General features: G+C 46.0%; 6 protein-coding genes and 1 long non-coding RNA gene across 8 annotated transcripts; 4 read left to right on the forward strand and 3 right to left on the reverse strand.

Moving 5' to 3' along the window:
• Positions 1-1,113: 1,113 nt before the first annotated feature.
• On the reverse strand, positions 1,114-60,311 carry LOC8033722 (protein SMG9). The gene is made up of 12 exons (XM_029988090.4): positions 59,961-60,311; positions 51,098-51,314; positions 48,220-48,311; positions 31,025-31,137; positions 27,092-27,200; positions 26,197-26,298; positions 22,010-22,095; positions 10,356-10,456; positions 9,455-9,562; positions 5,468-5,551; positions 4,568-4,709; positions 1,114-1,275 (listed from the first exon to the last, which is right to left on the reverse strand). Exons 1-12 carry the CDS (start codon positions 60,147-60,149, stop codon positions 1,197-1,199), a joined length of 1,422 nt encoding a protein of 473 aa, XP_029843950.1. The 5' UTR covers positions 60,150-60,311; the 3' UTR covers positions 1,114-1,196.
• A 188-nt stretch (positions 60,312-60,499) lies between these two features.
• Positions 60,500-91,437, forward strand: LOC8036169 (facilitated trehalose transporter Tret1). 2 transcript variants are annotated; one of them, XM_040210069.2, is made up of 3 exons: positions 60,500-60,581; positions 88,578-88,829; positions 89,478-91,437. In XM_040210069.2, exons 2-3 carry the CDS (start codon positions 88,595-88,597, stop codon positions 90,659-90,661), a joined length of 1,419 nt encoding a protein of 472 aa, XP_040066003.1. In that variant the 5' UTR covers positions 60,500-60,581; positions 88,578-88,594; the 3' UTR covers positions 90,662-91,437. The 2 variants fall into 2 exon arrangements, with proteins under 2 accessions (XP_040066003.1, XP_042146584.1); XM_042290650.1 differs by lacking the exon at positions 60,500-60,581 and adding an exon at positions 75,337-75,473.
• Positions 91,438-95,286: 3,849 nt separating this feature from the next.
• On the forward strand, positions 95,287-96,021 carry LOC115309309 (uncharacterized protein K02A2.6-like; the record flags this gene model as incomplete). Its single annotated transcript, XM_029967518.4, has 1 exon — positions 95,287-96,021. A coding segment is annotated over one exon (735 nt), but the record flags the coding sequence as incomplete, so codon positions are not given.
• A 4,419-nt stretch (positions 96,022-100,440) lies between these two features.
• On the forward strand, positions 100,441-102,571 carry LOC115320344. Its single transcript, XM_040210079.3, has 3 exons — positions 100,441-102,173; positions 102,237-102,343; positions 102,467-102,571. The coding sequence occupies exons 1-2, from the start codon at positions 100,564-100,566 to the stop codon at positions 102,334-102,336; spliced, it is 1,710 nt and encodes a 569-aa protein (XP_040066013.1). The 5' UTR covers positions 100,441-100,563; the 3' UTR covers positions 102,337-102,343; positions 102,467-102,571.
• A 2,534-nt stretch (positions 102,572-105,105) lies between these two features.
• LOC120839716 lies at positions 105,106-107,031 on the reverse strand. Its single transcript, XR_005715364.1, has 2 exons — positions 106,888-107,031; positions 105,106-105,450 (listed from the first exon to the last, which is right to left on the reverse strand). It is a non-coding gene; the product is annotated as an uncharacterized LOC120839716 (long non-coding RNA).
• Positions 107,032-108,104: 1,073 nt separating this feature from the next.
• Positions 108,105-117,795, forward strand: LOC115309305 (facilitated trehalose transporter Tret1-like). Its single transcript, XM_029967512.3, has 3 exons — positions 108,105-108,221; positions 112,848-113,082; positions 114,590-117,795. Exons 2-3 carry the CDS (start codon positions 112,848-112,850, stop codon positions 115,771-115,773), a joined length of 1,419 nt encoding a protein of 472 aa, XP_029823372.2. The 5' UTR covers positions 108,105-108,221; the 3' UTR covers positions 115,774-117,795.
• A 7,581-nt stretch (positions 117,796-125,376) lies between these two features.
• On the reverse strand, positions 125,377-127,692 carry LOC120839713 (general transcription factor II-I repeat domain-containing protein 2-like). The gene is made up of 3 exons (XM_040210076.1): positions 127,602-127,692; positions 125,960-127,494; positions 125,377-125,400 (listed from the first exon to the last, which is right to left on the reverse strand). Exons 1-3 carry the CDS (start codon positions 127,690-127,692, stop codon positions 125,377-125,379), a joined length of 1,650 nt encoding a protein of 549 aa, XP_040066010.1.
• Between the last annotated feature and the right edge of the window lie 15,988 nt (positions 127,693-143,680).

The following is a 143,680-nucleotide window of genomic DNA, read 5'->3' on the forward strand; positions in this document are numbered from 1 at the left end:
ACTACGCGGTTGCTGCTTCACCGCAGTAGACCACTGCGTGGTGACCAGACAATGAGCATGAAAAATGTTGAGAAACTTCCAAGTACTGTCATTGTTTGATAGAGAGATTAAATCAAATCAAACATTGGTCATAAAAACTGTCTGCAGTCATGTTTGAGGCATGTATGAAGCAAACATGCCTGAGACATGTCCGCAGATAGTTCCAACATCATGTCTGCAGCGAACATAGTCTTTTTTTGTACGACGTACGAGCGTTGTGACTGTGGCTTAGTAACGTCAGGACTGCTCAGGACATGGAGGGCAACAGGAAGGTGGAGGCAGGTCTGCCTTTACTCAAACTGCGTACAAGAAATGTCCGACACGTCTGGGGGGGCAGCCCTTTGTCACCCCGTATTCCGATGCCAAACAGGATTATAAAGAGGCAACTGTAAATGAAATTTGAAATTTGCAATCACTGTGGCCAAAAAGTGGTTAAACTGGAAACACAATTAGTTTTAGTCAAAAGTCAATAATTACAATAAAAATTATTTAAAAAAGTAAATAAAGTACAGTAATCCCACTACTGTAATTGAACTGCTGCCCAGACATAATCTGAACCAGTTTCCTCTTCAGCATCGAAATGTCCATTACATACTGCAAAACATCACGTGTCTAAAGCTCACAAAATTCAACATGCGAGGGAAATTAAATTAGCACCATCGATCTCTAAATATCCAACATGTAGAATGTATATGCCATAACAAAGTCGGAAGCGCCGACAAGACAGAACACATAGGTGGTATCGGGACCTTTCATACACGATTCTGTCCTTCACAAATCCATGGCACAGCATGCAATCTCCAAAGCCCAGCACGTATACTTTCAACACATTGAAAAAAGAGTAAAGTATGTGCCATTTGCACAAACACTGAAAATGGCTCCAACCAAGAGCTCTTTCTTGGTGTGGTCGACCATTCCAATAAAGGGCTTCTCGGCACTCCCGCTCTTCAGTAGACATGCTAGGCCTCCGCGCTCTTCAAGTGGGTCCTAGCACAAAAACGGCAGCTAAAGAATAAAAAAAAAAAAAAAGAATGCATTTAAAAATAAATGCAAGTAAAACAACACAAGCAAAGATCCCTTGGAAAAATCTTATTTCAACAGGTATGTATAGCTATATTACACATCAGCACAATCCTACAGACCACGCTGGAGCCTCCTTAGGGCAAGAGACGGCTGTACTCGAGGAACAATGTAGACTTCTTCACTGTCTCCCAGAGTCTTGCTGAGTAATGGAACCTGGAACGATATAAAGACAATGATTGATGCATGAACGTGGCGAAAAGCAGTTACATAGCTGTCTTTCCTCTCAGAGGTTGCAACAAAACCTTCCTGATACTGAGAAGTCAAATGAGGGATGCTATGATGTGAAGAGCCTGCGATAGCAAACAGGGTGTTGGAAAGGCTGCCATGTCGCACAGCTTGAATTTCAGTATGGTGGTGAGTTGGTGATGCATTTTAAAAGGGTAAAACAGTGCAAAAAAACATGAACAGGAAGTGCTTCGTTTGTGCACTTCTTTCTGTCCATGTCTTTTTGTGCTGTTTTACCCTTTGAAAATGCTTGAATTTCATTGCGGCACTGGTTAAGTGATATGATGTGATCAACCCCAGTAATTTTGGAGCAGCTTTTGAAGCATATAGACTTTTACGCATTTGTCCTTCCCAGTTCACGCGACAACTAACTTTTGCGCGTGTCCCATCAATATCGTTGTGGGGGGTTTGACTGAAGTATATTGGTTATTTCTCAGACACAAATTTCTCAGACAGTCCATGAATGTATTATATTTATGGACTGTAACCTCAGAAATTTGGATGCACCAGGATGGCAAGTAAACAAAGGATTTGACATAATTAACCTGTAGAGATGCCCAGCTATACCTAATTCAGTGGATTTACAAATGTTGCTACATATATGCAGATATTCTTTCTTCAATCTTGAAATGAAGAAAAAAATAATCGGGAATGATGAATGCACAGGTCGTCAGGGCATCTCTGCCTAACAAATACTACTATTTTTTGTTTTGTTTTAACAACCACTGTTTAATTTTATATCTTTACTGCAATGTAGATACCAACCTTCACAAAGTTTCCGTTGCTTTTTAAATACAACAGGCGCGCGCGTGCACCCTCCAACTCTGAAAGCGTGTTTGTTTTCCCAAGCCCTTTATTGTGATATTCATACTTTTCCAAGTGTTGATCACGGCAGGTTACCCCGTTGAATGCGCTTCTTATCATGTACCGGTGCGCTGCAGCGAAGCAACAGCTGTGGAGCTCACTTGTGTGGGCGTTGCTTCTCCGCAGTGCGCTCGTGCTCAGTAAAAAGCGCGCTCAGCAAGGCTAACCAGCTGCGATTAACACTTAAAAAATAGCGAATATCGCAGTTCATCTCGAAGCAAATTTGAAACTACTACTCGGAATTTCGAATATTCGCACAACACTACTATATACAAACAAGGCCGTAGGCTCCTGTACTGCTTTACTGGATTAATGCCAACACCTGGAGGGGCTCCTTGGCTGCTAAGGCAGATAGGGTTTCCTCAAGATCAAAAAGTGTGAAGGACCCCTGGGACTGCAGGGGTCCATCAAGCTTTTTGCTGGTGAATGTGACTATCTCTGCCAGCAGATAGAATCCATGCAAAAAGGATTTTCTGGTCACATGACTGGCTTCATAAAGACAAGGTATCTAATCTATTAAAACTCTCAGCCTTTCCACTCTGGTGGAGAAAGAAGACCAGCAAAGCTGTACTATGATCAGGCGGCCTCAAGGATGACGAGTTGGACGATTTCAAGGACGACGCCTAAGGACAACGCCTAAGGACGACTTCAAGAACGACGCCTAAGGACGACGCCTAAGGACGACGTCTAGGACGACCTCAAGGACAATGTCTAGGACGACCTCAAGGACAACTTCTAAGACGACCTCAAGGACGACGCCTAGAGGACCACCTCGGAGACGACATCTAGACGACCTCAAGGATGACGCCTAGGTTGACCTCAGGGACGACGTCTAGCACAACCTCAAGGAGGACTTCTAGGGCAATTTCGAAGACAACGTCTAGGACGACCTCAAAGACGACTTCTGGGTTGACCTCAAGGACGACGTCTCGGACGACCTCAAGAATGACTTCTAGGAAGACCTTGAGGACAATCTCTCAGACGACATCAAGGACGACCCCAGAGACGATGTCTAGGACGACCGCAAGGACAACCTCTACGACCACCTCAAAGAGAACCTCAAGGACGATGTTTAGGACAACGTCTAAGACGACACCTAGGACGACGTTTAGGATGACATCTAGGACGACGTTTAGGATGACATCTAGGGCGACGCCTAGAGAAATTCAGCCTTCCCACCCTGGTGAAAACCAAAGTGGAAAGGCTGGAAAGGTTGTCGCCATCTATGTGCAAGGCCGGCAAGCCGATTATCTAATTGCCGCCGTCACTCATGATAGCGGTAGCTGTCCAGAGTTTTGTGTCGGCATTTCTTTGCGAGGGACACGATCGTGGGGAAACTAGCCCGCAACAGCTCCACTGTAAAAAAAAACTCTGCATCAACTACTTACTGCCCCGCTGTCAAGGTTAGTATAGCTTCCACAGTGATATAGCTCACCACTGCTGCTGTGAGAGCACATGGCCTGGTCTTGCATCTCGTTTGCATGAGGTCTCGTGCGAAAGAGACGCCAAACCAAATGATGTGCTCAAGCAAGTAGCCTCAACAGCGTTATGCATTGTGGAAGCTGTAACCGCCTCAACGCAATGCCACTGACCAAGAAACTTCTTTGTTGCGCTGTAATTTCGAGGACAAAACCGAGTGTTTTCATTTAATCTCTCCTTCGCAAAACCTGATGACGTAGCTCGGCGGTAGCAGTACCGCCCAGTGACGATATTTGAATGCGGCTCATAGATCGGACCCGAGCATGGCGTGGACACTCGATTTGGGCTCGTGATAATCGATAGCTCGAGAAGCATTCAGGTTGTGTCCTGTGTCCAACCGCTGCAACGGCGACAATAGCCAAGCCATAACAATGTCTAGAACTCAGCGCGTGGTTTGTGCCTTGCCAACCCCAGCGCGAGGCTATGATCAACATTGGCGACATATAATCGACTCCCGATCACGTGGCCGCTTGTTCTGGCTTGAGTTGAGGGGTGAACTCTGCTCGTTTTTCTTAATTTTGTTCTGCAACTTCGATTGCGTGTGGTGAAGAACGAACGGGTATTTCACAGGTCATTAACATCAGGGATCCGTTCTAAGCGGTATTTGCGCAAAATACAAAAATCGTTGCATCGCCCCTTTAAGCAAGAATTAAAGAAAACAACAGGCAAAGCTTACATCTACTGAGCGGAATTGGGTGGAATGCAAGGTACTTCCCGACCCCTAAGCTGGTCTCGTGACAAGAAAATCTCTCTTGTGGCTACTTTAGCCACATTTACCAGCAAACCGCCCTTGGTCTAGACGCCGTATCCGGGTGCGTCCCAACCACGGCTCTCGGAACCAAACGAAATCCCGAAAGCAACACCTTGGAGCCCTCACCAGTTCTTCTCGGTGAGAGTGGTGTGGGTGAGGTGAGGCCGCGGCATGCCCAGAACCTGGAGCATGAACGAGGAGGCCAAGTGGTCCAGACGTCCGCCATCTTGGAACCCGGGCGGTTCCCCCTCGCTCCTCCTCTTCTCCTCTTGGATCAAAAACAAGGAGCACAGTGTTCACTCGCAAACACAACAGAGACACTGCCCAGCAGTGCCTAGCACAGTGAAGCGATGCTGAAGCCACTCAAAAATCACAAATTTTTTCTTTTTCCTATCTCAAAAGACAAGACTGTGATGTCAAGTCGCTATACTCCAATTTTCGTACTGCAATAGAGTTGTGCATTTGTTGAAAAAAATTATTGAAGTCATACCAAAAAAGAATAGAAACAGCAAGGGACACTGATGCCAGAGTGTATGAGAGTGGTGGGGAGTCTGCTCACAAAACTATATGTGTTCAAATCTTCTATTTATGTATTTACTTCTTTAAGCGCCCCAAAGCATGGCAGTAAATCTGAGACACTGACAGAAAGACGGGTGTGAGCAACCCTTTCTCGGAAATGACCAGAAACAACCGTTATTTACCTTACTTCTATGTATCTATCAAATGAAACAGTGGTTCGCAGTTCCCCATTGGAGCGCTCGGATTCTTTTCTTCCAGTGATATTGCAAGAAAAACAATATTTTTGCTCACACATCAGAAAAATGCCATTCCACTAAAATTTCTACACCACAAGGCAGGGTCCACAGCTTCGCAATTGTAGTCACCAATCGGCAACCGGCAGCCACACAGCAAATGACCCCAAGCCCATTATATCACACTCGGACCAGCTAGTGTAGGATCCATCTCACAAGAATTCAAAGAAACTACAAACCCGCAGTTTTTGTTAGAGCTGAACTGATTACATACCTTGCTCTGAAAGCCTCTTAGGAATGAGGAACAGGTTGAAGGATTGTTCTTCTTTTTTTAGTGAGCCGTTCATGCTGATCTGGCCTAAAGAGTGAAAAAAATAGTAGTATACAGCAGGTGTCGCGCGCAGGACATCACCAAAAGTAGAGCCACCAAACAAGCCACGCTTCCAAGTAACGGCACTTCGGCCATCTTGGTGCTTAAAATCCCTGTTGCCAGCTATCTGAAGCCTTATCTGAAATTGCAGGAGATGCTTTTGCGTCTTCCGGAAATTCAAAACGACTTGCGACAGAGAAAAACAGTATCATCCAAGCTTCCTGACACCGTATCCAAAGTTGAGGAAGTTGCACTTTCGAATGATGGTGATCGCCCATTTCGCCTCCCCTGCCCTAAGCACCAAGATGGCGGCACCCACGAGAAGGTCGGGGAATCGAGTGAGGATTAGTCTAAAAGTAGCTAATTTAGTGGCTCTAGCCAAAAGGGTTGATGCATGTGCTATGTGCAAGATGTTGCCAACATGGGCCAAAACATGTCAACATACATGGTTATGTGATCCTAGCCGGTGTTCAGAGGTACTTTCCCCCCCAAAAAATTTACCCGGTTTTCTATACTGCAAAAATAAACTATGCATCACCGAACACACATCCTTTGCCCAGATGTAGAGCTAAAGGTCCGAACCAGATGCCAAACTTTCAGCAATAACCGTTATCTCATTCAAAAGCTACTGTCGAGACCGGTTATAACGAAGTCGGTTATAACAAAATAGCAACCACAGCGAAGCGATCACGATTCTCCATTCCCATTTGCACTTCGTTAACCGAAGTCGGTTATCACGAAATAGCGGATATAGAGAAGCAATTTCCAATTCCCGTTGACTTTGTTATAAGCCAGTCTCGACAGTATAAGTGGTTTTCTCAAATTTTCAATAAGAAAATGGGGCCCATTTTCCCCCGTTTTCGGTAACTGGCATCATAGAGCTCCGCGCATTATAAGAGGTTCATCGGCCACCCTTTTGCCACTGAAAATTGCAGAAAATCACTTACAACTTTTGAGTAAGATAACAAACAGTTGGTGATGAAGCTTGTGGGAATTCCCTTGCTGCTACCCGTCTCGGAGAATGATACGACGCACTGGTTCAACAACATGCAGCCATTTATTCTGCTATCGCCCGCGCCGCGATCCCACCCCCCATATACGCTGCGATGACCTTTTATCGGCGGAGGAGCTCCGCTCGCGTGGCCAATCACCCTTGGCCCCCTCGCGGTGGAAATGACAACTGACGATTTGTGCATGCAGGCAACCTGGGCCAATGCTTTGGATCCTCACCAGTGTTGCGGAATGGGCACCGCCATTCCATTCCAATTCCATTCCCGGGAATTAGAGTTTTCGATAATTCCATTCTTTTCAACTCCTAGGAATGGGGACACTGGGCCCATTCCCCCTCCTTGAATGGCTGAGTCGCTCCATTCCATTCCTCCAATTCCCAAACGTTAAAAGCATCACTTGACAGCTGCTATACGTTCCAGGGGTGGGCAGAAATGTTCAGAAATGTATTTGGAAATACAAATATTGGGACAGATGAAAATAGTTGCTAAGATACTGATACTCAAGTCTCAAATATATCTATAAAAATGTATTGTGATACGTATCGGAAATACATTTTAAAAAGAGGCAAAAAGTATTTGGAAATACAAATACAAGAATACATTTTCGGGAGGGCAGAAATATAAATACTGATAATACAATACATTTTTCAAATTTCTTTGAGACGCCAACTGAGATGAGGCTTTAAGTTTAAAGTGGAAGTTTCTTTTTTTTTTGGCCCCGAAATTACTTTTTTGCAGGCTTGGCACTTTGCCTTGAAGGTAGTGGTTCCAGACGAAGAGTCCTAAATGGGTTTAAAAAATGTTCCATCAAGGATTGACCGCGCTCCATTCCCTAGCATCCTGTCTGACTGACCAGTGATGCGAAAAGACTTCGACCTCTAAAATAAATTCCATCAAAACATCACCACTTCCCTGTCCAATAAAGACGCCCCTGTCAGCACTGATCACATGACGTCACGGTGGGATGAACTAGTATTCTTGAATCTGTAGGTGTTGCATTGAACATGAAACTTTACCCACGCTGCTGTATGAAAGGAAATGCATACTTTCGTTGTAGCTGACCTCGTTGAAGACCATGAACGCAGTTGCATTTGGAATTTTTGAGAAAAGTGGACTACCTGAAGCATCCTGAAGCACATGTATTATCTTGTGTTATGGTTGAAAAATCGATACGGTAGCATCCCTGTTGTGACAGTCCTTCCTGCCGACTCTCCGCCTCCAACACATGAATGGGAGTCTTCAAGTTTCGCCTAGCATCATTCAAACAGAGACCTCCTGGATTGCGATCTGAGATGGCCGGCACAGGTGCGAGCTCTTCGAGAAACAGCGCGCTGGAGACGACTCGAAAGCGTTCGAAGTCTGGGTCCGCACAGCGAGGCCACGTCTGGCCTCCTTCCTGGGTATCGGATCACCAGAGCAGGAGGTCACATTCACGTCGGCTGATGACGTTAGAGCCGTGCAATATTACAAGCGCAGACGCATTCGGATATGTGTTGAACTTCACTAATGAAAGGCGCCACCGCTCCCCCCCCCCCCCCCCCCCTCTCCTCCCCCCTCTGTTCTTTGCTTTGACGCTTTTTTTTTGTATAGCATTTTTTTTTCTTTTGCGCATAAGTCTGCTAGGGCCTTACGCGGGTTCGCAGTTTCTTGCTCATTTTATTTCTGAACAACCGACTCCCTCACTGGCTCGGTATAGCTAATCGTAAAAAAAAAAATATATATATATATATATATATATAAAGAATCTGGCCTATTCCATTCCCATTCCATCCGGGCAAAAGGCATCTAATTCCATTCTTATTCCATTCTCCTAAACATTGCCGCCATTCCATTCCCATTCCATTCCAAGGTCGCGAAAATCCGGAATGATTCCGGAATCATTCCAACTCCGGAGTGGCAACTCCGCAACACTGATCCTCACTTTGACATCTGGTTCAGACCTCTAGCACTACATGTGGGCAGAAAATGAGCGTTCAGTTATGCACAGTTTATTTTTGCGGTGAAAAAAACCCCTGTATATTCTTTTGGAAGACACCCAGTACTACTTTAAGAGGGTTTAAAAAACCTGCGCTTTACTTGAGGTATATTCCTTAAGTATTCCCTTGTACTTCACTTAGAAGTAGTTTTTCTGGTACTTTCCGAGGAAAATACAACTCCAGACTTCAAAGTACATTCCCTAATTTGATCTTGTTAAATTTGTATCACAAAATGATGCTTTATCAACTTTGAAGCGATACTGGGAGGGATATTCTACTCTCAGTAGAAATGCGAGCAGACGACGCATCATTTATCTTGTCATTTCTCCGAGTGAAGTAATGGTGGCTATAAGACTGACTGCCTTATAAGCTGATTGTGTTAAAATTATTTGTTAGTGAGAGTAAAACAACTACTCTGTGGCTACCTAACTTTAACTAATATTCGCCGCCATTTTCGAAAATCTCCGACTACCGATTACGGTATGAAAGGGCACCATGGAAAGATTGTGTTAGAAAGAACTCATACTTGACTTTGAAAATATATACATTGTATTTATAGTACTTTACTTCAAGTACATTGCACACGGTGTACTTACAACTTTACTTAAGTACATAACCTCTCATTTACTTCGTACTTTACTTCAAGTACAATTTAGATACACTTTACCCAACACCGATTCCAGCCATGCTGACAAACTCGTAAAACTTTTTTTTTTTTTTTTTTTGCAGTGGGGGGAGATGCGTGCCAAACCAGCAAAAGGCTTTTAAGACGTCTAAGAGAAAAGTTCAAGCATCAACTGAACTCGCTGGCTTCCGTTTCAATTTCCAAATGCATGCTCCGAGTGCAGCACTAATAAAGAGTGCAAGTGCACAAGTTGACGCACAAAAGAATGAGTGGCTCCCACCTTTACACTTTAACCTAGACTTTGCAAAGATGGCCTCCAACGTCTCCTTCATGACGTCCACATTCTCGGGTGAGAAATCTCCTCGAGTGCACTTGTTTTGCACAAACACTGGAAAGAGAAACCGCCACAATGCTTTCGGGCTTACTTTGCCGAAAAGGCGCGAGTGCAACAGTGTTTAAAGCATAGAGCCGCGATACCTGACAACAGAGCCCAGAATGCATTTTCAGCTACCGCATCTTCGTTCTGCTCCGCGATCATGGCAACGCCACAACTGCGTAACGCTGCAAATCGCCGTGACCTCGGTACTAGCACATCGGTGGGGTAGGCTGCGCCGGCAACTGTCGTGCTGTAGCTCACTCCACAGCCAGCCAGTGGTCAGGAACTCCAGAGGTCATGGCGTGGCAAGCCGCAAAAACGGCGACACTTGCGTCCGCTCGTTTTCTTCACCAGCACTCCCGAAACCAACCGCCAGAATCACGACGACCTGCAGCGTCACCCGGCGGTTCGTGCAACACGTATCGTTTCTCTTTCGGAAACGCTGCCGACACTTAGGCAGAACAGGATGCCAAAAACACCGGTCTGAAATGCATTACAGGCACCGTGCCAAAAATGAAAAGAAAATAAATCCTGCTCCGACCTGCCGGAATTTCGCCCAGCAGACCCGGTCATTAATATACACGTCAAGATAGGGTCGCAACTCAGTATGCCGATGTGTCGCGGCACGAAGCATGCGGGGGAAAAAAAGCTCGCGCAGCCGAGTTTGAGATTTCGAGCTCGATTCGCGACTCCCTCGCAGTCTCGACATGGGCCCTGGCACCCTGTGCAACTACCAGAATCGCCCAGATGTAAACCCTGCACCCAGAAAGCCTCGCCATTGAAACTGCCAAAAGAATCAACTCACCCAAGTGGGGGAAGCTCTCCGCAACGTCCTCGTTCGTTAGTCCAGAGTCGTGAGAGCCCGAGGACGTGGCAGGCTTCAGCATCTCGGCAGAGAGCACAAACCTGAACAAGAGTAAAAAAACAAGCCCTTGCAGATGATCCCGCAGGGATATTGCACGTGCTACTAAGGTGAACGCTCATTAATTAGCCCCTCGTTATTTCAAATTTTGGGATAATTCGTACCGACTGCCATGGTCTAACCACGCAGCATAAAGGTCGACTGACAAAAGACACCGTTAATTTGCTCGAAAATGGACTCCACAATCAATGATTCCAACTGTGGGCCACCATAGGCACCTGTGCTGACCACGCACCCTGCATTTATTTTCTGGCCCCTTAAAGGGCAACTCTGCTTCATTTTTGATATTTAGAAAACTATGTAGCCCTCTTCAGTATCATATAGGAAGACCCCATGTCAAATATTACGATCTAATTCCGTCTATATATTTATTAAACTGGCCAGCAAACCTTCAAGCGAGCCAAGTCGCCGAAATCTGCCAACTCTAGCGTGCGGCGCGAGGCGCAGTCATCAGCGCAGTCAATGCCACGGAGTTGGAGCAGCCGACATTGAGCCACTACGTCAGAGGCATGACCACGTCATTCTCACGTTTTGTTTGTTTTTACTTCTCAGAGCGAAATTGAACGATGACACCGTGAGTTTCTCCTCCCGGTGTTGGCTGACCGGGCGTTCACGTGATCACCGTAACGCGGTTGCGCTAGTTTGCGCTGCCCTGCACGCTTATCGGTCTGTTTCTCCGCTCCCTTCTCCCCTTCCGTCTTCTCCCCTTCCCCCTCTCCCCCGGGCCATCACCGTCCACGCCATGCAAAGTGACCTGCCCGCGTCCAATAACAAAAACAAAAAACAAAAAAAAAACACCTGCTTGCGTCGCGTGTCCTGTTTCTCGCTCCCTCCCGAACGTCACAAGACCACGTGGTTCGACGTGACGTGGCCATGGCTCTGACGACACGAGACCAATGTTGCCTGATGCCACCGAAGTTTCGGTATCTGCTGATGTTTAAATTAGGATTACACAAATAATATTCCACATTTCGCGAATCCGAAGACGTAGAGTTGTTTAGTAGTGCTTTGTGAATGTGAATCACATGGAAGCCTTAATTTTTCGGAATTGAGCAGAGTTGCCCTTTAAGCAAAGAGTGTGGAGACCCCTGATCTAAAGCATTTGAAAAGATTTCTCATTGACCCTTTTCGCACAAACTCAGTACCCTCAACATTACTACTCATATGCTGACTTGGATCAACTCTTTCAAAAATAGCGCTCTCACTTCCTTTGTGTCAGCGGCAGTAACTCAATCCCCTCTCCGTGAATTCTGGTATCCTCCCAGGTTCAGTACAGTCCAACACACTTTAACGAACCCGGGTATAGTATAACATTGGGCATAACTAATGTTTGTTTCATGCTACTATTTGTTTAATTTTCAATGCGATGCGAGCCTTTTTTAATGAAATAAAATCGAAGTAGGGCTGTGAAGGTGGATATACCAAAAAAATGTTCCCAGAAGCAAAAAAAATATTTAATGAAAATGATTGAGGACTAAAGCACCAGGTGGAGAGGAAAAAATTAAATGCTGTTTCTCATATTTTGATGACGGGTGATGTTTCTCCAAGAAACTTAATGTGCTCTCTGCACGCAACAGGTCCGGCCGGCTCTGTCGCATGCCATGCACAATCTTGGCAACACTGCGCTGGAAGATGGGAGACAGAGCGTGGTGTGGAGGGGAAGGTAAGGGGGGGTTTGCATGGCTGACCGGTCATTCCCTATTCGGTCGTTCCGTCATTTTAGTTTTTTCAGTTCACGCGCCCTGTTCATGCCACACGCCTCCCTTTTTCGGGACAGACACAAAGAATGTAGGAGATTGTATTTCAGAATGTAGGAGGTTGTATTTCAGATTTTGCTTTTGCGAGCAAAACTTCAAATGACTGGCAACATTGGTCGCCCAGGAGGGATCTGATGCGAGACACAAAGCCTTTGCCCATCTTTCCAAAAGTGGGCGCTTCTAGGCGCTTCTCCCCAAGGTGGGAGACTGTAAGTGACGAGGCGGCTACAAAAAAAAAGTTCCCCCTTGCTGTGCTAGTGCGGCATATGCAGTGGTACACAGAATGTGAAAAGTTAGCAGATAAACTGTGTACAGATGTAGAGGTGGGATGGTGCAAATGGCAGTGCGTATAATCTTTTAGTTTAGAATAAAGAGGCACAGGTGGAGCGGTGCGCACCACCCGAGTGCCAGCTGCTCGCTGTTTACCCTGAGTTGTGGAGTGCGTGTATGGGGTGGCGACGTCTAATTACATTATGAGGAGTTCGAAAAAGTAACATACCACGTCACAGTCATTCCGTGTACAAGAGTTTGCAAGACGTGCTGTTGTTTGGACTACAAGTGTGCACAAGCTTATGAAGGCACCTCGGCACCAATAGTAGTCACTGCACTCGACGAATAGCATCCTTGTCCCCATTGCCAAGCGACTGCACAGGGCATGCCATGTGCAGTGTGTGCGTCGGCGCTGCCTTGGTGGTCTTTGCTCTGCTTTTTTTCCACTCTCTCTCGCGCTTTTTCTCTTGAAAGCCCCGAGCGTGCTTGTTTCACGAAACAGAGCGCCGCAGTATGTCTGAATATGCAATGTTTTTCCCCCCTCGGGAGTAAGACGTTTGGCTGGCACCAGCGTCCAATTACCGTATTTACTCGAGTAATAGCCGCACTGTTTATGAAGAAAACCTGAGGGTTCGCTTTTTCGCGGAGCATGCAGATTACCAATCACCGCGATCGACAGCATGATTCCAGCTGTTTACCGGACAGAGATAATGTCTTCGTGCAAAGATACCATCTGTGAAGATTGCATTTGCATGGAGAATCGTGTTCTCGATCTGGTTATTCGCTATGTTATTTATGCACAACGCAATGATTGACTCTATATGTGTTCTGTGGGAAAGTTGACGAAGAGCCTTGTTCATAAATAGTGTGGTTATTACTCGAGTAAATACGGTAGTGAGAAGACGAGCACTGTGCCAGCGTTCGACTGGAAGTCGGCTTATCAACTTTCGTTCCTGGTTGGGGAACGAAATGAGCTATGCGCCAGCCAAATAACACATTCTGTGTTAAGAAATAGGGTGCCTTTTTCGTCCACAATGTGCACACTCGTGCAATGAAGGCAAAGTGGTGCCGTTACAAAACTAAGGATGATATGTAACGACATCATTTTGCACGCATTGTGCAAACATGCTACAGCTATCACTTTTATTTCTTCACATATTGACAAGAAAACCTGCGCCGACGCAAGCTAAGGCGAAGGCTTTCCCATTGTTGTTGAGCGGTGAAGGGAGGAGGTAATGCTGACATTCAGCAATAACAGGAGAGGGAGACACGTGCAGAGAAACAAGGCGAAGCTCAGGTGCAAGGTGACGAGTTTTGCAGGACATATTTGACGTTTCGAGTTGCGTTCAAGCAGCAGAGAAGTTATACTGTACTGAAATCAACGTGGTGGAAGTTTCTAAAACCTACCGTCATTATGAGAGTACCATTTGTAAACACCTGTTTTGAAGCTATCATTACCAGCCGACCATTCCTCGTCGTCGTACCGTTATCGAAGGGTCGTCGGGGCCGTTCTATCTTCCCTTTCTGCTCAGTGCGGCCAATGGGAACACCCGACTTCTCTCTCCTCGCGCCATGAGAGGAGCGAAGGATTTTTCGTTCTCCGCCACGATGACAGACTACAAACGCCAACACCGAAATCACCGCAAAGTGTCGCCGATAAAGCTATAAATTTAAAACAAAACACAGAATGCTAGTCGCCTGTGAAAGAGCAAGCTCTAACAGATCAGCTCTGGGAAAGCAAAGCTCCAGAAGACCTTTGCCAGACTCCGCAACGCGCATGCAATCCTGCCTTGTCCGGTGGCTCAATACTCCCACTTCCATTAGTCTATTTTCGCATTGATAATCGTGTGCCGTACACGGCATGCTTGCAGCGCACAATGCAAGCTTTGCACCATTTTGCACTGGCGTACACATTGAGCTTCACCATTCCGCATCGGCGTGCTAGGAGCAGTAGCTGTCACGAGGGGGCATTTGGGTTAGCTCGATAGGCTCTATAATTTTGCGTGTTTTTAAAGGGACACTGACACCCGCCAAAAATTTTTTTTTATTTTTTTGCCAGGCACTTTATTATGGTGTCGGAGGACTACCCAATTAATATTTTGCAACAGAGTAGCGTATTTTTTTAATAAAGCCAAAAGACGCAACTGCTCGAAACCGAAACCGAAACCCGACGGAGGTCGGCGAAGTGGAGAGAAGAGAGTGGAGTGGCGGAAGTCACGTCGCTACACCCGACCGTGCGCTTTTTTTTTTTGTGTGTGTGTTTTTGTTTCTCCTCTCCGTAGCAGACGACACGACATGCGGCGTGCGATGCGGCGTGCGGGAACTGCTCGCCCTGCGATTCTTTTGCAGTTATGTTTGTTCCGCTCGTTGTTCTGTACTCCAAGATGAGTTGTTTTGTACATTGAGGAGCTGGAGATGAGTAGTGAGTGTTCGTGGCGAATTTCCATGATCGGCTCCAAAAAGAATACACCCAAGATGTTGCGTGAAGAGCTGGCTCACCTGTCCTACATCCGAAACAGAAGTGGCATTGTGCGACAGAGTTTCCGAAAGATCAACGGGATCGGGACCAATGGCTGGCTGCAATTCCTGTAGAACATTTACGGGCACCTCGGAAAGCAGACGCTACTTGACTTATATGCTCCTTGCATTTTGTGGAAAGTGATTACATTGAGTTCGCAGGTGTCAAAACGAAAATCCCATACCATTTAATTCAGCGAAGTATCGTCCACAACATTTGTTTGTTATTTTTTTGTTTGTTTCTTCAATGATGATTGTAAAAGAAAAAGAAAAAGATATGTAAACATCAAAAAATGTTTGACAAAAAAAAATTTTCACGGGGGATTGAACCCGGTCCTACCACGTGTGAACCGGACGTCTTTACCACTGAGCTACTGGGGCATCTCGATTCTGGAGGATCTCTTCCCTTAGGAATAATTCAGCCGGTAAAGTGTGAGTTGGAAAGTTGGCTGTCGATTTTTGTCTAGCAAAAGCACTCCCGGGTCGAAGTCGGGAAGCACCACGCTTTGGGGACATTCGCACCTAGTAAAGAAATCGTACGCGTGCATATTCAACTCGAAGTAGACACGTCGTGTTTGACGTTTGCGCGAGCGATGTCTTCAGCCACGAGAAGGGAGCGACGGCTCGGCGACGTCTTCGTTTAAATCGGCTTGGTGGCCGGGCGTGTCGTACGGGATGAATACCAATTCTTTTGATCAGTCCCAAATTTCTCTTTTAACGGTAGACAGAATTCGCCGGTACCGCGAACGACAGCTCTGAAATAGAGGTCCCACGCCCGTCGTCCGCTGCCATCGCCGTCCCCGCGAGACCCACGATACGCGAAACGACGAACGCACAGAATGCTTCCGGTTGTATGTGCGAACTTTTTTTTTTCAATCAACGTATTTACAGCTTTTTAGAAGCCACAAAATATGGGTTTCATATTTTTTTTCTATTTTTAATATTGAGTGTGTGCCTTCAGTGACCCACGACTTTGATTAAATTTGGTGGTCGCATCGATACCTTAGAAAACGGCCCGTGACCGCAAAAAAGAGAGTGAGCGAGACTCGAACCGGCCAGTTCTTGATCGGCGGTTTTCGGGCGGAAAGAAACCGAATTTCGAGCCGCAAATTCTGTTCTGGGTAGTTGAGCTCTCATATGTCACGTACAACTAAAAACCTCGGCGAGCATAAATACCCTGTCAGTGTCCCTTTAAGGCTGGTTCATACACTCATTCTTGCTTACAACCGAGTTCTTGTGATCTCTTATGGCAAGGAAAGACACTGGCACCATCTATAAGGTGGCCCTGGAACTGCATTTCACTAGAGCAAAGGTTTTGTAGTATTTGCGAAATCAAATGTACCTACTATCCATGAAGAATGTTTGTTCTTAATGTTGTCAAAAGATTTTCCAGCCAATAAAAAATTGAGCAGTGTTATCTTAATCTACACTACAGTCACAGCAATAGCTGCAACGACTCACTGCGAGGTCGTTGGGCATTAAGGTCGCATCTAACCCGTAACAGACGACAAAAAAACGCAAGCACAGAACGTAAAGATTTGGTTAACAATCTGTATTCTGTTTTGTGCGTGCTTGCCGGTGTTCGGCATTCAAAGTGCCCTTCGCTCATGCCGACCCGACGCCACCACATAACTTCCCCCTCCAGAGAGGGAGTTACTCCTCTCTGCTTTTTAAACGCATTTATTTCTTTTAATGCAAAAGCATTAACTGTCCCATGGAGCGAGCCGATGTCATCAGTTCCAAGCGTGAAAACATAGTTTCCCTGATCCCAAATGTCCATTAGCTGGCACGCGGCGACGAGGCTCCCATTGGCCGCTGCGCGCGTCACTTTCAACGACCACCGCCAGATGGCACTGTGCGTCCGCGCCGCCAGCGCATTAACAGTGCTACAACCACAACTTGTTTTAAATATTTTTTTACAGCGAAGTTGTCTATGGCTAGGTTCTGGCGGATCGACAGACTGAGCATAGACCAACAATTTTCAAACGCAACGATGTATGGCCCACTTTATACTCCTCTCCACCGCCGCCGCCTCATTCCCGAATCGTGCATACTCCTCGCCAGGCGCGGCGTCTCTCTCCCCCCTGACATTGCGCAATGCTGCCCGCTCTTCGGCGGCCACCTGTACGGCGCATTACAGCCTGCACCGTGATTGGCGTAGCCGCGCTATAATAAAACGTCATTGTCTCTACCTCCAATCGTGCGTGTCTTTTGTCAATGACGTAGAGATCGTGCCACTGTCCTTATCAGTTGGACTTCAGACTTCACATGGGTCGCACCCGTGTTGTACGTTCCAAAGAGGAGCAACGGGAGTATGAGGAGTGTCGGCACGCCCAGAAGCGAGAATGGGCACGCCGCCAACGTGAAATTGCCATTGCCGCTGCTCCCAGCCAAACAACAACTTTGAGCGCCGACTAGGGATGTCGCGAACCACCCTAGGTTCGATTTCGAAAGGTTTCGATATTTGCAAAGCGAACTGAGGTTCGATTTCGAAAAATTTCGATACTTTCGTACCGACCGAGGTTCGATTTCGAAAAATTCGCAACTTTTGACCACAGCGGAGTATCGAATTCGAAAATTTCGAAGCTTTCACGGTTTCCAAAATTTCGAATTCGAATATTTCGAATATTTTTTTACTTCAGGTTCGATAAATTCGAAGATCTCGAAATTCTTTGTAAACAAAATTCGAAAACTTCAAACGTTTCGAATTTTTATAGACATGAAGTTCGAACAATTCGAAGAATTCGAATTTCTTTTTGCATGAAGTTCGAAAAGTTTGAAGGTTTCGATTCTCTTTTAATGCTAAATTAAAAAAAAAAAAAAGGAAAACTTTGCATATTTTGAATTTCTTTCTAATCCAAGTTTTCAAAGTTCGAAGTCCGATTTTCAAGTTTTTCCACAGTTTCAGTTTCAAATAACGTTTTCACGACTCACTGGTTTTCACAAAATCAAGTTTAGAAAAGTTAGGGTGTGATATCTAGATTCTGCGAAGTTGGTCAGGCAATTAAATGAGACGACGAGTGTCCCGGACGTGCTAAAATATTTGCCAGTGCAGAATTGTGACCGCCAGCCCCGGGGGGTCTTTAACCTGCATCACGCAGGAGTGATTACACGAACACACTGTTTTACGAGACTCATCCAGTTCGAAACGGCCAGGGGCGAGCAGAAGGTTGAGGCTCAGAAAAACCTTGAAGCGACCTGGCAAACTACCTCGCCACCGCTTGCACGCTGGTAGTAATCCGATCCGGTGAAGTTTATAATTGTCCTGGAGGTTTATTTTCTGGGACGGAGGAATCGCCTCGCAAAAAGCACAAAAGCCGGCACAACTCGAGGTCGAGGAGCGTTCTACCATACAAGTGGCGTCAGAAGAGGAAAAACGGGGGGAAAGAGGGTAGCGGGGGGGGGGGCTTCAGCCTCCTTCTCCCCCTTGCAGGTATTTCGAACTGTTAAAGAAAACAATACGGGGAAAGAGGGCGTGGTCGAGCTTATTTTAATCTGAAATTATTTATGCATATGTATAGCTACTGTCGCTCTTCACTGCATAAAAGGTTGCGTAGATGTTCATTGTTAGAAACTCGTCAGAAGGCACTGCTCGTCACATGATTAGTGGTTCGGAAGTTCAAAGCTGTCTTTTCGACCTAAACACCTGTGCCGATAGTAACAAAAAAAAATAAAAATAAATGCGGGAATAAAAAGCAGGAGAAAAAAAAAAACTACCAAGAATTCTTCGGAAGTGTTCTATTCTTGCATATTCAGAGGTTCAGAACTTCGAAACAAGTTTCTTTTACCAAAATGTGTACAGGCTAAAAGAAACACATCCCAGGAGCGTGAAGCGAAAAAAAAAAAAGTTTTCTTTTAATGACATGCTGAACTTGAACACTACTAGAAATCTTCTCCCATGAGTTAATTTATTCCTTAACGTGAAAAAACAATAAATATATTATTTCGTATTCTGCAGATGGCAATGATATGTACTGTCTGTGGTGTTAATTTAAATGCGATACCTCAAACAACTTAGACAAAAATAAATATCAAGTTTAGGTTATAATTGCATGCAGATACATGTTTGGACATTTCTTCAAAACTCACGTTGAATAACAATAATCACATCTTAAGACGGCACTTACCTAGGCTATACATAGATCATTCTTAAAAAAAGTATAACATATCTACCATAAACAGCTCCGGCTGCAGTGTGCTTCAAATCTGGCACAAACGATAATCGTCAAAAACCCGTCGTCCTTCCTCGCCCCTTCGGGGATTTATTTCTTTAAACCTAAGCATGCCAGAACATTGAAATAAACGACATTGTCTTTCGTAAGGAACGTAGCACCGCGTGTAAAAGTTCGAGAAAAAAAATTACGAATGTACCCCACTACTTGAAATCAAATGAAACCGCCCGCCGGTCTTTCGAAGTTCGACGAACGTCGAACTTTTACCCTAAAAGTTCGAAGTTCGTCGAACTTCTGACTTTTCAGAATCCGAAAGTTCGAAACTTTTCGAATTCTCTTGATAAATAAGTTCGAAAGTTCGAAATTCATCGAATTTTTTGGTCAGTGAAGTTCGAAAGTTCGACAGGCATCGAACCTTGCAGCGCAATAAATTCGAAAGTTCGAAAAAGATCGAATTTTTTAGCGTAATAAGTTCGACAATTCGAAAAGCGTCGAACTTCTTAGCTTAACAAGTTCGAAAATTCGACCTCCGTCGAATTTTACGATATAGACAATTCGAAAAATCGAAATCTTTCGAACCTTTCGAACCGCTTGATTTGATCATCGAAACTTCGATTCGAAAAAAGTTCGCGGCAACCCTAGCGCCGACCAAGCTCTCCTCGACAAAGACATTGCCCGCGTCAAGCACTGACGCGAGCAACGGCGTCAATTCAACCAGTGCCATCGAGCCAATGCCACCGACAATGATCAAGCGAGAGGAGCCAAACGCAAGCACGACGCATATCACCGCGGTGCCAAACCATAACATAGTAAATCCTCAATATAGCTAAACCCCAACAAAGCAAATCCCACCAAAACGCCAGCTTCACTGGACTACCCCCTTCATGGGGTGGAAGGGCTCTCAACTTTTTTACACAGAGCACGTGCATGTTACAAATCCCATATGTTTAAAGCAGCTTCTTAACTGTGTGGCACAGCTCAGTAGTAACGTTTCCGCTCCGCATGCAGCGGACCCCGGATCGATTTTCGCCGACGGCGGCAGGCAACCTTTTTTTTAAGGATTTTGCAACATCGACGACGGATGCCCTACATTGCGAACTACAACATCAACAACTACTACTCCAGCTACTACTACGAAATCAACAACACGTGTCATTTCCGGTGGCGGGAAGAGCCCATAACAGCCATTGCTATAAAAAGGAATGATGCACGAAAAAACTTGGAAACATATGGGTATCGCAAGTGTTCCACAGCTACCTCACAAATGACGCCAGTGTGTCCCCTTGTTGTAAGAGGTCGCAACCTGTTGCAAGTGAGTGAACGAGCCTTTTGAGGTTGAAATTATTTGGCTACACTTATAAATTTCAAATAACAGCCTCTAATTTTAAATAACAGCACTGAAAAAAAAAAAAAAAATAGGAGCGTTGTTTTTTCGTATTGAACTCCCATGGCCTCCCATGGCGGGGTCACTTGATATAGCGAAGAACAAAGCACAGCCGCCGCTCCGATTGCGCCGGCGGCAACTTGCGTTGCGGGGCTGGCAGACCGCCAAGCCAGCGCACCCACGAAAGAGGGGGGGGGGGGGGATGGATGGATGCAGATGGATGGATACACAACAAAAGAGCAGTTGTAAAAAAGAAAAAAAGCAACCCTAAAAAATGGTTCAGCCTTTCCACTCTCGTGAAGAAGGAAGACCAGCGGAGCTGTACTCGATACACTGTGTGCTTCTTCGTTGTCGTCTGTTTTTTGCGCTGTTTTTTACGATGAATTCCCACCGACGCGCTCAAATATCCATTCTTCTATTATACCTGGACAGCTAGCGCCATCTACGAGCAACGGCGGAAACCATACTGGTTGTGTGCTTGCCGCCGTCGCTTATAGATGGCGGTAGCTGTCCAGGTACGTTCGTGTCGACATACCGGACACGGTCCTGGGGAACCTAGCCCTTAACAGCTCCACTGTAAAAGAAAAGTCGACTTGTATTTGAGTAAATGTTTTCTGCAGCCGTGACAGTCCATGCAAAATAAATTTCTTTGTCAGTTGCTTCCTATCTCCTCTGTAGGCCCCCAAAAACATTATCGGTTGATACGTTATTCCTGATCATAACTTTGTTTTTTAATGTGTTAGCATTAGTACTTACATGAAAGCGAAAAGCTGTTGCCATCCGTCTGTGTACAAAACAGTTCAAAGGGAAGCACACCACGTAGAGAAGAGGGGAGTAGTGAAGGACAAAGGCGAGGGGGAGGCGACGTCATGAGGCGGAAGCCAATGCGCGTGCAGGAAACTGGTAAACAGCGAAAGCAGTGTAAGGCAGCAGATGCCGCTGATAAGCGTGCAAGGCAGGTGAACGAGACAGAGGAGTGGAAGCAGTGCCTGGCTCGGCTGGCCAAAATGCGGCGCAAGGAGCGGCAAGCAGAAGTGGGTCTGCATGTGACAGAGGCGGGGGCGTAACTCCCCCCTCTGCCGAAGCGGGCTCAGTGAGCCCACCTCGGCGGAAAGAAATTAAACGATGATCCATTGATGAATCCTTAGGGAACGCCGCAAACATCCTCCTTTGGGAAATGCTAACACTGACCCCGTAACGAAGCCAAAAAGAGGCAACAAAAAATAGAGGAAGCAAAAGAGAAAGAAAACAGAAAAGTGAAGGAGTCAGCCTTAGCGTTTCCCAAGGGTCATGTAAACGCATTCCCTAGAGAACCACCTATGGATCTTCCTTTAAATTTTCTTTTACAGCAGTCCCATGAAAAATGTAGTAATGAGACTCTACTGTAATGAAAAAACTTGATGGTACCAAGAAGACCAAAGGGTCAGGGTTTCTCACCTCAAAAAGTTGGGATCGGCAAACCAGTCTTGAACCACCACAACGGTGTGACAGACAGCCATCAGGAAGGAAGCCATTTGCAGAGACTGAAATATCGAGTCACGTCAAGCCATGAAAAAGAACCGCCTCAATCGCTCATTTCTAGGGGCTAAAGTTTTTTCTTTATAACAACTTGCCATATTGTTGCAACAAAACTGGCAACTTTATAAACTATTTTTTTTTTTGTGACCTGATTAAGAGTTTATAATACCACAAGTGTAAGGCCCTGGATTCCAATTTGGATTTGCACGCTTTGTGTACACCTGGGTAGCAACAATATTTTGCAAATTTCTGCATCCAGCCATGGAGGCCTTCCTAACTATATTAGGACTCTGATGAGACATATAGTCAAAACACATGTGAATCTGGTCAGCGCAGATCAAGAAATAACACAAAATGGAATTTCCACAAAGCTGAGCAGGGGCTGCAAGTTGGACACACAACGAAAAAGTTGGCAAGATTGCGGACCACCGCACTATGGCAGTGCCACACTTCACCTCGGTGCTGGCCAATCGCAGCACAGCGCGCTGGATAATGGCGTTATTTGGCGACCTCGCCAACTTTCTTGCCAAGTGTCCAACTGACAGTCCCCTGATAACTGCCACAATAAACCAACCAAAGTTTGAACAAAAAACTGAGCAACAGATATTGTCCGATAAGTCAAACCACGAAAACGCATGACTGGGACCTTTCCCAATTCTCGTTGCAGCCTACCATATTTGGCACATATTTCTGTCACCTTCCTGTTGACCAGGCTTTGTTTCTTCATTTGGCGATAATGCGGTAATGAAAAGATGCCAACTGCCTACTTGCAAAGTTTAAATGCACAGATTTTTCTCTTGTGGCCTATGTTCTGTCAGAAGGATGTCAAGGACAAATGTAAAAACAACAAGAGCTTAAAATACTGCAAAAGCCCTCATGTTTGTGCACCCCTGATTTTCACGAATTTTGTGACAGTGAAACTCCACAAACTTTAGGGGGCGCCAATATTTCTATGGTCTAAAGAGGTGAATTCCAGCTTTTAGAATTCACAAAACTTAATGGTTACGAATATAACCTCATTGCCCAATTCACAAAAAATTGGGGACGTGAAAGTAAAGGGTTTTACAGTAATACATAAACGAGTGGTTCTACCACAACCCCAAGTGCACTTAGGCTAGGGATGTGCTTTAATTCTGCAATTCTACATCCATTCAATGCTGGCACTTCTCTGGGTTTAGTTCTTGTGGGAGAAGGGCTATTCCCTCTTCAACTTCGTGCCAACCATCTGTCAGCGCGCATGCATGGCTCTAGGTCCACACCCTCCCTCAACAATTAAGCCTTATCTAAAGCCATTAGGGTCTGGAATTGTCTTCTCAGGGAAACTGTTGCTGCCAATAATCCCCATGTATCCTGGAATCGCTCCATAAAATGTTTTCAATTAAGTTCCTTTATCGCCGTATTCAAGTATCGGCCCGTATCAAACTGCTGTATATTTTGTCTATTTCAATAAAAGCATTATTTTTCTTCTATCACAAGCTCTTCTCACTCCTGCGACAGGTCGTGAGAGGGAGCCGGCAATATGTCTACATACAAAAAAATGAGCACCTGGCGATTCACATTGATATAGATTTTATATAACCTTGCTTCCAGTGTTTGATGTCTTTTAACACAAAATGTGGTGCATGCCACCTAACCATATCCGATTAGGTGTCACACTGTGAAAGTAGACAGGCCGACTGCCAGCTGAACGCTAAGCAGCGATCATATTCTCACTGACTAACAACCAGTGCCAGCCAAAACCCTTCGTCGAGTGCCTCCTTATTATTCCCGGCGGGGGTAAAACACAGGGTGTCTAGCGAATTACTATTTTAAAATTCCCTGACTTTTCCAGGTTTTCCTTGACAAATTCAGGTGAAATTCCCTGACCACCGGTCAAGTATATAAGACCATTACAACGCAAGGCATTGAGCACTCCCTACCAAAAAATCCGGTATAACTTTCCCTATCCAGAATATGGAACCGGAAATTTGTTACTGGAAACCCAAAATCCAGATTGAAAACAAAGGAATAATTTCTAAAAACCTAAATTCCAGATAGAGTCCAGATAGAATCCAGATAGATTTCCGGTTCCATAATCCGGATAGCGAAAAGTTATACCGGATTTTTCGGTAGGGCTGTGAGGATCATTTTGCTTGGGGTTAATCTAACTTTCATATTCCAAAATATTCGGGGTCGTCCAGTCCGGATTAACTGAGCACTTTCTTGCCGTCGACATCGTCAGTGAAGAGGCCACTTCCAGAAACACAATAAAAACACGACGCTCAACGACACACACATTGTTGTTAACCGAATGGCAGCATGGCCGCCAAATGGATACTTTCGGATACTTTCGGCTTCGATTGGATTGGGGTCTGTGGCTTTCCCATTTGTTACTAAATCTAGTAGCTCTAACTGGATTTAGCCTAGTGTTGCGCCCTCAATTTAATCCAATCCAAGGCTTGGACTGGGTTTGTCGGCTGCTCCCTTTGCATCGGGTAGCGCACTCTACATTGGGCGAGCAGAGCCTGTACTCCGCTCTAAGCAGAATTTATTGCCCATTTTTCTGCACCCAAGTCCTCAAGTCTTTGCTCACGACACTCAATGGCATTTCCGGCTTGTTTTCCCTGACTGGGCTCGCTTTTTGACAACATCCCTGGAAATTCCCACATTTTTCCCGGTAATTAAAATTTCCCTGACAATTTCCGGTTTTCCCGGTCACTAGACACCCTGAAAGCATCACATGTCCAGGTATGCCGCGGTGCTCTACTCCGTGAAATGAGCACACGACAGGCTTCCCCAGAGAAAGAGTGCAAAAGAGAGTGACAGAAAAAGCAAAAAGGTTAATGGAATGCAATGGATCAAGGTAGTTCTGAATGTTTCGTTGTCTTTTGCTGCGAACTGGTTCCAGGGCTCTGCTCGGCGCTGTCACCTTCCATTTGTTCTGTTTTCTGCACGCTCCGTCTACTGCATCCCCCACTGCAACAGGCTTTAAGAAAGCCACATTTACAGTGCAACCGTAGAAGGTGGCAGTCACAAATAAGAAATTCACGGAGTGATCAGGCGCTTATTCTGCACAACACACGGCCGCTTTGTGCCACCCAGTCTCCACATGTGTGCAGTTTTTGCATACTGACACATCACATTCTGTGTTACCACTGCCTTTGCCATGCTAGTATGGTAAAGGGGAGACTTCTTTTTACAGCGACGCTGTCTATGGCTAGTGTGCCATGGAGTTTTTGTGTCTGTGACCAAAACCTCGACACTCACACCGCCGCACGCGCACGCCTTCCATCTATAAAACATTCTAAGTAAATAACCAAAATAGAGCATTCACAAATGCATGTGTAAGATGCCATTTGTTTTAGGCTTTTGCTTTAGAACAGTTACTGCTGCAGACGCCGGCATGTGCGGCACGTGGAACACCATTCCCTGCATTCTCCTTGTTACTTAGGTAATTTAGCAATAGGTCTATTCAGTAGAATAGTTATCAATAGGCACCATTTTTAGGATCAGTAGAATCTCAGGTAGATAATAAAGGTTTCTCAAAGATATCCAGCCGTGCGACCCACGTCGGCCATGTCTACGCTCGCACCGCCCCCTCTTCGTCGTCGTTCCATGTGCTTGCATGCCTAGTTTTCTTTCCTTTCACTCTTTCAGGGTGGTGGTCCCGTCGCAAGTGTCTACTTTCCGCCGGGTGTCTGTCCCAATGCGCATGTCTAGTTTCCTCCGGCTCCTCAAGGCAAGTCTGTGTCGTGTGCTAAACAGCTTTGCTGGTCATCCACTTTCAGAGTGGAATGGCTCTTGTGTTATTTGTCTTCACCCTTGTTCAGTTGTATTTTATAAAGCTTAATGGTACATGTGACGCCGCACATATTTCCCGTAATTTACCGACGTGTCGAAGTTATTTGACGTGTCATTGGACTAGCACCCTCTAGTCGAATGCCTTAATTGTGTTGCTTAGGTGTTCTTTGTTTTACTGTCCGCTATGTAGTGCCTGGCCAAGAGCTTTTAAGCTCTTAGCCAGGCACCGAGTAATAAATTAATAAAAAACAAACAAGTCAAACTAGAGTAGCTCTCACACGAAGGTGGGGAGGGGGATGGATCAAATGTTTGGGCAAGGCACCCACCTGCATCATGTGTGCGTTCTCCAGGGAGTGGAAGTCCCCTCCCCCTGGGGTTTTCTTCTCAAACTGGATCATGTGGTCCATCACTGAGGCACTGAGCACCGGCTGCAAGGGCAAGAGCAATGCTAGAGCAACGCCGTCGTGCTACATCGCAAACCACTGCTCGACACTGAAGGCCAACGGCAACTGCGAACCTCAAGATCGTGGTTATATACGCAGCTGAGCATTTGACTGCAGCGCCCTCTTGTCCATAAACATTAAGCCAATAAGTTTAACGCGATTATATATGCGTTTGACCGCAGTGCCCTCTCTTGTATAGACGTTAATTGAGCAGCTACATGCAACGTTGGAGTGTAGCGTAGTGTTTAAGACGTCGGCTTCGTAAGCAAGCGGTCAGAGTTCGAACCCCTGTGCGGGCGTACGTCTTTTTTTAACCAGAGGCAGTGCAATTGATGTGAGCACGGGCGCCGGAGAAGGCTAGACCCTAAGGAGCTTCGCCCCTAAAAAAAGCCGTACAGCGCCACGTAGCAGTAGGACTTCGCCGTATTTAAGTAGCGCTGCCAAACCAAGCCAATTCATGTGCAGCCAACACAGAATCTAAAACTGCAGCTTCTCAATGGCGTTTCCCGCTTTCGGACTTCAAGCTGTCCGAAACATTGGTCGTGAATACGCACTATTTCTATCAAGTAGGTCACGGTTCCTCCTTTAGGTCCGAAATATTGAACAAGTTCGAATGATTGGCATCCAAAAAAATCGGTTGGCGACTGTATAGGTCGTTCTTTGCGTACCAGCAATCTCAGGGTTGCGTTACATCAAAGTGTAATATCCTTCTTTTCCAAGCAAATTGGGGCCGCCTGCAAGAACTTTTCCGAGAATGCACCTAGCACTGAGAACGGACCTGTGTGTCGAGGAGGATCATCCTCTCCGGAGTGACGTAGATGTCCACCCCCGTGGTGCAGTGCTGGCCCAGTTCACGAAGCTCTCGGCTCTGTGGCCTGAACAACTGCCTGCAAAGACAATCCAGGACAAGCAGCTCATCATGACTTCCTCGAGGTTGTCGGGTGCCAATGAGCAAAAAGCATGGTGCATGGAACGTGTCCTCAACTGCTGCGATTAGCGCCCTCGCTTAGACATTTGGATAAAATATGTGACAGAAGCCGCCGGTCAATGCTACGAGTTGTCACAATCTTGGTGGGTAGTTTTAACAGTGCTGGCCCATTAAAATGAAACTAGCTTAACTTTTTCCACTTATAGTTTCACAGATTCGAAAATAGCACTGACAGTTATTCTGGCGACAGACGCCAGAGTAGTACCAATTAAAAGTGTTTGAGACATGGTAATCAGATATGATTTTACTAGCAAGATATTTAACAAGTTGGAATGAAATTTGAGTAAGTGCAGCTGTAACTCAGTACAGTTACATCTCTGGAGTAACTTTTTCAGGTACAGATACTTTTAAAGATTATGTTGACCAGAGGGCTCCAAACGTTTCGGCTAAGGGGCCGGATTGGCCATCTGTCGCAGTCTCGAGGGCCGGGGAAAAAATAATACTCACAAACGAAGAAAAGCTATATAAATATACCTAGATAACCATTTAAATGGATAAATGAATGTTAGAGTAAGAATTAAAAATCTCCTAAGGTGAATATGCTTCGATTGGAAATTTTAGATTTAGCTAATTACGACATTACACAATACCTGTGGCCAAGAAAACTCACCAGTCATAAAGCAAGGCACATAGAAACTTAGGCACATTCGTGCAGTGGAAAACACTAATGAGAATTATAAAATTAATTATAAAAATATGCAATAGTTGTGACAGAGGACACTAAGTACAATGTATATAAGACTGCAATAAAATTTTAACACAGATACACAGACATGAAGCAGGGGACTGTACGCCGTTTCACGATAACTTGGCGAACTGTGGAGGCTAGGGTCCCGCGACCCAATAAGAGCATCGGAGTGAGGCACGTGATCCGACGTCATGGGAACATTTGTCACCGCGCCAAATGCGAGGCGCAAGGCCTGGAGGAACCGGCTGTCGTCTGCTCTGAAACCAAGCACCTTCAGATGAACGTCCATCGCAGCAACATATCCGTCCACTAGAATAGCAAGCACTTTGGGAACAGTTCATGCGACTACCATACGCTCAATTTAGCCGTGGATCTGTGACGGGTACTAATGCCAGGGCACAGTGTAATATTTTGAGCGGAAACAGCCGATTACACGGCTGCGATCACCGGTGATCGCCAATGGCCATGATGCCCCGGTAACATAGCCCCGGTGACTTCGACCATGGAGTGTTTTCACATGCCTTGCCCCGGCACCCTTACTGGGTCGCAAGGGCCGCAGCCTCCACAGTTTGCCAAGTTATTGTGAAACGGAGTATAACAATGGTAATGTTGGTGATGACAATGTTCAATTAATGATATGGCAAACGCACACGCGTTACAATGCAGTTTCTCTCACTCTTTCTGGTATCTTAGTTTGCGCATCTGGAGTGCGTTTTGGTGCAGTTTCTTTACGCACAATTACTTTTGCACTGCTAGCGAAGCACGTTGCAGGCCGGGCTTTATTGGAAAAACGGCGGCCAGTCACGGCCCAGTCAAAAGACTTCTGTGGGCAGTGTCTGGCCCAGGGGCGGGGTTTGGAGACCCCTGATGTTGACCAATAATTTGCAGTCATTCAGCCTCAACATCAGCACTAGGTACTTGTCCAAATTTCTGCCACGAGTAGAGTGCTGAATTTAAACACAACTGGAGCAAATATTTTTTTCTATGCTAAAAAGTGAGCCCTTGGCCAGCAATCCCATTACTCCTCAATGTCACAAAATAATTTAAAAGTGAATGGCACGTAGCTTAGTAACTTTATGTGAGTAAGATTAACTGCAACTGGATCCATTTGTAACTACAGTAGAAGCTCGTTGATACGTTCTCGGTTGATACGTTTTCCCGGCTGTTACGTTCAAAAAGGCAGGTCCTGTTTTACTTCCACAGAGATACATGTATTAGTTTCCTGCCTGTTACTGTCCAAAAGTGTCGGCGTAGCAGCGCCTCGGCGCGCCGGGCACCATGCTGCCACGCTGGCTTCAAAGCAAAGCTAGCAGAGCAAAGCCGAACCATGCAATGCGAGTCGCACGGCACACGTGGGCATGCAGACGCCCGTCTTTACTCATTTCCCCCTCTTTCCCGTCCTTCTGTCTCCTCGCTGGGGGGCTGGGTTTTGCTGAGCTCTGCCACAGCTTCCCATCTTGCCCTGGTGTGACCTTGGAGCACTGTTAGGACGGGGAGCGAGGCTGCGAGGCGGCAAACGCTCGTTCTCTCTCGCTCTCTCTTTCATCTGTCCTTCTCTTTCTCTGGCACGAGGTGCGCCGTGCGCCCACATGCACGCTGCGCTTCTAGTTTCTGTTCCACTCGATTGCGTGAGCCATGATCTTTCGGCCATGACCGCCCATTGACGACGGTCATGGCATCGCAAAAAAGGAAGGCACTCTGTTATAAAAATAAGTTTGATATGCACAATGTTTCACGAAAGGTGAACAAATTTGATATTGTGAAAACTATGCATCGCGACAAAAAAGGGCTTGTGTCGTTTTGGTCCTGGGCAAGGGCCCCATTTAGGAAAATTATTAAAATCCAGGATAATTAGATTGTTAATTATTTTTGCGCAATTAACTTTTTAATATTGTGTTTAAGGGCATGGTTTCAATTAGAAAATTGCTCAGCATCATTTGAAAAACACTAAATCAATAATTTGCAGAACGATAGAAAGCACGCAAAGCATTTTGAGGCTTTCTGAAAAACCGCACAAGTTCAACGGGTTTTTAAGTTTCGGTTTGTAATCGGAGCGCATCTCGGCCCCGAGTGCACCGGGCCCCATGGAGAAATAGTGCAACCAACCTCTGCTGCACTGTCTTAAAAATCCATCAAATGTACGCGTTTTTCCAGAAAGCCGTAAAATGCTGCGCGTGCCTTCTATCGTTCTGCAATTTGTTGATTTAGTGTTTTTGATGATGCTGAGCAATTTTCTAATTGAAACCGTGCCCTTAAACACAATATTAAAAAAGTTAATTACATGAAAATAATTAACAATATAATTATTCCAGACTTTAATCATTTTACCAGATAGGCCCCTGGCCCAGGACCAAAATGACACAAGTCTTTTTTCATTGTGATGAGTAGTTTTCGCAATATCAAATTTGTCCACTTTTCGAGAAACACCCTGTACTTCAGACTGCGCAAAGAGTGAGAGAGTACTGCGGCTCCAGGAGAAAGAGCTTTTATTGCTTAACATTAATTCGAAGTGGCAGGCGGATATTACGTGCTTTTGTGAACATGTCTGAACCCTCAACAGTTCTGTAAGTAAGCATAAAATAAAACATTGTATAAGAGCTGCTTTCTATCTTATGTAGAGCCCCCTAAGCGCGTTATCGGTTGTTACGTTTTCCCAGATGATATGTTTTTTTCCCGCGATCCCCTGAAAAACGTATCAATGAGGTTCTACTGTATGTAACTGCAGTTGTAACTAGATAAAATTTCAGCCCGAGTGACAAATCTCTGTGGCTCCACTCTGCAAACAATATGAGCTCCAGGCACCTCCATTCACCCAGAATTTGGTGAACGAAAAGATTGTAAATTAGCCCTTTTCCCATCTACAAGAAGGCAAAACAAAACATAAGGTCCAGAAAATGTTTAAAAAAATAAAATATTTGTGCTTTACGTTGCAAAGCAACCGAGTCTATCGGCGGCGCCCCAAAGGCTTCCTAGGAGAGGTAACACTCAAGGTGGAAAGTATCTGAAAAAAGTGCTAATAATAGACCAGGACATGCCTCTCGCCCGCTTGTCCATACTGCCCTGACAGAATGGACATGACGGTCGATTTTCCAGAACCTTGCATCCCGACGACTCCCACCACGTAGAAGTCGGGCTGGTCGACCAGATACTGCAGCAAGAAAAGACAGAAGAAATCACAACCCTCACCCAGGACGTGCCTTACGCCTCCGGAAATATGGGCTCCGCCCACCAATCTGTCTGCCCAACAAAAGACATTTGGCATACAAGCTAAATATTTATTGGATGAGGCATGTCTACACTGGTTGAACACCACACACACTAGAAAAGAAAACAGGGACACCTGGGACCCAGCTGGAACTGCCACAGTCTTCTGGGTCCGTTTGCTCAAAATGCTAACCACGGCTAAAGTTAGCCGCAGTACGTAGGAGAGGGATTTTGAAATCACGCAACTGGCTCGGTAAGGATTCGGGGAAACATGGCGGTGCCCCACTGAGTGAGTGCCGCTCGCTTCGGAACTAATATGTCGTTGTAGCTGCAATATCGGGCACGTTAGTCAGCAAAGAATGGTGCAGGAGGCTTTCGCCTTGCCTTACCTCACTTAAATTGCAAAGTATGAGCAATGACCTCGCCACATTTTTTAGATAGTCTTTCGATTCTGGCCATTCCTAAGCCTAAATGAATGCGATAATTGTCGGCATGGTAACGTCTTTGGAAAGCGGATTGCCTTGACTCAATCGGCCAGGTATTGAGAGCACACAAAAGCAGACAGCATCCCAATAGACCTTTTTCTAAATTAACCAAGCATCGAGGAGAACGCTGGAAGTGTAATTCTACGGCCCGTGTGCGGTGGCCTTCCTCTTATAAAAGATTCAAAGTAAATAATCATAATAAGGCTTCGACGAACCCACACGCAAGGCAAAATTTGTTTTAGACTTTTTGCTTTAGAACAATTACTACTGCAGACGCCAGCACATGGAATGCGTGGAACTACTCGTAGCATGCACCTCGGTGCTTGGGAACGCTGTGTGCTTTTGTGTGCTATCAATACCCAGCCGATTGAGTCAAGGCAATCCACTTTCCAAAGACGTTGCCATGCCGACAATTATCGCGTTCATTTAGGCTTGGGAATAGCCAGATTCGAAAGACTATCTAAAAAATGCGACGAGGTCATTGCTCATGCTTTGCGATTTAAGAGGTAAGGCAAAGCGAAAGCCTCCTGCACCATTCGTTGCTGACTGACGCGCCCAATATTGGAACTACGACATATTCGTTTTGAAGCGAGCGGCGCTCACTCACCGGGGCACCGCCATGTTTCCCCGCATCCCTACCGAGCCAGTCACGTGATTTCAAAATCCCTCTCCTAGGTACTGCGACTAACTTTAGCCGTGGTTAGCGCTTCGAGCAAACGGGCCTTGGAGACCCGAAGCAAACTGTCGGCCTACAGATTGCAAGTTCGCTAACTTGAATCACATCCTAGGGGCCAGTAAACTTTCAAGTATAGGTAATATCTGACTTTACCCTACAATTATTTTTCAAATAAGATCTAAGAAGCAGGTAATCCTGCTTACACTGGACCTCACAAGATATGTGAAAACATTGTGGACTTCACAAAGCTTGCTAGCTCACCTGCACTAATATCACACCACCTATAGTCTATCGCAGTTGTGGCACATCTGACTAGCCAGAAAGCTAGTCTTACCAACATATCTAGTGTGTTCTTCTGTTTCTCTTTATCAACAAAAACAAAGGCCAGCACCAGGTGTGAAGTAGTTTTGGACCCATCTCTGACGACACAAACTGTTGCGTTATCACCTGCAGGGGCAGCCGCAAGAACGATGTGTACCTACTTGGGTAGTGTGTGGGAGTGAGAGCCCCACTTAGCCTCCACCGGCCCTCCAGTAATCGCTCATATACTAGATACCAGACAAGAGTCAAGTGACCAGCGGTTCCAGAAAGATATGAAGGCATCAGACGAGCTAGAAGTCTAATGGAATGGGTTGGGAGCAGCGGAGGGCAGAATGATGAACCAAACTGTATGCCTTTACGAGCCTTGAGAATGCTTTCACACAGGCTGAAAACCAATATCCCCATTTCGTTGATATTATCGCAGGAATGTCATTGCTGTTTCGAAGCTACCGTCTCAAATAGCAACTGAATGAAGCGAGACCTAAATTTATGCGCCCCCAAAAGAACACCTCAACATTCAAACATATTCCCAGGGAACAAAACTTTTTTGTGCAAAACTGCCTTCGACTTTGAGAACTCGCAATTCTTAAACTATAAACATTTTTTGGGGGAATGAGCTCAGAGCCCACATTGTGTATGAATATTCAAAGCTAAAAAAAATGCATGCACAAGAAAATTAAGACTGAATTGTGTTCTTTGCTTTCCTGTGATATTTCAATCACATGGTATTTTTTAATGAGGATGTAACCTTCTCAACAAAAAATCAAGCTTTGCTCTGGGCATTGATCTCTTCACAGTGCTGAAACTAACCACTTACTTTTACAATAGGAAGCCTTCCGTAAACATCGCTATACCTTGATTTTCAAAGCCTTCATTTAGGATGCTCGTGGTAAGGGCTGCCTGACAAAAGTCCAAACAAAAAACAAGCATAGCCAAAGCTGGTGGGAATAACTTGAAAATCAAATACCTGGAGGCTTCAGAGGAGAAGCCTATGTTTTGCCAAGCAACTTGGTTTCTCCAGGTTGAATGTGGCCGATAGCATAAAGACACTATTACTCTCCCCCTTTCTGTAGTTCCCTTGGTATCAAAGTGCTTCCACAAAAGTTCTACAAAAAACGCTGGTACTCTCTTTTGTAGCCAAACCTCCGCTTATGAATCCCTTTTCCCAGGAAGTTCCGATTTGCCCAATTTCAAGGCCTCATTGCAGTAGGAGAACCTTAAGTTTGGCTACATGAAACCTATATCCCCACAGGTGCAGGCTTGAACAAGAGTGCCCACCCTCACTTCTTTAGCAAAGTGGCCAAGTCAATGTCATCTGGAATAGTCTCTGGAATATGTGCACATAATCTGGGATTCATACGTGCAGTAACAGAGAGATTAACTTTAGCAAATTTTGCAGCTCGCAGTAGGATCTGTTTATCCTCAATACTGTCACATGGCATCTGTAACATAATTATTTTCAAGCCAAGTTACCAACCAGCCTTGCCTTCACGAAGGAAAATGAAAAGCTAAAGTTCTACCAGCTATAACATCAATTATAACATCAATTCAACTGATTATATACATCCTCCTGGAAGTAGGTCTATCGGAGTGGACAATCAGTTTGAAGTCATGTCGAACAGCCCAAACCTCTATGTTTTTCAGTACTTTGAAATATAGTTTTTCAGTACTTTGAACACGCTAATCAATTTACAACTGAAATTAATTTTTACTTTGTAACTCGTATTCACTTCTTTGCAAGAGCAAACTGCCAAGATAACGACAGCGCAGTGATGGCACAAAGAGAACGAAAAAGGGCAAAGCTTGTGTAAAGAACTAGGCTCTTAACAAAACTGTCAACAATCCTGTGTGACATGTACATATTTAAATAAAGTTTATCTTTCGCATTTATTTTAAAAAGCAATGACTCTGTTTGAGTATGCTATCTTTGCATAAATGGACCTTAATATTTTTTGCAAGCACATCACATATTTCGGGGTAGAGGCTCTTTCAGGCATCCCACCTTTATCTCTGCCCCCTATGCGGTTAACCCGCGAAACAAATAAAAAAAAAGAAAAAGTGTAAAACTTTTTTTGATGCTGCAAACAGCAAAGATCTTTGGATAGACATTTTAATTATTACATCAGGCAAGATAATATGTTGAACAATTTTGGAAACAAACTAAACAATCCTGAAGAATAATAAAAGAAAAAAGGGGGGGCGATTGCGGTAACTCAATCTGAGCTGAACAGTCCTCACGCGTCCCTACCTTTTGCGGCTGTCAAATTGAGCGGGCAAACGCAGTCATTCTGGCCAAAGCTACAACACAAATGCGTTGCTTTCAGCAAAACACCACCTGCTGTACGGTAAATTACGTGCAATAGCGCTGCAATTAAATAGAGTAACTGCATTTCTCTCAGCGAAATACCGCCTGCTGCACGCTAAATTACGCGCAACAGCGCTGCAATTAAATACAGAGTAACTCGTGAGAACAGTCGCAAACAAAGCATAGCATTCGGACTGCAGTTTGAGGAAGTAATGCTGCCCACTAGCAGACGACACGCAATCTCTTAGCTCAATCCTTGACTGCAGCGCTGCAGCGGTGGGAAATGCGACAGGCCGCCTCCTTCCTATGGGCGCACTGAGGAGATATGCAACTGAAAAAGTATCTATAAACGTTGGAAAAGACGACCCAAAGTTGCAAAATGAGAAAAATGCATTTGAAAGTTCAAAAGATGCACACTGCTCAAAACTCGGCTGCAATATAGATTAAATTGGTACAGGTATACCATTATAGGGTGGGGTACAGGAATCATCCAGTGTCACTAAAATCATCCCTCACTGTATGTTGTAATTTTTCTGGACAGTCTTGTGTCATGGGCCATCGAATAAAGTTAAATTAACTGCACCTCCCACGTCAGCAATTTGGTCTTCCCAGTTTTCGTGACAGCAGCACAAACCTTTTTGTTAGTGAATGTCTTGTGGTGCGTCGGTGTTAGCAGGCGAAAATTTGTGCAGTAGCGCAGAAGTTAACAGCCTTCAAGTTGATGGACGGCCAAACTCGCACGAGCTCCCGCTGTTGCAAATTCGCTTTGCGCTTATGTCCCCATCTAATATGGCACATTTTGATGTAGATGTCGAAAGAACCCACTCAGGACACTCACTTGCTCTAAAAGTAGTTTGAGGGACAATACAATTCCCTCGCGTTTCCCAGTCAACTTTCGGACGCGTAGAGAATTTGCACTCTAGACCAGAGGTTCTCAAACTTTTTGGCCTCACGGAACCCCAGGAAGCCTCAAAAATTGCCGCAGAACCCCTCCCTCCCCCTCCACATTTGCTGAGTGAGGGGCAATAGATGCGCAATTGTAGGCAGTTTTGCTTGTGTTGCTTCCCATATATCCCCACCATATCAATCGCGATGTCAGTACAAAGTGAGATGAAGGTGCTGTGCATGGTCCTGCCGCGCAGCCTGCGGCATGGGGAGGGGGGGGAGGGGGTTGCAATTTGGGTGTTCGCTGAACCCATGAGACCAGCTTGTGGAACCCCTGTGTTCCCCGAAACTCAGTTTGAGAACCCCTCCGAGTCTAAACAAGCGGGGCAGATCGCATCATTGCTCAGAAGAATTGTCAGCGTGCCGATGTCGCATATCCTTGGACTCGTACAGCCATAACCACTTGTTATGTAAACGTTTTTGAAGAACCTGATCTTGAGACGCCGCCTTGTCCCTTTCTTTCTGTCTCTCCAACTGTTTGATGTTTCCCTTTTCATACTACAGTCTCAGGTATCATTTATCATGGTTAACCTTCACCATCTTGTCTGCACGCTCAATATTTTTTCACTAGCCCAATCTTCTTTTCTGAAGCGCTTCAACACGTGAGTGCAGCACCAACTGCATTTGAGCAGTCGCCGTTGCCGTGGTTAAGTTTAGCACACCGCGGAAAACTATTCTCCGCTGCCATTCATTCTCCTCGCGCATATGCGCCGCTTTTCTCGAAACTTTTGCTTGCTTTGCTAGTTCCAAATGTGAACATTGTGCTTTTTAGTGTTCTTTATCATAAACCAAATCAAAGAACCGTAAAAAGCACCACTGCCCTGAGCAGGGGTGGATACAGGTGTTTCCAGAAGGGGAGAGGGAGGGGTGGCAGCATATCAGATGCTTAAGAAACACCACCCTCCCGTCCCTCCCCCCCCTTGTAACTGCCCTAATATTTTCCGCATATAGACTTCAAGAGGTGGAGGGTCAGGACATCCAGACCCCCCTCTGAGTCTGCTACTGGTCCCGGGTGACAGCCTCTCAAAGATGGCCGATATTTGCATAACTTTGAGCTACACTGGCCGAGTAAACAAATACCGTACACAACTTAATTTTTGCGGGCTCAAATTTTCGCAAATCGGGCCAAAGCTGAAAATTTTTAATTATTTGCGGGTTCTAATTTTCGCGAATCGAGTGTAGCTTCCGCAGCGTTCACATATTGCCCGAATTGTTCGCAGGACGTATTTTTTGCGAATTGTAGGCAATTCGTGAAATTCGCGAAAATTTAGTCGTTTACAGAAAAAGAACAATGTCTTAACTGATGATCTATGCAGGGACTCAAACCGTAACCATAACCAAAACCGAAAACCGTTTAGGAACGAAATTTCTTCAGTAACCGTAACTGGAACGAAACCGTCAATTGAAATTTATGAAAACCGTAACCGTAAATTACATACCGGCAACCAATATTAACCGAAAAAATAAATATTACTGCTTTATGGTCGGTGAAATGCAGATCCAGTGGTTCTTCTAGCAGATCAGCTTGGATCCGTTAGAAGCTGTAGGAATGCATCTCCACCGCTTAAGGCTGCGGTACCACAGCGGCCATCTTGAACAAAACATTAGTTGAACCACCAGGGCGGCGTTGGCTGTCCGTATAAGCAAATGCTGCAAAACCTGCGCGCCAATTTCGAAAACCTTTTTCCCGTCGCTTGCGACCTTGAGTTTCCTTCTCCACTCTTACGCCGCCTTTCACGTGTTCACCCTCTGGCCCGTCGCGCCCACGTTCATTGTTGGGAGGACAATGTACCGGATAATCCCCAACTTGAGGCCCCCTGCCAAAATTGTCTGGCTGCCAAGTGATTAGAGCGAGATGGGGTTTTGAAGCGGTATGGAAAAGTGGGACCGCCAATTTTGAACTATGCCTTTTCGATACTGCATAAGTTGTGTATGGGGCTGGCCAAGGCACGGGCGCGAGGACGTAACTGTATACAATGCTTAAGTTGCAGGAGCACTCGCGCGCAGAAATGGTAGGACGCCCTTTCTGAAATCACACGCCTACATTCCGCAGCGTAGCAATCCTACGAGTAAAACAGAGTACATCTTCGGACAGTGCGTGAGTGGACCTCTTGGCGAATATGTGCTGCCACCTAGACATGCGACTGGGTTCGAGGCTAGGTGTCGAGAAAACAACGCGCGCGCAAGGCCTCACCCACCCGTTCCACACCCAAAACATCAGCTTTTTTTTTATAGTACATCCTGTCCACCCCTTGAGGCGCTGTGACCTAGATACGGCTCCCCCGAACTCGCCTTTGTCCCCATCGTGCGTAATCTTCCGCCCCGAGGTCGACACAACGAAACCATCTTCCCTCCCTGCTCGGCCAGAAGGAAGAGAGAGAAAGTACTGGAATCATTTACTCTCGAACCGATGTTTCTACAAAAGGTCCGTTGATGCTCCGTTGATGCCGGCCGTACGAAAGACACACTTCGCGCTTCCTGTCACTACTGCCTCTGCTTGCACGCGCTGCCGATCGGCGGTCCTTTCTTTATTTTGTTTCGTCGCTCTTTTGAAAATACTGAAAGTAATATTTTCTCAGACCCTGCTCATCGTACCTCTGCACTACAGTTGTGTAAACACATTGTGATGTAATTTGAGATATGGGGCGGAGTGTCTACATTCTTATTTCGTGTGTAATGCCGGCATAATATTCCTTTGCTGCCAGAGGGTCAAAATAATGGTAGGGTCGGCAGCAAAAACTATTTCAATGACCGAATTATGATCAAACACCAGTAAGAACATAAAAAAGAAATCACGTGGGGACAATAAAAATATTGCTAGAAGAGGATGGTGCGCGGGGCACAAACAATATTCGGAGTGACGTTGAGGGAACGCGACAAGCCAGATCTTTCCTAATGGCAGCCGTAAAAGTTGATCTGGTGCCTCGTTTTGATCGGCTTTGCACGGAAACTCGTCGACTACCGACTATCTTGTCAGTGGTGAACATAGTGAACATGAACTGGATGATTTTTTTTGTTGTTTTTGTTTCTGTAGTTAAATGAGAGTATGGAAATATGAGACGTCCGCTGACGCTTGCGTCGGCTAACGGAACCTCAATCGCCGATCGCGGCCGATGTCATGGGCGTATACAAATACATCAAGTCGTCTGGGCGGGAGCAGTTGAAGCGCCGCACTTTTTTGGCTGGTCAGTAGAGACTCCGCGAATTCTGACTCGAGGCTACTTTGTGCGGAGGGAGCCGCTACTGAGCGCGACCAATCGGAAACCAAGGATGGCTGAAATTTCCTAATTGCCATGAGATTTGCAAATTCGTTCTTCCCGTCGTAGTAAATTCGTCCGAATCGCTATTCGATTTACTAATCGATTATTTGGATGAAAAGATATATTTCAAAATTCGTACGTGGCTCACCAAATGGCAATAAAATTGGTATAGGATTTCAAACCTATATATTGTCACCCTAATTTACAAACTTGTTTCACTTGAAATTAGAGTTCACGCGCAAGCGAGCTGGTGGAAGCCTATACTAAAAAGGCCAGAAACAAGAGAAACAAAAAATAAATAAATAAGAGCGGGATAAGCACAACACAGTCTCAAATCACAGCTGAAAATGGTTACTTGGTAAGTGTAAATGTCCAGACATTGTATTAGTAAAATATATATATATATATATATGAAAAGTCAAAAATTCGTTCTGTCGGAGTTATTAATTCGAAGTTTATTCCGACGTTTCGAGCGGGGACCGTTCTTCATTAGGTGATGAAGAGTGGTCCCCGCTCGAAACGTCGTAGTAAACTTCGAATTAGTAACTCTGACAGTACGCATTTTTGCCTTTGTGTGTATATATATATATATATATATATATATATATATATATATATATATATATAGAGAGAGAGAGAGAGAGAGAGAGAGAGATAGGTAGATAGATATTTTTCACTATTTGCTGATGGCCGAAACTAACTATGCAACACAATTTTCGCTAAAGGCTACCGTTATTTACAAAATATGACGAGCGTAGTTATTATATCTGCAATAATTTGATAGCAGAAACATAATTCGATCAAGCTACTTGATGAGTTGGCGTTCAATGAAGCGGTGTTCGATGAAATGTCCACTATTCGATGAAACGCCAATCAATAAAACAGAGCTTCATCGGACGAAGATGCCTAGCTGTTGTGATCCGCAATATTTCGCGCAAAAACGAAAGACACCAGAATAAACAACAAGTAAAACCACAGAGCTGCCCCGCCTCATATCACCCTCAGTTGGAGCTCGACTGACACATTGCGCCGATCAAGCATCACCAACAGCTCAACGCCTAAACGCCACGGCGTTCACTATCTTTGTTTTGGTGATTCCACCCACTAATATAACAACTCATACAATGCGCCGTGATAAAGTGCTTTTTGTCTTTGTGTATGTGTTTTCGTGACATTTAACCTCTGTTTGCGCTCTGACTAAGAATGAAACCATGTATACTAAAACATCGATAGTGGTCTCTATTTTTAGCAACGCTCGCACACGTCTTGTCTTTGACGCAGTGGCATTCTCATCTCCCATACACGGACAATTGGACAAAATAGGTTGGTCGGCCTTCACTCATTAACTGCGGAACGTTTTGACCGTGACGTATGTATAATTCAAAGAAGCACCGACAGGCGGGTGCCCCTTTGAAAACAAATCATGCTCGCGTAGAGATATTTAGCGGCTATAGTATAGTCCGTAGGTATTTATTTCTAGGCCAACTCGTTGGCGTCAGTCAGTACAGGCGCTGGAGGCGCGATGAAAATGCTGGCAGATGTCGGCTTGACGAGCCCCACACTCTCCCCTTACACCAGATGGCAAATAAACCAACAACAATATTTGTCGACGGGCAATTGATTGAAGAGGCCAATCGGTAGTAGGATGACTCGACAAAGGGTAATTCATCAAAAATTCCAACTCGTTGACAATTGTCTGTGAGGCCATTCAGTTTCCACATTGCACTCATCTTCTGTATTAGAACACATACACATGTTAGACATTTTAATATAAGCAAGTTTCGGGCACCGGATATTTTTTTGAAAAGCTGTTTCACCGAATTTCGCATCTCCCGGTTCGTAGAATTTTGATATGAAATCATAATATAATTATTATACTTGTCACTTCTTCAATTAGAAATGGTTACAGATAATTATAAAATAAAAGTAGGCTTTCGCAAAAATTATGTCGATTATAGGCTATGCCAACGTAGCCGAACAGTAAAAAAAAAATGTTATGAGGGTGTTTTTGTTAGGGTTCAGGAAAGACAAAGGCGATTCTTCAAATGAGCACTGGTCACACAGGCCGACTGGTAATATAATTAAAATAAAAGCACCGACTTCACAGAACAGGAAAAAACGATTTCACTAGACGTTTCGCCTCCCTTGCGGGAGGCATCTTCAGTAGTTACACAACAATGCCTGTGTAAGCTTCGTGGAGAGGGCCGCGTTTTTTGTTACACACGGATGTGTGTGGCCCTGCGAACAGACCACGATTCTAGGAGTTTTCCGGACCCCCATCTGTCCTCCCTCGCCAAGGTCGCGCGGCCGGGAAGTCAAAATAATGCCCTATTGTCCACACATAGTACACCAGTTCAGACTTCAGTCGGGTCGCGTGGGATGCGCACGTGACGTCACGCTTGTGTTTACAAAGCAAATGAAAAGTTCAACCTCAAGTCAACGCTATTTATCAAATATGTCCGTACTTCGTGGAGAGGGCCGCGGTTTTTCTTACACACGGATGTGTCTCTGAGAACAAACACGATTTTAGGAGATTTTCGGGACCCCCATCTTTGTCATAGGGTGACTCGTTTATCGGACTGTTCGTCGCAGCGAGAGTACAGGGAAGGATAATAATTCATACCCTATATCGTGCAGAAGAGAAGAATATTAAAAAAAAAAGAAAACGAAGCGAAAATTTCGATTTCCCTTCTTGTGGACAGGGCATTGTAGGTGAACGTGGCTTCCTTGTTTGATTCGCCAAAGTAGCAACAAAGCGGCATTTTACGATCGAGCGAGCACCGTCGGGAACACTGCCCAAAATAATTTTATAGGGAGTTTCACGGCTTTCCACTGCGACATAAGCACGTGGATAGAAAAACAAATATTGACAACAATAAATGTAGAATATTTTTGGCACGCTCACACCTGGTTTTTCTTCTTAATTTGATGACTCATATGTTGATTTTGTTTGCGGAACCGTACTTCTGACCGGCAATTTTATTGCGTACGCGAAGCTTTTGCGTGCGATCCACTAAAGTTAATTATTTGGGGTGTCCAAGTTGAAGCGGTGCGTGTTATTTTTCGATCTCTGTCCGAATGATACAAAGTTTCACGTTTTCACCCTGTGAGTGAAGTGAGTTGGTCAGTGCTAGCATCGAAGGCTAACTTCGAACTCTAATTTGGAAATAATGTCTCTGCTGCCGCATCGCGAACAAAGATATATATGCTCTTATCACTGTAGCAAAATAATGTGGCAGGATTTGTGCTCTTGTTATGATTGTGTACCATTGTAGTCGACGTCATCCCAGCACGGCGTATCGTTTTTGTATTCGGTTCAGCCCTGCAAACCACACTTAGGAAAAAAATGAAAGTTTGCACCTTGTTTGTTCAACTTTTTGTTATACTGCAGAAACACATTGCGCCCCGTGTTTTTGAAGGCACGGTAGACGGTGGTGACGGTGAGGTGACCGACCTCCATGTCAGCTGGCGTCTCGCTCGACCTCCTCGGAGGACAGGTCGTTTTTACTGGTGAGTGGTGCATACGTGGAGCAACTCCGCACACATTGCGTTCTTCATCTCAGAGAACGCAATACATGACTCAGCTCTATCTCGTCATCGCTCCAAAATGACAAGTGGAATTCGCAACTGTAGTCGGTGACAGGTCAAGAACGAAGTGGGAGCTCCTCCCACCCTGTTCCACTTCAGCGGAGCGAACGGGGGAGAGGAGGTCGCCCCCTCTCCAGCGTTCGCAAATGGCAAATTTTAGTTTATTAGGCCACTAACTGTCAATTTACGCTCGTTCCTTTACGTCCGCCGCAGCCGATAATGTTATCCCCGGGAATACCAAAAGTATAATTTCTTTCAGCAAAAAAAACAACAAAACAAAACAAAACATAATAATAAAACGCCCGGTAAATCACAGCTTTGACAACGCTTCACGTGTGTGAGGTTCAATGACCGACAGAGAACCACCGCTGGCCGTGCTCCCGAAGCGGGGAAGTGCAATTTATGGAGACCGATCATATTATCAGAAAGGTGCAGACTAGGGAGCCTTCGTGTGTGCGAAGCGCACATGGAGGCACTCTAATGCAGACAATCCAGGAAAAGTATTCTTGCAACTATGAGGTTCCAGTTGTACTTACACATGCATTATCGTCAAATTTGACAGAGTTCCTTCCAACACTAAAGAGTTGTCAAGAGTGAAGATTATAAAGGAGAATATCAGCAGGAATCTATTGTCTGTTTACTGAAAACAAAACAAGCATCAGAAAAACGCATTTGGGCGGCCGGGGCGGCCAGAAGCACGGACTGCGCGCACCCAGCGTGGAACCAGCGAATGAGAGGGCACTCCTAGCAATCTGTTTTCAGAGCCACGGTATGCCGGCTGCCGGCCAAATGTCTACTTTAATTCTATTATGGCTTTCGAAACGTAAATACACGCTCGAGAATTTTCAACAATATCACGCGAGCGCCGACCGGCCTGTAGATCAGCGCATCGTCACGGCGCGAAGTAGCGATATCAATGACAGTACGCGCGTGCGCAGAAGAAACGCGCCGAAGTCGGCGTCGGCTGCTAAGCTGTTTCCCCAATCACGACCCACCCCTGCCGCGACGCCCACCGCTTGCTCCACCCCATTAGCAGGGGACCTAGTAATCAAAGCGACACACACGGTACGCAAACACGAACAGCAGCCAGTAGGAAGGACACCAACACGAGCTTAGTCAGCGAACGAAAAGACAGACACAAACTTCACTCTAGGCAATCAGAGCAGGGGTAGTTACAAGGATGAGAAGCGTGCGCAGACGGAGGTAAGCAGTGCACAATAAATACGCGAAAACTCGCAGCAACCGAAGAACCACGCAGCAAACACGTACGTGCACACGCACCAGAAGCACGTGCGTCACGCTGCGTATCTACGCGGAACTGGCGATTTTGGCATTTCGGTAATTTGAAACTTCGATGTCGATTGCGTGAACAATTTATTCAGCAAACTGAACCGGTGGAGCCTCGCATAAAAAAAAAAAAAAATCGTTTGACAATATGAAGGCGACTGAAATTCTTCCTAAAAGCTATATTAGCAGAAAGTACCGTGTTATAAAGGACCTCACGAGTTTCGACTAAGTTTTCCAGCACGTTATTTTGCAAGAAACGGAAGAAGCTAAGTGTACAACCAGTTTCCGAAGCTGGCAACCACAGCTGGAATCAGCGCCATCCTCGGCAGTTTCCTGAACCTCGCGTAGTCACATTTCAGCCACCGCCACATAGAGGGCGCAACCAGACATCCAATTTGTGTTTTCTGTATGTTTTATGATTTGTTTTAATAAATAGGCTCGATTAGTGAAAATGTGGGCTAATAATCAGGACCTGGAACAGTAATCTCCATTTAATACTAAAAATATCGGCCTAAATGTCTGCCAAAAAGGGTCAAAATACTCGGTTTTGACTATCAACAAATTCGTGATTTCGCCTCTATTCAAACTTTTTTTATGGAAACTCAAAGGTGAAATTTAGAAAAAGGGCCTCTAATGACAAAGCAGAATATGTTTTTCTTTGCAGATCTACAATTTTATTCAAATGTGCCAATCCCTAAGCGCTGTACCACTGTACTACCAAATGAAGTTTGCCAAAAAAAAACTGTTTTTGTCACTTTTCACGTGAGCATTCCGAAAAAAGTTTAGGCCATATTACAATGAAATTTAGTGTAGCTCTTTCTACCATAGTTGCAAACACATGTAAAAGGTTTCAAATAAAATGACCGAGTAGGCGGCCAAAAATCCGCGACTGAATGTGCTTCCGCGAGGTACATTTTTTAAAGTAAATATCTGTCAAAATAAGATGAAAAACGAGAAAAGGGCCTGTAATGACAATGAATGCACTCTTCTTCTATAACATTCTAAAATTTGAAATAAATTGCTCCAATTGTGCACCCTGTACCACTGTACTACGAAACCATGTTTTGCCGAAAAGGCCAATGTTCGCGGGTGCCCGCTGAATTAGCGTTTTGCACTAGGAAAACAAATCCTACATCAAAGGAAAGATAATGTTGTACAGGACAAGATGATATATAACACATAATTTTAGAAAGCTTGAACACGCCACAATCGCATTTCGAAAACGTGCGGAAAGCGTCATATGTCATGGCCGCCGTGGGACCGCAGCCTTAAGTCAACAGTCCATGTCAGAAATAGAATGTGGGGTACGGATCCTTATATACGCAGTTGAGCATTTGACCGCAGCGCCCTCTCATCTATAAACGTTGAGCGGCTACATGCAACGTTGGAGTGTAGCATAGTGGTTCAGACGTCTGCCTTGTAAGCAAGCGGTCCTGAGTTCGAACCCCCGTGCGGGCGTACATTGTTTTTTTTTTTAAAGTGGGCCGATCTTGAAGGCAGTGCAATCGATGTGAGCACGGACGCCGGACGGGCAAGGCTAGACCCTAAGGAGCTTCGCCCCTAAAATATTTGTTTTTCTCAAGAATGTCCTTAAAAAAAGATCTCTCTCTTTTTCTTTCTTTCTTTTTTTATTTACAAATTTTGCTGATCCCTATCAGGGATTGTAGCAAGGTGCAAAGTAACATAAAATGAAGCAATATAGTACCAAAGAGTTACTAGTTACTCATTCAGAACACAAAGCGGAAACAAATACACTTACAGAGTCTTCGCTAATAATTTCGTCAGGAAGCCCATTCCATTCTACAATCGTTCTAGGAAAAAAGGAGAATTTGAAAGCGCTGATGCGCAGTTGGTGAGGTGTAATCGTAAGTGGTGTTCTTCCTCGGGTAGCGTAACCAGTCGAGAAAGTGATGTATTCGTCAACGTTAATTTCATATTGTCCCTTAATTAATTGAAATGAAAAACGAAGTCTGCATACACAGTTTCGTTCTTGAACCGGGACAAACCCAAGCTGTTGGCTAAGCTCGGAAACGGACGCCTTCTTATAGGCGTTAAAAATGAATCTGACAGCTTTATTTTGTATTTGTTGTATACGATTAATTCCTACCTGTGTAACTGTGTCCCAAATAATGTTTGTATATTCTAGGGTCGGCCGGATAGGAGTCTTGTGCGCCAGGAGTCGAGTATCTGAAGTGGCTGGTTTTAGCATTCGCCTGAGAAAAAAATGATCTATGGAGGGCTATATATTGAAATATTGAAATATTGTAACCATTTGACAGAGTTACTGTCAGCGAGTGCTGCTCAGGGGCGAATTTAGAGGGGGGGTCTGGATGTCCTGACCCCCCTCTTGATTTCTGCATGTGTAAAGGGGGGATCGGTGGCCGAGTGGGCTAGCGCACACCAGCTCGGAGCACGTGGAGCGAAAGCTCGCGCTGCAGAACCCAGGGATCTTGGGTTCAATCCCCACCCCTGCTCGTTTCGATCTGGATGAGCATCGTACCGGCGTGCGGTCGTGTATCACTACTGCATGGTGCACGTTAAAGACCCCAGGCTAGCGGTTGTACTGCACTGGCTAAATTGCTCATCTACAGCTGGGAGACTCGTCGCCCCTGTGAGGCAGACCAAGTTCTAGGCTGTATAAACATACACACAACCCAATTTTTTTTTTTTGCCTGTGTAAAATTTAGGGCGTGAAACGAGGGAGAGGGAAAGGGGGTTCCTAAACATATGGTACGCTGACCAACACCTGACCTCCCCCCTCAGGTGTCCAACACCGCCCCTGGTGGTGCCTCTGGTAATACATTTTAGTTGAATCTAAATTTGGGATTAAGAATACTTGGTTGGAATCAGTGGTCAAGCTTATCATGAAAAGTCTATATTTCTAAATAAGCCATCAATCAATCAATCAGCTAGATTGATTCCCAAGCATACATGTATTCAGTATGTGTCGCCTTCAGGGTATTAACTAATAAGTTATAATTCTGAGATGTCCATCCAACTCGTTTCTTTCAAAACCACCGCTGTTCCTGACCTGCACTAGTCAGTATGAAGAAACGAGGTAACTTGACCGTCATGCAGGGCTGGCGGAAAACAAACGTAGAACCTTGAGGTTCGACGTAAAAATCAGGCTCGACGAAAGTTAGTGACATCAATAGTTGCAATGTATCTGCAGGAGAAGCTCCGCCTCCCAACCATGGGAAAAAATGGCGCTACTATGTCAATGCACAATATTTCTAGCCTCACAGGATCGAACAGCGAGAAACGTGGGCTTCTATAACCACATGCATTTGCTTGAAAATGGCAAACATGACGTAGGTGTAACAGCGCACACTAATGAATATATGGGGAAAGGAACGAACAACACAAAACATCCTTTTACAGCTTTTCGTGTTGTTCGTTCTTCTCCTTAGCCTTCCCTGCTTTGCACTGTTGCATTTACATTATGTTTGACTTTTACTAACTAGACCAACTCTCAATTTTATTACTTTATTCCACTTAGCAGTGTTTTACTACAGAAGGGCTATAGTCCTGCTCCTTCCTTTAGTGAGGGCGAAGCCTCTTCCGCATATCTTGGCTTGCCACAAACTAATAGCGACGAGAAGGTGCGAATGGTTCTTCCAGCAGTGGGAATTTTCTGAGAGTTGTTTACAAACGTTGCCAAACAAGTAAGTGGCAATGTTTATTTTTATTTGTATTATATAAAATGCGACAATCCCCGAGTGGCGGGGGGTAACATGTATGCTTGGGAATCAATCTATATAATGCATATAGATGTAGTGAACAAGACTTGGAGCTAGAAACGTGTGCAACTTTTGACCAATTAGAAGTGCAAAGACGTTTTTGAGATCTCGTTATTGTGAATGCCCCATTGTTGGATATCTGGAACTACTTTATACCATTCATTATAAAACGGCTGTCTAGAATTTCAATAAAATAAGCTATTGAAGAAACCGAAAAAAAAACAAAAAAAAAACGGTTTTTAGGAATGTGTAATTGGTAACCAAAACCGTAAAAAACCTAAACGAAACCGATATCAACACGAAACGGCAACCGTAACCGAAACATTATATTTTTCGGTTTGAGTCCTTGGATCTATGCCTATTCCCGGTGCGATAGCTCAGGTTGTTCTCATTTAGGGCACACTAAAGCAAGGACTGACCTCAAGGGCATTGTCGCACCACTGGAGAGAGTCGTCTACCAGCTTCACGGGGGCCGCCATGTCTGGAGGTGGGGCCAGTCTGTCTGCAAGGCCTGGCAAAACAACAACACAAAGTGCATCTATACACATTCCTCGCTCTGAAAAGCCACTCCAACAAAAAATGTGCCTTTTTTTTTATTATTCAAGGATCCAATTTTGACTTTGTACAGGCTATGGATGATGCTCATGTCATAAATCAGTTCAACCTTGAAATGTCTGTGACCGGGTGTGACTCGCACCTGCCACACGCCCCTTAATTGTGCTGCCTAATTCGATGCACGAACATAAGTGTATCACTCGCACAAGTTGTGCTCCAAGCATGCTTCAGGTACCAATAATGAAACTAGGCGTTATACTGAACGCAATTAGCCTGGCAGCAGCACCACAGCCTGCCACGAGCAAGGAGCAGAGACAGTATGGTAAAGGAGGATAGAAAACAGGTTTAATTGGAAAAGTCAAAACCAAGTTTGATTAGCGTCGAAGATACATGTTTCTGGTAGTAGTTTTCTATAAATTAGAGGTGTGATTACATCTGTGGCAGCATAGGGATACCTGCCTTTTTGCCATTTTCTATGAAGGCACCCAATTATTAGTAGAGCCCTTCAATACGCTTTTGATAACAAAAGTTCTGCCAAAGCCTACGAGGACAGAAGCTGCTGTCAGACGAACCAATGTTGGTAAGGGAGAGTTCTTCTTTGGCCTCTTCATCCTGAGTTAGCCAACCATAATTCGTGGTGACAAGTAGTTTTGTAAAAACAATTTCTTTGTTATGCTTTGTTATGCCTGTAATTGATCACTGTATGCAAGCCCTGGTCATTCTTCACTGATTACCAATAACAGACCTTGCAAATAAGCCTTTTCCACTTGTTTCGAAACAAAATTATTCTTTTTCGAGCAAAAAATTGAATCGGGCAATTGAGCGTACCAGTTTGCGTTGCCTCCACTATACTTCGTTTCACCATAACTTGGCAAAGAGCAAGCACTACGACCCCCTTCAAGCCAAATGGAGAGATGAAGGCCATGTCCGTGACAGCCCTTACCAAAGGTGCAGGGGTGAGAGCACGACCCACCTAGTTGTTAAAGAGGGGAGGAACGAACTCCACTCTTGCCCTCTTTTTTGTGTCCCAGAGGTCGCTGTTCTCACCCTAGAAGTGTAGTGAAGTTAAGAAGTAAACGTGCTGCGGCGCAGGCTGCACGCACTTGCACTTGAATGGCGTCTGGTCCGATTATGACAACTGCCGACGAGGATGAGATCGTGGTGCCTCACACTCTGCCGTTTGGCAGCTGCAGCGTCGACACAAACCCCTGGTCAGACTCTACAGTAGCCGGCACCCACCTAGGGCCGGGTCGGAAATTCCGAGCAAAGACTGGCATTCCGGGCTCAATATCCGTGATCCTCGTGCATGGTCCATTTTTGCACATGTCCTGCTGGAGCTGTTTTCGATTCACTGTGGTCCGAAGATCGCGTCGCAGAGTTCAGCGCAGTCTTAAGCTTCCTACCCATCAAAAGTTCAGCAGGACTACAGCCTGTCCCTTCATGCGGCGTCGTCCTGTATGACAGCAGCAGTCTGGTTATTTGCATATGAGGTCCCCTGATCCGGCCTTCAACTTCTGCTTAATCGTCTGCACTGCTCGCTCGGCCGCTCCATTGGACTCGGGATGGTACAAGGGCGCCAGCACTTGTCCTATGCCATTCTTCCGTAAGAATGTCTTGAATTCTTCGCTCACAAACGCCGGACCATTGTCTGATACAACTACATCCGGCATCCCCTGAATAGCAAACATCTTCTCCAAAGAATCAACTGTCACAGACGTCGAGCATGTGCTTACTGGAAACACCTCGATTCATTTGGAATAAGCGTCGATAGCAATGAACAGGTAGGTGTTTCTCAGGGGTCCAGCAAAGTCTACATGCAGTCGAGACCACAGCCTTTTCGGAAATGGCCATGGCCTCACTGGTGCCGATCCTGGTGCTCACTGATGTTTTTGACAGGTATGGCATGCCTCCACTGCTGCCGTGATGTCCTCATCCGGAGCTGGCCACCATACATGGCTCCAGGCCACTGCTTTCATTTTCGAGACTCCTGGATGACTTTCGTGTAGCAACTGGAGCCTGGAGCAACTGGAGCACTGGAGCCTACAAGATTAGCCCACCACTCAAAATTAATACATAAGTGTCTTTCCTCTTTCTCCCGCCAGCGCTACATGCAACTAATGAGATAGAGCATAGTCATGTGTCTCCCTTCGATGGGCTAACTGACTCACTGGGATGGTAGCCTTCGCCATGTACCAAATTATAGTGAGACAGTGTATAAATGCTGCCCCTCGCAGCGCTGAATTTTGACAGTGGTGGCGGAACTGAAAGGTAATTTTGAGACAAGAAAAACTAATTAAAGATGATATCATTTTAGGAAACTAACGCAGAAAAGGAAGTTTCAACAACTGATCGAGTGTACAGAGCCAAAGACGCTCACATTAACTAACGAACGTTGTCAGTGCAATGACACATCACCGCAATCTAAGCCTGGCTCATTCAGACTGCGTTAGAAATTCCGATAAAATTTTCTGGCTGCCAGATTCCCATCAGTGGTGGCTAGATTGCCAGCTCTGTGCCCCCTTATTGACACCAGAGGTTTTGTGACAAGAAGCCTATTGAAGGACTCTGGTACAAGCTGTCATATCCAACAACTTTCCCGCATGTTTCGGAAACTTTCTGGTTATTCCTTTTCTTGTAGCAAATCTTATAGCCACGCTGCATCGTGCCACTTCCACCATGACCCTGTTCTTTGGGTAACAAAGCATTATTGAAGAAAAATGTGCAAATATACCGCATGCTCACTCTCGGGGGTGGCTTGCTTGAAACTGGAACCCCCGCTGGCGACCGCTGCGCCGCCGGTAGCGGAAGAACCGGCCGAGCCATCCTCTCTCGGGAGGTTACTCCCGCTTGAGCCGGCGGGAGAGGACGCCCGGGATGAGCTCTTGGACAGCAGCAGGGACGGCTTGGAGCTGCCGTCACCACTCCCCGAGGCACCGTCGAGAGCCGCCTGCGCCGACGCCTGGAAGGCAGCACATCGACGTGAGCATGACGCACCACCTCGATCCACCGGAAGGGTGACGGAGAAGCACCGTCATCGACACCTAGACCACCACACCGGATGTGCGTCGTTCAAAGTGAGACGAACGTATTTCAACGCTAATCAATGTTTCTCCAAAAGCCCGTCACACACGGAACACAAACTGTCTCTTCCCACAAACCCAAAGTTGTGGAGTTCTGAAGAAAAAAAACATTTTGCACGGGACAAATACTACTTGCTTTTTTCGCCATTTGACATGCTTGACAGCCAGTTAATGATCTTATGGCTGCAGCCTTTGAGAACAATATGATCACTTATGCTGCAACGTTACAAGATCCACTTAGTTGGTAAACTTTAATGGAGACATTGATCCCTCCCCCTCCAACGTTCCGCACAAATGAAGGTGTTTTGCTACAATGTGGCCACCCCCTGGCCACGAGCATGTCAGCAATATTTTGTTCACTCATTCAGCCACAGCAAACTAAAGAACTGTTTTTGCCCCCATGGTGAATTATCATTCGCCCAAAGTTCGTACAAAAACACCTTCCTTCTATTTTCGGCCAATGCAAAAGGAAAAGATCTATCCAGTCTCGAAATCATATTTCTGAAAAAGTGGGATTGAGCACCACCCTTTTATACACTGGGGCGCATCTCTGCAACAGCAGTTAAAAACCGCAGCCAGATTGTCCATGGAAGGCCCCCAGTGATGGAGGTTGAGGAGCAAGAGGGGTTCAGCCTTTGCAAGCAATTGGTAGAGTGATGTGGCCAGATATAGAGGCACCAAAATATACTCTTTAGAAACTAAAAAGAGGAATAGAATGCTCTGCAATAGAAACATACACTAGAACAGAGCCGCTATAAATTCTATTAATGAATGTTTAATATTTTGACTGGTTCTGTATTTTTGCTGTCTTTATCAGCGCTGCAAGTGGACTGTTTACTGTAGCTTCTTTTTCTTTTATAGTAAAGTTTCCATGAGCTTAGCAAGCTGACACAGGCATTTGAGATATTGATATAGCAAATTACTACTGATAGTAATTTCTTCCTCCCAAACTGTATTAGCAAAGACTGTAGAGACTCACAGGATGCCAAACAATGGCCTGTAATGGGCCTCAGATGCCAAGAGCAACAGATAAGCAAAGCAGGACAACACCTCCTTTTTACTCCATTCTTTGTTCCTACTGTGCCTTCTTTCAAGTGCCATGCTTTCTAACATGATGTGACAGCTTTGCACTTAGAAAAAAAGAAAGCTTTCTTTTTCTTCTTTTTGTAGGTATTTAGGTTAGGGCAAAAAAATATGTTAGTCTGTAGAAATTGCCAAGGCATGTTGCAAAAGTCTCCGATTAATTGTATCCTGAAGCTGGGGAAAAATTGGGGAACAAGAGAAGAGTGCAGCATTACTCCTTTTTGTTTCTTCTACTTTCAGACCCCCCTTTTGAATTCCGCATGTGTAAAATTTAGGGCGGGGAAAGTGTGGGGGGAGGTTGAGCCGTTCGAATTAACCTCTCATACGCTGAACCTCCTTTCTGGAGATACTTGCATGTGCCCCTTAGTGTAGCCACAAGGCCCAGCTGAACAGAAATGAATGACCTTGCTTACCAGTCTGTTTTTAGATGTGCCTTAATTTCACCAAGGCATTTGAAGAGAAATGAAAAGCACTGATAGTGTTTGTGACAGCCAGTTCTGATTTGCGATGTCTACTGTCCTACTCGGTCGCCCCGTCTGCGCTAGAACTAAGTCAAAAGCAGCCCATCGTAACCAGTGTCGGACCAAAATTTTCATTGGCTCGGTTCTTTCAGTTCAGGTCCGGTTCACTTCCGGGGAGCAAAAAATATGGTTCAAACCGGTGTTAACCGGTTTGAACTGCTCAATTAAGAATATATTTTACGCTTTGTTTTGGCAATTGGCACTATTTCTGCCATGAATAGAATAACTATATAGCTTGTTAATCAATTGTACAATCCACTTTCATTCTCAGGAACCAAAAATAAGATATTGTGTTATTTCATTTCGACACAACAGTAGAATAAAATGTAGATCAATCACACATATTTTACCTGAATCAAAATGTTGTCCCAAAGTCTGGTAGGTCGCCTAAAATACCCGTGATTGGTACAACTTTGCATCGCAGTATTGAAAGCTGAATTATAGTGGTGCTTTTGAACTCAGAAATTAATTGCAGCGCATAAAATCATAGAAGAGGTACATCATTGCCATACATATGTAATTAAATATAGTTTACGAAATACGCTTTACGATATACAGGGTGTGGCCGCAAGGACCAACACATTTGGTACGCTTTGCGAAATTCGAATTTCAGACATACATACCTGAAATTAGGCACTCAAACATAGTTTCGCAAGTTTGAGGTAGCGAACTATTAGAAAAAAAGCAAAATCGGAGGTTGTGTATTTCTAATGTCCTATACCAACTAGCCTGTTTCTCGTTTGCACTGGTCAATGTGCTCGCTCCAGGGTGGCTTACTCAACGTAAAAACGTTAAAAACCAATGGCAGAGGCTGGCGATGAGCAAGATGATCGCGATAATACATACTTTTAACGAAATATGTGAACAGTGCCCACCTGGGAGAAAGCTCAAACCAGTGTGACGACAACGAACATCCAGTATACGGTATAGCAAATGTATGGCCGCCGTTTTTGCTCTATTTTTAACATTTCACCATCTCTGACTTAAGCTCTGAAAAAGAAAAAAAAAATAGTCATAAAACTTTTTCAAAAACTATGTTCGCGTACCCAATTTCAGGTATTTATGTTTTGAATTTGAATTTTGCAAGACGGTCCAAATGTGTTAGTTCTTACAGCCGCACCTTGTATGTATATATCGACGACACAACTTAGCCAAAAGCAAAATTATTTTCAAAATGTCATGAAAGTTTTATGACAGGCTCTTTCAGTCTACCTTTAATTGAAAGATTGAGCGGCAATCATAACGCTTGTTTTCATAACCAACATTGTTTACACTCAGCACCATGACGCAGGTGAAGAATCAAAGAAAGCAGTGATTAAAATTGTTCACTCTAATTTATATGGACCTTTGCACTCCAATTGAACCTGGCCTAAAGTAGCGCGTTCCCAAGTGAATATTTTTCTTATGCAGAATAAACTGGCATGGCCTGGCTGTTGAGGTTTGTTCTTGACAAGATGCCGGTCAATTCAATTTGCACATAAGCATCACCCTTGCTAAATGATGATTTTTGGTTAAATATAACAAAATGGTATATGATGCTTTTCTCGACATGGCAGCTACTTAATTTGTCACTTTTTGACGGTCGGTGTGAGTAGTTGTCATAGTTCCACCACATGTCCCCATGTATACTTTGTTTTTGTCCAACACGCAGACATAAAATTGCTGTTCATCCCATCAGAGGCAATAAAAGATTTTTCTATGTTTGCAAAATTATATATGAGTCAGGAACACAGTCCCTAGTAGCACACCTAGTCCAGGGAATGTATTTAGGATGTCCTAACATTCCAGGGACGTCCCATGCATGTTCATAGGACATGTGTGCTGCTTGGGGTCATTTAAGGCTCTCCCAAAGGAGTTTGAGCCTATTGAGGATAAAAACGCCAGCAAAGATTTGCAGAGCATGTTCCAGAGAATTAGCGAGTGCATTCACTTATTTATTTTATTTTACGTGCCCAAAAACAACCATGCAGGTCTCGTCTTTGGTGCACAAATATATAAATATGAACAGGAAAAGAAAAACACACTCGCAGGTCTCAAACACAATATTTACAGTCCGGCAACAAGCGCTTTCACTTGATGATGTAAATCTTTAAGGTGATCGGCCCTTCATTTATGTTTCCAACTTTCAGTCAGTAATTAAATATATTTTTATTATCATCAATAAATTTAACCGCATAAAGTTTACATAGCAACTGCTTGAGACTGATACGGAAGGACGATACTCAAAAATACGCCAGCTGTTAAGGAAACATGCTTTTTTGTTCGCTGTTTGGCAGTGTGAAACACCGGGTCGCGGGATATGCCAAAAAGGACTTTGAGCTCACATGATAGATCTGAAGTCCAAAAGACTAAATGGGCAGAAAAAGAAAGATAAATGGTTTTATTCACAAGAATCTGATGCATGACGCCTTAGTGCAAAAATAAATTTATAGAGATGTAACGATATTCCCAATTACAAATAAGTAAATAGCGCAAAGGAAAGACAGATATTCTTATTCAGAGATGTCTCATTAATATGGACACCTCCGTTCCCCCAAACAATCCTCCATAATGTCAGTTGCCCATAAAAACGAAACAGAAATGCACGCATTTCCTCAGTCTGCCCCGAAAATGGTGTCCATATAGCGAGGTATCCATATAAACACGGTCCATATAAACAATACATGAATGTGATCCTAACATAAATCACATTTGGGCATTAGCTTGCATGAACTCCAAACTTTGCGAAATACCGCCTCGGGAGGCTGTTGTGTTATTGAATTAGTCTTGTCTCAAATAAAATATATTCTTGAAAATAAACGAGGTCTTGAAAACTGAGTTTTTGGTAATTAAAGAAACAGTGGGTTTAATATTCTCGATACAAGTTTAGGTTACAAGACGGACACTATTGGTGGTCGTGTACCCCCATCGCAAAAAACACTCTCGCTCAGAGTCCCGCTGTTAGACTGGCGCATAGTTCTCTTTGTGCAGCTTGGTCTCGCCCATGGCTGTAACCCGATGCCGCATCTTGCCTGACGCCAGCCAGTCGCACCTTCATGGCGCGGGAATCCACGTGCGAGACCTTGCTGCCGAGGAGTTAGAATAAATCACAACTGTGATGATGTGACCGAATGTGGAAAAGAAGAAGTGCAAGTCAACCCATGGATCGGCCCAGAGGGAGAAAGGAAGATGACGAAGGAGGGATTTTGGAGTGCGTGCAGAAAGGGCGTGAAAGAAGACTGGCCGAGGAGAACGTGCAGAGGGCGGAACGACACCATCGGCCAGGGCAATCGGCGGCCTCCTACTGTCTGACCAGCAGCCTGTTCCAGCGAGGGCAACGAATAGAAACCTACGCTGCCCCCGGCTTCCTACAGCGCGAGCACTTGGTGCGGTAACTCTGGGGCCGCCGACAAAAGCCAACCGCTCCCGCTCCTGACTTCCAGCCACAACCGTGGGCCGACAACGACAGCACAAGACACACTGCTGCACAGGGATTCAAAGACATGGTGACTGATGCGTTTTCCTTTCTTTCATTTCTTTAACTAAGTTTTCTTTTTTTGTATAAGCATATGAACTCTTTGATTTTTTTTTGTAAATACAAGTTTTTATGAAAAACGAAGGACATGGTATCTTGTCAATTATTAACCACAAAGAACCGTGTGACAACAACCTTCCTAGAACACAACCTTGCGCCCAGTGAAATAAAAGAAAAGGACAAAACACAATGGTGCTCACATGGAATGCTCTCGGCAAAATGAAATAAAAGGGCCAAAACAGAATGGCGCTCACTAACAAATGTTACACTTGGTTTGCAAGCTTTTTTTTGGCCCTAACTTTACAACTCTGTGCTTTGTCAGTCATGTGCCCTAACATTTTATTAGGCTGCCATGTATCAACGTGAGAGTTCAACATATTCACCTTGAGATTCAATCGGCATGGCTCGTGTGGTGAAGAGCAGGACTACAATTTGTTTCACCCTTACTAGGAGCAAAATGAATGCTACGCGCACGAGGCCGAAGCCATAGGAGGTGCCAATGCAGGGCTCGCGCACCTGAATCAACTGCTAAGAGCTCGTGCTCTGTACCCTTGCCCGCGCTCTGCACCGTTAGTGTGTATGCTCTGTCTCCACCCGCATGGTGGAAAGTGGGAATACCAGATGCCTCGTAGAAAACCTTGGATAAACAAGAGCACATTTCCTCTAATTTCAATCTGGGTCTCGAGGCCAATACTGCCCAACTTTACATATTGGACATCTACTTTCGCTAGTGTTGCGAACATCGCATTTCACCAGGAAGCTCAACTGTTTCCTGGTTATGTCATCGCATTGTATGCTAGTGGTAATTGCTACTTGTTCCCGCTGAGAAAATCAAATCAAATATTGTAAAATGCTTGCTGCAGAAGCTTTGCGCTCAGTGCGAGCCATGTATTTGAGAGACACAAATTATTTTTGCTTGGTGCAGCGTTGTGAGGAATGGCGCAAGCGTCTGGTACCACGGAAACGAACGCACTTTCTAGAAAGATTATTTTTGCAAAGAAAGTAGTTGCCGGGGCCACGCTTTCTGGTCTCTGCTAAAGATGCAGGCAGAAAAACCCTTACAAAACAGTATGCTTTCAAAACTGTCTCCTCACCCACTCCCCCTTCCCCCTCCTTTTTTTTTTCTTTTTTTTTTTGCATTGCTTTTTCAAGGAATACTTTTTATTCCTGAGGGACTCCCTCCTCTGTTTGAAGGTGCTAATTCCAAAATTATACTTGTGTCACTTGTTAACAGTAATCCTCCATTTTCTTTTACTTTGCACCTACAAACTGAAGTTTAAACAAAATACGGAGGTGCTCGAAGTTTGGGGAAGAACTTGAGAACGACACTTCAGTGAGACTTAGAGTCGCTGGCAACGTTCGGCTGTCCCTCCGAGTCCGCCAGGATCTTTATTTTCAGGTATGCTTCCCACACACTTGCAGTTTTATGTAATGACAGATTAATAAGTCACATTTAGTCATACTCGGGGACTTAACTATCTGAAGCAGTTCAGAAACAACAAAAATGTGTTTGGACGCCTCAGGATGTGTATGTGTAAAATGGGTCGTGCAATGATTTTTGTACTTTCAGTAAATACCGCAAAGAACTAATTGCTGACATTGATAACTTGTAACACCCATTACTTTTCCTCTCCACGCAAAAGGCAGATGCACGAAAAAGTAAATAAATAAACAGCTGCCCCTCCTCAACTCGCAATTAAAATAAGAGGACACATGAACTGATGCTTATTATATACCATCAGTGTTCATCATTGTCATGCACTGGGGTTGGCAAAGCATAGGGCATGACATGGGCTGAGCTTCAGATATGGCTAAAGTTCAGCTATTGTCACCTTTAATTGAACACAAGCCATTATGCGAATGCCTGGCGATGTTGATTGTCATGAACCTGAGCACTCAACTCGGGCTCAAGACAATCGAGTACGTCAAGGTGCAACATGACTTGCGGTGCGAAGTCGTAATGTCATGTGACGTCACGGTGTCCACAATGCAAATAAATCAAGTGATGCCCTCAATTTAAATCGGCTTGACGCAGTGAGTCACGTGAGTATGTCGAGTGACATCATGGATCCACGTAGCGTGACGTTACTTGACAGCACGTTTTGACGTCACGTGACTACGTGACACATGATTAACCATGGTGCCAATGCCAAAGTGCCACGAAAACCCACAATTTCTCATGTCCTGCAATTTTGTATTTACACGATTTGATCAATGCATAGAAATACAGCTGCCAATTTTTTATTCTCAAATATTTACTTTGTGATACTAAAAAAAAAGAAGAAAAAAATTCCCATGGACCGTTTGAAACCGGTTACCGTCATAACTTTTTCCGGTTCAGTTCCAAGACGGTGGCAAAGATTTCGGCAGTTCATTTCCGGTTTGTCAAAAAATAACGGTTCCGCTTCGGTTTTCGGTTCAGTTCCGGTTGCTGATCATAACTGCTGACACAGAATGCATATATGGGAATCAAGCCAACCTGACACTGACGAAAAAAAAACGTGTTTGCACGGCTTCTTGGAGAAAAACAAAAATTCAACTTACAAACAAACAAACAAACAAACACAAACACACACACACACACACACACACACAAAAAAAAAGAAAAAAACAGCCGCCTGCGTCGCGGAGCGTGTTTTGAAGGGAATTCGTTCAAACAAGCTTTCCTTCGTTTCCGCTGATGCATTGTCGCCTCTGAGCACACAACAAACTGAATTTCGGATTTCCACAAAGCAAGCTACATAAGCAATATGTACTACAAAAAAAAAAAAAAAAACGACTTGGCCGCGATACATGCGGAACAGCACACGAGCTCGCCTCTCAGAAACAGGTTTCTGATAGGCTAGAGTAATTTTCGACGCACAGTTGTGACCGACACCGGCTGTGGTTGAGCCGACGCAACCGAGATGTACGGCACGACTTCAGAAGCCGGCACCCCTTGTACAGGTCTGTGCTACGAAACAAATCGATTAACTAGTCGCAGTTGACTTTAAGTTGGCCCTATCAATCGAACGCGAATGTTTTAATTCAATTAGATCGAGAGTCGTAGATAACGTTATCAAAAGAGAAAGCGCTGCGAGTCCTTTGTAACAGGCGCACAAGCTGCAATGTATTTTTATTTATTTTTAATGAAGTTTAATTCTTGTTTTTGTGCCAGAGTAGATGATCTCGAAACATCTAAGTTTCCACTGAAAAAGTAAGTTGCAAAGTACGGCTTTGGTACTGTCATCTCGGAACGACCATTTACCATTCACCATTTATTTGCATCAACGGTTGCCGCATTACTATTTGAGAATATGACAGGAAAAATTGCTTTTGTTCGGGCAGTCTGACCCGGTTTTCACGGAACGAGAGCAGAACAGAAATCAAGCGCTGTTCCGGCCGTCTGTCCGGAGTCGGTATCTTACCCGGTCGGGATGCTTTGACAAAATCACCACGGGCTTGATTTGCTGCTGACTGGGCTCCGGTTCTGGGTCGCGATCTTGGAAGTGAAGGTACTGCGAACTTTTCAGGCGCACGTAGGCCGGCGTTGCGTGAACCCGCTGCTCCCTCGGAATCCGCTTCTTGGGGTAACCCCTGTCGAACGGGTCTGCCATTGCACCTTTTGTTTCGGGGGACCGACAAACGAGTGTTGCAGTACGGAATCCTTATTGTGATTTGGTTACTATTACGCGATCGCACTGCCGCACACACAAGGGAAGAAAATTTAGATGTAAGCATTCGATAATTCGATGCCAAAGAAAACACGCACTTTTGACTTGGCTTGGCTTGTCTTTAAGCTGACTTTTAAAAATGATCTAAACAGCGCTTCCAGAGTGGCTGTAACATTCTAATAATTATTTAATAAGATTAAAATTGAATCATTTCTGACGAATATTTGAGATGAAACCTGCCGTTTCGATTTGCGTTTGTTAAATAATTTTTTGGTAGCAGTAGAGGCAAGTTGGTAATCAGTGGCGCCACGTTCCCGATAGACAGGAAAGTTGGTTGCTCTGCAATTTGCTCTGCTACGTCGTGTGCCAAGAAAGGTACGCAATTTTATGATTTCCTGCGAATTTGATTTGTTTCTACGGTGCTGATGCTTAAATATGTCACGTCCAATACTCGCCAACTATTTTAGTACTCACGCAGACCATATTAGGTGTAGTTCCCTAAGGCGGGTATGGGAAAAATTAAGACTACGTTTGTCAGCTGGGCTCGTATGGCTGTATCTGGGCTGTATGTGTTCACGGCGCTCAAAGAGTTCGCATCTCGCGGTGCGTGCCATGGTACTGCAGTAGGAAACGACAATCGTGTGTGGCCGCGTTTAGCGCTCTCGGCCAAATATTCATACCCTGGTACTAGTTCAGATTTGCAAGCAGCGGCTTTGAAACGTGTGTGCATTCGAGGGATTGTTGTGTCGACATGATGTTTGGGTTGGTGGGGGGCGGATGACATCATCCGTCGGAATGTTCTGCTTTGTGTGACCAGCTGCAACAGCTGCGACGGCTTATTTGGGCTGAAGCGAGTCCGGAATTGTGACGCTATGATTTTCTGTATCATGAATCGGTGGTTAGCTTGTATTTCACGTGGCGGAGATGCCCCGAATATTGACATGTGTTGGCTACTTTATCAGTAAGGGTTAGAATCTAGATTATTTTGCCCTCTCTCGCATTCTTTCTCAAGTGTGAAGGTCCACGCAACGTGACCTTGTGCTCGCAGTGTCACTAATTATTATTTTTGTTGGGTTATTTTACGCCATTCGCTGCAGGCGTAAATGAGTTCACCGTACGCTAGAGCTGTACGTTGCCAGTGAGAGCTCATGATGTTACTTTGGAAGCATGGATTGAGCAGCCCGCGAGTCCCACAATCCACAGCGCTGCGCAGTGTTGGGAAAAACTATTAAAGTACATTGTGCTTAAAGCACTACTTCAAGTAGGTTTAGATAGCTTTTACTTGAAGTAAGTACGTTCTCTGAGCATGTACTTTACTAAAAGCATTTTTTTTTTTCGGTCTTTAGGGAAAGTTGAACTCCCGACTTTAAAGTACATTTTTCCAATTTCCTCCTGTTAAATTTTTATCACAAAAATATGCTTTATCAGCTCTGAAGAAATACTGGTAGGGATCCCAGTCTCACCAGAAACGTGAGCAGGCGACACCGTTCCGTTTGTTCTGGGGGCGGCTTTCCCGTAATTTTGAGAACTTGCCCTGCCTCTCACTCGGTCAGTGCGAGCGAGGAGGCTAAAATATTAGGAGGGGACAATTAATCATAATGTAACTTCTGAGATTGTGGTGCGGAGAAATAAAAAAACAAGTCGAAAAAAAAAAAACGTCAAAGCAGAATGTCTCAATGTTTTAAGATATTCTCCTTTGTTGTCCTTTCCTTCGACTTGGAAGTTTCGTAATTTTTCTGCACCAGAGTCTTAGGGGTGATGTTATGATAAGTTATCACCAACTTGCCTGTGCAGTCGTTGTTTTACTCCTCCGCAAGACGATTGCTTGCGGAAGCTACATAGCTGACGTTATGCTCTCTTCTAGAATGTTTAAAGTACAGGCGGCGCCCAAATTCAGAAGTCGAAGGGAATTCTGAATTTAACGCCATTTCTGAAAGTAAGTACTCTGTGGCCACTTGACCTTATCCAATGTTCGCTGCCATTCTGGAAAGTAATTGATGCACCCTCGTTAACTCTGAAGCAATGCATGTCAGTAAAAAAAAAAAAAACACTATAGGGAATTAAGGGGCATTATAGAAGATTCTGTTGAAATGTACTTTCAACGTAGAGTACAAGTACATTTCAACAATCTTTCATGATGCCCATTCATTTCCCTATACATAGCTTTTTTAACTGACATGCATTGCCCCTGGGGTAATCGGGGGTGCTTGTACTTTCACTTTACTTTGAAAGTACATTCTATTTATAGTACTTCGAGTACATTGCACCCGGTGTACTTTCTACTTTACTTGGAGTACATCAACTCTCATTTAAATCAAATCAAATCAGTTTATTTTCACCTTGTACAAAGATGAAGGAGCTGTGGAAAAAAGCTGCAGCATTGCAGTTTGACGAGTCCACAGACCCTTAGTATTTACCCCAAGCACTTTTTAGATGTACTTTACCCAAGACTGACGCTGCGGGTAGCGGGCCCAGTGGGCACGTGCTCGATCTATGCAGTGACGGCACGAGCTCCCACTCTACCAAAAGTCCCGACCCCGGAAGTGTACGGGGAGGGGGGGGGGGGGGGGGGGGGAGGGGAGGGGGAGGGAGGGAGGGGGAGGGGGAGGGAGGACGGGAGGACAAGGGACAAAAATTGAAAAACACTCATTGCCAAGATTTTACTGTTTATAGAACGTTCATTATCCCTACACCGTGTATCCATACGTTCTTCCCAAACTCCTGTCACGAAGCAATGAGATGTCGACACATCTGATCAAACGGTGGCTGGTGGCATTGATCTACGGTGTTGATGTAAAATGCACTGGAAAATCGGGCGCCTGTACCTATACTCCGTTTTACCTTATGTTGTACCGCAGACAAGGCTAGAAGCGCGAGCTCATAGCGTTGGGAGCTACTCTTAACGCACGAGAGCTTATGCCGCCGAGATATGCCCTAGAGCATGGAGCTCGCGCTTGTAGCCTTTCCTGCGGTACATCATAAGGTGAAACAGAGTATAGAAAGATCACATTGTCAACGAATGTGTGTGAAACTTGTCCGCAGCTCCGTATTTTGTGAAAAGTTATAACAATGCATTCTTGAAAAGTTTACCACCGGTGAACGCAGTCGTCCTTTTGTGGTAAACCTTCACTGGCGATGGCCTTTTTTTATTTTGGCATGTTTTATGTTTTTATGGTCGTCTTTGAAAAGAGGGTTATACATCATATTATACACTATGGGTGTATAATATGGTGCCCGCCTGAACATAGCAGGCTGGCTCGCCAAGAACCGAATGGTGCTTTGAAAACCAGACGCAGGAATACAGGCGAGAATGGCCGCGATTCTTTGATGTCTCTAAGTACCACCGTGATAGCGGTGCTTCCACACAGACTGCAGTGCGATCTCTCCCTTGACAACCTGTGTCGCCTGCTAAGGCCTCTTACCTTGGGAGTTGGGATACTTGATTCCCTCAACTCGCTACATCTGTAGGCAGTCCCTCGTTCAAAAAGGGCTTTCTTCTCGCACAGACCATCTCCCCGCCTCGCGCTTCGGGTCTCCCCACGGAATCAATTACCCAACCTCGTGGTTGCTCAGACCGCCGAAACAACAACAAAAAAGCGCAGCTTCAAAAAAAAAAAAAAATTAGAAATTTTTGTGAAGCCGACGGTGGACAAAAACAGTGCGCTGCGCCTTCCCCCCCATGGCCAACCCGCGAATGCGGTATGGGAAGGCCCTAGGAAGACGATCAAGCAGGGGAAGAGATGAGGTTTACCTGACTGCTATACAAGCCGCAAGCGCCGGCTTTTTTTTTTTCCCCCATTTCTTTGGAGTTGTCACGTCGTCCGTGGTTTACTGACAATTTGCTACACTTCCCCCTTTTTTTTTTTTAATTTCGTGATTTTCATTAAACCACGGCACAGCCATCAAATCGTGGCTGTGCCGTGACTTGGTGGGTAACTAGCCCTAACAAAAACAGCCACGTGCTTGCCCTTAGCCAAGCACTTAGCTTGGCGAAGCTGAGCAACAATGGGATCACGGAGGGGAGGGGAAGGGGGGGGGGGGGAGGGTGCAGGCATTGTTTAGTAGGCCTTGAGCCAAACGCAGGGGGGCTCAGCATATTGCCCAGCACCCCCTGAAAAATGCCAGCACGTGCTCAAGCCCCCGTGCTCAAGCTTCCTCCGCTCATGCTCCTCCTCCCGCGCTCCTCCCCTCTTCCTCTGCTCCTCCTCCTCCCCTCCTCTTCTCTTCCTCCTGCTCCTTTCTTGACGTATTTCCATTTTGCGGTATACCGTGCTAAACAATCATATAATTTTTTTTTATTCGAAACACATTTCTTTAAAAAGCGTCTTCCCTGCTACATGAATGCCGTTTTCACGATATGTTTCTTGAGCGCGGCGGACATTTGAGAGCAAACAACCGTCACTGTTTGATGAGTAATTAACTAAAATTCGTTAATTAACTTTTAGTTAGTGAAAATAGAGCGTCATCGAAAACCACTGAATTAACTCTTTTTAGAACGACTTGAAGCTCGTGGGAAACTCGGTAGCGCGCCAAAGTTACCACTCGTGAAGCAGGCGCAAAGCTAACAGTGGTGGAACGCGATAACTATCTAATCATCCGCGTATATACGCGTATATGGGCGGTTTCATGTGGATTCAGACAACGAGGTGCAGTCGTATTTTTTTTTTATTTTCCTTCCAATTTTTATATTACGTAGCGCAGGTTCCAAGAAGAACAATCCTTTTTATTTTAGTGTCCTAACAGGTTTAGTTTCTGAGGAAAAAAAAAAAAAAAAAAATCTCAAAGGAGCGGGAGAGAACGACGAGGTTTTGACGATTGTCGTGTGTGGCGTTTTTGAATCACTGTCAATCTCAAAGTATTAAAAAAAAAAAAAAAAAAAGCACTATATTTTTTATTGTGACATATACGCAAGTAGGTAAAACGACATAACTACTATTTTTTATTCGTCGCTCCAATTTTTGCAAAATCCCCAAATATGCCTCCGCGAACAACTGTGACCTAAACTGCGGTTTTTGTTTTTAGTCGATTACGTTTAGTATTGCTTTTAAAATAATGCCACGTGTAGAGCCTTTCATAGCCTTCCAAATTAGGCAATGTTTGTGTCTTTATCATGTACGAGTACTGAGAAATAAATTATAAAACAAAAGGTTTTCACCTTTTGTTCAATTTCAACACGCTGTGTAAAAAAACATTTTTTTTTTTTTTCACGCGTTGCGTTCTTTTTACACCCTTCTTTTAGCCAGGATACAGTCTAAATGTGCTAAAGAAAAGAGCAAATGCAGATGGTGGGCTTATGGGTTTAATTGACGATTGTCGTTTGTGGCGTTTTGAATCACTCTCAATCACAAAGTACTCAAAAGAGAGCTTCTATATTTTTTTTATTGTGATATATATGCAAGTCGGTAAAACGACATTCCAACAACTATTTATTATTCGTCAGTCCAATCTTTGTAAAAAAAATCCACAAACATGCCTCCGCGAACAACTGTGATCTAAACTGCTGATTTTCTTTTAGTTGACTATGTTTAGTGTCGCTTTTAAAATAATACCACGTGTAGAACCTTTCATTGCCTTCCACATTATGCAAATATTGTCTTATTCATGTACGAGTACTGATGAATAAATTATGAAACAGAGGTTTTCACTTTTTGTTCAGTTTCAGCAGCTGTATAAAAAAAAAATATAATTTTTTTAAACCCTTCAGTTGTTTGCACAGTAAAATAAAAGCGTAAAAAATAAAGAGTGGCAAATATAAATAAAAATTATTGTTGTGTTATCAACAATAATTTTGCATTAAAATATAAAATTTCGCATTTAAAAATCTGGGCTTCCAATAGGAAGTGTATTGTACTCTCATGTTTTAAATATTATACTTTGACATTTCTAGCATAGTATAGGTTATGTAGCGCATAGGGTGCCATGATTGGAGATGCTTGAGGCCTCTCCAATCATGGCACCGGCGGAAATTGTCTGAAAACCCGCTTTCGGCAGTTGCGATTTTATAGAGTGTTTAGGCGTTTAGGATTGCAATCTTGTTACTATACGCCTAACGACATCAATGTCTTTTATATGATTTCTTTATTAAACGTCCATTAGATTCTTAAAATGAAGAATAGAATGTACAGCTATAAGCCTATAACTAGGGTTCCGCGTTTTCGGTATCTATTTTTCTTCGGATTCGGGGGTTATTTTTCGGTGTTTATTTTTTCTCTTAGAATCGGTGTTTAATTTCAATGCTGAAAAGAAATCGGTGATTATCGGGGCTTGTGTTGCAAAGCGACTGCATAATTACTAGAAAAAACCACGGCACACCTCGCATTACACACGTTTATGTTACGCTCACCAAACACGTCACACAATGCACATACATATGAAAATAACAGAAAGCGTGACGTTTTCAGAAGCATGATATCAAAACTTGTTGGAAAAAAAAAATGACATGTACGTTGTCAGAGACTCGTCAGTCATCGGAGCACGTTCCTTGCGGCTGAGGAAACGCAGTCCAGAAAACGCACGCTCCATGTTTGCGCTTGAAACGGGGATGGCAAGAAAATCAAAAGTAGCTTTTGACAAGACCGGCCATTCCTTGCTGTGCGCTCTCCAGAAGGTGCGAATGCATCGCCATAGCCTCCTCTATACGGAGAAAGCCTGGCGCGTCGCGTGAAAAGACGGCCGCCGTAAATGGGAAAGGAGGGGCGGAGAAACGGGAGCGGAGAGAACCTTGTCCGCTAGCGCCACAAAAGAGCGAGCGGCAAAACGCAGAAACAATCTTTTTTTTCTCTCTCTCTCTTTTCTTGTCGCTATCGTGGAGAGGAGAAACTCAACGTCCACCCTTTCCCGTTTCTCCCTGCGCCCTTTCGAATCGCCGCGCCCGTTTCTCCCGGAGTACGAAAACGACGGTGACGAAAATACAAAAACAAGCGTGGTTCGGGGAGCGGCCGCTCACGACCCAAGCGCTCGCTGTCTAGGTCTGCCCTTTCTGCTCTGCGCTACCATATTGGTCACCGTTCGCCGCGCTCCTCCTCTCCTTTTTCCTGCGGCCGCGCGCTCTATGGCTCCGTCGTCGATGTGCCAGGCTTTCTCCGTATAGAGGAGGCTATGGCATCGCCCTCCCACCTTCCCCTTTCCCCCCCCCCCCCCCCCCCCCCCGCCCCTCTTTGCCTTTCCTCCTTTCTCCCATATACCAGGAAACCTATGCCTGGACAAAAGACTTGAAAACCGTTGCGCTAAAAAAGGTAAGGGAACGGGGCAATAAACATGGTTTCAAAAGAAAGGGACGACCCCAAGGACAGTGCAGTGGGGCTGTGTTCCGGGCAAACGAGAAAAGAAATCTTTCAGCAAAGCTGCCATTTTTACGCAGCTTAAATTCGGTGTTTTCCGGTTTTTACTGATTTAGAAAAAACGGCTCAGGGGTTAATTATCGGTATTTATTGGTATATACCGAAAACACGGAACCCTACCTATAACCCATAAACCCACCATCGGCATTTGCTCTTTCTTAGCATATTTAGAGGCTTAAGACTCAAAACTAGTGCATATACCTCTAACGGAATGTATGCCGGCTAAAAGAAGAGTGTAAAGAGAACGCGACGCGAAAATTAAATATTATATATATATATATATATATACAGTGTTGAAATTGAACGAAAAGTCAAAATCTTCTCTGTTTCATAATTTTTTTCACAGTACTCGTGCATGATAAAGACACAAACTTTGCTTAATTTGGAAGGCAATGAAAGGTTCTATATCTGGTAATATTTTAAAAGCGACATAAACATAGTCGACTCAAAAAAAAAAAAAATCCGCAGTTTGGGTTTTAGTTGTACGCGGAGGCATGTTTGGGGATTTTTACAAAGATTGGAGGCGACGAATAATAAATAGTAGTTGGAATTTAGTTTTACCTACTTGCATATATATCACAATAAAAAAATATAGAAGTTCTCTTTTCAATAAGTTGAGATTGAGAGTGATTTAAAAACGCCACACACGACAATCGTCAATTGAACCCATAAACCTACCATCGGCACTTGCTCTTCGTTAGCACATTTAAAGGCTTAAAGCTAAAAATCAGTTCAAATACCTCTAACAGAATGTATTCTCGCTAAAAGAAGGGAGCGAAGAGAACGCGACGCGAGAAAAAAAAAATAATAATTAAAAATTGGCTTTTTTTTTTCTACAGCGTGCTGAAATTGAACAAAAAGTGAAAATTCCTGTTTCATAATTTATTTCTCAGTACTCGTACATGACAAAGACAGATACTTTGCTTAATTTGGAAGGCAATGAATGGTTCTACACGTAGTGTTATTTTAAAAGCGATACGAAAAATACTCAACTAAAAAAAAAAAAAAAAAAAAATCCGCAGTTTAGGTCTTAATTGCTCGTGGAGGCATGTTTGGGGATTTTGCGAAAATTGGAGCGACGAATAATAAATATTAGTTATAATTTCGTTTTACCTATTTGAATATACATCACAATAAAGAAATATAAACGCTCTCTTTTGAATACTTGGAGATTGGGAGTGATTCAAAAACGCCACACACAACAATCGTCAAAACCTCGTCGTTTTTTCCCGCTTCTTTTGAGATTTTTTTTTTCTCGGAAACTAAACATGTCGGGACATTAAAATACGAAGGATTGTTCTTCTTAGAACATGCGCCACGAAGTATAAACATTTGAGGCAAAATAAAAGATACGACTGCACGTCGTTGCCTGAATCCAAATGAAACCGCCCATATATATATATATCAGGGTGTCGAACCGGAACCGAACCGAACCGGAACCGAACCGGTATTTTTTCCGGAACTGAACCCGAACCCGAACCGTTATATTGTTATCGCGATGAACCCGAACCGGAACTGAACCGGAAAAAAAATAACGCTTACCGGCTCATGTCAAAACGGTTCGGCCACGCGCTGTTGACAATGAATGTGCTATCGATGACATTTGTTTTTTAAGTGCCGTCAACTGACACACACCTCGCTTACATATTTTTCTTCTCCACTCAGACTTAGGAATATAAACGCTGCATCCATGAATCTTGACAAACGCTGCATCCATGAATCTTGACAAACGCTGCATCCATGAATCTTGACATAGGAACCAGTATTGCGCTGGTCGCGGCTTGCACGGAAGAAAGAAAATTGAAAGGCTGTGCAAAAAAAAAAATCGCGTCACGGGGTTTTATTTTTCTACAATCTCGTAAATCCTAAATGCTGCTGTGTGCTCATTTCATAACACGTTTCTAGAACGCGCGAGTTCTTGAAGCTTGCTTCCATCGGAATGAGAAAAGAAAAGGCTGTGGAGTTCGATAATAATGCATCCGGTTTCGTATAGGCACTTAGAAGCTAACATATTTGTGAGGCAGCGAACTCTTCTATTTTAATATTTATCCTATTACGTCCTTCTGGCGTTGCGTTCGGTGAAGTGTTTTTTTATATTCCGTATCTTGTTTAATGAAAACTTCTTTAAAGCCTAGTTCACATGCAGCGGTTTTGGCCCTAGAGCGGCGCGATTTTTGCCGTTGCGGTAGGGTGCCTGCATGTCTGCATGTCTGTCTGTCTCAGGGTGAGGACATCCATTGTTGACCTGAGTGTGCCAGCGCGTGACACTCTCGCGCACTCGGTGCGTGACTTAGGCGGCAAAATGGCGTCTATACATTAGCCAAAGCTACGCGCTCGAGCTGAGTGACACCGGATCGCGCGCACTTCAAAATGCATAAAAAAAACGATTGGGCGGAAAAATGGCTGAGATGTCACCACTCAAGCAAAAGCGCGCGTGTGTATGAAGGCACTCTACGTTGCGGCGCTCTGGCCAGCACTAGCAATTCTGCGGCACGAGCGCCGCGACGGCTGAAATCGCGCCGCTTTAGGGCCAAAATCGCTGCATGTGAAACACGCTTAAGGGTCTAATTTGAGTTACCGAAGGCTAGTTCAAATAAAGAAAGCTGTATTATCTCCCCGCTGTTCCTTCAATTGCTTACACGCCGAGGTGGCGGGATAGTTAGCGAGTTCTACTTGTAACTGGGTTTGTAAGGAGGTCACGGATTTTACAGCTACTGGGTCGGACCCAATTAGATGAAGTCCGAATGCGTAAACGTCGGTGAGGTAACCTTTGAGTGAACACAAAGAAACCATTCCTGGTAGAAATCCCTGAGCCTTACACTACGATGTATCCCGTTTCGTATGTGCTGATTTCAGATGTTTTATTTGTAAATTCTTTTGATGTTGCAATTTGTCATTTATAATTTGCGAACCGGTTCGCGAACCGGTTCGCGGATCGAATTAATCGAACCGGAACTGAACCGGAACAAAATAAATTTACCTGAACCTGAACCGTAACCGAACCCGTATTTTTTTCGGTTTCACACACTGATATATATATTGTGGTATTCTCGCTCACCGCTTGCCCGGAGAAAGTAAATAGAGTTCTCACACCTAGGAGCTCCGCTCTGTCTAAGTTCTGCCGGTGCCAGGAAACAGGACAGCAGGAGCAAGGCGGGAGAACGAGACAGAGTTAGAATCAACACTTTGACGAAGCACGTAATTCTCTCGATGTCATCCTACTTGCTCTCAGCTCTGTCAAAGACTGCTCGGCGTTCTTGATTTCCTCCGCGTTTGTCTTGAGCGTGCTTCCCCGAGATGGCACAGCAGAAACAGCGGGTGCACGTCCCCCGGGACCAATTGGCATGTTTTCCTGCATGACTGGTATGAAGTTCTTCTTTGTCTTGCACGAAATAGGGGGATCGGTGTCCGGGTTGGCTGGCGCACACCAGCTGGGAGCACGTGGAGCGGAAGCTCGTGCTGCAGAACCCAGGGTACCATGCCCAGGGATCCTTGGCTCAATCCCAACCCTGCTTTTCGAACTGGATGAGCATCGCTCCGGCGTGCGGTCGTGTATCACTACTGCGTGGTGCACGTTAAAGACCCCAGGCTAGCGGTTCTACTGCACTGGCTAAATTGTTCATCTACCACGAGTGACCTGTCACAACTTTGAAATGGCTGACCAACACGCTGTGTAAATATCCGCGCAACCCCGATTATTAATTATTTCTCTCGCTTCGCTTACCACACGATAGATGGCGCATAGCTTCGAACATTAGAATATTTGGCGATTTACATCACATCGCTAATTATTCAACAAAATGTGGCTCAAAGTATTCTTCAACAAAACTTTTAAGAAACATTCGAGGGCAAATTATTGTGTATGAGGTAGGCTCTGATCCAATAGACGATGTGAATTTGACTGACGTGCTGTGGCACCGCGGATGCATTGCTGTGAAAAGGCAGAGAGCTAGCTTTCGGAGAAAAGAAGGTATAAAAGAGTCCGCTTTTGCTAAAAAAGTTCTATAGCGATTTTTTTTTTTGTGTTTTTGCTCTTTATTTTTCTGTTTTGGTTTTCTTTTCACACCTTTTACGGCGTGCGGTGGATGAAATTCGGTTTCAAAATTGTTTTATGGTCCCTTTAACGCACGTTGTTGAAAAAGTAATAGAGCAGCTGCTGATCTCCTGAGGTTCCAGGTCGATTGCGAACACTTCAAACCACGTTGAGGTTCGAATTCGCGAAGTTTGAAGCTTTCGAGGTTTCTGAAAATTTGAGTTCGGCAGTTACAATTTTCGTTTCTAACTTGATCATTTCCAATTTTTCTCAAATTTCTGTCACTTTTCGAAGTAGGTCTTCAAAGACAACTATCGTGCTCTGGCTATTATATCACCTTTTTTTTTTGCCTTTCGCGCATCTTTCTCATTCCAGCATAAGCATGGTCTGCTATGCTTATGCTAGTTGCTAATTATTTAAAACAGGTCAAGTAAGTTTCGATTGAAACAAGTCTTTGGATAAATTCAATTTATCTTCGAAGCTTATTCAGTGGTCCAAGTTCACCCGTGTTTTGTACTCCAAAAGGTCGAAAATTGTCGAATTTCGCCACGCATTAAATTCTGAAGTCGGAGAATCGTCAAACATTTAAACGCAATCAGTTCTAAAGTTTGAAAATCGTCGAATTTCTCAACGTAGTAAGTTCGTAAAGTTTCGAAGCTTCCAAACCGTTTGGCTTGGTCTTGATAAGTTTTCGCGTGGAGAATTTCCCCGTTTTTAGACGTAGTAACCTGGAAAGGCGAAAACGTTCGAATTTCTCAATGTACTAAGTTCCAAAAGTACTACGTTCCGAACCCTCGATTCGATCGTCGCGCTCTAAAAAAGGTGAGCTGCATCTGCAAAGGCAACATTTGTTTTTCTTTTTTTCTCTTTTTTTTTTTCTTTTACAAAAGCCTTTTTTTTTACATATTTTTGCAATTGTAAAGCAGGTTAATCTCAATAGTCGTTTTTTAAATTGCCTGCAATGTTCATTTTGCTGTCGGGGATATAAAAATGTATCTTTATTTTTATGTTTTCTATTTAAACTGTCAATAAGAAGGCCACACGGAAGCACATGGAATTCACAATCTTTGTGACGCGGCATAGTTAACAAGAGGCACGTTTTTCCCCTCTCGGATTCCGTCGGTGTATCTCGAGTTGCGTTCAACAACAGCTAACGAGGATGATGCATCCGTGGCGTTTCGTTTCTCGGAAGGCGGAAACATATCCAGGCGTGCAGGCTTCCGTTCCGATCGCTCGAAGCACATGGGGAATAAAGTCGCCGAAGAACCGAGTTTTCAGTCAACCGAGCAGCTGTCCGCACGGAGTGTATACCTAGCCAGTGCCGCACTCATGCCGTCGAACGTAGAGGAAACGAAGCCTTCGACGGCCGCTGCTGTACCCGATGCAAAGCTGGGCGCCTGCAAAGGTATAGGGGTCCGCCGTTCTTCGAGCTAGTTTTGTGAACAAAGAAAGGCTGAAACAAAAAAAAAAAAAAAAGGAAATATATGGATGTGCCAAGCGGTTCACGACTGCCCAATAGATGGCGCAAGTGTGTCTAGCTAGTTGTCGCGGTCCGCCGACCGATTTAAAGGGTTTAGCCGTATCCATCCATCCGTCGTAAGAGATCCCAAGAGGCTTTAAAGGGGGGCACCAACGTTGCTTAACGCTCAGTTGGGAACTCACCCTTGATACCTGGACCGCTGGCGTCCACCGAGACCGAGCTAAATATGATAACAGCGCCACTCTTTAGCGGCGAGTTGAAACGTGAAAGCTGCTTTACATGGCTACTGCGAGATGGCCCTGCGAATGACCCTGCGAGATGGCCCTGCGAGATGGCGCCACCGGCCCTTGCCCGACTCGACGTGCAGCCGGGCAGTTCCCGGAGTGGACGCTGCGGGAGAAATGGCGGCGTTGCGATCGCCATTAGCTCGGTTCTCGAGTACGGATTGGAGCGACTTTTTTTAAAGCAGGCTCTATGGCAGTTTCCCAACTGAGATGTTCTAGTAACGTTGAGGGGCACTGACACCCCAAAGGTCGCTTTTTTCGTGTGTCGCTGTTGTTTAAAACGATGCAAATGTGCAATATAGCTAGGCACGCAAAAAAAAAAAAAAAAAAACGCAAAACATTTTTTTATACGCGCGCGCGCGCGCCTTTTTATCTTGGGCATTTTTGTCTCCCTCTCCTCACCTGCTTGCTGCATTTTGTTTGTGGCGTAATCGATTATGAAATTTAGAAGCTTTCTAAACGAAATTTCTTTAATATTTAATAACGACGTTCGTAAAACATATTTTTAACGCGATTGCGAACGCTGAGCTCGAAAATATATATGGATTCTGATATACCAGATTTACAACTTTTGCTAATTTATTTTTTAAGTACTCAATTTGATGGTCCCATGACATGTTTTGTGAAAACAACTCCAAGCGTTTTGAATGAGTCAACCTATTCAATATTTACTGAGTTTATATAAATGCGTTCTGATGGAGAAATAACTTTATTTTTCGGCCTAAATATCATGACTTTTGTTTTATTGGTATATATTTTTAAAGAGTCTCTATCGGTCCATATTCCTAGTTTATGTAGTACTGTGTTGGCCATAGATGTAAGTTGATGTGCCTCATCAGCAGTAAAAAGAAGCGTCGCATCGTCAGCATATATAACAAATTTAGTGGTCTGGTCAATGTTCACGATATCATTCACATAAGTATTAAAAAGAAAAGGCCCTAAAATGCTGCCTTGAGGTACACCGGATATTACCGTTTTTATTGTGGAAATGAAATTTCCACAATTGAATATAGGATCCAAGAAGAGTTAAAGCTTCTCCACGAATTCCATAATATTTCCAGCTTGTTCAATAATAGTTCATGGTTTAAAAAATGAAAAGCTTCAGTAAAGGAAAGGAAATTGAAAAGGAAATCGTCGAACAGTCAAAACAACTGCTTTTGGTGTCTGTGTACCGTAGTTTCGTTTGTAACTCTGCCGGGGCAGCCTTTCACGCAGAACCGGCGCGACCTGGCCCCTCACGTCGCTCACAAAAGTCTACTGCGCGTTCTCTTCAACCTCTCGCCGTTTCAAAGATTTCGATATCGCTGAAAGGGCCCTAAAATAAGTTGTAACGCGAAAGTTAAGCGTCGTCTGCTCACGGCGATAGGCGTCACGCACGGAGAAGAGCTGTTGATCGCGGGACACGGGCGAACACGACACCGGGTCGGGACGGTTCGGTGGCGTGAGAGAAACTCGAGTTGCAGGACGGCACAACCTTTGACGTCACTGGACTGGCGCGAATCGCGCGGAAACTTCAAAATCGGCTTTTGGAATTTTTTTTTTTTTTTTTTTACTTCACAAATATTGAGTTTTCAAGTTTCGGATTTTAAGGGTAATGTCCAGGCATCGGTTTTCAATCGCTTCGGATAATTAAAAAAAAAAAGATTTTGACTTGTCAGTGCGCCTTTGAAGCACTTGGGCGTAACCTGTCGCAAGTGAGTAAACCGGCCTTTACCCTGTGTTTTGACTGCGCGTGCAAACTGCATGCTGGCTTGACCCCGAAGTCTTATCGGCGGGGGTGGGAGAACTCTGGGATGTTCGTCGGGGAGTCCACGGTTCCGTCTATCGCATGAACACACGTTGTGACGGAACGCACTTCGCTCGCAGCCATTCCAGCTGGCGTCTTTCCTGTCCAGCTTATCTAAGTTTGTCCAATATCGTGAGCAGATATCTCTTGTTTCAAGCAAAATTGCGTGGCGTCATCGATACGGGCGACAGAAGCTTGCGATTGCCCAGATTTCTGATTTCTGAGTCTCTGCGTCGCTCGCGGTGCAAGTTTTGGGGGAGCTTGAAGCCACGTTGTGCGCTACTACGGATTCGCCAACTTGGACGTTAGTGAAGCAAGCGTCGATCACTTGGTAGCCCGTGACTGTGAGTTGGAAGATATATGTGCTCCGCACTGCTCAGTCTCTCCCTTCGTTTGACGGGTTTCTGTTGTGTGTTCTTGTTTCTTCGACGGTTCAGTTTCATCTATTGTTTTCTTGCTCTCTGCTGTTGGGCGCCAACGCAGAAAGCGAACTTCAGCTCGATATCTCGCTTACACCGTTGTCCACGATGCGCCTCTGTCACACGTCAATGTTAATAGAGAGTTTTAGAATGGGGGGGCTGCAAAGATTTTGGTCCCCAAAAACAGCATGGAGCGTCGCATTGCGCAAGCGCAGAAGTTCTCCGCATGGGCTGTGCGGCGCCCCAAGCTGTTCGGGGGAGTAAAAGCGGGGAGGCACCTTATTCTAGAACTCCCTAATGTCATTTCCATCGAGTGACTTTTGTATGATCGGTTAATCAGCTCGCGATGCTGACTGCGGGCGTCGCGCACTTTCTCATTCGGTACTGGGAGAGTCAATCACAGCGATCGGCAGAGCGGACGACGAGGCCGAGAGAAAAAACGGTACTGTTCCTGCGGTGCTTCGCTGCAATTTGTTTTTTCTAATATCACGTTTTTTTGGACCCTCACTGCCAATCTTCTAACGGACTTTTTTTTTTTTTTTTAATATAATCCTTTGTTCATTTTTTCTTTCGCCCTCGCCAGCCAAGCCCAGTGCTCTCGCCAAATCGGTTACCCCTTTAGGGAGAGCAGGACAAAATCCCCCTGCGCTTGAAAACCACACGTTCTAGCGTCTCGCTTTCACCGTGGCATACGGCACATATGTGTCTATCTCTTGAAATTTAGCTCCATATCTATTTTTCCTTAACACTCACGTTTTCGCCTCAAACAGTAGAGAGCTTCCCCGTGAATTGTCAAACACTTGTTCCTTCTTTATATCCTGTTTTTGTTAACTGTACGTTGCTAAAACTGATTTCTTTTGCATTCTTCCCACACACATTTTCGTTTCGTATTTTTTCACTCTTTTCCACTGAAATAATATGATCAGCCCCATATCACCTTCGTATAAACAAAATAAAATAATTAATTAAATAAAATCAAGTAAACCAAACACCGTCGCTAACAAATGGTGCAGTGCAACACAGTGCAGTGTAGTGCAGTAGAGCGGAGATGGTGCAGTGCAGTCGAAATGCAGTGGAGACAAAGGCTGCCTTTGACTCCACTGCGTTATAGTCGAACGCATTCGAATGCGAAAGCCAAAATCCGGCGTTTCGTGTTCTCTCGTGTTCCGACGAGTGCAGTGGAGACAGAGGCAGCTATAGCTTTAGGTCTACCCACTAATCGTTCCAATCAGAGCTCGCCGTCCTGACGTCCCCGCTAGCTCTCGGCTCCTCCTCTACATCAGTTCCTCGGCGCAACTCTTAATTACCCGAGCATCGAGGAGAATGCTGGAAATGCAGGTCTACGAGTTGCACGCGCTCACAAGTGAATAACCAAAATAAGACGTTGACGAACGCACGTGCAAGATGGATTTTGTTTTAGGCTTTTGCTTGGGAGCATTTACTGCTGCAGACGCCGGTGCACGTGCAGACTCGTAGCGTGCTCCTTCGTGCTTGGGGAATTTCGCAAAAGGTCTAAGACGCTTTAGAGCGGCTGTGCATGGGCGCCGCCATAACCGCCCTTCAGTTTTTGTTTCCTCTTATTTTTATCCCTTCGCTTCATCATTACCACAGCAGGACAGGTTATTCCCATTTTAGATTCGAGTGTATCCTTCTCCCCAGCATTTGCCTTGGTGAAGGCTCGTCAAAGGCCTCTTCAGTGCCTCGGTATCTCGGTAAGACAAGAGAAGGTCAGCAAGGCTATAATCTGGCACAAATGCAAAGCGTCTATAGGGGGTATTCACTGGACGCAATATTTGAGGACGCTGTTTGGAGCGCATGCTCTATACGAGCTCACAAAAATAGGCTGCCAAGACAATTTACATTTTACAATTTCTAAGTGAGAGCATATAAATTTGTTTTTAAAAATGCGTGTTTCTTAACCTGCAACGTTAAATGGCATAACAGGTTTAAACCAATCAAAAATGAATAAATAGGATCCAATGACCAAAAAGAAAATTTAGGCAATTATAAAAAAAATGTGAACTATGTGTTTACGTAATTTTTAAAGCTTATTCAAATTAGGTAGGTCGAGCATCGCAATACCCTCTGAGATATGTATGAATTCCAGGTGTACTTAGCTATTTCTATTTTCTATTATAGTTTATTCTGTTTAAGTTTCATTTATTTCCTGTAACTAGGGTTGATGTATTGCTTTATTATAAAAAAAAAACAAAAAAAACTCAGATCTAGATTTATTCTGCCAAGGCAGACAATGTTGATGTGGAATGCACGTCGCAAAATAACTGGAAGCCATCAGCACTCACTCCCTGTTGATCCAGACGCCCGTGACATCAAAATGATAAAAAAAAGAGAGAGGGGGGGGGGGGGTGCACTTAATAAACAACAAAAATTAAGTGTTAAAAATGCCCATGGCTTGGTAAACCAAGGCCGTTTGATCTTCTAGATGCTCTAACGTAGCCAGGCACTACAGGTGGTGGGAGGGGGTTAGGAAGGAATGGGGTATAGATACAGCAACCGGCCACTGTAAAAGGCAATGTTCTTTATTGGCATATAGGGCAGGAGGGATCGGTACGGCGTCGAAAGTTGTAGAGTTTAGCGGGAGTTCGAAGGGTATTTGTTCTGATATTTCTAATGATTTGGGTTTGCGCGACATCGAGGTTATGGTGGGGCCGAGGTAGGCGTCGCTGAGAGTTGCGGAGCTGCCTTTTGTGAGATTTGATTGAACGTTTGTAGATCAAAGCCTCGTCGCTTGTCGGTGGGCTATGCCAGGTTTTACCAGGTGCCCGGATATGCATTTCGAGGGCAAGTTTATGAACCAGCTCATTAGCTGCAATCCCTGCATGACCTGGGATCCACCGAAGTGTGTCCGAGGATGAAGCGTGTATAAAGCCGCTTCAAGGCCTGCTCGGATATCTGAGGGGATTTCGGGCTGCTGGAAGGCGCGAATGGCAGCCTGTGAGTCCGTATAGACCGTGTATTCGGATGTGCGAGTCAGTTGGACAAAATCTTGTATAAAAAGTTAAAGAAACTCCAACCAATCCGTAAAAACTAGGGGCGCCTAGTTTTTTTAGAATTGGTTCGAGTTTCTTTAATTTTCGAAGTTTTTACCCTACCAGGCAGATTTCTGTCAAGTGATTAGCTTTAAAATTTTGTATAGCGTGTATGATGGGGAACGAATTCTAGTGTGATGGCATTGGGGAGGCTGCTATATGGACCGCTGGTGTCAACTTGGGAGGTTGGGGATTGTGGTGTGTAGCTTGCGTATGCCCCAGTTCCCGTGGCTCCTGTCTCCAAGACGGACGCATCAGAATAAGCTATGATTTGTGTGTGAAAGGATGGGTTGTGATGGCTAGCGTGCGCCCTCCGGCGTCCATCGTCTATGTCCGCCCCCGGGGACATGTGGCGAGGTGCGGGGGCAAAGCGCAGGTTTGAGGGTTGGGTAGGTATATGTAGGGGAAGGTCAATGGGAGAAAGTCCTGCCTGCTCAAGGATCTATCTACTCTGCGGTGTTTCCGAGAGGCCGGCTATTTGTCGATACCGATGTAGGTGCAGAAGAGAGATGAGGGGGGGGGGGGGGGGGGGGGGAAATAGTCCCGTATCGTAGAGTTTCTGTTTGGGGGTGGATTGAGAGAGGTTCAGGGAGGCCTTGCCTAGGGTGTTCAATGCTGCAGTTTGGTGAGTTGTTGGTGTGTGTGTGTAAAATTTGCTATAGAATAGATTCTTATTTAGCGCTAATGCGTGAACTAGTTTGCTCGCTGCATGCTTCTTGACCAATCTGCGTGCCAGGCAAGTAACCGAGTGGCGTGTGTTTATGGCTGAATTGAAGTTTGCACGGTGTGTCCTCTCCTGTTAATGTATGCCTGGATTTTTACGTGAGGGGACTCTCGGGGATGGGGTTTTGGCAGATATGTAGAGATATGTGATGATTAACAGAGCGCTGATACTGGGTATCCGCAAGACGAAGCTGTTCGGATTTGTCGGGGTCAGGTTGAAGGCCCGTTTGTATGAGGTATTTACTAATGATGTTTAGTCCCTGCTGCAGAGTTGACACCACTTCTCGAAGTGACCCGTGGATGCACCAGAGGGTGAGATCGCCCGCGTAGAAGATATCTGACACGTGGCGATTTGTTGGAGGCGTCCTGCCACCTGGGCTATGCCGCGATTAAATAAGGTAGGGGAAAGTACCGCCCCTTGTGAGGTGCTGCGTGTGAGCGTGATTGATGGGGTCGTCTCATCAGCTATACAAAATCTGGCTGTGCGATTTCTGAGGAACTTGATGGTGTATGTGTATAGCTTGCGTCCGCAGCTTGTTGCTCGAAGTGAGGGGAGTAAGTGGTCGTGGCCGACGTAATCGAATGCTTTACGAACATCAATAGTGACGAAGGCGGGCGCTTGAGCAGAAGATGGCGATAGAATGGTATGCTGAATGATGAGAAAGAGGCCTTGGGTAGATACGTGGTGGCGGAATCTGATTAGTGTATGCGGATAAAACGCGATGGCTTCCAGATGGTCCTGGTAGCGGTCCAGGACCATTCGCTCTATCGTCTTTCCCACGCAAGTAAAGGAAATTGGGCGAAGTTTGCTGAGTGAGTGGAGTTTTCCCGGCTTAGGTATCATAGTGATAAGAGGATTTCCACTCTTGGGGTAAGGTGCCCTCCGACCAGTGTGTATTGATGGGAGCTAGAAGTTGTTCTTTTTCCTCCTCGGGGAGGTTGCGAAGTATACAGCGTGTACGTAACACCATCCTCCCCGGGAGCTGATATTTTGTTTTGTTTTGTGCCAAGGCCCAGTCTAGTTCTGCTAAGGTGATAGATCTGTCGGAATTTTCAGGGCCTGTGTAGGGTGGGTAGTTTGATGCAAGTGGTGTCGATATGCACAAATCCTGTAGTGTCTGAATCAGCTGTGTGTAGCCCGGTAGAGTGAGATATTTAGCTATAGTGGGTATGTGAGGTTGGTGGGAACCTAGCAGGGGGATCGTAGTAGGATTCAAGTGGATTTTCGGTCGAAGGTTTCGTTGATCTTGTCATACACGTTATTTCAGTTCAATATGTCTCGTTACAGTGCTTACTGCTGTTCGCCTTGAGGAGTTGGTGATTAAAGGGCTGTTGGCTGATACGTCTCAGGACACGTTTCCGTCGTTTTCAGAGGCGCATCACGTAAGGATCAGGTTGTGTTGACGGAATTGTTGTGTTTTCTGTTTTCGTGGACTGTGCCTGAGCTTGCTTTATTGAGCGTTTCCAGGCTTCATATGAGCCTGACTGGTTGTCAGAGGCATCAAAACGAAGTTTATTTGGCTGCCAGATTACTTGGAAGACCGACGTTAACATGACTCTTCACAAAGGCGTAGCATTCGAAAAGATACCGCATCTTCTGAAGATCTCTTGGTATCAATGTCTCGTCCTCGAACCGGGACGTCCACCACTGTGAATCCGATGTGACAGAGTTGGGCGTTCGCCGCGAGTGCAGGACACATATGAATCATACAAGATATATAAGAACATGTAAGAACCATATAGGAACCATATAAGAACCATATAAGAAACTTGGGAGAGAAGTTTCTTATAAGTTTCTTATCTGGTTTTTACATGTCCTTATATATCTTATATGTTCTTATATTTCTTGAATGATTCATATGTGTTTATTGGACGCGAGAAATTTCTCATACGTATGGCTTTTTCACTCGGGACGCCACGTTGTTTTAGATGTGGGCGATATGGACACCCAGCCGACAGTTACGTCACAACATATCCCACTGCTGCTCGGAAAAAAGACTCATGAGAGCGACGACCGGTCGCAGCTGCTAATTAACGTCACGGAGGTTGTCGACGCCTTTGGGTACACCCTACCGGTTGCAGCGTTTGCCCAGTATGGGGAACAGGAACCCGCTAAAGAAACAGCCATGCAGTTAGAGACGGCCGCCCTTAAGAAAGAAGACGATCTAGGTGGCGTCCTTGGACCAAGAGGCTCCACCTAATGACGATGACAAGGAGTCAACGTCGTCCACGTCAAGAATCGTCGTCGAAGTAGTTGCTGGACAACGAGAAACAGAGCGCCAGGCCATTATCTGCGCCTGCGGCCATAAAGATCTCTCCGGCATTGCATTTCAAAAAGGGGGCGGGCTTTTTTTACGTTGCTTCGGAAATAAAATGATATCGCACTTAAAGATATCTTGACCTGGAAATAAATTTCGCAATGTGACATCAAGCCCAACGTGAGCGCGTGAAATGGCATGCTCGGTGTCGCATCGCTCGGTCGAGACATATTTCAGGCCGCGTCATTTGCCGAGCTCCTTCCGCACAGACCGTAGCGATGCATCCTCGGTCACTGGCGTTCCTTTCATCAGCTCAGTCAGTGAAAAGGGCGAGCGATGCCGGGTCCCAATTATCGTGCCATCTCCGTGTCTAAAAGGCGTCCCTCCCTTTTGCCACTTCAACTTTATTACCATTAGAGCGTTTTAGGTATCGCCGTTCGCATTGGCTCAACTGCGAGCCCTAAAGATGGATGTTGAAAACGCATCGCTGTGCAGTAAGCACACAGAACCTTTCTGAGAGTGCGGTACAAAACCCACTCGCATGAGAATCTAAATCTGACAAAACCTCATCCCAGTTCTTTTTTTCTTTGTTTTTTAGCACTTTGTTTCGGTAAAATGGTGGCAAGACTCAACGATAAAGCCTAAGTTAGCGGCTGCTGATGTCAGCAGTTCATGGAAGGCGAACTCCGAGGTCGAAAGTGCTTCCGCGATTGTCTCGTATGATAATACAGATAACGTGTGTGTCCTTCACTTCAGATCCAACAGCGGCCGACGCTACGAAGTAATGGGACGAATGAAGCAGCGTAAAGAGCGCAAGTCAGCAGATCTTTTCTGGTATTGTTTCCGCGATGATAGAACACGCACAGAAAAGCATTACGAACAACATGATGGTGCGTGCGGTTTTGACGCTGTCGGTCTGTTCCCATAAGCTCGTAACTTGGGCTGCGTCTGAACGTCAAGGGAAACTGAAGCGGTCCCGTACTTGAGAAAACACTTCAATCGTCTTTATCTGGCCTTCAGGATCACGGATATCGAAATTATATTTTTGCTTCATGCGCACTGTAGCCCGAGCTGCGCAGAATTGTAGCACCACTGTAGCGGAATGACGTCAGGGCCCCGTGTGGGTGTATAGAGGATTGCAAGCAAGATCGCTGGCCGCCGCCATGTCATGCAAGCCCGTGAAATTTCAAGCTTGCCAAAGCTATGTTCACGTGCAAACTGCACGTGCTTGCACTCATGGTACACTGTACTCATGGTACCCAAGTATTCTAGTACACTGTACTCATGGGGCACCGGTCGGGGCGCCATGCTTGCAGTTGTCTAAAGACCGATCCCACCAAGCGTGTAGTCGCCATAATTTCAGTTCACAAGAGGCAGGCGGTAGTGCCCGAAACGGCTCGTGCCGTCTCGCGCTCTGCACGCGCAGAGTTCCAGCGAGGTTCGGGCACGTGCAAAAAGACGAAAATACCCTCAACGCATTGCGGCAGCTGCGGCGGACTAAAAACTGGTTCGTGAGATCGGTCCATTCTCCAGGATAACGCCAAAAAAGCAAAAAAAACAAAAAAAAAAACAAAAGAAAAGCGAGATTTGTTTAAATTTTGTGAATATTCCTGTAAACCACCTTTTCTCCTCCCAAGACGTGAAATCGTACAGCCGAAGGTCCTCGCTAAATCTCCAACTTTGTTGTCCGTGTAGCATTTATGCTTTCTAGCACCGATGACATAAGCAAGCTCGACAGGCTCGCAAAAACGGAGCGACCGAAAGTCTCTTGGGACGCCAGCAGCGGTTCACGTTTGTAAACAGCAACTGCATGCATTTCACTCATCATTTCTTCCTCGCACTGCCCAAGAATGGCTCCACCTCCCCGGTTTACTTGCCACCATCACTGACCCTAATTTATTTCGAAATGCTATCACTACCCTTTTTTTTTTCAATGATCCACGACCTGTTTGATTGTTTGTTTATTATTTTATTACTATCGCTAATTTGTTGCAGTTTTTCCTCCCATCTTTTTGTACCTGCTCTCCCCCTGTATAATGCCTTCGGGCCCCGAGTTTGAATCGTAACCGCGAAGCGGATTTACTCGTTTTCATTATTAAACGCGCGTGAAATTGTATTGGATCTTAAAGGAGCGGTGCAACGATATTCAATTGGAATGTTTTTCACTTTACACGAGCTTACTGGCACACCTGGGACTCAATGATACTCACACGCAACACCACTGGCTAAGAAACCCCTTTGTTGCGGTGTAATTTCAAAGACAAAAGCAATCATTTTCATTCAATCTCTCCTTTGCAAAATTTGAGATTGAGATACATTGATATGATATGAGATATGAGATACATTGAGAGTTCATCTAAGACATATTACTAATCATAGTCATCACTTACTGGCTGATCTTACTTATAAGCGACCTCACTCAGAGTATTCAAGAGCACTATCAAAAATGGAGCAATACATCCCTGATGATATAGGCTCGCTTAACCTTCCAACTATACCTCCATGGAGACTCCCTCTCCCCGTTGTGAAACTTGACATTCAAGGCATCAAGAAGAAATCAAATACACCATTGCTAGTGCTTAAGCAACTCACTTTATCCACCATTACCTGTTTACACGCGTCAAAAACTCACATATATACGGACGGATCATGTGTCAAAAATAGCTCTACCGCAAGCATTGTGATTCCATCGTATGTCACAACCAGAAACTTCAAACTTAGCCACAAGACATCTTCATCAGCGGCTGAACTTGTAGGACTTCATTAAGCCCTTCGATTTATATTGACAAAGCCACCTCAGGCATGGCCGGTGTTTACAGATTCTAATGGCGAATTCGCGTGGTTCTTTCCGCGCGCTCTCGAGCGCTCTTTGCAGAGCGCGCGAGATCGCGTGGTTGAGAGAGAGTGCTGTGGCCTGATCGGGTGGTTCATTCCGAGGGCGCCTCTCCCTCTCAGAGCGCTCCCTGGCACTCTGTCTGTAGCCGTCGGAGTGCGGAGCGGCGCAGGCGTCACGTGGTACTTGGACGGGGATCACGTGGTTTTGTTGACGATGGCCGGCAGCGGTCTGTGGTGGTGTGCGGGGTACGGCATGACGGCGATTGATATGTGGTTCTACAAAGTGCTTGTGCATTCGACGGTGCGAGGATTACGACGGACGGGACGACATTCCTTTGCGACCGTAACAGGAAAAGTCGACGTGTGAAGTATCCCCAGTGCTTTCACGAAATCGTTCATCTCACGGCGGTGAATCCGCTAAGCCTAATCGACGAAGAAACAGCTCGCAGAGCTCGCCGCTGTTTTACCGGGTTTTGTGATCGCTTCAAGAAATTTTCAGGTTTGGTAAAAGTGCGTTCAAAGGTTTGTGTTGTAAAATAAAGGGAGAGCCGAATATAATGCACCGTGATTTGTGTCACATGGCAATGCTTGCGCGATATTTTGCCGTGAGAAAAATGCGGTTTATTAACCATTTTATATTTGCCTGCACCTCAACGACGGAGCCATAGAGCGCGCGGCCGCAGGAAAAAGGAGAGGAGGAGCGCGCCGAACGGTGACCAATATGGTAGCGCAGAGCAGAAAGGGAGACCTAGACAGCGAGCGCTTGGGTCATGAGCGGCCGCTCCCCGAACCACGCTTGTTTTTGTGTTTTCGTCACCGTCGTTTTTGTACTCCGGGAGAAACGGGCGCGGCGATTCGAAAGGGCGCAGGGAGAAACGGGAAAGGGTGGACGTTGAGTTACTCCTCTCCACGATAGCGACAAGAAAGGTGAGAAAAAAAAAAAGATTGTTTCTGCGTTTGGCCGCTCGCCCTTTTGTGGCGCTAGCGGGCAAGGTTCTCTCCGCTCCCGTTTCTCCGCCCCTCCTTTCCCATTTACGGCGGCCGTCTTTTCACGCGACGCGCCAGGCTTTCTCCGTATAGAGGAGGCTAAGGTCGTAGGCATGACCGTTATCGCAGCGCGTTCACTGACGAAAACGCGATGAGTCGACAACTATTTCCAAGCGTTGGCTTTCGTTCCGTTCTGCGAAAATCAATTCGCATACTGCTGTTTTCTTTTTTTCTTTTTTTCTTTGCATGCCGATGCGTAAAAAAATTTACGTCACAACAGTTATTTCGTCACGTTGCGAGCGTAAATTTTGCTCAATCGTCCACCGCACGCTGTAAGATCGTGTTGTTTTTAATGTATTACCAATGTCAAGAAATATTAATTCCGTGAGTGGTCTGAGAATCTCGGAGCGCTCTGAAGCCAGCAGTTGTGATCGGCTGAAAAGGATCCAGAGTAGCTCTGGCGGCGAGGAGGGGGCGCTCTGCTGAATCGAGGTCAGAGGAGAGAGGCGACCACGCGAATTCACCATAAGCCTGCACTCCAAAGCATCTGCACATACCTGCGACGAAGTGAAAATGGACAAATTATTTTCGAACGTTTATGCCATCTTCAGAAATGTATTGATAGGAGGCACTCTGTTGAGTTCCAGTGGATTCCTGGACACTGCAAGATACCTGGAAATGAAGCTGCGGATGGTGCTGCGACTTCCGCGCATACTTTATTCCCGAACGTCGAAATACTCTACTCCAGAAGTGACGTCACTTCATTGATAAATCTCCACGCCCGAAATGCAACACAAAGTCTCTGAAAGAGCTCTGCACACCATTACCCTCCTCTATATCTACTGGATCCTGACCTAACATACCGTGTGTCACGTAACCTACCCAAGCGAACAGAAGCTGTTATACACCGATTACGTCTGGGCGTTTCCTACACACAGGAATTTCTGCACCGAATCGGAAAAACACACAATCCGAACTGTCCGGGATGTGATTGTGTGGAAACTATACCTCATTTATTATGTGAATGTGCACTTTACGATGCAGAAAGAGAACTAAAGAGTTCTCTTTCACATCTAGACGACCGGCCATTTACTACGTCCAAAATACTAGGGGCCTGGGGCTCACCACTTAAAGAGGAGAAGGCCGCAAACGCCCTTCTGCGATTTTTATCAGAAACTCGTCTCGAGTTCTGTTTGTAAAAAGTTATCTACTGTTGATTATTTGTTGTCGTATAGAGGACTATTCGTTTTATAATTCTTGTAAGTTTACATGTGTGCAACTGAACTTCGGACTGGCGCGTACAAACACTCGGAGTGTTTTGGGTGAACATTGGTGACAATCCAGCACAGACTTTCAGTCTCTTAGTTTTAGTGTCATATTGGAAACTGCGGCATTCCCTTATTTATTCATTCTGCCCTTAACAGTGTTAACGAGAGTGCTAGTATGTTACCTTTATCTCCTCTACTTTCTCTTTCCTCCTTCTTTTATCCCCTCATCCCCTTCCCCAACTCGGAGTAGCCAACCGAGGCAGGCCGCCTTGGTTAACCTCTCTGTTTTCTCCTCCTGCCCTTACCTTCTTCTTCTTCTTGCAAAATTTGATGACGTAACGTGGGGATCGCAGTACACCCAAGTGACGATATTTGAATGCGGTTCATAGATTGGGACCCGAGCATTGCGTGGGCACTCGACTTGGGCTCGTGATAATTGCTAGCTCGAGAAGCATTCGGGTAGTGACCCGTGTCCAATTGCTGCAACGACGACAGCCGAGCCATAACAATGTCTGGAACTCGGCGCGTGTCCTGCGCTTTGCCAACCCCAGCGTGTGGCTATGATCAACACTGGCGGCATATAATCGGCTCCACGGAGCACGTGGAGCGAAAGCTCGCGCTGCAGAACCCAGGGATCCTGGGTTCGAGCCCCACCCCTGCCCGTTTCGATCTGGATGAGCATCGTACCGGCGTGCGGTCGTGTATCACTACTGCGTGGTGCACGTTAAAGACCCCAGGCTAGCGGCTGTGCCGCACTGGCTAAATTTCTCATCTACAGCTGGGAGACTCGTCGCCCATGTGAGGCAGACCAAGTTCTAGGCTGTATAAACACACACACAACCACCCAATAATCGGCTCCAGATCGCGTGGCCGCTTGTTCTGGCTGCGAGTTGAGGGGGTGAACGCTGCTCGTTTTTCTTTAATTTTTTTCTGGGACTTCTATTGCGTGAAGTGAAAAACGAACGCGTGTTTCATAGGTCATTAACGTTAGGGATCCGTTTTAAGCGATATTTGCGCAAAGTACAAAAATTGTTGCATCGCTCCTTTAAGCAACCGTGAACTGCGTCCGCAACTTGGCAGACGCGGTTCAACCGCCAGTGTGAATACGGCGTTAGAGTTCGGCTATTCTCGTCTTTAATTGGTCACAACCGACTACTCGAATGTTTGCCGAGGCTTTCATTTTCACAATTTCCGACTTGACGCCATGATGTCACAAGACCACGCCGCATGATATCATGTGACGCTGACATGATTGATCAGAATGCCAACAAAAAAACGCCACGAATGGCCACCATTTCTTATAGACGCTTTGCAGTAGCTGTGCATGGGCGCCGCCATAACTGACCTTCAGTTTCTGTTTACTCTTATTCCGATTACTTCACTTCATCATTGCCATTGAAGGTCAGGTCATTCTCATTTTAGGTTTTATTGCGTCCTTCTCCTCAGCGTTGACCTTTGTGGAGGCTTATCAACGCCCACTTCACTGGCTCGGCATCCTGGTAAGACAAGAGAAGGTCGGCAATGGCGGCTGTAATCTGGCGCGTGCGTAAAGCGTCTATACATTGATAACTCTGTGTTTGGCGATTTGATAGCTAAATACGATACAGCTCCTATTTGTTTTATTCTCAAATATTCAATTCGTAGTATTAACATAAAAAAATAGAAATATTTGGCGGAACCATTTTTTAACCGGTTACCGTTAAATATATATATATTTTTTTCTGGTTCAGTTTGGGGTTTCCTTTTAAGATGGCGACGACGATTTCGGTTCAGTGTCGCTTCGCCTAACTATAACGGTTTAGTTTCGGGTCGACACCCTGCGGTAAACAAACCAGTCGGAGACGCGCTGCAAGCACCGCACTTCTGGCGAAGTGAATAGATTTTCTTTGTTTCGATCGTCCTCCGCAGGGGATCACCGGTTCCAGATGGACGACACAACCGCCCTGACGGAGTCCGATTCGCATGGACGGCGGGGCCGGGTGCGCCTGTACCTGGCGGTGAGCTCGGCCTGCATGGCGGCGCTGTCTTTCGGCCTGACGCTAAGCTACTCGTCGCCTGCCCTGCCGGACATCCGACGCCGGATGCCCTTCAGCGACAGCCAGGGGGACTGGTTCGGATCGCTCGTCACGATCGGAGCTCTCTTCGGAGGACTCGCAGGAGGTAGTTTACCGCAGGCCGCACACGTCCAGACTTGGACATTACGCGGTGCTCGTGGCAACAAGTAAAGCCGGGTTTACATGGTGCAAATTTTCTTGCAATCTTGCAATTGCCGCTACTCCTGCAACTTTTTTTCTTTTTTTTTTTTTTTTTTTTTGTGCTGCGCGAGAAAACGTTGCAGGTCTAGAATTACAAGTATAAAGCGGAGCATCGGAATCGGCCATAACGCTATACTCGTAAAGCTTTACGTTTTTTTCAATTACCTCGATACTTTAAGTTGGGACGAATAGCGAGTAGATTAATCAAATAAATGTATAAATGATTGGTAAGTTATCTACGTCGTCTATGGATAACCACCTGCCTTTGTATAAGTATAGTTATAAAATAGAACCAACGCCTAAAAACGAGAAAAGAAGCGAGGTATCCCGTTTGTTGGCCCTTCTTTTATTGCATCGTTATAGATTTTATCAGGAAGAACCAATCAGGCTCAGCTTTGCACCTTGCTTCGTGGTTCGTTCTTGGGCGCCGTTATCAGATAATGTTTAGGGAGTGATTGTAAGATGTTGGGCCGGGTCTCGCCGCGCCCCGGATTTCTTAAGGTGTCAGCGATATGTCACTAAAGCCCACGATATCCATTCTTCGCCTTTACAGGACAGCTCGTTAACAGAATCGGCCGGAAGGACACGATCCTCTTCGCTGCGCTGGGTTTTGTCCTGGGTTTCCTGCTCATCGAGATGCTACCCAATCCGGGGCTAATGTTCGCCGGCCGCGCACTAACCGGCTTTTCGACGGGCATCACGGCACTCGTGGTACCGGTCTTCGTGTCGGAAGTCAGCCCCGCCCACATCCGGGGCATCCTGAACACCATCTGCACCATCGCCGTCACTTCCGGAGTGCTCCTAGCGTATGTCCTGGGCAAGTGGCTCGACTACAGATGGCTGGCCACAGCGTGCATGGTCCCTACAGTCATCAACGTGCTCACCATGCCCGAGGTAGCGGAGTCTCCCCGCTGGCTTTTCCACTCTGGGCGCTCGGAGGAAGCCATGAGGTCTTTGCAGTTCTACGAAGGCGACGGCGCCAAGGAGAGCTTCGAGATGCTGCAGTCCCACTCGTCCGTCCCTGAGGCGTTCTCACTGGCCGCCTTCAAGCTTCCGTACGTTTACAAGCCCTTCTTGTGCGTGCTTTTGGGTATGTTCCTCCAGCAGTTCTCCGGCATCAGCATTGTACTGTTCTACACCCAAGACATCTTCGAGACGGCGGGGTCTACGATAGCGTCCGCAGACAGTGCCATTATCGTCGGCGTGGTGCAGGTCGCGTGTGGGGTCTTGGCCACTTTGCTCATCGATCGTCTCGGCCGGAAGATACTTCTGCTATTTTCTTGTAGCGTGTCCTGCTTGAGCCTGGTTACCCTGGGAGCCTTCTACCACCTCAAGGACAGCGTCGGGCCGAGCTTCGTCGCGGCGTACGGCTGGCTGCCACTGCTGGCGTTGTGCGTGTACATGCTGGGCTATTCTGTGGGGCTGGGCCCGTTGCCGTGGATGTTGATGGGCGAAATGCTGCCGCCCAACATCAAGGGCTTCGCGACGGGCATCTCGACCGCCTTCAACTTCGGGTGTGGCGCCCTGATCTTGAGAGAGTATCACTCCGCGATGTACTTATTGGGTAACGACGGTTTGTACTGGTTCTACGGCGCTAACATGGCGCTAGGGTTTTTGCTGGTGCTGCTTTTCATTCCAGAGACGAAAGGCAAGACGTTGGAAGAGATCGAGGTGTCGTTTGGGAAGACGCGGCAGCCTGCGATGCCGAGAGCAACGTCGGATTCTGTTAACGCTTAAACCTGGCCTGCCTTAGGCTGGAAAGGCGAATGGAATGTGCTGTGACAAGCGGTAGGAGATTATTCTAGGTTGCGAACGAAGAGGTATACTTCGTTTGATACTTAGTATACAACGCTGTCAAAGCTTCTGGCGCGAGCGCATGACTTTATTTATAATTCCGTTTGGCGCAAGAACGCGTGCAATAATCTGCGAGATAAAAGCCCATGCTCGCGCCAGCAGCTTTGACAGCGTTGTACACTAAATATAAATCAACATAGAAGCCAAATAGTATGCTTGGTTTTGTGAGTTTTTTTTTTTTTTTCTTTTTTGGAAGTTTTTTTTGAGGACCGTCCGCGCGTTTATAGTTTCCAGCGAATCTGAATAAGACACGGCTTGCTTTGGTCAGCTTTTGCGATCCGTCCATGACATGGCAGAAAACGAAGAGCTGAAGTTAATTCTGCTGTGTGACTTTGTAAAGACAAGCACCTGTTTTCCCGTGCGCGCAATCTCAACGAGTTATTGAGCTCTGCCTTTCCCATGTACAAAACGATTTGACTGCAGAAGCATTCTCTGAAAGGAACTTGAAACCACTGTCTGAACGCGGTGCGTTTTGTAGTTTAAACGATCTATGCCTGTACTGCAGGCAGTGCCCGTTGTGATTCTGTGAATTCCCTTTTATGTTTTATTATATATTTATATCTTATATAAATTGCAGTGCCCTTCGGCTTTCATTTGTTTTCCTTTCATATTTGACACGAGGGCTCGGCAACAAAAATAAACCATTCTTTTGTGGCAGCCTCGTGCGTTTTCGGTTGTAACCAGGGTGTCGAACCGGGCATAATTCCGGTTCGGGTTCAGCGGTTTTGTATCTTGTTCCGGTTCGGTTCGGGTTCAGTCATTGAAACCTAATTTCGGTTCGGTTACCGGTTCCACCAAGCGCGAACAGGCCCAAACCGGTTCATAAGTTTACCTTGTGGTCCGTTCACACTAGAAGCAGATTCGCAACCGCGAAGCGGATCCGCGCGTTTTCAACCGCGTTTTCAACGCGTTTTTGCCAACCGCTTTGGGACCGACTCCTCCCAACCGCTTTCGCGAACCGCGAAGCGGTAACCACTCGCAACGCGACGCTGACGTGACGTCGGTGACTTCAGAAGCGAGATGGCAGTCGTCTCTAGTGTGCCGTCCTAAGCGCTGTAGTTCTAGCGCTGCAGCTCGCAGGTCAGCGAAGAAACGTCATGTTCACGTCTGTCACTTGAATCCGCCGCGAAGATAAGTGACTCATAATCTTAACTGGCTTCACTCCGGTGGTTTGATACAGGTAAGCTTGTTTGTTTGTTATCCTAGGTGCCAAAGCCCGTCGCTGCGTTGCCTTGTTCGTGTTTTTCCGTAGAACGTTGGAATCCGCCTCTGATCGCCCGAGCTGACAGCTTTTGTACTCACTTCGGCGGTAGCAGAAACTGCTGCCCGTGACGGTCATTCAAAAAGCGCTCCAATGAACACTAGAGAAAAGGGGAAGAAAAAGCTCCCCTCTTATCAGGATCCTCTTTTGTGCCTCCCGCATTTCCACAGACGTCGCTACTCTCCTCCCCGTCACTCAAAATTCTTACAAAAGCAGCTTCCCTCTCCTCCTCTTACATGGTGGTCAAAAGCTTGTGATGTGACGTCAGTGCGACCCGTGTGATACACTCAGTGTTGAACAAAATACTCGATAAAAGTAGTTAAGTTACTAAATACCTGCGTCATAAAGTATTTAAAATACTACTCAAGTTACTTTCACTGTAAAGTATCTTGAGTAGAGTACAAATACTTAGAAATGTATTTCAGTTACTTTTGAAGATACTTCCGCATTGCTTAACTTGTATCGACGTCATTGACAACGACAATTATGAAACTACGTAAATCTGGGTTATCAGAATGGTTTATTAGCACGCAACAACACAAAACGAAAAAAAAAAAGTATCGTAGGGCTATTTTATGCAGTCGGAGCAAAATATTGTCACGAATGATAAATTATGAGGCGCCGAATAACTGAAGAAACTAAACGTTTAATGGGGCGAACTTGTTCCCAAAACAAAAGACAGAAAGGCTAACGTAGCAGGCGTCGATGTCGGCGAAACAACAGGATCGACCGCTGGGGCCAGACTGATTCCGGACCGTCACTCGGAGCACCTTTTGTACCCGCGTGGGTTTCTGGAACATTCGGTGTAAAAAGTTCGGCGCGTAGAACATTCGAACTCAGTCAGACGAAAAAATTGTTGAACTTACCAGAATGTCAAATTGAAGGAATAAATAAAAGAAGTCCGGCTTTCTGGTATCGAACCCGGAGTCTCCGCGCGAGAGCCAAGCACGGTAACCATTCGGCCAAGTTGGGCAACGCAGGTGGCAATATCACTAACAGATATTACAAAACATTTCTGGGACAACAAGAAAGAGGTCGCTTTAGCTATAGCGTATTGGGGAGGAGATCTGACCGTGGCGCCTCAAGCGGTTAACTTTAGAACTAGATGGAGGGGGCAACAAATACAATGGCTCGGCTGACTTAACCGAACGCTGCGTCAGCGTTCGGCTGGAGTTCGTGTTCTTGGGTGAGAGGGAGGAGGGGCTCTTTTGTTACCACTCCGGCCTGCATGAACAATGCAGCATGCACCCTGCCCAGCTTAGCACACAAGCCCAAGTGGGTCAAGTTCGCATCCTCTGACGATTGCTTTCGGGGGAGATCCGGCACTTAACGTCACTTCACTATTTGTTGGTATTTTGTTCATTACACTATGCCCCGCTCTCTATTAAAAAAGATGACAGGAACATGCCCACAAGGCCTGTGGGCATGTGCATAGGCCTTTCGTTGGGTAAACACCGAGGTGTGGGTGACAAACGGGTCAGAGCGCTTCGCCAATAGTGACACCGTTGAATATCACATCCTGCGGCGCACCTTAGACGCATCGTTTTACTACAATACATATTCCCTATACTTCCGTGTCCCAAGTTCGTTTACTATAAACGAACTTGGGACACAGATATGAGTGAATGAATAACAAAGAGAACCCACATAATAGCCACGGCAGTGGTCGCGCCTTCTTCAAGTAGGTTGCGTTCAGAAAGGCACTCAGCGTTGGGGGGGGGGGGGGGGGGGAAGGGGGGGCGCTTTTTTGGGATTTTGAGAGGTCGTCCAGCTCGCAGTTCGTTTCCTGTACTGTTCTCTGCTTCTCAAAGTTCCCTTACAGACAGTGTTCGCAAAAGCAATAAGTGTCAAACTAAAAAAAAAAAAAATCGACGTTTTGCTTTAGCGGGGTCAAATATACAAAACGCAAAACAAAAATGTCTACTTTTTTGTGTCTGTCCACTTCTCATTTTCTTCTATTTGTTATTTCTTGACACTTAAGTCTGCATTGTTCTCGTAGGTCGTTTCCCGGTCTACTTGTGCATCTTTATTTCCGTAAAACCAAACCTTTGGTTTGATGATTTTTTTGGGGGGGAAACTCTATAGAAATAAAAGGCGCCTTTGGGAAGGCAAGGGGAGAACCTTCATTGTACGAACTTTGGGCTGAAATATGAGTCACAGTCGGCAAAAAAGCGATATTTTCATCGAGCTCAGTTAAAGCCACTGTAGCTAATCGGAGCTGGCAACAGGATTCGGTTGCTCGAAAGAATGTTCACGTTTGCTCGTGCCACGCCCGACCCACTTCATTCCGAAAAACTCGGAAAATGGTGGAATGTCAAAAATGTATTTAAGATAATCAGTACAAGATACTCGGAATTGTAATTTAAATAGAGTATTAAATACTTTCTATCAAAGGTATTTGCTAGATACCAAGATACTCCAAAAAGTATTTAAGATACAGTATCTTGAGTAGAGTATTTGAGATAGGGACAAGTCTGGATCATCATGCGCTATACATGACCACCACGAAGGCCAATATAAATGTCGTGAGCGCAGGGCCAGCCCTAAACAATCATGCGCCCTGGGCAAACTCCGGCTGTGGCGTCTGCTCAATGCAGACGCTTTGAGCAGACTACCTTTACCGGCAAGCGACGACGAGCCACAGCCTCCCGGAGATGTGCTCATGCTGGAAGCGTTGACCAGGCCACCGATTACTGTCGAGAAACTAGCAGACAAGACAAAAGAAGACGCTACTCTTTCCCGTGTGTACGACGCAGTTCAGAGTGGAAATTTTAGAAACCTTAAGGAAGACATCTTTCAACCATTCAGGAACAAGGACACTGAACTAGCGACACAGCGAGGATGTTTGATATGGGGATCACGTGTTGTGATACCAGCGTCTCTGCGGCCTGAGTCCTTGACTCTTGTACACTCAGGACATCGTGGAATCGTGGCCATGAAAGCCTGTGCCAGAAGTTACATGTGGTGGCCAGGAATTGACAAAGATATTGAATTATATGTGGCGGAATGTGCCCAATGTCAAACAAACCAGAAAACCAAGATAAAAGTACCGATGACAAATTGGGAACGACCATCAACAGCCTGGGATACGCTCCACATGGACTTTGCGGGTCCAGTGGAAGGGAAAGTATTTCTGGTCGTTGTAGACGCATACACCAAGTGGCTGGAGGTGCGAGTAGTTAGCAGCATGGCATCAAGCGCTGTAATCAAGGAGCTGCGGGGATTATTCGCCACATTTGGAGTGCCAAAGAAGGTTTGTTCAGACAACGGGGCTGCGTTCATCTCAGAAGAAATTGCGAAGTTTTACCGCATGAACAACATCATTGCAGTCACGAGCGCACCTTACCACCCGGCAACCAACGGGCAGGCTGAGCGGATGGTACAGGAGCTCAAACAAGCTGTATCGAAAAAAGGAAGGGAAGACCTGTCGTGTGCGTTGTCACGTTTCCTATTCAAGCAACACACGACAGTGCACACAACAACGGGCAAGACTCCTGCGTGGATGATGTACGGCCGAGAATTGCCTTCTGCACTGGATCGACTCAAGTCATCCCTCTTCAAGCAGTTGCCTGAAGAAAACAGCGATATCCACAAATTTATTCGTGGACAACCCGTGTGGATTCGACAGTTCCCAAACGAGCGAAAGTGGATGCCGGGGTCCATCGCACGCCGCGCCGGACCACGATCCTGGATGGTTGACACAGAGCGGGGTCAAGTCAGACGACATCTAAACCATATTCGACATCGCGCTCCGAATTCGAGCTGCTGGGAGACACAGCCGCCACCACCAGTTTGGGACATGAGCTTACACGATCGCCAGGGCACACATTCGGGCGCGAATGGTCCAGAACAAACAACTATACAGCACAGCACAGACGACGACGCTCGCCCATTACCAACAGTGGGATTTGCCTTGTCAACCGCGACGCCAGTGAGCTCCCGGGCGCGTCGACCACCGGACAGGTACGGTGCCCACGTCTAAGGAGGAAGGGGTGTGATGTATCTACCGGCACACGGCCGGCGGGCAAGTCTGCGAGCGCTGCGCACGAGCGCGTGGGTTTGTCTCGAGAGCTGGCTGCGCTCTCGTGAGACATATAAAAAACAACCACGACCGTTTTCGGATGCTTCGAATGACTGTCTCGTCATTACCCCAGCTAAGGTCGTATACCTACCTAAGGTTATTCAACAAGTCCCACATCGCCGCGGAGGGCACTGAGCTATGAGCACCGTAGATATGAGGTTCCTCCTCGGCCGCCACGGTGTCGGCGGCGTGGCGTGCTCGCCTTTTTTTGCGGTGGGGTGGTGTGGTGGTGGTGTGCGGCCAGTGGTTGGCCTCATGTTTTGCTTTGGTGCTGCGTCGATCACAGGTGACACCCTCGTGTAAGAAGGTGAGCCTTAACCCGAAGGAGGAGGAAGATAACACATTTACGGACTCTGGCAACTTGCTGGCGGCATGGCGGCGGTGAGGTACAACAAGAAGCGGTGTACGAGGGAATGCGGGACCACCGTTGGGGAGAAACAACCGGAGCGGTCGGTTTAGTTTGGTTTGGTTTGGTCTGGTTTGGTCTGGTTTGTTTGTATGTATGTTTGTATGTACGTATGTATGTATGCATGCATGTATGTGTGTGTGTGCGTGCGTGCATGTGTGTGTGTGTGCGTGCGTGTATGCATGTACGTATTTATGCGGCGATTCCCTTTGAATCAAACGTCTACTGAATAAACACGCAAAAAAAAAAAGAGAAAGAAGTCAGAAAGCAGAGTGTATTTTCTAGTTGAACTTCAACAATGTACTGCCTAGCAGGCCTCGAGTCTCCGCTTCGAGCATGCACATACGTGTTCTCCTCGGTAAACCCGAGGGCTTGCTCGATGCGAGCGCCGAGGTCTGCTGCAAGTGCAAGTGTCGGATACTCAAGAACAAACTGGTATATAGTTTCTTCCACTTTTCCACAAGCACTCCACTGTGTACCATTTCGTCATTTACCCTGAGACTGGGTTTTTTTTTTGAAGAGCAGAAGTAACAGAAAAAACAGACAGGTAGTTGACTTTCACCAGCTAGCCTGTACTTTGACTCTTTTCTCGTTACTCCACTGTGTGTCGGTTACGTCGCTGTCGTACTTTCGTCGATACAGGCGGGCACGCAAGGCGCCACCTCGGGCCTCAGCGAGAAGCCTTCTGTCCAGTGTATCAACACGCCAGAGGATATAGGAGCAATGGTGGGCTTGAAAGACGCGTAAAGGTGCATGCTTGAATGCTCTTGCATGTCTGCTCTCCACCGGTCAGCCTCTACGGTCTGAATTTGCTCTCTCACCGCTGAAACTCACTCTTTCTTTGTCGGAGGCTCGTCGGACATTAAGAAACCCCGTACTTCGTCCCCAGTCAGATGGTATGGCGTCTCCATGTTGTGTGCGCGCCTCTTAGTTGAATGTACAAGAAAACCTGCCGTGCCGAGCAATCTCCATTCATGTGTCACAATCGGGCGTAGTATTCCAACTAGCTGCTGGCCTCCCGTGCCTCAAAAGAGGACCAGCCAAGATCTCTTTGGTCTAGTTCGTTTGCGACTCTTCCATGGCATCCTGGTGCCTGGCGCCGGATTTCCCTTTATAGCCGCTCATGGTATTCTCCCGCAGTTTGTTCTATACTCGAAGAATCGGGTGCGAGAGGGCAACGCAAATGTGAACTTTTCGCGTTGCCTTTTCTCCCAAAACTCAGAATATGCACATCTTCAAAGATTCGAAGATCGTTTGATAAACCTTAGTAATTCCCCCAACGTTTTTATATAAACAATAATAAACAAGCAGTGTTGGGAAGTACTCTAAGTACATGGTACATAAAGCACTACTGTTTAGAAAACGTGTACTTTACTTGAAGTACATTCTCTGAGCATATTCTTATACTTTACTAATTTTTTTTTTCTGGTGCTTGAAAGTAAAACTTCCGACTTCAATGTTCATTCCCCGAATTTGAAAACAAACAATGGCGTATCGCGTGTGATAACGCGCTCTTTCGAGATGTCATCTGGTCATTTCTCCGAGTCAGGTAATCAAAAGTCAAATTTGGGGGGTTTGCTTGCCAAACCAACGGCGGGTATCTGGCACGCCCCAGCGGAGAACTGAGGATTAATTTCGACCACCTGGGGATCTTTTGACGTGCGACCGAAAGCTCGGTTACACGGCGTCTTCTCCGCAATAAGCCTCCGTCAGATTGCGGCCACCTCGGCCTGGAGTCGAACCCGCCACATGGGGATCCGTAGGCCAGCGCTCTCGCCTCGGAGCCACCGAGGTGGCTCCGAGTCAGGTAATCGCGGCTATAATACCGACACAAATGCCTTTTAAGTTGATTGTGTTAAATAGCTCGTCAGTCAGAGTAAAACAACTACTCTGGGACGATTTAAGTTTATACGATATTTGCTGCCGACGGTTTCCGTAAAAAACTGATGGACCTCCGATTACCCCTGGAGCAATGCATACCAGTTAAAAAACACTGTATAGGGAATGAAAAGGCATCATGAAAGATCGTGTTAAAAGCATTTGTACTTTACCTGAAATGTATTGCATTTATAGTAGGTTCCTTCAAGTACATTGCACCAGGTATACTTACTACTTTACTTGGAGTACATAACCTCTCATTTACTTTGTACCAGCAGAGATATTCTTCAGCCTGGCGGAAAGTCCTCCTCGCCCTCTTTTTTTCCCTTTCTCTCCTGTCTTGCAGCACGGCGAGGCGGGGGGAAGGGTCCCTTTTTGCGCCGGCTTCTTCTGAGAGGATAAGCCGAGAAAATCCCCATTGTGAGAGACGGGCGATGGGTTTGGCAGCAGCGACCTCGTGACTTACGGGTAGCTTCAGCTCTTATCGCGTACTCTGACCTATTTTTTGGCGCTCGCCAAGCCTAGCCCCTCGGGGGCAGGTTTCACGGAGCTGCAAGGCTGCACCCTCCCAGTCACCGATTTTCAGCTGTCAAATTTGTTTGGCTGTAGCCCGTGTCAAAATAAACGCATACTTGGGAGCTGCGGTGCTTCAACACACCCATTGAAGGTACGTTTCATAGATATTCTTGGTTGATCAAGGAGCTCAGAACACATGCGCGAGATGTGGTGACTTCAATATGTGAGGATAACTTACATATTCACAAAACATTCCATCTTCAAAAAAACCGGCTTATTACGCTCAAACCTGCCGCAAATTGCTATGTACCAGGCGCGGGCATCTTGTAGCGGATCTCTGTTTTCGTACAGCGGGCACAAATTATTGGGAACTTTAGTATGTTTTCAGGCCACGCTATATTTAGCGGAAACTCGCGCTGCCACTTCGATGCATTCTCTGAAGCGCGCGTCTAAAGTGGTAGTGGGCCTTTGAAAACGATTTACTAGAATCTCCTGTTGTGTGTCTAACTCGCAGAACATGACGGCCTGCAAAATATATGAAATTCATATTTACACATTCTAACAACCATCTGAGGTGAGAGGGCATTTCTGGTGTGGATGTCAATATCAAAGTTTTAGTGGGTCGCTTTTAGCACTTCGATGACCGTACGGCCCGTACCCCACAACGATATGTAAGCTAGACTCGCTGTGAACATCCTTTATCGAGTGCGGCTATGGAGTGGGAAACGCAATATTGGCGAGTCTGGCGTGTCGTATTATGGTTCAACTTTGCTTGTATTGGTACTATAGCACGGGCCGCGCGCCGCTTTGAAGTATTTGTTGTGTCTCAAATAAAGACTAAAGCAAAAGCAGACAATTTTTTTTAATGTGGCACAGAATTGTAATTTAACATTATAAAAACATTTTAGGCGCCTTACACCATACAGTTAGCACGAACAAACTATCGCCGGTCTTTCTCCTCCCTCCTATTTTTTTTTTTTTTTTGTTCTTAGAAAGGAATGATGTTTAGAAAGCTGTTAATACGAGTATCCAACCTAAGCGGTAGATTTTAGTGCGAGCCAATACATTGCTGTGGAAAATAGCAAAAAGCGCCGATGTTGTTCGCGCGAACAGTGTCGCGTAATGTACGCGTACCGCTACACAATCAACGGAAACGGAGTAAATCAGCAAAGTTAGGGAAAAAAAGTGGTGTTAATTTTTTATAGTTGAAAATTTGTTATTTTTATATAATCAATTCGGTAAGGAGTGCTTCCATTGGGCACCAACCTACGAGGCATCAGTTTGTTCTTGTATACTAAATTCTGCATGGCCCTTGAGTAGAAATGGCAATATTGTGTTCGTGCTTAGCGTGTCACGCACAGTAATAAGACCAGTTCATTGCTTGAACATTTAAACAAGGCCTTTCTTACATCAAATAGACATTTTGCGAGTACACTCTATTACTGGTGGTTCATGAAATAATCTACGTTGTTTATTTAGAGGAAAGGAAGTGGGGTGGTGAGGGGAGGGGGAATTGAATACAAAAGGCTGCTCAGGGAACCTCAAATTTTGTAAATAGTTCGCTCAACCTATAATCTTCAGTTAATTAAATCACTTTTGCTTTGTTTGTTTCAGAACTTTAAACAGTCGCGCCAAAGGCCAAGATGAGCGAAAAGTCAGATTCCCCTGTTTACTTGATCAAGAAGCGTATGCGAGATGGAACTGAAAAAGTATACGTGTGTAACCGTAGCAATCTCCGACGAAGCCTGAACCTCACTTTTTCTGAACCCTCGGAGATGACTGCTTTTGACGACTTGATAAAGCAAGCCAAAGCCGTTAATAGGTGTGACTCGTTGTCAGCTGTGATAATCAAGGCGCTGCGACGATTTCTTGAAACACGGAATTCAGAAGAACGATCGTCGAATGCTGTGTGCAACACACCGAAGCCGCTGCATCAAGAAGCGGAATCGCGCGCGATCACGCCTGACCCTGTAGGGGATCCATGCCTAGTTGTTTGCGACAAAGCCGCGCTATGGAATGTCATTCAGACTGTAGAGAAGCATAGTTCAGAGTGCAAGGAAAGTCTTATTTTGGAGAAAGTGACCGCCTGGGGTTTCGCATCACGAATACATTGTAAGTGTATTAACCATTCACTGGTGCTCAACACAAGCACGGTTGTCGGTTCCGTCCGGGCTGTAGACTGTTTGCTGACGGTGGCGTATGCCTCCTCTGGAGTTCTGGCGACGCAGTTTGAAAAGTTTTGCAATTTTAGCAAATTGCCATACTCCCCTCGCACTGTGGAGAAATTGCTTGTAGATATCGAAGGTGCTGTAGAGTTGCTCAAGCTTGAAAGCCTGGCAGCCGCGCAAGAGGGCGAATCAAGGGCCACCGAGCAACATGACCCCACTTCGACAGCAATTAGTGTCGAGACTGATGCTCGGCACGCTTGCCGGAAGAACTCCACTCACACAGATGTCGTCGCGCTTGGCCAAATGACCCACAAAGTTGTAGGGATTGTTCACGTAAGCAAAAAGGATGAACTATCTTCCCAAAAGCACGAAGCGTTCGGTACCAAAAAGCTGTACGAGTACTTCGATTCTAAAAAGATCTCCGTGCTAGATCACGCACACGACCGCAACACCACAGTCAATAAAATAATCAGAGAAAAAAACGGGCCATCCAACTCCAACGACCGCTGGCACGCTGCGAAGAGCCTCAAGAAAGGATTTCTTGCAATTTCATCTGGACCGAAGAGGAACGAGGGCAAGACATGGCACGTGGAGCTGTCCGACAAGTGCCAAGCGGTCCGTAACCACGCGTACTATGCTATGGCCGCTTGTGAGGGGAATCCAACCAAGCTAAGAGATATTTTCATAAACTGCGTAAACCATTTTGAAGGTAAACACGAGAAATGCAGCGAGGAATCAATTTGCAAAGAAAATGGACATGTCCCGACAACGCTGCTCGTGAAAGACCCGCTAGCGTCGGAACTTCTAACAAAATTTCTGAAATCAACAACCATCTACAAGAACGCGGAAGATTACGTAAAGTCGAAGGATACATTCTATGTAGAGTCATTCAATAATACTATGCTAATTTACCTCCAGAAGAGGATTCATTACCAGGACAGAAGCTACAAACTGAGGCAGAGCTTGGCACTCCTAGACTGGAATGAGCATGTTGGGCGAGGCTACACTTCACGTTACTCTATTGAGGACTGTCGTCATCCAGACCGGCAAGGCGGGAAAAGGAAGTACTTCAGGAAGACATACAGGTAGAATATTTTGAAGTGTACAGTGTTGCCATGGAATACTAATCCTCTATTCTTTTCCTCCAGCTTCGTTCAAAAGATTCGGGAGTTGGTACTTCGGTCTGCTGCCCTGGGAGATGCCAGCACGGTGAATGACGACTCCCTTGTGAATGACGAGAGTGTATAACTTATAGGTAGGCCTAATGTAAATTTAAACTAGTACCATTGACGTATAATAACAAGCAAGCTTATTTCATTAGAACAGTTGGGCAATTGTTGTGTGTACTTCTACATGTTTGTTTGTTTTTATTTCCCAGCTCGGGACATCACTGGACAAGGGACAGAAAAAGCCATTCCGCGGACTCAAAGATGTACCTGTAATTATTATGCAAATATACAATTTTCATGACAATCTTTTGTCGTTGCCAAATACAGATGCCACACAAGAGAAAGTGAACGCTAACCGGTACATACGATTGCGAAAGAGCTTCAACCAGGGTGTGATCTTCCGAAGTACAAATTCCGAATAAACGCCCGTCGAGGGGTTTCGGAGTATATAAAGTGCTCACCCTTTTACACTTAGCGCATAAATAGATCAGAGCTCAGCAGAATGTACATCACCTCTTGGCTGTGCCTCTCGTGAGTCTTGAACGAGATATTAATAATTTCGATAAAAAAATAGATTAGCTGAAGAGAAAAATTAATTTGATTGCAGTCGAGACTCACAAGAAAAGCACAGCCTTTTACGCACAGTATATTGCGAGTATTTTCTGACGCACCGCGCGTGTTCTGGCATTGGCAATATTTGTTTCGGTGTTATACGTATATTTATCTAAGTTAGGCTCGATATCTGTCTGCTAGTGAGTGATACACTGTTTTTCCGTTCTCGTTTTTTCCAATTTTTTTTAACAAACTAAGCTAGCAATTCCTCTGCGCACCATGCCCTATTTATTTTGAAAATAAATGTGCAATATAATTTTGCAATTTATGCACTTGCCTAAGAGGATTGAATATTTGTAGAATTATGCGGCTGGGTTCAAGACGGATCCGCACCAGAAATCGCGCTCTTGTACCGCGGTACCATAACCATGGCTTCTTCAGTTTTGGTTTTTAGCTTGCGTTGTATATATTGTCGTCGGCATTTTGCAAACGTTATTTACGTTTCGGGGCTGTCGTGTTGCGATTTTTTGAGATGAGGAAATTCTGTTCGCATTTGAGGCGGACCAGGAAGTCCGTAATTTTCCCGACGGTACGAGCCTTACTCGGGACCGTGTGTGGTGTTATTTCGCTGCTGACGTCACGTATCCACGCCAACTGTATGACGGGAAAATTATCACCGCACGGAAAGTGAAAGAAAAGCTTTTCTCCGAATCCGGCCAATAGTAATTTAGGCAGCCGATTGCTGGGAGGGTACCTTTAGAACGCGCGACACTAGAGCGCCGACGTAAGAGCGCGCGACGCGAAGGCTCTGCGACAGTAGCGCGCTTGATACCAGAGCGCATGTCACGAGAGCGCACCCCAGTTGAGCGAACACTGCAAATTGTGGGATGTACCCGCGGCTCCATAGACAGAACTAAATTGTGCGACTCATCGAATCGGAGCATTGGCGATTTTCGATTTATTAAAGATGCCTTTAATAAAAAAATAAAAATAAAAAGGGTACGGCTCCTTCTAACCAATTGTTTGCTGACATAGAAGAGAGAAGGGGGCAAGGGTGTGGCCATATAGGTACCGGGAATGCCTGCAGTTGGGTGGAGCAGCGAGTCTAAGATTTCTTCACGGTGGTGCGGTGCGTCTCTCGGATATACAATAAATGTTTGCTTTTTGCTATATTTGGTCTATTTTTGACAGGCATTTGGACCCCTATCATTTTGGCGGTTATTGGGACGTTTCTCGCATAACTTTAATAGTATTTTGACGTCCATGACCGTAATGGAAAAAGCTCACCGCTAAAAAAGTTCAGTAAAACACTCATCGAAGGAAAGCTCAGCGCAGTTTTATCGGATGCAAAGCTTTTCAGTCTTTTGACGGATACAGGAAAACCTCCCCTTCAAATCTGTGAGATATAACATCAGAAAACTAATGGAGCTATATAGATCAGCTGCATTTTTTTTTCTGCGGAAATATACGCTACAGATAATCCTTTTTTTTTTTTTTTGCTGTCAGTTTTTTTAAACATTTCTTGGTTTGTTACACGAAAAAAATTCGTCGACTCATTTCGCAATGTCCTTGCCAAATGCCACGGCGTAAATCCCCGCCAATTTTACATAAAGCACGCGATGCCCGAAGAAGTGGTTGGGCCACTCGCGCTTGACTGGTTGTGCGCTCTCGATGTGCTCTCGAGTCGCGCGCGCTAACGTCGCAGCGCTTTCGAGTCGTGCGCTCTAACGTTGCGGCGCTCTCATGCCGCGCGAGCTAACGTCGTGGCGCTCTACTGTCGGCGGTCTAATGTCGGCGTTCTTCTAACGTGCGCTCTAGTGTTGTACAGCCCCATTGCTACCTATACCACCGGCTGTTGAAAACGCTCGAGGTCGTGCTCCCTTATTGAACTTTACGCGAGGTTACAATAATAATAGTACCTCTATTTTTTTCCAAGAAAAACAATGTTGAAAAGGTGACACGGAAAGAAAGCTGTAAAAACAGCTTGACGAAACGCGGGTCACCTAAACCAGCAGTCGCGATGCAGGCACCGACTTGTGACTCGGTGGCGAGAGCCTGCTAAGAGCTACACGAGTCAGCGTTACTCACGCGGCTCGCCCCTCACCAGAGTGGAACAAATAATATGGCGAATTTGGTGGGGCAAAACGCTTTCCCGAACCCACGCAGGGACGATGGATAGAGGGCATGCGCACTAGGTGTTTCAAGAAAAAAAGGTGGACTACAGATTTGAGACATTTAACGTGCTAACACTGCACTAATAACTAGGCACAGAAAGAAAGGCGCTGAATCCAGAGACTTTATACACAAATAGTTTACTCCCACATGTGCCCCATGTAGGGAACACCAGGTGGGTTTGGATACAGGCACCGGACGTGTGCAACTACGCACACTGGCATCAATTCACGCTTAGTATATACTCCTTGGCCGGCTTGTCTCTTCTTCTCCAAGTACCTGGGGTCACGCCAAGCGGCCAGATTTGCCAGGCAGGCCCAGTACATTCTGTAATACTTCTTGCGAACCCCAGGATTCTTGGACGACGGTGCCTGGCCCATCCCCACCCTCACGTGGCCTTGGGTCAGTATACACGGAGCGCAAAAACATTCGGTGCACTCCATCTGGCCGTCCGCTGAACGTTATACACCTACAGGGAGTATAGAGAAACCACGTTAGTTATACAGGCATATAATTCGATTGAAACAAAACTAATTGAGAAAAAAGTTTGCATTGAACGAAGTCATCTGTCTGCCTCCCTACAGCGCTCTGTTGAGCTTGATAAAAAAGGAGGTGCGACTCAATAAACAGTGTACGCAAAGTTGTGGCATGCGGTTTAGAGAGGCTCGTTTTAACGAACGCCGTCTCAGCGACAACAGATTGTCGAATCGCCTCAAAACTCCGCTTAGAGAAAATGGCGACTGCCGGCATGCTGCTCTCATTGTTCCCGATTCATTAGCCCAGCTTGCCGAACCGTTGGCGGCGCCCAATAGAAGCATTCTTTTTCGAATTGCTTGTATAAGAATGCAACCTTTCACCTATTAAAACAAATTCTGTAATAAATCCATTCCCATAATATGCTTGCGCTGATCTTGTAGCGGTATTCGTACATTACGTGGCAGTGTTAGCCCGAACGCGACATTGGCGCTTTTTACTATTTCTGCCCAGCAACATGTATTGTCTAGCACTAAGCTCTGCCACTTAGGTTGAATACTCACATTAACAGTTTTCTAAACATCATTCACTTCTAAGAAAACAAAACGAGAAAAACCAGCGATAGTTTGTCCTTGCTAACTGTGTGGCGGTATACCTAAAATCTGTTTGCAATGAAAAATTACAAACGCGTTTCATGTTAAAAAAAAAAATCGCCTACGTTTAGTTTATTCTTTTATTTTAATGGCTCAAAAATACTTTAAAGCGGCAGCACGTGCTATAGCACCGATTTAGCAACGTTGAACTATAACACGACACGCTTCGATAGCCGCACTCGATAAATAATGCTCACAGAAAGGGTATAGACCAACACGCGGCCCTGACGTCACGCAGCTGCGGTGGCGCTGTCGACGGCACTGCGCATGCGCGGACGCTTCACTCCTTCCAAATTTGGTTTCTGCGCACGCGCAGTGCCCACACATGGTGTGGGCAAACGTGGGCTTGTTTGTAAACAGCGTGTCGGTCTATAGCTTATATATTGATGTAGGATACGGTTATCCAAGAGCTAAAACGATCCACTAAAACTTTTTTTAATATCGACACACACAACTGCTGCCTTCTCACCTCATGCGGTTGTTGGGACGTGTAAATATAAATGTCATCTACATTTGTTGGCCATCATATAGTGTGAGTTACGCACACAATAATTTGTGCTCGCTGCTAGAAAACAGAGATCCGCTACAAGATGCCCGCGCCTGGTACATAGTTCTGTCTTCCAGCGATCCCAATTGAGGCAGGTTTGAGCGTAATAAGCCTGTCTCTTGAAGATGGAATGTTTTGTGAATATGTCAGTCAACCTCACATATTGAAGTCACCACATCTCGCGCATGTGTTCTAAGCTCCTTGATCAACCGAGAATATCTACGAAACGTACCTTCAATGGGTGTGGGGATGCACCGCAGCTCCGAAGTATGTTTCCTTTGCCACGGGCTACAGCCAAACAACCTCGACAGCTCAAATTCGGTGTCTGGAAGGGCGCAGCCTTGCAGCTCCGTGAACCGTACGCCCGAGGGGCTATACTCCGTTCCACCTTCAGTCCGAGCGCAGTGGACGCCACGAGCCATCCCAGCCGATCCAGCGCCGGGAGAAAGTCGCGTGACCTGCCGGTAAGGCGGGGCGACGCAGGGAGCTCAAGGTCGCATGACATTCCCTCAACGCCGCATTGGCTGGGATGGCTCCTAGCGTCCGCTGTGCTCGGACGGAAGGTGAAACGGAGTATAGGCTTGGCGAGCGCCAAAAAATAGGGCAGATTACGCGATAAGAGCTGAAGCTACCCGTAAGTCACGAGGTCGCTGCTGCCAAACCCATCGCCCGTCTCTCACAATGGGGATTTTCTCGGCTTATCCTCTCAGAAGAAGCCGGCGCAAAAAGGGACCCTTCCCCCCGCCTCGCCGTGCTGCAAGACAGGAGAGAAAGGGAAAAAAAGAGGGCGAGGAGGACTTTCCGCCAGGCTGAAGAATATCTCTGCTGGTCCTCCTTTAAGTACTTTTTAGGTGTACTTTACGGAAAACTGTAAACATGCAAACACTCTCTAAAATGTCAAGCTCAGACAGTGCTAAACCTCAAAGTAGAAATGATACATTCGCGGTACATCATTTACAAAAAAAAAACAAAAAACAATTGGGCACGCAGAAGCAGAACAAGCTATTAAAGCATTTCTGTGAAAAAATAAGCCGAATCATATTTGGCTAGCATAATTTCGCTAACGAATCAAAACCTCCTTAATTCCCTGTCACAATAAAAAAAAAAAAAACATATAAAAGTGGCTTCAAAAGTAATTTGCTACTTTTTTACGGTGATTAGCGATTTTCTCCATTACTCTCCATTTGAGTAATTTCTACTCCACTAAAATTACTTCTGAGGCCACTACTCAATAACTTAGTTACTTTCTTTAGTAACTTGTACATGTCTGCGTCTATCGCATGGACACACGTGCCGCTCGCAGCCATTCCTACTGGCGTCCTCCCTATCCAGCTTATCTCATTTTCGCTCAATATCGTGAGCAGATATCTCTTGTTTCAAGTCAAATTGCGTGGCGTCATCGATACGGGCGACAGAAGCTTGCTCCCTGATTGCCCGGATTTTCGAGTATCTGCGCCGCTCGCGGTGCAAGTCTTGGGGGAGTTTGAAGCCACGTTGTGCGCTATTGCGGATTTGCCAACTCGGACGTTATTGAAGCAAGCATCGATCACTTGGTAACCCGTGACTGTGAGTTGGAAAATAGGTGTTCTGCACTGCTCAGTTTGTCCCTTCGTTTTACGGGTCTCGGTTGGTGCGTGTTCTTGTTTTAACGACGCTTCAGTTTCACCTATTGTTTTCTTGCTATCTGCTGTTGAGCGCAAGCGCAGAAAGCGAACTTCAGCTCGATATCTCGCTTACACCCTATCCCCGGCGTGCCTCTCTCTCACGTTAAAGTTAATAGAGCTTTAGAATAGGGGGGCCGAGCAAAGCTTTGCACTCTAAGAAATACCTGCACGTCTACTTCCCGCAAAACACTCAAAAGGGCCAATCATTGCGATCTAGGAAATCAGCTTAGCGAGTGATGAGGCGGAACATCCGTTTAGACCTAAAAATGAAGTATGCGCTGTGGCATTACGCAATGCAAGCATGACACTTTGCATTGCATTGCGTAATGTCACAGCGCGGACTTCATTTTTAGGTCTAAACGGATCCTCATCATTCGCTGAGCCGATTTCCTAGATCGCAATGATTGGCTCTTTGAGTGTTTTGCGGGTAAGTAGACGCGCAGGCATTTCTTAGAGTGTGGGTCCCCTAAAACAGCATGCAGCGTCGCATTGTGCAAGCGCAGTAGTTCTGACCATGGGATGTGCGACGCCCCAAGCTGTTTGGGGGACCAAAAGATGTGTGGTGCCTGATTCTAAAACTCCCTGATATCATTTCCATCCAGTGACTTTTGTATGATCGGCTAATCAGCTCGCGATAGTGACTGCGAGTGTAACGCGCTTTTTCACCCGGCACTGGGAGAGCCAACCACAGCGATCGGCAGAGCGAACGACGAGGCAGAGAGAAAAAATGGGACTGTTTCTGCGGTTCGTTGCAGTTTTTTGCACTATCACGCTTCTCTGAACCTTCTCCACCAATCTTATAACCTACTTCTTTTATAGCACAGCTCTAAGGCGCCCATTTCCGGCTTGAGCGGCGTTGGCGTCGGCGTAGCCGCGCGTTGCATCATGGGAAGATTTTCATAATGACGTCACATGTGACATCGCGTGTGACGTCACGAGGGAGAAGGGGGAGGAGGCGGAGGAGGGATTTTTTTCCGCTAAATTTAGTGGAAAAACTTCCCCGTTAAATTTAGCGGAAAATATTACCCGCTAAATTTAGCAAAAAAAAATTTTAGCGAAAAACATTCTTCAGCAAAAAAAATGCCCCGCTAAATTTAGCGGAAAACATTTTCTGCTATATTTCGGGGAAACATTTTCTCGCTAAATTTAGTGGAAAAAGTTCGCCGCTAAATTTAGCGGAAAATTTTCCCCGCTTCATTTAGCGGAAAAATTTCCCCGCTAAATTGATCGGAAAATATTCCCCGCTAAAATATTTAACAAGATAAAAACGAAATGTTAGGCCAAAACAATAGTCTCAATACACTTTCGAAATTTACACCCTTCATAAAAAATATCAAGACTAACATTCTCACAAATCTGTTGCTTTCAGCGAGTCAGTTACTTGAGCTGTCACCAGTCGGCACGCTTTCCGGGCCGCCGTAGCCGACCTTCAGTTTCTCGCCGTTGCTCCTCCGCGTTGTGTGGTGCACCGGCCACCACCGGAGCTTTGTTTTCGTGTTCTTTTACGTTCTGCGTTGAAATCTTGGGTTTTCTTTAAGTCTTTTCGATATTTCGGGCTTTCATTTGATATCTACATTTCAACATAGCTCTTGTATTTTCTTATTTATGAAATGTAATCGGACAGCGAATGGATGGTCGATACAAGATTGTGGCCTAGGTTTCAGAGACCATGTAAGTTCATCACATTCTTACGCTTTTGTCGCGAATAGGGCAGTCAACACCATACCGACAAGTGCGAATTTCAACTGACGCAGCAAGGCTATCAAAGTTGTTCTTCTCGCTGCATGTGCGCCCTTGTTTCCGTGAAGCCGAACCGCATGTAAGCGCGCGACAAGACGAACGACGGCGACAACGACGAGAGTCAGCGTGGAGGGACGGAGATTTCTCAGTGTCGCCCATCGCGTCGCTCGGTTTTGGATTTCTAGAAAACATCGCTCACCGTCTTGGCCGCTTGCTCCCGTCGCTTCCATGCGCTTTGCTTCGTCGCGCGACTAACCGGACGACAGCGAAGCGGGTCGCCGTCGCTTGTCTCGTCGCTCTCCAAATCGCTTACATGCGGTTTATACTCAATTAATATTGATGAACACAGCATTGAACTATGGGCTCGTGCAAGCGATTATGCGAGCAACGAGACAAGCGACGGCGCAGGAGGTACAAGTAAATCGAACGCAGCATCTATCTCACTCCTGGGTGAAGTTATCGTACCCGTTGCGCTCGAAAACCTACCCACGTCCAGCGTTGCTGCATCTGTCTTGTCACGTGACTTGACCCGCCGGAATAACTTGGCGCCATTCGAGTAAGATTCGAACGCAGCCCCAGAGTGCCCATCTGCTGACCGCGATCTGGCCAATCTGATCTGGCCCACCTCTGGGCGCAACCATCTTAACGTCACGTGATCACTAATGTGGCAAACAGGCAAGATGGCGGCAACCGGGGGGGGGGGGGGGGGGTGCCATTTTTGACCGTTGGTTTACCGCTCTAAGTTTACTCAAGCTCGTTGGTCGCAACGTTGGTCCGCCGTGCCCGGCCATTGCGTCGTCCAGCCCGCAGTACGTCGCCATATTGAGAATGACGTGTGCATTTACTTTCCGTGATCCGTGCAAAGATTTTTTTTGTCAACGTATTTGCAACGTTTTGGAAAGCACGAAAATATAATTGATATTCCTTTCTATTTTTAATATTGAATGGGGGCCTTAGATGACCCACGACCTTGAATATAGTACTTGGTATGCATCAACTTAAATGCGTGTGACTGTAAAAAAAAAAAAAAAAAATGAGAGTGAGTGCGCTCATTACCTACCGGCCAATTCTCGACCGGTGGTTTTCGAGCGGAAAGAATACGAATTTCGAGCCGCAAATTATGTTCTGGGTAGTTGGGCTCTTCTAGATCACGTTCAAATAAAAACCTTGGCGGGCACAAATACGCTGTTAGTGTCTTTTTAACCCAGATGCCTTTGTCTCCACTGCATTCGCCGAACGCGTTCGAATGCGAGAGCCAAACGCCTCCGTTCTGCGTTCTAACGCCTGACGCCGGCGTTCCGCCTTATAATGGCGCGTTTACCCTTTCGGATTCACGGGCGGATCCGCAGAGGCTGAAAGTGGATTTTAGAGCCTGGTGGCGAAATCGACAGGACGCTGACGGAAGATCTGCGTGAGCCCGCGACCCGTATTGAGATTTTCCATTGGCGACGAGGCGGTTTCGCCACCCGGCTCCAAAATCCACTTTCCGCCCGCGCGGATCCGCCCGCGAATCCGCAAGTGTAAACTTGCGGATTCACACGATAAAATGCAGTGAAGTCAAAGTCTGCTATGGCTCTAGGTCTACCCACTAATCGTTCCAACCAGGGCTCGGCGTTCCGACGTCTCCTCCTCCCCCTCACTCTCTCGGCGCATTGTACGAATATGATTGAGTCGTAAATCGAAACACGACCCTTTATTTTTCTTTTGCTTTTTTTTTTGCCCTCTCCGTCTAATATAATGCCCAACTTAGCAACAACAAAAAAAAAATTACTACCAGCGTTGCAACGGCAAGAACCACTTTAGTCGTGACAAATATGAGGCAGCTGGATAACAAAGAAGATTAGCTAGCAGTAAGATGCGAGACATGAAGCGTGGCACCGTTCACGGCTCTTGGGAGAAAGGAGCGACCTCCACACCTCCCCTTTGAGCCCACCACCACGATGGCGCTCCGTGTTTTCCGCCATTATTGGCTTTCTCTACTAAAGTCGGAAGGTGGCTTGGAAGGACACTACACCAAAGTTATTAGAAAGTTTTAAAATAGCGGCCCCAACACTTTGGGTTTCACGAACAGTTTGGGGATTCGCACTGCGCATGCGCAGAACGTCTGCGCTTGCGCAATGCGACGTACTGAGCAGCTCAGGTGGCCCAAAAGCGTTGAGGTAGCCTATTCTAAACATTTAAAATGTTCATCATTGCCACGTGCTCGGGATGCCAGCGCGTAGGGCACGGGTTTAGTTCTAGACACTTTATTTTCACAAGTCCGTACTTGACGCCGTGATGTCACGTGTCCACGCCGCACGATATCATGTGACACTTGACGTGACCTGATTGATCAGAATGCCAAAAAAAAAAGGCAATGAAGGGCCACCATTTCTTATTCACTGCAATTTTGTGTATGGCGATTTTATAGGTAAATAAGGTAAAGCTGCCTATTGTTTTATTCTCAAGTATTCAATTCGTAGTATTAACAACAAAAAATATAAATACTGGGCTGAACTCTTTTTTAATCAGTTACCGTTAAATGTTTTTTTCTGGTTAAGTTCCGGTTCCCTTCCAAGGTGACGGCGAACGATTTCGGTTCAGCGCCGGTTCGACTAAAATTTAAAATAGCGGTTCGATATTAGTTCGGTTCAGTTCTGTTCCGGGTCGAAATTCTGAGGTAAACTAACCAGTCGGAGATGTGCTCCAAACACCACACTTCTCACCCCCCCCCCCCCCCCCAAAATAAAAAAAGAAAAACAAAAATGATTTGATTTTATTGTTTTTCTCGGGGGATCAACGGCTCCACATGGACGACAACACCGCCCTGACGGAGTCCGATTCGCATGGACGGCGGGGCCGTGTGGGCCTCTACCTGGCGGTGAGCTCGGCCTGTATTGCGACGCTGTCTTGTGGCCTGACGCTAAGCTACTCGTCGCCTGCCCTGCCGGACATCCGACGCCGGATGCCCTTCAGCGACAGCCAGGGGGACTGGTTTGGATCGCTCGTCACGATCGGAGCGCTCTTCGGGGGACTCGCAGGAGGTAGTGTACCGCAGGCCGCACACGTCCAGACTTGGGCATTACGCGGTGCTCCTGGCAACGAGTGAAGCTCGATCCCCATGTTGCCATTGTTCTTGCGATCTTGCAGTTACCATTTTAAAGGGATGCTGAACCAAACATTCCAGTGTCTATAGACAATTGCACGCATGGCGCCACAAGTGGTGCCCCATGCGTGCAAGCGCGTGCAAGGCGCGGGTGAACGTAGCTTTGGCAAGCTCGTAATCGCACGGGCGTGCCTGCTCGAGCAGAGACATGGCGGCGGCCAGTCGCCCAGCTTGCAATTGTCTATAGTTAGTGGCGCACGATCTTTCCACGAGCCAGCCGCCGCCGGTGTGCGCGAGCACACGCGAGGAAATCGACGGCGTGATCCTCCATTCAAGCTTAATATGACAGTGAAATGTGTGGGCTTCAGTGAAAAAGAGAATAAAGACAAGCTTTTCATCTCTACAGTGGGGTCTGGTGTAAAAGCTAAGCGAGCAGGTAGTTTTTACTTGTGCAGATGAAAAGCTTGTTTTTATTCTTTTTTGGCCCAAAGCCCATTCATTTAATTATTATGCAAACGTAAATCTGATATATTTATATTGCTTCGAAAATTGACAGGGTTATTGATATCGGTTGAATGTGGTTGTTCTTTGACTGAATACCTTTGTGCTTTGTTTGAATGTTCTCTGTGACTGCTGCAGAATGTCACTGGGGCCGAGGGCTTGTCAAACCGTCTGTCGCGGCTTTTATTCTCGGCCCCATCATTACCTGTAATGGGTAATGAAAAATAAAGTTCATTTATTTATTATTTATTTATTATTTCACTGTCATCTTAAGCGCGAATGGGGGAATATGACGTCAATTTCGTTGCGTGTGCTCGCGCACACCGGCAGCTGCTAGCTCATGGAAAGATCGTGCGCCACTTATTATAGACACTGAAATGTTTGGTTCAGCATCTCTTTAAACCCTCTACTCCCAGAAAACATTTTTTTTTTTGCTACACCAGCAACGTTGCAACGTTGCAACTGTAAAATCGCATGTATAAATCGCAGCATCCGAGTCGGTAATGTCGCGATATTCGTAAATCTTTACTTTTTCCGGTAACTTTGTTACTTTAAGCAGGAACGAATGGCAGCAGTGGTAGAAGTGTGCACAATCGCCAAGTAGAAACAAATAAATGGATAGGTGATCGGTAATAGATCTATCGCCAATGAATGACTACCTACCTTTGTAATTTATAGTTATAAAACAGTAACAGCGCCTATAACGTGACAAGAAGCAAGATACCCAGTTTTTGTCCCTTGTTTTAGAGTATTGTTATAGACTTCGTAATGAACCAATCAGCGTAGCTTTGCACCGTGCTTCGTTCTTCGGCGTTGCTATCGGATAGTGTTTGCGGAGTGATAATATGATTTTCGGCACGGATTTGCCATGCCCCTGATTTTTTAAACTGTCAGGCATAATCGATGTCCCTATAACACACGAAATGCACTCTTCATCTTTGCAGGGCAACTCGTTAACAGAATCGGCCGGAAGGACATAATCCTTTTCGCTGTGCCGGGTTTTGTCCTGGGTTTCCTGCTCATCGAGATGCTACCCAATCCGGGACTAATGTTCGCCGGCCGTGCACTGACCGGCTTTTCGACGGGCATGACGGCACTCGTGGTTCCGGTCTTCGTGTCGGAAGTCAGCCCCGCCGATATCCGGGGCATCCTAAACACCGTCTGCAACATCGCCGCCACTTCCGGAATGCTACTGGCGTACGTCCTGGGCAAGTGGCTCGACTACAGATGGCTGGCCACAGCGTGCATGGTCCCCACAGTCATCAACGTGCTCATAATGCCCAAGGTAGCGGAGTCTCCCCGCTGGCTTTTCCAGTCCGGGCGCTCGGAGGAAGCCATGAGGTCTCTGCAGTTCTACGAAGGCGACGGCGCCAAGGAGAGCTTCGAGATGCTGCAGTCCCACTCGTCCGTCCCTGAGGCGTTCTCACTGGCCGTCTTCAAGCTTCCGCACATTTACAAGCCCTTCTTATGCGTGCTCTTTGGTATGATCCTCCAGCAGTTCTCCGGCATCAGCATTGTGCTGTTCTACACCCAAGACATCTTCGAGACGGCGGGGTCGACGATAGCGTCCGCAGACAGTGCCATCATCGTCGGCGGGGTGCAGGTCGCGTGTGGGGTCTTGGGCACTTTGCTCATTGATCGTCTCGGCCGGAAGATACTTCTGCTATTTTCTTGTAGCGTGTGCTGCTTAAGCCTGGTCGTCCTGGGGGCCTTTTATCACCTCAAGGACAGCGTCGGGCCTAGCTTCGTCGCGGCGTACGGCTGGCTGCCACTGTTGGCGTTGTGTGTGTTCATGCTGGGCTATTCTGTGGGGCTGGGCCCGTTGCCGTGGATGTTGATGGGCGAAATGCTGCCGCCGGACATCAAGGGCTTTGCGACGGGCATCTCGACCGCCTTCAACTTCGGGTGTGGCGCCCTGATCGCGAGAGAGTATCACTCCGCGATGTACTTATTGGGTAACGACGGTTTGTACTGGTTCTACGGTGCTAACATGGCGCTAGGGTTTTTGCTGGTGCTGCTTTTTATTCCAGAGACGAAAGGAAAGACGCTGGAAGAGATCGAGGTGTCGTTTGGGAAGACACGCCAGCCTGCGATACCGAGAGCAACGTTTGATTTGATTAACGCTTAAACATGGCCTGCCTTAGGGTGGAAAAGTGATGGCATGTTCCGTAAGCTGAGGCTGCAGCCAAAACTGCAAGCATGAGCTAGCCCGTACCCCTGTATTTCGGACGTGGCTTTCTATCGCGAGTGCTTGTTCGGCGAAAGAATGCTTCAGATCCGTGACCACGTGCTCTTGTGCTTGTAACATTGGAAGCGGTTAAAGCCACTATATGAGCTACGCTTAGAGTATTGGCACTCGGTTTCCCAGTATTGTTCTGGGCGACGCTTTCTTGGTGCTTGTGTAGAACATACGCAACCAACTTTATTGGTATACCATCTGCACCTGTTGATGTACCCCCAGGAACCCCCCGTTCTGCTCTTTCCTATTTTTTTTTGTCCTTCTCTGGTAAGGCGCTTCCCATCTATCCTTGCTGCTTTAACTTCTGTGTTATTACTGCTCCTATATATGGCTTGCATGTGACGTCATATGGCACTGTACCAGCCGTCATTGCACCATACCACGCTCCTGTGCCCGTATCCTCTGCAGCATACATGTCGCAAAATCCGAATTTGTTATTTTTAAAAAGGCTGTCGGAGAAGAAGAACAGATTCGATGGTGCCAAATGTATGCCGCAAAAGGTACGGACACTGGACCATTATACGGAGCAATGGCGGCTGACGTGACATCAATGCAAGCCCTATATATATATCATTGCCACATCGCCTTCAAGCTGACTACCCTCAGGCATGACAATATACTGCTCTGACTTTGGTTTACTTTATGACTTAGTGAATTCAAGTGGTTCCAAAACTTTGTGGCTGCCTTTCTATATTTTATATTTACTTTAGACAGCCATTGTGACCCCCCGCCCTTCCCCCCCCCCCCTCCAATTTGAATCTTTTAAATTCCAACCTCTTGTTGACCTCACTTTCTGGTTCCCCATTGCACTGAGAGTATATGTGTTTTCAGAAAGCTTCTTGACGTTTCTCAATTGCCTTCTTTACGTCATCGTCCCACCAGCTCTTAGATTTCCGTCTTCGCTTGCCCCTTCTTTTATTGCATACATTAGACAGCTCTTGTTCGAATAGCTTAGTTAGCCTTGGGTAACTTCAATCCTTTTGAGTATCCCCAGAAATTATCTCCTATTTTCTTAACGACTATACTTTTGACTGCTTCTCTGTATAAAATGTTTGGTCTGGTTTGTCTTGCTCTGTCCTTGCGTTTCCTTCCCCAGTAAAGCTCAGCTTAATTCGTTTGTGATCACTACCGAGGCTTCTTGAACTCTCTTCATCTATTTTCATTGTCTGTAGCCTACTATACATTCCATTTGACATCAGTGTGTGATTTACTGTACAATATATACTACCCGTTTCCCATGTTCTTAGCCAGTCAGACTTCTCACCGGTATTGCATAAACATACTAAGTAATGTCTTTCACACATTTCCAGGAGCATGTTTCTTGTCGAATCTGTGTACCCATCCAGGTCTTCTAAATAAGCATCTAAATAAGCCTTTATGTCCCCTAGGATAATTACTTCGTGATGTTCTCCTAGTTAAATAATGTATTTTGAAATACATTCTACCACTTTGCTGTTCTCCTCTTTAGCATTTACCCCTAGATTTGTGTTCAGAGGTACACAAATCTAAGAAGGACCGGTACCCCTGAAAGCCCCTTTTAGCCATCAATGTTCCGTGCGTTCTTCTCCGACTCTATGCCACTCAGCACTTTTTCTAAAACACGCTCCAATCCCGCCTCTTTTCCTGCTGCCCTCCGTTTCATTGCTGTGTTCCATGTGTAATCAGGATTGTAAGGGGGTTGCTCGGCGTCTCTAAGATACGTCTCAACTAACCCATATATACAATTAAATCTTCCTTTCTTAGTTTCTCTTCTGTATCCTCTCATTTTAACCTGCTCGTACCTCTCTCTGTATGTTTACGTATGCTACATCTGCTCGCTCTACTTTTGCGCTGAAGTCTCTTGCTCTTACACTTCCTATCTCGCTTACTCTTTGGTACTTCTTCCACCACCCAACCCCCCCCCCCCCCCTCCAAAAAGATATATATACACACATATATATATATACACACATATATATATATATATATATACACACATATATATATATATATACACACATATATATATATATACACACATATATATATATATATACACATATATATATATATATATATATATATATATATATATATATACACACATATATATATATACACATATATATGCCTGCTGAAACCGTGCGGCGTCCAAGCTCTCCCGGGCATCACGAACGATGTTCCTGAGTCTGTGTCGTAGGCTTCCTGCAAGCTGACCGTATGAGCGAGCAGCGCCACGGTTGTTGGTCGTGCAAGTGTTTTCCAGCGGGAAAGTCAGCTCCTTTCCGAAATTAAGGCAAGCTGGCGTAAAACCTGTAGACCGGTTAACGGTTGTGCGTGTTGCGAACGCGAGCTCTGGGAGCTTTGCGTCCCAGTCAGGGTGACATTCGGTGTGAGCTATTAGCATCGATTTCAGGTTTCGGTTCACCCGCTCCGTGATGTTTGCCTGTGGGTGATAGGGAGACGTCCGCTTGTGTTGTATGCCCAATGCGGCACATGAGTCTCGGAACACTTTGCTGGCAAAGTAAGTAGCGTTGTCGCTAATCAATTTCGCCGGAAATCCGAAGCGTGTGAACGTCTCCATCAGACACGACCAGATTCTTTTGGACGTCAGCGACCGTAATGCAAATAGCTCCACCCACTTGCTAAAGTGATCCGTGACAACCAACAAGTACTGGTTGCCACGCGGACTGCGTGGGAAAGGGCCCATGACGTCGACAGCAACGCATTCCCATGGGGACCGACTCACGACTGGCTGCATGAGACCAGGGGGCTGACCACCGCGCGGTTTGGCTTTCTGACAAACTGGGCATGAACGAGCGTACCTCAGCACGTCCTGACGAATTCCTGGCCAAGTTGCAGTACGGCTTAACTTTTCGAAAGTCTTGCAGCCACTACTGTGACCAGCCAAAGCAGAGTCATGGTAGTATCTATTGAAGGACGTGCGAAGTCGGCGAGGTATCACGGCTCGAAATGGAGTGTCCGTGGAGCCACCCTCCTCGCCGTCTATCTGAGGTATGTACCGGAGGAGCAGACCGTCTTCGGCCAGCAAGTACGAGTCAAAACCCATGTCAGCGTCTCTGTTGCCACGTCGGTCACGTGAAGATAACCACTCAGAGACCCTGCGACAAAGTCCATCGTTCTGCTGTGCAGCACGAAGCTCATCTCGGCTAATCAAAGTACCCCAGCGCGAGCCAGCATCTATCGCAGCCACAACATCGGCATCCTCGGGCACGTGCTCTTCGCCGAGCGGAGCGCGCGACAAAGTGTCTGCAACTTTGTTTTGTGAGCCTGGCTTGTGCACAATGGTATAGTCATATTTCTGAAGCGTAAGTGCCCAGCGTGCTAATCGTCCTGCCGGATTTTCCAGCCGCTGAAGCCAAGACAAGGCGGCATTATCCGACTGGATCACAAAGCGCGCGCCATCAAGATACATGTTGAATTTCTGCAGGGCGAATATGATGGCTAGGCACTCAAGCTCGCAAACGTTGTAATTCCGCTGAGCTGCTGTCAACGTATGGCTAGCAAACGCTACGGGTCGTAAGACACCATCAAAGTCTTGAAGCAGCACAGCACCTAAACCGTAGCCGCTCGCATCGGTTTGCAGCACAAACGGACGGTTGAGATCTGGGAGCTTCAAAGATAGCAATAGCTCTGGACAGTTGAAGGAAAGCATTTTGCTGTGCCTCCGTCCAACGCCATTTGACGCCTTTGCGCAGCAGTTCGTTCAGAGGCCGCGTTATCTCTGCACAGTGGGGAATAAACTGGCGGTAAAATCCAACCATGCCAAGAAATCTCTGCAAACTCTTTGCATCATGTGGGGGAGGAAACTCAGTTATGGCCCTCAGCTTGTCCTCATTAGGGCGAAGCGATCCATCGTCGATTACAAAACCGAGCAGGTTAATCTTAGATGTTGCCAGTTGCATTTTTCCCGGGTGAACTGTCAAACCAGCATTCTGCATGCGTTCGAGAATAGTCCGAAGGTGCACAAGATGTTCTTCAAACGTGCGTGAAAAGACTACTACGTCATCCATATATGCCATGGCGTAGTTGTGCCGTGCGTCTCCAAGCACAATGTCCATAAGACGCTGGAATGTGGCAGGAGAGTTGCTCAAGCCAAAAGGCATGCGCACAAACTCGTACAATCCTCTGTAGCATGTGAATGCTGTTTTCTCGATGTCAGCGGGTTCGACCTCTATCTGGAGGAAACCGCGACTGCAGTCAAGAGTCGTGAAAAAACTCGCGTTTCCCAAGTTGTACATGATCGACTCAATCGAGGGGTATGGGTACGCGTCACGAACGGTTACCGCATTCAGGCCCCGGGAGTCGACGCAAAGCCGAGCCGTTCCATCCTTCTTGGGGGCAAGGACGATCGGGAAGGCCCAAGGGCTCTGTGACTCACGTACTGCACCCGTGTCGATCATCTCTTGGAGCGCCTTGTCCAGCAGGGCTCGCTTGTGTACGCTGATTGGTCGAGGGTTGCAGCGTAGAGGCCGTGTATTCCCGGTGTCAATTGAGTGCTTTAAGACACCGGTTCTGCCGGGGTTCTCCGTGAACATCGGTGAAAACTCCTCAAGGAGTCTTTGGAGACGCGACTTTTGCTGGTCCGTAGCAGGACACTTCTGCAAAGAAGCGCTTACCGCACATGGGAGCCGCAGAGCAGGCGTTCTAACGCCAACGTTATCGACACTGACGACACAATCCTCTCGTCTAGTAAATGGGATCAGTTGCGCGTCACTACCCAACCGGTAGCCTTTGTTCGGAAAGTCCAGAACCAGGTTCTCCCCGAAAATGAAATCTCGCCCCAAAATAATCGGTACCGTGAGACCAGGTAAGCAAACGAAACGCTGACGGCGTTTTTTCTCGTTAAGCCCGATCTGTAACCTCACGGCTTGACTCGCGAGCATTTCTGGTCCTGACGCTAGCTGTAAGCGCACGTTAGTCTCACTCAGGTTAGCTTTCTGTTCTTTGCAGCGTTCAATCAGGTAGTCCCCAATAAGCGACTGACTCGCACCGGTATCAATCAGCGCTGCCACAGCTACTCCGAGCACTGTAACTGTCATACGAGGCTCAATTAGCTCAAGGTCAGGCTGAATTCGACATACCGATGGAAGTTTTGCCGAGTTGTCCATGGTCATCGCGGCCGGCAGGTGTTCACGGGTCAACGCCACCGGCCGTACTCGTTTCCCGAGGCTGCATTGCTGTTGCGCAGTAGGTCGGGGCAGTCACGCCGGAAGTGGCCATGGCGACCGCAGCCGAAGCACCGCACAGAGTTGCGCCGGTCAGGGCCGTGCGTCTGGCTTGCCTGCGCTTGTCGTTGCGGCCCTTCTTGGTGTCCCTCGTTGGACCAGCGATCGGCGCCCCGGTTGGCATTGCGGGGGAAGGACCTTAAACGGCTTTCACCCTGCCGTAGTCTCGATCCAGCCGGCCGGGCACGTAGCCGGGGGTCCGAACCATCGAGTGGTCTCCCGCGCCCCCATTGCCCGAAGGCGTAGGAGTCCAGCGCACGGGGGGGACAGACCGCGCCATCCAGGGTTTGGCGCTGAGTCGGACCTCTTTTGGGCCCGGGAGCTCGCCAGGCACAGGACGGCTCAAGAGCTTCTTCAGGCGGTGGCGGGGGCCGATATTGCAGCTCGGCCAGGAGCGTCTCTTGTATGCCGTGAGCGTCCCGGGCCAGTTGCTCCAGGGTGGAATACGTGCGGCCATGCAGGTAGGGCCGGAATCTTGGGTGGCTCTGCTGCATCACCCGAGCAACCCTGTCCGACTCCTACGTCGTTGGGCAGGCTCTTTTATAGAGCTCCTGCATCACCCGTACATATTCGACGAGGGTCTCGTCCGGGTGCTGGGTCCGGCGCTCCAGTTCTCGCTGGACTCGAGACTGGTACCCAGGGGGAAGAAACTCATCTTGAAACTTCCGCCGAAAGTCTTCCCAGGTGAGGAAGGGGGCCACGATGCGCCACCAGCGCGCGGCGCTAGCCTGGAACGCCACGGGCAGCACCCGCGCAAGGACGTACTCGTCCGAGGCTCCCGTGGCGAGCTTATAGGCCGCCAGCTCGGCCAGGAAGTCGGCCACGGACTTCCGGTCGTCGTAGCCCGTGTACAACGGAACCGGCACTTGGGGTCGTGGCCCTTGCCCTTGGGGTCCGTGGTCAGCCAGGACCAGGCGTTGCGCGACCGTGTCGCACAGGTTGGCCACCCGAGCCATCAGGTCCATGGACGTCGGGTCAGGCCCCTCTCCGGTTCGCCACGTCGGGTCAGGCCCTCTCCACCGGGTCCGGGAGTCGGGTGGGCTCTGTGACTCACGTACACGCTCGTTCATTGTGAGTCTGGACGACTCGCTGGACCCGTTCATGTCACCAACCTCAAACGGTATTATGAATCGGATGACGAAGTTCTCTCGCAGGTGGAGAGTGATGCCGATCCGGGTTATAATTAAAAATAAACTTAATTCTGCGAGGACTCTTTTTGATGTTGGTAACGAAGACGAAGACGAAGACTTAAAAAAAGCGCGTTGCATTAGGCTTTGACGAGAACTAGTTTCCGCACCATACAGATTGTGCGCGTAGTTCTGTGCGATATACACCGACAGTGTGCTCGCAAATTTAGCCAGTCTATTGCCGCGCCCAACGTACCGACGCTTTCTTGTAGAAGCCTCTCCAGAAGACAACTGTTGATTCTTTTTTTTTCCTTTCGTTCTTTTCGAACCTTCGACATGTGTCGCTACCGCCTCAACCGTTGCCGGAGGTTCTCTCAACCCCTTCGATGAGCCACGTGGTTTCGGGGACTACGGCAACGCAGTGGGCGGCCGAGGACCGTCTACCGGCCCTAGCTATGCCGCAAGATCAGCAGCCCCGGCTGCGGCTACAACGACGGCTACGGGGCGCAGACCAACGGAGACCAGGACCGCAACGAAGGTCCTGCTGACCGTTACGTTGCCAGCCACGGCCCCGGGGGTACCCACTCGTCCCCAAGCGGCGGGTCCACATCACGGGTCTATGCTGATTGTGTGCGGCCTCAACTTTAACAAGATGAACACCGAGAAGCTCTTCAATCTGCTCTGCCTGTATAACGATGTCGTCAAGATCAAGTTTTCGAAGAACAGGAACGGCCGTGCCATCGAGCAGATGGAGGATCACCTTGCCAAGGAGTGAGCAAGGCCCTTTAAGCATCCTGAGAGTACGTCGCCCTTCAAGGACTTCATGGGCAACTGCAACAACCGCATCACCAATCCGGAGGCGGCCTCCACGAACCGCATCTGGCCGCCTGCATCGTGACAACCCCCTCCTCCTCTACCACTAACAACCAGAGAGAACAGCCACGGAGCCAGAGGACAGAGAAGGCGGGAGGGGGGGGGGGGGGGGGGAAGTTTGTGGGATTTGCGGCCCATCATCGGGCAAAAGAACCTGTGCTCCGCGCCCGGCGCGCAACGTGCGCGCGAGCCACGCTCGAGGCTCGGGGGGCTCGGCAGTCGGTTGCCAGACAGTAAAGGTGTGTTCTATGAGATCTGCCTCGTTGGTCCCTCTTGCGGGTGAGCAGTAGCACCGAACCCTACAATACATACATATATATATATATATATATATATATATATATATATATATATATATATATATATATATATATATATATATATATATATATATATATATATATATATATATATATATATATATATATATACATATACATATATACATATATATATATATATATATATACTTACACACATATATATATATATATTTATTTACACACACACATATACACACACACACACACATATATATATATATATATACACATACATATATATACACATACATACATATATATATATATACGACATGACGTCCAATCTTATCCCCTATCGTGCTACATATGTGACTCCTCTGTAGTGGATGCCTTATGCAAAGGGTAGGAGCGAGCCTCACATACGCCACCCTGTACGCCTCTTACGCCTCCTGTGGGTATGAAGCGCCTTCTACTAGAATTTCGTTTCAAAATTGTGCATTCCCAAGAGAAGGGTGAAGCACCGTCTATACTTCGTTTCAGCTTCCGTCTGAGCGCAGCCAAAGGCTGAGGGACGGTTCGCTACTTCGAGGAGAGCACTCCTACGCACCACGAAGTAGTCCACAAGGGTATTTTTTTTAATATAACTGTTTTGTGCGTAAACATTGCACAATATTCCAGATGTGTACTGCTAAGAATGATTTGCAACTAAAGGACTTAAGTATCTGAAGTTTGTTTTTATTATTATACGTAAATGCATGTGGTTTGGTGAAAACTCGTACATCCGCTGGCAACATGGCTGCAGCGCTCCGTTTTTCTGTGTGATTTCATTCCCATAATGGCCAAATCATGTGCTTCGCTGCTTTCCTCACCGAGCCGCTTCAAAACGTCCTTTCGCAAAGGCACGGTTGGGCGTCAGGCGCAAGAGGTCGTGATGAATGTCCACTTTCAAATTCGGCAGAAGACTCCGGCCGCGTCATACCGCGAATGCGTTGTGAACAAGAAAAGCCTCTGGGCCACTACAATTCCCTGATACGCGGCGAAATCAGGGCACCCCTTTACCTGTGGATCACATTGAGCGCCGATAAGCTTGTGGAAAGGACTGCGCCTCGGGCTCAGACAATACAAAGAAACATTAAGGGCTGGGTCTTCGGGCACCCTGGAATGTGCACTTACATCTCGAAACTATGCCGCACAGGTGGGAAGCTCGGACGCAGACGCCAGCGGCCAGCCTATACGTACTGACATCCCCTGTGACTAAATTTCAGAACGTGAAAGGGCCCTTTTTAAACCTGTGGCAGACGATACTGTTGATACACCCGTAGCAGACGAAATACTCGGAGAGCGCGGGCGGCGCGGACGACCGGCGGTGCGGCGGAGTGATACAAAAGTGGAGGCGAGATCGCGTGACCTATTGCCGGCGTGTGATTGGCTCCGGCCATACGTAGCTTTGGCTGCGCTCAAACGAAAGCTGAAACGAAGTATAGACGCTGTGCTTCAAAACATACGTATTTCACAGAATACCCCGAAACGGTGGCGTGACGAACGACGGGAGGCGGAACGTGGGGGGAGAGGAGGTGTACTGCTCGTGGAAACAGCGTCGACGGGCAGTTCCGTAAATAAGTTGATCCAGTAACGTTGTCCGGGGCTCTACAACCACGTCCGACTATCTCGCTTAAAAACTATAAATTGTAAAAAAAAAAAAAAAAAAACGCGAAGGACGGGCGAAACGGCTGGTCTAGAGAGAGAAAACATAAGTTATCTTTCATAAACAACAATAACAACAAAAAAAAATACAGTATCAACACATTTTAGGTCAGTGCAAGTGAAGGGTTTCTGTTTTTGAAGCAGGTCTTCTACTGTGGTCACTGGCACAATAAGAACGGCGGGCGTCCCTCATGGAGACCCGGCCTCTTGCGCTCGTAGCCTGTCGCTGTGCATTGACTGCGCGTGCATACTCGCAGTTCACGAGACACAGAAGTGACTCCCCTGCCCGCTCTGGACTCAAACCTCAATCATGTTATCAGTCTGGGTGGGCAAAAAAGGACCATGACTGCTCATAAAGCGTGCGTGTGTGTGTGCAGGTGCGTGCGTGCGTGCGTGTGTGCGTGTCCCCCTCTTCCGTCCGTGGTGCTCACCCGAAATGGTGTTCACCCTGGGGTGGTCCCTAGTCCGGGGTCTCACTGGCCTGGCTCGCTTTATCGTCTAGGACAGGGGTGGCCAGGCTGACCCGGCCTGGGAGCCGCAAACAAAACCACCAAACTTCTAAGAGCCGCGGGGGGGGGGGGGGGGCATATGTTTGTTTAGGGCCTTTAGGCAAGAGTTTGCCCCCCCCAAGAAACATACACAATGAACCAAAAAATAGAAACAGTTCAGTGAAGAGCGTGGCAGCTTTGTTTATTTCATTCATCTCGGCTGCGGGCACAGTGAATTACACTAATGAAGCGGTTGCTCACTGTGTATCTGTGTTGGGCTTCCCCATTCGTAAAACAAGCCGCTTGAAGTTCGGCTCGAACGACGTCGTTGCGCTCCGGAGCAGCTCAGTCAGGTGGTCGTCCGTAAGAGTCGCGCGCTGTTTTGACTTCACCGCTTTCATTGTTGAGAACACAGCCTCGCAGCAGTATGTTGATCCAAATATGGAGAGGAGTTTCTGGCCCGCGAGCTTGACGTGGGGATACCTTGCTTCTGGCACCTGCCCCCAGAATACTGCAATTTTCTGAGACTGCAGGAACGTCTTCAGCCCTTCGTCTTCTTGTAGTTCAAGCAGTTCCAGTTCCAACGCTCCTACATCTCCTGCCAAGTTTTTCATGGCTGGACAGTCGACACTCAACACATCAACCATAAAAGGATTCATCAGAAGGGCAAAACAGGGCTTGAGTTGGTGCATATCTTTGAACCGGGAATGAAAGTCCCTCTCGAGTTCCTCGAGCTTTAGGAAATATTCCCTGAGCTTAGCATCGGTCAGCTCAAACTCGGGTTCTGCATCCAGCATGATCTTCAGCTGCGGGAAGTGGATCAGGCGCTTTGTTTTCAGGTCGTTTTGAAAAAGTTTTAGCTTGTTTTGGAAGCTGAAGACTGTTTGGGCGAATTCCGATACTATTTTTTCTTTCCCTTGCAGCGACATGTTTAGAGTTTTAAGGTGCTGAACTACGTCAGTGAGGTAACCGAGATCAACACACCAACCTGCGTCATGAAGTTCAGGACATGGCTTCTCTTTCGCCTCCAGAAAAGCTTGAATTGGCTTAAGGAGATCCACAAACCTTGATAGTACGTTGCTCAGTGACAGCCAGCGTACCGCACAAAAAAACGAAACGTCGTTGGGCGCTTCATGAAGTTCCAGTTCTTCGAGGAAGTTGCGGAATTGCCGATGGGTTTTTGCATTTGATCGTATGTAGTTGACGACTCGAAGGACGGTGCTTATAACGTCTTTGTAGCTGAAGTGCTTCGCCACCAGGTGCTCGCGATGGATAATGCAATGAAATGAGAGAAAATCTGGAATGGTGGGATCGCTCCGCAGAAGACCTACCAAGCCCACATTCTTACCAAGCATAGCAGGCGCACCATCAGTGGCAATAGCGACAAGTTTCTGTAGAGGAACCTCGAACCTCTCTAACGTTGTTAACAATGCATTCTTAATGTCAACACCGCGAGTGGTTTCCTTGAGGGCAACCATGTCCCGAAGCTCTTCTCTCACGCTTTCGTCGGATGAGACATAACGGACGAAGATTGCAAGCTGTGGCTTGTCTTGTATATCCGTAGATTCATCAAGGGCTAAGCTGAATGCTTTGCAGCAGTATAGGCCCTCTTGAAGCTTGTCGACGACGTCGGCGCTTAGCTGTGAAATGCGCCTTTCGACCGAATGTCGTGAAACTGGGACTTGGTTCACCAACCTTTGAAGATTCTTGTTGTTTGGATCCAACAATGCCACGACGTCGGAGATGTTAGTCTTCACAAATTCTCCTTCCGAGTAAGCTCGCTTGGTACGAGCAATGTTCCACGCGATTGCAAAGCTTGCTTCGGCTGCTACGTCAGATTCCTTGGTGAAGGTTTTCATCAAGCACTGCTGATTCTGAAGTCGCGATTTGAGCTGGGCCAGTTTGACTTTTCTCAAATCAGATGAAGCTGGATAGTCCCGAGAAAAGGTTTGTGATTGGTCTCATAATGCCGTCTAACATTGCTTGCCTTGTGGTGCGAAATTTCTGCATTGCAGATGAGGCAGAGGGGCTTACCGTTTTTCTCAGTGAAGGCGAAATCTTCCTCCCACTCAAGAAGGAATGTCCGATGTTCATCTTCGTACTTGCGTTTCTTGTTGGTAGCCATTGCGACGACGTCCGCAGAGCTTCGTCACAACTTCGCCAAGGGTGGTTAGACGTGGGCAAAAGTTAACTTCTTGTCTCGACAGAGCAGGTAGAACACCGTAGAGGCAGCTGGAAAAATGATGACCTCCTCGCATGGAATGCAGACAGTCATTTAGAACTTTTTTTATCCTCCGTATGCACATGACTGCTTTTCCAATCGAAGCAAGACCTTGATACAACAAACGTTTTGCCCTTCCATACAAGTGTTTTAGACACGCCTTCACTAACCGCTGGCTAGTCACCCCCTTCTCCCCCTCCCCGAAAGTAGAACAAAGCAGCCTGCGGGTCACAACTGTAAACCGGTAAAAATAATGAGAATGTTCTCGGTCCTTTGTGAACTTGAACATAACACCCGTGACTAGTGAAAGCTATGAATGAGGTCAACCCGGGCTTCCGCGACCCTCAACAATAAACGATATGGGCGAAGATTCATTATCTCAAGGCGGCAAGTATCACCGGCAAGTAACAAAGGCCGCGAGACAGAACATTTCCTCGACCCCAAGCCAAAGTGCATGCATCGTTTGACAATCCCAGTCGCTGATGCATTTCCCCCTAGGGTCCAGCAAACGCTCTCAAACAATGAAAGGAACAGGATCTGTGGAAAGATACGAGTGAAATGCGGTTCGACTGTACCTATGGTGGCACAAAGCTGCCAAAGTGCAAGCTAGCTGTTTTTTTTTTTTTATTGTGAAACATTTTCTTTCTTTCCTGGGAAAGGAGGAAAAAATGTCCTTCTTTCCCCAGGTTAGACCAAAGAAGGAAAGTGGCGGGAGGGCGGGCGGGCCGGCCGGGGGGGGGGGGGGGGGTACCCTTATGAGGGATCCGCGAGCCGCACTTGGACCAGCAAAGAGCCGCATGCGGCTCGCGAGCCGCGGTTTGGCCACCCCTGGTCTAGGATAACCAGCTGGCGCTGATCTTCTGCGTCCGAGGCTCTGATGGCCGTCTCCCAGGGGTTGAGACGGTTTTCAAGCCGTGCTGCGTCTTGTTTTGGGTCTTTAGGGCAGGCCAGGACCATGTGGTAGACAATGCCTCGGTCCTGTTGACAGTTAGGGCATGTGGCATGAGCGACCCAACAATCAGCAGTCGGAGTTCATATATGTGCCGTACGACATGGGCGGCGGAGAAAAGCTCACCGGAGAAAAGCTCACCGGAGAAAAACTCACCGGAGATAAGCTCACCGGAGATAAGCTCACCGGAGATAAGCTCACCGGAGATAAGCTCACCGGAGATAAGCTCACCGGAGATAAGCTCACCGGAGATAAGCTCACCGCAAAACTGGCAGATACGGAGAAAAGCTCACCGGCGTTTGAGCAAAAGTGAAAAAGAGCTCACCGATTTTTTTTTTTAGCTTAGGGAATTTTGCGTTAAACGTTGTAATTTAACGTAGTTCGAATTTGTCACTTCATTAAAAATATGTCCACTTTTTGCAATATTCTTGAAGTTCATTGGGCATCTTTACTAATTCATCAGAAATTAGTAATCACCCATTCTGTATATTTATGAAGCCACAAGGTATAAAATGAGAACATCGTACGCCGGTAAAAAAGGCAACAATTTATTGAAAGCTGCCAATGTGCCGTCGGTAGCTCTGTCAAATAAAGAGGTTTGTTCTTTGCGAGCTAAAATGAATAGCGGTGTGTGAACCGTTTCAGTTTCAAATATTGCTTAGTGCCTAATGGATAAGTAGGTGTTTGTTAATGTAATCAGTGTCGGCTACGCTGTTTTCTTTCTGTTAATTTCACTAACAAAACTTTAGTTGCGAGAACAGATTCGTTCTGTCGTGTTTGTTGTTTTCACTCTGTTGTCGTTTGAGCGGTTTTCATACTGTTTAACGTTTACCAACTCGCCCCATTCGCTACCCTTACAGAAGACTACTTCTTATATAAATAATGAGTTACAACTGTGCCAGTGTGCAGCTCTGAAGGTCATGGGTGGCTCGCCGTAGAAAGGCACTATCACACAAAGGTAACGTGTGGAAACACTGGCACGAACGGCTAGAAAACGTGCTTCTCCGTGAAAGAAAAAAGTTTCACTATCCTACTGACTGTTTTGTCCTATTTTCAAAGGTTAAAAAAGCTTCAAAGAGAATTTCAGGCACCGCGTTGTTGCGCATGCACTTTCAGATTTTCGGCGTTTACAGTTTTGATTTTTAGGTTTTAGGCAGACATTATTAAGTTTTCGAACTTTTTCCTGTTCTTCAAGCTCATAAATTTTTGAGTTGGGCTTTCGTTGCGTACAGAGTAAGCCACAGAAAACACTCGCCCGCAATTATTAATTTGGGAGCAATATACCCAATAAGCTTAACATTAAATAATACAAAAAAGGACATTTTCTTTCTTACAAAGCTGACGAATTTTAATGATAATAAATCGATATATGTTACGCACGATCCAACAGCCTCCATACAAAAAAAAAGAAAAATCGTCGAGCTTTTCCCCGCATACGTTTAATGGCCGGTGAGCTTTTCTCCGGATCCGCCGGTTTCGTGGTGAGCTTTTCTCCGGTGAGCTTATCTCCGGTGAGCTTTTCTCCGGTGAGCTTTTCTCCGGGATTCGTACGAGATACACTTTCATATATCGCTCGTCAGAGAGCTTCAATGCTTTGGCTCCGATTCGACAATTTAGTTTAACGAGTTGAGGTCATTGCTGTGAAATGTTTAAGGGTATAGAGTGGCTAAAAGTGACTTTGAGTATCCTGTCGACAAGTCGTTGAATCCTTAACCCGCCGTATTTTTGCTTTTGAGACCACGTGTAAACATCTATACTTACGAAAAAGAAAAAACAAATCTTCGCATTCGTTCGAAGGCCACGAGAAACACTCTAGTTGATACCTTTTGGTGAGTGTAGGAGGAGATAAGATTTCATGAGGCAAAGCACCTCTTCACACAAGGCCGAAACTTCGTGGAGTATCACTCATCTGTATCCGTTATAGTTGCTGGACGACATAATGGCAACGATGAATGAAAAGGTCGCAACGTGTAGGAAACGTACGCCAAAAGCCGAGAAAATGAGCGTAGCTTTCTAATTGTCGGCGAGGATGCCGGTATATTGTGGTGCCTAACTGCCGAAGGAACGCAACTTATGTATTTTATGTATAGAGAGAAAAGAATCGGTCCCAGCACAAATCCCTGCGGCACTTCTGTCCAGACTTGTACGCAATCCGTTACAAGTAACGAAATTACTTGTAATCCCTTACATTTATCAGTAATTTAGTAACGGAATAATTGCATATTTTCTAGAGTAACTTTAAAGTAATTCCCTTACATTTTTTACGTAACTGATTCCTTGTAATCCGTTACTTTTTTTAGGACCGCCCCCCCCCCCCCTTCTAAAGGAGGGGTTCTTATTTTAGTAAAGTCAAGCCCAGTGACACTGTCACGCGCTCAACACTCTTCAGTTCCGCAAAGCCTTTTTTGTTTGCAACATCAAGTCCCTAAATCTATTCTTTTTTAGACCCTAACTCTACTCTTCTTTAGACCCTAACAACAATGTCAAAAAACCCAAATAAACATTTCTAAAAAAAGAAAAAGAGGGGGGGGGGGGGCAAGTTATTACCGCTTCTTGTAGTCCTTTTTTTTTTTTTTTTTTTTTTTGTGATCAAAAACGGGGAGATGAGGGCGCGAAGTGATTATGTACCTCTTCGGAGAAGCTCCAGACGGTAAGTGCACCGACAAGAATTAACAATGTCCTTCTCGTTTATAATGACTACGACCATTTTCATAATGTCACAACACCAGACAACGCTCCGTATACCCTAATATCCACTAAAAGAGATGTGATAATATGTGAATGTGCTATTGCCACAACTATCCTCGTTCGTTGCTGCACGCTTATCATCTTCTCGAAAGCAGGTTGTATTTTTTTGTGTGTTTTTTTTTCATATTATTTGACCCTGTTTTAAAAGCTACTTACGTTTTTGTAGTCCAACTTCTAGGGTTGGCCCACTTCATTTGAGAATTCCAGCCGGGTTATCTGAATCTCAGTCACCCTTTCTAAGAGCACTTTGAAAATGGTAATATTCTTCCTTTCTACTTCTTCCTGATTTTCCCCCAGCAGGGCGCATCTTATCTGAAGCAGATATTTTTACAAATAAACATAGTAGTGGCAAACGTAGACTTGATATCCTGGGCTTGGGGAGGGGGTGAAACTCGAGACTGGGTCTATCTGGAGAACACCGGAGTAAACTGCAGTCGATTCCTGCTCCGTGCCTTTTTGAACGGCGCCAAGAAAGGTACATACGGCAAACGTGCGTTTACATTTCATTTTTTTTAACCGACGTTCGAATTAATTGTTGTTATGAGTGTGCTTTTTTTCGATTACTCATATTTATTTACTGGAAACTTTTTTTATTATTCACCAACGTCTCAACCGAGGCTCGACCTGTTCAGAACCAAAGGAAGAAGAATATCGTGCCAATTCTTATTTACTATTTACCTATCACGTTACTGTTACAACTATGTTCTGCTATTGTCTGGCAATATATGCCGGTATAGTAAGATGGACATAAATCAGTTCTTATTCTAGTTTTGGCTAGATGCATGATGACTTCCACAGCTTTGCGATTTCGAGAATCGAGAATTTTAGTCGATCGGTTCGATGACTCCATTGATGATGCCCGATACTCCGCCGCCGCCTGTGCGCAAATGGAACAGGTTGAAACATTAAGAACTTGAATAACCCTATTGCCTTTGTTTCTTAATTGAAGACAATATTTTTTAAAGTAACGCCACGAAGGTGACGGACTACTTTTTGGGGTAACGGTCACTTACTTTCATGGAAGAGTAATTGTAATTCTAATAAATTACAATGTAGCCTTGAGTAATTGTAAATGTAATTCCTTACTTTTTTCAGTAACGTGTACAAGTCTGCTTCTGTCAACACGGTCTCACTGGTGGAGTACTCTTCCCGATGTTGATTGGTTGCGACCTTGACGATGCATAAAGAAATTCAAAGAAAAGCCAGAAAACCCATATCATTCTAATTGGATAATTATATTTAATGATTAAAAATATCAAAGACATTTTTTATATCTAGCAACTGCTATTTGATTCTTATTTAAATCTGCGTTTATAAAGTGACTTACAATTAATACCGCTGTACCAGTTGATTTATCTTTTATGAATCCGTGCTGTTCTTCTGTTATAATTCTATTTCGGGTCAAGAAATCGACTATCCTTGTTGCCATTGGTTTTTCAAACATAATATTGATAATGCTTAATACTGAAATTGGTCAATAGTTGTATATTTAGTTTGCGTCTTAGTCTTTTTATATTGGAATTACTCTTGCTATTTTCAGGAGGTAGGGAAAAGTCTCACTATAAAACGACTGGTTAAATTTTTTTTCAGGGGTTTACTAAGAATATTATTATTGTCCTTAATAATTTTTATTGATGTACCATCGATCCAGAGCGCTTTATCCCCCCCCCCCCCCCCCCCCGAATTGTTTTTACCGTTGATATGATCTCCATACCTTGTTATATAAAATAGAAACTGAAATAATCTGTAATTGAGGTGAGAGGCGGGTTCACTGTTGGTTCTGCAAATGTACCTAGCAATACAGTGCTCACTGCGCAAAAATATCCATTAAATTTATTTGCAAGGTATTGATTTTGACTGCCAATAGCCGCAAGTTCTGGTAGCCTTGGACTTTGTGCCGTAGGTTTAGTGATATGATTTATAATTGACCATATCTTCTTAGTATCATTTCCACATTTGGTTATCTTACAACTGTAGTATTCACTTTTTCTTCGCTGTATGTGAGCTGTTACCATATTTTGGTATATTTTAAAATGGTTACGGTGATACACATTGTTTCTGTGCTGTTTCATTTCTCCATGTTTTTGTTTTAAATATTTTCAATATATTACTTCTCATCCATGGGCAGATTGGTTATGTATAGTATCTCCTGCGTTTATTAGATGTGGATTGGATTATGCATTGCCTGAGTCTGGTATGCAAGCATCTGTAGTTTTCACTTACGTCTATGGCATACAGATCCTCAAACGTTAACGCCTGTATGCGATTTTTAAGCTCTTTATTATTAACCTTGTTTATAGTGAGACATTTTTTTATAGTTAGAAACCACAAGGGTATCGCTTTAACGATTCAGTTTCCTTCTTCCCCTCAACTGGTTTTTAATTTAAAAAAATAACGTTTAGTGGACTTGTCACCCTTTTTTTAATTTTAAATTGACTTGAAATTGGTTGGTCCTTTCCAGGCGGTATCAGTGGAGTAGAGGCATAATATTGCTAATTGATTTATAGTTTTCACCCTAATTTAAGTTAGAAAGCTCAAGTATGCTCGTTAATAATACTATAGGTCAATGGTCTGTCAAGCAAACGTTTAGCACTTCGTATAAAGAGCCCTCAACACTAAAGTTGTACAATATATGATCAATAACCGAGGAAGTGTCGTTCCCCCATCTAGTAGAATTATTTGTGAGGTCTAAAAAATTAAATGATTGGTAACACGAGTAGATATTCCTCATTGAATGTCCTAAATACATCTATATTGAAATCTTCACATATTATTACGCTACCCTCCCGCACCGTTAGTTGTACAAGAATGTTTTTCAATTTTTTTAGAAAAGTCTCGATACATGATCCCGGGGCCGTGTATACCACTCCGATCATAATGTTATCAGAGATTTTTGCGAAAAGAATTTCGTAGTGCGCACTATGTGTATTCTTTATATTCCTGTATTCTCTACATTTTCAAAACGTTAGCCCTCCTTTGATTAGTAAAGAAACTCCTCCACCTCTTGTGGACGTTGGTCTCAGAAAAGAAATACAATTATACCCAGGGAGATTAACATGCTCATGACCTTTGAGCCATTTCTCCATTAATGCTAAAACACCGTAATGAAATGTATGTTCACTAAGAATTGCGCATAGCATCTCCACATTTTTGTTTACACTCCGTATATTGCAATGTGACACTGAGAACATTCCTTCTTATAAGCTTTATTAATCGATTTAGTAAACCATCTCTGGTTCGGTTAATTTACGACCATGTTATTCTTCGTTTATGCAGTTAGGCCAAGGTCAGCTGCAGTGACGATTTGAACCACACCAGAGTTATCTGCCTTCTTCATGAGGATTTCCCCTGTTACCCACAGAACTTCCAGTTGCTCGCTATTTTTTCTGTTGCCTTTCCGAGTAATACCGTATTTTCGCGATTCTAAGCAGCCCCCGATTCTAAGCACCCCCCCCCCCCCCCCCCCTACTTTCAAACAAACACCTGAAAAAAAGTTTCCATGCGAATGTAAGCACCCCCCTCCCAACAAAAAAAATTGAGATCTGAGACGCCGGTATCGCCGAGCGCCGGAGTCGCGAACGGCCGCTGGCGCTTCGTTTCAGCGTCAGTTAATAGACGGCAGCACATACCGCCCTTTTCCACTTTCGCATCCGTGCCGGTTGCGTTGCCGTACCCTTTACCGAAGATGATTTGTCTGTTTGGTGTCCTTGCGCTGGTTGCAGTCGGGTGTTTAATCTGTTAAGCCGATTCGTCCGCTTTGGCCTCGCATTCGTATTCCGTTCACTGTGTGCACGTGGTTTGCGGAAGTCGTCCGTCATGACTTCGAAGAGAACTTTATACACGATGAAGCTTAATAAAACGGTCATTTCTTACGCGGAAGACAACGGAAATCATGGCGCTGCTGAACAGTTCGGAGTGCGGCGTTCCGCGCAAGCCGAGGCTGGGTGGAGCGGGTGATAAAGAGGAACGGTATCTCTTCGAGACGCCGCACCACTATCTTCCAAAAGCTCCCGCTGGACTTCGAGGACAAGCTTGTCAGCTTCCAACGTTATGTGATAAGGCTGCGTCCCGAATCTCGCTACTGACTCGGCCATATCGGCAAGGCCGATGAGACCCCTGTGTACATCGACATGCCAAGGACGCGCACAGTGAACGTAGTAGGCGCCCGAGAAGTAAAAGTGCGTACGACTGGCTATGAGAAGCAAAGGGTGACCGTAATGCTGTGCATCACAGCCGACGGCCGGAAACTTGCGCCCTACATCATCCTCAAAAGACTAGTCGCGACAGCGACTAGTTGACCGTGGTGCAAACTGATGGCAAGCGGGCTACTCTCCAGTCTTTACTTTATTTATTTCCTTTAGAACGTTTATTCTTTCATTTTGATTATAATACATTCATATTTCTTGTGCAACTCTCGTATTTCCGGGGAATGTTCCGAATCTAAGCATCCCCCCCCCCCCCCCCCCTTCTTCTTTGAACATCGCGGGTGTGAAAAAAAAAAGGTGTTTGGCGAGTTCCTTGTTTCCTTTTTTTAGTTGCAGACGTTCGGTTTTAAACTCTTTCATTTCCTTAGTCTTGTCTTTCATCGTTGTTTTAAACTTTTCGAAGTTCTGATTCATAAATCATATTGATTTCGACGTTCCCTCTAGCTCCTTTGACACTTCGTTATTCATGGCGTCCAACTTCGCCGAGAGATCCGACAACAGTTTAGCCACTTACTTAATTGTCGTGGGCTGCTTATTGGTCATTTTAACTTCTGACACCAGTGAACTATTCACTATTCAGCAGGGCGATCCAGGCAAAGTAAGAAAAGATAGACTTAACTGTACCTGTAAGATACGCGGGGTGTGAATCCGTACCGGAGCTGACTGGCCTGGATCGCCCGCTGTAGTGGTCGAATTCTTGTGCTGGCACTGGTTATAAAGGGTAGGCCCGGAAGTACGGTTGTAGCTTCTCTTTTGTGCCGATCGTCGGTGACGTAGAGGGGCGTTGCCTGCCCTGCTGACTCTTTCCGTGACTTGCGTCGACGTCAGAGCCCGTGCTTGATTACGGCTTTCGCTGGTACTCAGCGATGCTCGATTCTGAAAGATACGTGGCGTGAGAGTCCGTACCTGGAGCACATAATGTTTGCGTATTTCGAGACTCTACGCCTGCTTCCGAATGTTTGTTTTATTCCTTGTCATTCCAGTCGCGATCAAATAAAAAAAAATAAAAGTACAGGGTTTCAAAAAAATCTGCTAAGATTATTTCAGGCAAAAATGAACTACGCTTTACAGAACGCTCATTGTCCACCCAAGTACAGCGCTAACTGTTCGAAACAGGTGCCAAGTTTACAAATCTAACCGTATCTTATTCAAAAGTAAGAAGTGATTTTCTGAAAATTTCAGACGGAAAATGGAGACTGAATAAGTCATCGAAAACATTGATCTGAATAGCGCTTAAATAGTGGCATTTACCGAAAATGGGCCCCAAGGTTTCCATGAAATTTTTTTAGAAAATCACTAATAGCTTCTGAACAAGGTAACGGTCAGTTCTCAAACTCTGGCACCAGATTCAGACCGCTAGCGCAACATTCTGGTTGACAATAAGCGTTCGGAAACGCATACTTTATTTTTGTGTTTGAAAAAAGTGCAAACATTTTTTTACAACACCCTGTAGAAAAAACTAATATCAGCAGAATTCATTGATGAGCTTCAATTCTTTTGGACGTTGTTATCGATTAGCCTGAGTTTCAGCGTGAAGTGAGTGTTCCGCTATCTCTCGCAATTTGTGGCCGGAATAAACGCTAGTTCGTACGGGTTCCCTTGAGGCTTGCAAGAGGTAAAACGAACGGTGGAATCGAGTTGCGCGGCTGTCCACTGTTGTGCACAGCTTTCTTATATCGTTCTATTGGCGTTTCTGACGCAAACACAGGACTTGTTTTAGACTATCTTTATGTTGTTCAGGTTCTTTAGAAATAAGATGATTTAATCCCAGGCAGCACGAAACGTCGTGGAAACGTCGAGAAAAAGTCCCGGACGTCCGTGACGTCCCGCATGACTTCGATCACGTTTTTTCGATGTTGAGGTGACGTCCTTATATAACGTTCCATTAGAGTCCAATCAGTGACGTTGTGACGACGTTGTATTTCAACTCAAACGTCGTCAACGTTCCCACGACGTCGATGCACGACGTTCTCACAACGTCCAACGCTCACGTTTCTTTGACGTTGAACTGAAGTTCATAAATGACGTCCCATTATTGCCCAGTCAGTGACGTGCTGGCGACGTCACGTTTCAACTTTAACGTTGTCATCGTCGCCACGACGTCAAGACAAGACGTTTTAGCAACGTCGAACACTCACGTGTCTTCAAAGTTAAAATAAAGTCCAGGATGACGTTACATTATTGCCCCGTCAGTGACGTTTCAGCGACGTCGCGTTCACACCTAAATGTCGTAAACGTTATACAAGGCATGCTGGCAACGTCGACCACTCACGTTTTGCTCGACGTTTTTAGATTTTCCAGCTCAATCTCCAGCCGCAGAATCACTGTGGTGAAGGTGACTGCTCAAGAGCCGCAAAAAAAACTTGACTTTTGAGAGGTCGAGGAATTTAATTATTTATACATTAATTTGCGTATTTCAAAATACTGTTAATGCACATCGACGGCGCTAAAAAGGGCATTTACGACACTCGGTGTACACGGAAGAAAAAGAATAATATGAAAGCATGTTGGGAATATCATTCTTTTTAGATGTGCTTGTTATAATTTTGGTTTGTTTAAAATATTGTTACGGTTTTAATTTGCGAAGCCCATGGCGTCTAGAACGGATAGAATTGTAACATTCTTGCATTTTGCACGCGCGTTGTCGTCTTACATGGGTCCTGGGCCCTGGCACGCGGCTCAGGGGCGCCGCTACACTGTCCCCTCTCCAGGTGATTTCAGGCCTACATCCTTACTAGGAGCATCCATACTGCTCCGCGACCACCCGAGGTTGTTTTAAGGTTCGTCAATTTATCTTCGTATTTTGTAACCCATGCTCACCTGCCCACAACCAAAAGATTCGCATCAACATCACAGTTCATCCATAACACCAACTTCCAGCGCCTTAGCGCTTTCGGTAGATCGCGGCGCAAAGTCTTGTCGCATGACTGTCAGTACAGATCTGGCTTTCGTTGCCACTGGTGACGTACCCAAACGAAAATCGCATGCCAGCACCCACTATATCAGAGCACAACTTCACTGCACATTTTCGCATTTTTGAAGTTGACTAAAAAAAAATAAATAAATAAAATGCCCGGCAATGACGAAATCCGGTAGATACTGTCAACGGTTTGTGGAAATTAACATTCATGATGCCAACCCCTGAATGGCCCAGATGATGGTTCAAAAAGCGTTCAAGCTCAGTCCGCACTTACGTGCCGAAAAAAAACACAGAAAAATAAAGAAAAAAAGTGAAAGCCGTTTACAACTCCCTGTAACGCCGAATTAGAGCGCAGCTCTTGAGGAGGAGTAGGGAAGGGTACTGGGGGGATCAAGTGACCTTGGGTGGGGGTCACGTGACCTAGGGGGGTCACGTGACGATGACGATGCTGATGACGTCATCAGTAACGATGACGATGCGGATACCAATGACGTCATCAGTGATGATGACGATGCGGATGCCGGTGACGTCATCAGTGATGATGATGACGATGCGGACGCCGGTGACGTCATCAGTGATGATGATGACGATGCGGATGCCGGTGACGTCATCAGTGACGTCACTGATGACGTCATTAGCGATGATGACGATGCCGGTGACGTCATCAGTGACGTCACTGATGACGTCATCAGCGATGATGACGATGCGAATGCCGCTGACGTCATCAGTGACGCTGACGATGCGGATGCCGGTGACGTCATCAGTGACGTCACTGATGACGTCATCAGTGATGATGACAATGACGATGCGGATGCCGGTGACGTCATCAGTGATGATGGCGATGACGATGCGGATGCCGGTGTCATCAGTGACGTCACTGATGACGCCATCAGCGATGATGACGATGACGATGCGGATGCCGGTGACGTCATCAGTGACGTCACTGATGACGTCATCAGCGATGATGACGATGACGATGCGAATGCCGGTGACGTCATCAGTGATGATGACGATGCGGATGCCGGTGACGTCATCAGTGACGTCACTGATGACGTCATCAGTGATGATGACAATCACGATGCGGATGCCGGTGACGTCATCAGTGATGATGACGATGACAATGCGGATGCCGGTGACGTCATCAGTGACGTCACTGATGACGTCATCAGCGATGATGACGATGCGAATGCCGGTGACGTCATCAGTGATGATGACGATGGCGATGCGGATGCCGGTGACGTCATCAGTGACGTCACTGATGACGTCATCAGTGATGATGACAATGACGATGCGGATGCCGGTGACGTTATCAGTGACGTCACTGATGACGTCATCGGGGGTCACGTGACTTGGGGAGCCACGTGACTTTGGGTGTCACGTGACCTTGGGAGTCACGTGACCCCCGGTGACCCTTGGGGAGGGGTCACATGACCTTGGGATGACCTTGGGGGTCAAGTGACCTTGGGATGACCTTGGTTACGCCGACGGCGACGGCGACGGCGACGCCGCTCAAGCCGGGAACGGGCCCCTAAGAGCTGCGCTCTAAAAAAAGAAACCAGCCGGCACGGCGCGAGAGAGAGGGGGAAAGGTAGGCAGAGGAGATGCCAGTGGCATCTCCATAGAGCCTCATGCGATGCGTAGGGAAACTCGGCAAGAAGAGGGCGAGAGAGAAAAGTGGGGGAAGATAGCGACGACGAACAATTGACAAACCTAAGTTCCGGGTGTACGCATTTTCTGTCGTTCCCAAAATATTTCACTGAATGTTCTGTTCTTCGAATTGGCCCAGAGAGAACAGCTCTGGGACCCGGTCCAGCTTTTTCCGAAAGCCGGTCACTAGCACCGGCCATCACGTTTACGGGTCTCCGAGGCAAACTACTATGTCGCCGTGATTTTTTTTTTTTTTTGAGTCTGCATACAGTATAAGTGCTGCGATTGGATGAGTCGTTTAAGTCGCCCCCATGAAGAAGTCGGTGATCGCCAAAAACGCCGTCGTATTCAGTCACGGCTCGAGGACCTTTTTCAAGGCCATAACGCTTCACACGTTGAATCGTACTACTGCTCGGATCAAGGTGCCTGTGAGGATATGAATGACGCCCCCCAGAAAAGAAGTGGCAGTGCACATAACGGCGCGTCGAGTCCAGTCTCCGATCAAGACCCTTCAGACGCCGCCGACGATCCCAATCAAGAACGCACAGCGGACGGGATCCCTCTTCTGAAACTGTTCCCGTGCACCCAGCTAGAGTACCAGCTACGCGCAATGGGACGGCTAAAGCACGCGCGTCAGCGCATTAATCAGAAGCAGAACGAGGTAAGCGGTGGAACATTCCACGCCGCGTGACATCGTCTCTTGCTCATTTATTTACGTGAATTTGTTCTTTTATATCTTTGAGGCTGGCACATCCAGGGACGTCTTTTGGAGGCGCTCCGTATTGCATCTCGTGTCTGAACATGCTCAAATAAACAGTTCGTACCAAACCTGTGTTTTAGTTGCTTCCTTCGTACTTGCATGATAGAAACTTGCCTTCGCAATAATACTAAAAAAATACTTTTTTTTTAGGGGGGGGGGGGGGAGGGGGGGGGGGGAGACACAACGTTTTCCCACGACGGCTAGGAAACGTAATTTGGAAAGGTTTCTCGACGTTCTGTGAACGTCGTTGGTAGTCCGGATGTCGTAAACACACGTATCATAAACGTCGAGGGAGGACGCAACGGCCCACTGAGACGTGCATGTGACGTGCAACCAGTCTTGTACACGTTACTAAAAAAAGTAATCGATTACAATTACTATTACTCTTGGCTAAAAAGTATTCGATTAGATTACTTGATTACTCGACGGCAAAAGTAATCGGACATTACTTAAAGAAGTAATCGTTACTTTTCCGATTACTTTATTGTGTGAAGACACACCTTTAGCGCTCATAACAATGAATTACTTCCAACCTATATTTCACATTTGCACAAGTATTGAAGAAGAAAAACTGGCTCCCTCTTCGTGGTCGTTGCACCTTCACAATGCGGACACAAGCATAGAATTTGTTTGAAGACATTTAATGATTTGGGCGTTCGCCAGTGTGTGTGCGTGTGTCTGAAAAGGGGGGGGGGGGGGGGAGCGGAGGGGGTTCTAGATCTTGTTCAGCTTGAGCTAAGGTTGTCGCTCAAAATTTCCGTCACTCATATTATTATTCACATGTGGATTAGCTCGCATGTTATACAAAAGTGCAGCAGCTCCAGGATTTGAAACGGATCATGTGTAGTATCCATTAGCGGAAGAGATCGCCCCGACCACTTCTCAACTCGAAACATCGCTTGTCACAAAGACCACGTAGGGGAAATGGGGTAATATTTCAACTGCTTTGTTATATTTTGCATCCGCTTTAAGCATTCTTCGGTTCTGGTTCTCCTACGGGCTGCGAGTAGGTACCCTAAGCAGGATTTTTTTTTATTTTTTATTTCTGTGTGTGTGTGCATGAGGGGGCTAGTTTGAACGAAGGACTCACAAAGCTACATTCTGCTTCCTCAAACTTCGTCCTAAATGGCCTTTGTCAGGCACTGTGGCTTCCCACTCCCAGTCCCAGCTCGAAAAAAACCAAAACCAAAAAAAAAAAAAACGGACATTCCACAGAAATGTACATAGAAAGAGGTTGACGTCGTTTTCTACAGCTCCGCAAAAATCTTTATTTTTTCCGTTCAAAAAAAAAAGCACATTTTATTTTTGTCATTTTATAAAAAAAAGGCGTGTGCCCGGGGTAGGGGGGGGGGGGAGGGGGGGGGGGGGGGTCCCATGCACAAATTGTAACGGTTACAAGTAATTTTATTACTTCAAAAAGTAATCAGATTACTCTTCTGATTACTGCCTAATAAAAGTAATCAACTGATTACAAAATTACTCCAAAAAGTAATCGATTACAAGTAATTTGATTACTTGTAATGCGTACGGTACAAGTCTGCGTGCAACAAACGTCATTTGGAACGTCCCCTCGACCTCCTCTGCACCTTTTCTCGCGCACATTTAAAGGTTTCATCGACGTCGAAGGAAGGTAACGTCCGGACCTTCGACGTTTTACGACGGCACGTTACAGACGTCTTCGACGTTCTTTCGACGTTTTCTTCACGTTTATGTGCTGCTTGGGATGCTACTATAGTCGTAAATAAATTAAACGCTACGCGCTTTCGTTCGCGGAAAGTAACAAAGCTGTTTATTGGTTACCGAAAACAGAAACTGGTTAACTGAAACACTTCTGGTTTCACGCCCTCAAGATTATTAATAAGGGATCTTCGTAGACCATTTTTCTCCATTCGCTACGCTTTCACGACGGAGCGGCCGCTAGAGTACGTATGTGCGCCGTTAGCGTTGTCTGCAAAGTTGCGGATCTCGTAGCGGATTACGCAGAGCGTTGTCGGACTTGCAGAAACGGCATAGGAAAACTCCTTATTAACATGTACGTTCGCTTATCCATACCTCGGGGAACTGGGAGCGAATAATTTTTTAGCCGGCAGAATCGAGACAATGAGCTAACTCCGTACACAAAAAAAAAACTATTTCACAAGTTTTTTTTTGTCTAAATATAAAAAAGGCGCCTTGCTTTAATTCATTTACCATTCTAGCGCCCCGTTATCGAATAAGTTAGCTCTGCTTCAATCAGGGTTTGGGTCAGCTCATGTTGGTACTCGTTCCTCGTCTCGAACATTCCAAACAAAACACATAAATAATCTCCAGCTTAATGAAAAAAAAAAAAAGCTTAGATTAGCAGTTAACATTTCGCTAAGCAACTTCTTGACAACCTTTAAAAAGCTAAATCCGTTATCGAAACGTCGCTAAAAGACTCGTCTTAGACTGTGTGATTTGGTACAATGACATGCGTCCGTTTAACTGCATTCTTTGTTCTCTATCTTCCAGACGTCCTCCTGTCTTCGAGCGAATGCAGACATCATGACGGAAAGGTCCCCACTTATAGAGCACGAAGAGCGGTGGTGCAGCACCGTTCACCACTTGAGCATCTCCACCGGCAGCCCCTGTGAGGACTTGTCGGCAGCGGACGCGGCCAAGAGGGCGGGCCGGCGTCAGCTTAT

This window comes from Ixodes scapularis, unplaced genomic scaffold (genome assembly GCF_016920785.2).
Source record: "Ixodes scapularis isolate PalLabHiFi unplaced genomic scaffold, ASM1692078v2 PGA_scaffold0__279_contigs__length_252992795, whole genome shotgun sequence".
In the NCBI taxonomy this organism is placed as follows: Eukaryota; Metazoa; Arthropoda; class Arachnida; order Ixodida; family Ixodidae; genus Ixodes; species Ixodes scapularis.

Bases quoted from the DNA above. Each gene is read 5' to 3' on its own strand.
- LOC8036169 (XM_040210069.2), top strand. From the start codon at position 88,595: ATGGACGACACAACCGCCCTGACGGAGTCCGATTCGCATGGACGGCGG. The intron at 88,830-89,477 runs GTAGTTTACCGC...TCGCCTTTACAG, and splicing joins CTTCGGAGGACTCGCAGGAG to GACAGCTCGTTAACAGAATC.
- LOC120839713 (XM_040210076.1), bottom strand. From the start codon at position 127,692: ATGGCTACCAACAAGAAACGCAAGTACGAAGATGAACATCGGACATTC. The intron at 127,495-127,601 runs GTAAGCCCCTCT...GGGACTATCCAG, and splicing joins CGCCTTCACTGAGAAAAACG to CTTCATCTGATTTGAGAAAA. The intron at 125,401-125,959 runs GTGAAGTCAAAA...TTGCCCACCCAG, and splicing joins TGTTCTCAACAATGAAAGCG to ACTGATAACATGATTGAGGT.
- LOC115309305 (XM_029967512.3), top strand. From the start codon at position 112,848: ATGGACGACAACACCGCCCTGACGGAGTCCGATTCGCATGGACGGCGG. The intron at 113,083-114,589 runs GTAGTGTACCGC...TCATCTTTGCAG, and splicing joins CTTCGGGGGACTCGCAGGAG to GGCAACTCGTTAACAGAATC.
- LOC8033722 (XM_029988090.4), bottom strand. From the start codon at position 60,149: ATGGCAGACCCGTTCGACAGGGGTTACCCCAAGAAGCGGATTCCGAGG. The intron at 9,563-10,355 runs GTGAGTTGATTC...TTCTCTTTCCAG, and splicing joins GGAGAGCTTCCCCCACTTGG to TGTTTGTGCAAAACAAGTGC. The intron at 4,710-5,467 runs GTATGTAATCAG...TTTTGATCCAAG, and splicing joins TAAGAGGCTTTCAGAGCAAG to AGGAGAAGAGGAGGAGCGAG.
- LOC115320344 (XM_040210079.3), top strand. From the start codon at position 100,564: ATGAGCGAAAAGTCAGATTCCCCTGTTTACTTGATCAAGAAGCGTATG. The intron at 102,174-102,236 runs GTAGAATATTTT...CTTTTCCTCCAG, and splicing joins TACTTCAGGAAGACATACAG to CTTCGTTCAAAAGATTCGGG.